The 136,456-nt window shown below is 43.7% G+C and overlaps 3 protein-coding genes and 1 long non-coding RNA gene across 8 annotated transcripts; 1 reads left to right on the forward strand and 3 right to left on the reverse strand.

The window, feature by feature from the left end:
- Window positions 1–13,774: 13,774 nt before the first annotated feature.
- Window positions 13,775–24,112, reverse strand: LOC309842933 (cytochrome P450 4A6-like). Of its 4 annotated transcripts, none has more exons than XM_082687928.1 (12): window positions 23,826–24,112; window positions 22,679–22,820; window positions 21,859–21,903; window positions 21,255–21,382; window positions 20,133–20,257; window positions 19,606–19,760; window positions 19,083–19,189; window positions 18,802–18,992; window positions 18,573–18,717; window positions 17,621–17,638; window positions 17,400–17,476; window positions 13,775–14,636 (listed from the first exon to the last, which is right to left on the reverse strand). In XM_082687928.1, exons 1-12 carry the CDS (start codon window positions 24,018–24,020, stop codon window positions 14,468–14,470), a joined length of 1,497 nt encoding a protein of 498 aa, XP_082544054.1. In that variant the 5' UTR covers window positions 24,021–24,112; the 3' UTR covers window positions 13,775–14,467. The 4 variants fall into 4 exon arrangements, 2 of the variants coding, with proteins under 2 accessions (XP_082544054.1, XP_082544053.1); XM_082687927.1 differs by having other exon boundaries at window positions 17,621–17,685; window positions 18,573–18,706; window positions 23,826–24,109; XR_014299859.1 differs by having other exon boundaries at window positions 14,585–14,636; window positions 18,573–18,706; window positions 23,826–24,110.
- A 41,019-nt stretch (window positions 24,113–65,131) lies between these two features.
- On the forward strand, window positions 65,132–102,920 carry LOC309842409 (cytochrome P450 4X1-like). The gene is made up of 12 exons (XM_082686541.1): window positions 65,132–65,408; window positions 73,763–73,904; window positions 75,256–75,300; window positions 76,643–76,770; window positions 79,731–79,858; window positions 79,943–80,097; window positions 92,986–93,092; window positions 93,664–93,854; window positions 97,070–97,203; window positions 98,651–98,715; window positions 100,993–101,075; window positions 101,843–102,920. Exons 1-12 carry the CDS (start codon window positions 65,232–65,234, stop codon window positions 102,009–102,011), a joined length of 1,524 nt encoding a protein of 507 aa, XP_082542667.1. The 5' UTR covers window positions 65,132–65,231; the 3' UTR covers window positions 102,012–102,920.
- Window positions 102,921–115,847: 12,927 nt separating this feature from the next.
- On the reverse strand, window positions 115,848–120,380 carry LOC309842226. Its single transcript, XR_014299570.1, has 2 exons — window positions 120,233–120,380; window positions 115,848–116,700 (listed from the first exon to the last, which is right to left on the reverse strand). It is a non-coding gene; the product is annotated as an uncharacterized lncRNA (long non-coding RNA).
- A 3,458-nt stretch (window positions 120,381–123,838) lies between these two features.
- On the reverse strand, window positions 123,839–129,834 carry PDZK1IP1 (PDZK1 interacting protein 1). 2 transcript variants are annotated; one of them, XM_082686166.1, is made up of 5 exons: window positions 129,706–129,834; window positions 129,318–129,491; window positions 126,523–126,631; window positions 124,857–124,952; window positions 123,839–124,272 (listed from the first exon to the last, which is right to left on the reverse strand). In XM_082686166.1, the coding sequence occupies exons 2-5, from the start codon at window positions 129,382–129,384 to the stop codon at window positions 124,197–124,199; spliced, it is 348 nt and encodes a 115-aa protein (XP_082542292.1). In that variant the 5' UTR covers window positions 129,385–129,491; window positions 129,706–129,834; the 3' UTR covers window positions 123,839–124,196. The 2 variants fall into 2 exon arrangements, with proteins under 2 accessions (XP_082542292.1, XP_082542291.1); XM_082686165.1 differs by lacking the exon at window positions 129,706–129,834 and having other exon boundaries at window positions 129,318–129,680.
- Window positions 129,835–136,456: the final 6,622 nt, after the last annotated feature.

Genomic DNA, 136,456 nt, shown 5'->3' on the forward strand with positions numbered 1-136,456 from the left:
ACTGCTCTTTGAGCAGAGACCCCACAAGCAGCAGATTCAGGGAGACTCACCTTCCTTTTCTGGGAGATACTGATTCCAGGAATCAGCTGGGTTTGGAGACTCCAAATGGGTTGTGCACCAGAGATAGAAATGCTCAGTCAAAGGCCGGGTAAGCACAGACTGTAGCAAGACACCAGGGAGATGGGAGTGATTGATTGCTTTTCTCTGAGGGCACACTGAGGAGTGGGGCCCTGATCTCTCAGCTTCTATGGAGCCTGAGACTGGGAGGCCACCATCTTCATTCCTGTTTTCCAAATCTGTACGGAGAACATTCAGGGAACAAAAGCTCCCGAGACAAAAACCGAGCAGATTACTTATCCTGGCCCCTGGAAAGGGCAGTGCAAATCCACCTCAGGCAAAGACATTTGAGAATCACTGCAACAGTCTCCTCCCCCAGAAGACTAGCAAGAACATTCCTCCAAGACCAAGTTTACTGATCAATGAGAACTGCGGAACTCTAGGTAGGGGAATGCAACACAGAATTTATGGCTTTTTTCCTACAATTCTTCAGTCTTTCAAAGTTAAATTTTTGAAATTTTCATTTTCCTTATTCTACTTTAAAAATTTTTTCCTCTTTCCTATTTTAACTGTTTTAAACTATTTTATCTTATCAATGCCTTTACAAAATATTTTAAAATTTTCATTGTTATAGTCACATTCTATCTCTTCATTATATTTAACCTTTTTTTTTCTTTTTTTATTCATATAGGTTTTTTGTTCCTTAAAATTTTGGGATACAGTTCCTTCTAACAGATCAAAATATATCCTAAATCTAGTGCATGGCTTTGTTTAGTCTTCAGCCTGATTACATTCTTTCTTCTTTTTTAATCAGCCTCTTAATTTATCAATTCCTTTTTTATAATCTTTTTTAATTTTCATCTTTGCAGTCATATTCCATCCCCTCATCATATTTACTTTTATTTATGTGTGTGTGTGTGTGTGTGTGTGTATAAGTTTATATATAACTTAAAACTTAAAACTTTAAAACTTTGGGAGGCAGTTTCTTCTAACAGACCAAACTACACCCAAAATCAAGTGTATGACTCTGTTCTATTCACCATTCTAAAAAGAAATACACACACACACGCACACACACACATATATATATACACAGTCTCCTTTCTTCTCCCCCAGGTTTTGGGTCTTTTCTAACTTGGTCAGTGTGTATTTTTCTGGGGTCATTGCTACTCTTTTAGTGTTTTGTTCTCTCATTCACCTATTCTTACCTGAATAAAATGACAAGGCAGAAACACTCACCTCAAAAAAAAAAAACAAAAAACAAAAAAAAAAACAAAACAAAACAAAAAAAAAACAACCAATAGCTAGGGACCTAATCAATACAGACATTAGTAAGATGTCAGAACTAGAGTTCCAAATGATGATTATCAAGGAGCTAGCTGGGCTTGAAAAAACCATAGAAGATACTAGAGAATCCCTTTCTGGAGAAATAAAAGAACTAAAATCTAACCAAGTTGAAATTTAAAAAGCTATTAATGAGGTGCAATGAAAATTGGAAGCTCTTACTGCTAGGATTAATGAGGCAAAAGAGAGAATTAGTGATATAGAAGACCAAATGATAAAGAATAAAGAAGCTGAGAAAAAGAGAGATAACTACTGGACCACAAGGGGAGAATTTGAGAGATAAGTGATACCATGAGATAAAACAATATTAGACTAATTGGGATCTCAGAAGACGATGGGGAGTGCAGAAGGTATATTGGAGCAAATTATAGGAAAGAATTTCCCTAATTTGGTGAAGGGAAAAAGCATCAGAATCTAGGAGGCACAGAGAACCCCCCCAAAATCAATAAAAATAGGTCCATACCCCCTCATCTAATAGTAAAACTTACAAGTCTCAGTGGCAAAGAGAAGATCCTGAAAGCAGCTCAGAACAAGAGGTCTGTAACATGCAATGGTAGAAATATTAGGTTGGCAGCAGACCTATCCACAGAGACCTGGCAGACCAGAAAAGACTGGCATGATATATTCAGAGCACTAAAAGGGAAAAATATGTTGCCAAGAATAGTATATCCAGCTAGGCTGTTGTTGAAAATAGAAGGAGAGACTAAAAAAAAAAAAAAAAAAAAAAAAAAAAAAAAAAAAAAAAAAACTTCCAGGACAAACAAAAACTGAAAGAATTTGCAAACACCAAACCAGCCCTATAGGAAATTTTGAAAAGGGTCCTCTAAGCAAAGAGAGAGCCTAGAAGTAACAGATTAGAAAGGAACAAAGACAATTTACACTAACAGTCACCTTACAGGAAGTACAATGGCACTAAATTTATATCTTTCAATAGTTACTCTGAATGTAAATATTTATTTCTTTTATTTTACTTTTAAATCAACATATAGTGGATTATTTGCTTCAGGGGTACAGGGCTGTGAATGCCCAATCAAAAGACACATGTATCAGAATGGATTAAAAAAAGAAGACCTATTGATATGCTGTCTGTGAAAAACTCATTTTAGAACAAAAGACACCTCCAGATTTAAAGTGTGGGGGTGGAAAAAAATTTACCACACCAATGAACATCAAAAGAAAGCTGGGGTGGCAATCTTTATATCAGATAAGTTAGATTTTAAGCCAAAGACTAAAATGATAGATGAGGAAGGATGCTACATCATGGTCTATCCAACAAGAAGATCTAACAGTTTTAGATATCTATGCCCCTAATATGGGAGCAGCCAATTATATAAACCAATGAATAACAAAATCAAAGAAACACAGTGGCAACAATACAGTAAGAGTAGGGGACTTTAACACCTCCCTCACTAAAAAGTTCAGATCATCTGGGGCACCTGGGTGGCTCAGTGGGTTAAGCCGCTGCCTTCGGCTCAGGTCATGATCTCAGGGTCCTGGAATCGAGTCCCGCATCGGGCTCTCTGTTCAGCAGGGAGCCTGCTTCCCTCTCTCTCTCTCTGCCTGCCTCTCTGTCTCCTGGGATCTCTCTCTGTCAAATAAATAAATAAAATCTTTTTAAAAAAAAAAGTTCAGATCATCTAAGCAAAAGATCAACAAAGATATAAAAGCTTTATTTTTTTTTTTAGATTTTATTTATTTATTTGACAGACAGAGATCACAAGTAGGCAGAGGCAGGCAGAGAGAGAGGGAGGAGGAAGCAGGCTCCCTGCTGAGCAGAGAACCTGATGCAGGGCTCCTGGGATCATGACCCCAACTGAAGGCAGAGGCTTTAACCCACTGAGCCACCCAGGCGCCCCAAAGATATAAAGGCTTTAAATGACACACTGGACCAGATGGACATCCCAGATATATTCAGAACATTCCATCACAAAGCAACAGAATACACATTCTTCTCTAATGCCCATAGAACATTCTTCAGAATAGATCACATTCTTCTATCTATAGATCACAAATCAGGTCTCAACCAGGACCAAAAGATTGGCATAATTCCTTGAATATTTTCAAACCACAACGCTTTGAAACTAGAACTCAACCACAAGAGGAACATTGGAAAGAACTCAAATACATGGAGGCTAAAGAACATCCTGCTAAAGAATAAATTGAAATAAAAAGAAAAAAGAAAAGAAAAGAAAACACAGCTGCTCAAAATCCTTGGGACCAGGTAAAGGTGGTCCTGAGAAGAAAGTATATAGCAATACAGGACTTACTCAAGAAGCAAGAAAAGTCTCAAGTACAACACCTAACCCTATACCTAAAGTAGCCAAAGAAAGAACAGCAAAGGAAGCCTAAACCAGCAGGAGAAGAGAAAAAATAAAGATCAAGCAAAAAATCAATGAAATAGGAAGCAAAGGAATAGTAGAACAAATCAGCAAAACTAGGAGCTTGTTCTTTGAAAGAATTAATAAGATTGATAAGCCCCTAGCCAGACTTCTCAAAAAAAAAAAAAAAAAAAAAGAGAGAGAGAGAGAGAGAGATTGAGAGAGAGAGAGAGAACGGACCCAAATTAATAAAATTGTGAATGAAAGAGGAGAGAGCACAACTAACACCAAGGAAATACAAACAATTATAAGAAGATGTCATGAGCAACAAAATACCAGCAAATTTGACAATCTGGGAGAAATGGATGCGTTCCTAGAGACGTATAAACTACCAAAACTGAACCAGGAAGAAATTGAAAACCTTAACAGACCCATAACCAGTAAGGAGATTGAAGCAGTCATCAAAAATCTCCCAAACAAACAAGAGCCCAGGGCCAGACAGCTTCCCAGGGGAATGCTACTAAACATTTAAAGAAGAATTAATACCTAGTCTCCTGATGCTGTTACAAAAAATAGAAATGGAAGGAAAACTTCCAAACTCCTTCTATGAGGCCAGCATTCCCTTGATCCCAAAACCAGACAAACACCCCTTCAAAAAGGAGAATTACCGACCAATATCCTTGATGAACACGGGTGGAAAAATTCTCACCAAAATACTAGCCAATAGGATCCAACAGTACATTAAAAGGATTATTCACCATGACCAAGAGGGATTTATTCCTGGGCTGCAAGGTTAGTTCAACATCTGCAAACCACTCAATGTGATACATTAATAAAAGAAAGAATGAAAACCATATGACATTCTCAATAGATACTGAAAAAGCATTTGAAAAAGTACAGCAGCCTTTTTTGATCAAAACTCGTCACGGTGTAAAGGTAGGGGATACATACCTCAATATCATCAAAGCCATCTATGAAAAACCCACAGTGAATATCATTCTCAATGGGGAAAAACTGAGAGCTTTCAGGAGCATAGCAGGGATGCCCATTATCACCATTATCACCACTGCTATTGAACATAGTACTAGAAGTCCTGGCCTCACCAATCAGGCAACAAAAAGAAATAAAAGACATCTAATTGGCAAAAAAAAAAAAAAAAAAAAAAAAAAGAGGTCAGACTCTCACTCTGCGACTGATATGCTATTTTATGTGGAAAAGCCAAAAGACCCCACTCCAAAACTGCTAGAACACAGACAGGAATTTGCTAAAGTGTCAGTGTCAAAAATCAATGTGGGGCACCTGGGTGGCTCAGTGAGTTAATGCCTCTGCTTTCGGCTTAGGTCATGGTCTCAGGGTCCTGGGATCAACCCCGCATCGGGCTCTCTGCTCAGCAGGGAGCCTGCTTCCTCCTCTCTCTCTCTCTCTCTATCTCGCTGCCTGCCTCTCTGCTTACTTGTGATCTCTGTCTGTCAAATAAATAAATAAATAATCCTTTAAAAAAATCAATGCACAGAAATCAGTTGCATTTCTATACACGAACAGCAAGACAGAATAAAGAGAAATTAAGAAATTGATCCCATTTACAATCGTACCCCAAACCATAAGATATCTAGGAATAAATCTAACCATAGAGGCAAAGAATATGTACTGAGAAAGCTATAAAGTACTCATGAAAGAAATTAAGGAAGACATAAAGAAATGGAAAAACATTCCATGCTCATGAATTGGAAGAACAAATATTGTGTAAATGTCTATGTTACCTAAAGCCATCTACACATTTAATTCAATCCCTACCAAAACATCATCAATTTTTTTCAAAGAAATGGAATAAACCATCCTAACATTTATATGGAACCAGAAAGACCCTCAATAGCCAGAGGAATGTTGAAAAAGAAAACCAAAGCTGGTGGCATCACAATTCCACACTTCAAGGTTTTTACAAAGCTGTAATCATCAAGACAGTATGGTAATGGCACAAAAAACAGACACATAGATCAATGGAACATAATAGAGAGCCTAGAAATGGAACCTCAACTCTATGGTCAACTAATCTTCAACAAAGCAGGAAACAATGCCCAGTAAGGAAAGACAGTCTCTTCAACAAATTGTGTTGGGAAAATTGGAGAGGCACATGCAGAAGAATGAAACTGGACCATTTTCTTACACCACACACAAAAGTAGACTCAAAATGGATGAGAGACCTCAACGTGAGACAGGAATCCATCAAAATCCATGAGGAGAACACAAGCAGAAACCTCATCAACCTCAGCTGAAGCAACTTCTTCCTAGAAACAGCGCCAAAGGCAAGGGAAGTAAGCACAAAAATGAACTATGGGGATTTCATCAACATCAAAAGCTTTTGCACAGCAGAGGAAACAGTCAACAAAACCAAGACAACTGACATAATGGGAGAAGATATTTGCAAATGACATATCAGATAAAGGACTAGTGTCCAAAATCTATAAAGAACTCATCAAATTCAAAAACCAAAGAACAAAGAATGCAATCAAGAAATGGGCAGAAGACATGAACAGACATTTCTGCAAAGAACGCATCCAAATGGCCAACAAACACATGAAAAAGTGCTCCACATCACTAAGCATCAGAGAAATACATACCAAAACCACAGTGAAATACCACCTCACACCAGTCAGAATGGCTAAAATTAACAACTCAGGAAACAACAGATGTTAGTGAGGATGCAGAGAAAGGGCAACCCTCCTACACTGTTGGTGGGAATGCAAGCTGGTGCAGCCACTCTGGAAAACAGTATGGAAGTTCCTCAAAAAGTTGAAAATAGAGCTACCTTACAACCCAGCAATTGCACTACTGTTTATTTACCCTAAAGATACAAATGTAGTGATCTGAAGGGGCACATGCACCTGGATATTTATAGCAGCAATGTCCACAATAGCCAAATGATGGAATAAACCTAGATGTCCATCAACAGATGAATGGATAAAGAAGAATGTTTATATATATATATATATGATATATATATCATATATATATATATATATATAAACATATCAGCAATCAAAAAGCCCTCAATCTTGCCATTTACAATGACGTAGATGGAACTAGAGGGTATTATGCTAAGCGAAATATGCCAACCAGAGAAAGATAATTATCATATGACCACTCTGATATGAGAAATTTGAGAGGAAGGGCAGGGGGTCTTGGGGGGAACACAATGTGCCTGGGGAGGGAGACAAACCATAAGAGACTTCTACTCTCAGGAAACAAACTGAGGGTTGCTGAGAGGTGGGGAAGAGGGATAAGGTGGCTGGGTTAAGGACATTGGGGAGGGTATGTGCTATGGTGAGTGCTGTGAATTCACAGACCTATACCCCTGAAGCAAAAACTACATTATATGTTAATAAATTTTTTTAAAAGACCCATTCATATGTTGCTTACAAGAGACTCATTTCAGACCCAAGGACCCAAGACTGAAAGCAATGGAGAACCATTTGTCATGCTAATGGACATTAAAAAAAAAAAAGCTAGGGTAACTATACTTATATCAGACAAACTAGATTTTAAAGCAAAGAGGTTTATAAGAGATGAACAAGGGCATTATGTCATAATAAATGGGTCTATCCAACAAGAAGATCTAACCGTTGTAAATATTTATAACCCCCTCTTGGGAGCAGCCAAATATATCAATCAATTAATAACAAGCTTAAAGAAACTCATTGATAATAGTGCAATAAGAGTAGGGGACTTTAACACCCCACTCACAGCAATGAACAGATCATCTAAGCAGAAAATCAATAGGGAAACAAGGGCTTTGAGTGACACACTGGACCAGATGCACATAACAGTTCTATTCAGAGATTTTCATCCTGAAGCAGCAGAATACACATTCTTTTCAAGTGCACATGGGATACTCTCCAGAACAGATGGCATACTGAGTCACAAAGCAGGCCTCAACCAGTACAAAAAGGGTGAGATCATACGATGCATATTTTCAGACCACAACACGAGGAAACTTGAAGTCAACCTGGAGAAAAAAAACTTTGGAAGGACCACAAATACACAGAAATTAAGAATAGCCTACTTAAGAATGAATGGGTTCACCAGGAAATTAAAGAAAAAATAAAATATACACATGGAAGCAAATGAACATGAAAACACAACAGTCCAAAGCTTTGGGATGCAGAAAAGGTGGTCAGAAGAGGGAAGTATATAGCAATCCAGGCCTTCCTCAAGAAGCAAGAAGAGTCTCAAATACACAACTTAACCTTAACCTAATGGAGTTTGTGGTTGTGAGGGCACAGCAAATAAAGCCTAAAACCAGCAGAACAAGGGAAATAATAAAGATTAGAGCAGAAATAAATGATATAGAAATTATTTAAAAAACACTGTAGAGTATATCAATGAAACTAGGAGCTGGTTCTCTGAAAGAATTAACAAAATTGATAATGCCTGATCCAAGTGTATCAAAAGAAAAGAGAAAGGAGCATGGGATCATGACCTGAGCCAAAGGCAGAGGCTTTAACCCACTAAGCCACCTAGGTGCCCCTTGGAGTGACAGTCTTTCCTCCTGTTGTCCCCTGCTCCCTTTCTCTTGCAGTTGATTTACTTGTGCCTCATTCTTCCCCCGTGCGCTGTCAGGAAGTGGCACTCCACAAGTAAGTGAAACCATATAATTATGTTTTTCTGCTTGACTTATTTCACTCTGCATAATCTCCTCCAGTCCCCTCCGTGTTGCTACAAAAGTTGGGTATTCATCCTTTCTGATGGAGGCATAATATTCCATTGTATTTATGGACTATATCTTCTTTATCAATTTGTCTGTTGAAGGGCATCTTGGCTCTTTCCACAGTTTGACAATTGTGGCCATTGCATTTAGGAATGCTGGGGTACATATTGCCGTTCTTTTCACTACATCTGTAGCTTTGGGGTAAATACCCAGTGGTGCCCTATCTTAAAGGGACTAGGTTGGGTTTGGGTTGCCACATTTTAAAAGGAAATGAGTATTTTTATTCCTGGAGGCTTCCTGGTTCCGTTAATGGGCCACAGGAAGGCAGAGGAGTGTGTGCAGTCAGTCCCCAAGGTGGCATTTTGAAGGTATTACTCCAGTGGGTAGAGAACACCAGGCATTCCTGTTTCTGGGACTGATAACATTCGGTTGGATGCTGATGCAATATATCATACCTTGTTGACTTGTACTCCCCTATAAAGACTGCACATCCCAGCCAAAATGTTTTCAATCCTGAATATTTGCTTTCGTTTCCCACCAAGTGAAGACACAGAACTCTCGTGTTTATTCTTTCCTGGGGACATTGTGTAGGAGGACTTTCTACCTGGAATGAACTACAAGTCATTCTGAAGAAGTGAGGGTTCCTCCCTCTTACACTGTTGGTGGGAATGCAAGTTGGTGCAGCCAATTTGGAGAACAGTGTGGAGATTCCTCAAGAAATTAAAAATAGAGCTTCCCTATGACCCTGCAATTGCACTCCTGGGTATTTACTCCAAGGATACAGATGTCATGAAAAGAAGGGCCATCTGTACCCCAATGTTTATAGCAGCAATGGCCATGGTCGCCAAACTATGGAAAGAACCAAGATGCCCTTCAACGGACGAATGGATAAGGAAGATGTGGTCCATATACACTATGGAGTATTATGCCTCCATCAGAAAGGATGAATACCCAACTTTTGTAGCAACATGGATGGGACTGGAAGAGGTTATGCTGAGTGAAATAAGTCAAGCAGAGAGAGTCAATTATCATATGGTTTCACTTATTTGTGGAGCATAACAAATATCATGGAGGACAAGGGGTGTTAGAGAGGAGAAGGGAGTTGGGGTAAATTGGAAGGGGAGGTGAATCATGAGAGACTATGGACTCTGAAAAACAATCTGAGGGGTTTGAAGTGGCGGGGGGGTGGGAGGTTGGGGTACCAGTTGGTGGGTATTATAGATGGCACAGATTGCATGGAGCACTGGGTGTGGTGAAAAAATAATGAATACTGTTCTCCTGAAAATAAATAAATTGAAAAAAAAAAAAAAAAAAAAAAAGAAGTGAGGGTTCCTGACCCAGGACTCTGCTTGCTGTTGGCATGCAGTAAAGCTTCCAAAATATTTTCTCAATATTTGCATAGAATTTTCAAAGCACAGACATAACCACTTTACAATTTATTAACCTTAATTTACAGGCAAGAAAACTAAGGCCCAGAGACTTAGTTGACTTTGTCAAGGTCATGAAGAAAGTAAGTATCACAGTTAGGATCATGACCTCAAATTTTGTACTCCAGTTTTGCTACTGCCAGATGCCATTTTTATGTATAATGCTTATTCTGTGTTGGCATGATGCATATATTCTCTCTTAAAATTTTAAAGCATCCTATCTTAGAGTACAAATACCCTCTGAATGCTCTCCAGCCTCATCTCAGGCCACTGTCCCACCAGGTGGCAGCTCCTGGAAGACACCATTACTTTTTCCTGCCCCAGAGTTGTTTTGTGTTGTTTTGTTTTTTAATTTAAATGTATTTTATCATGTTGCAGGATTCATTGTTTATACGCCACACCCAGTGCTCCATGCAATATGGCCCTCCTTAATACCCACCACCAGGCTCACACATCTCCAATCACTCTCCCTTCCAAAACCCTTGGTTTGTTTCTCAGAGTCTACAGTCTCTCATCGTTCATCTGCCCCTCTAATTTCCCCCTATTCATTCTTCCTTTCCTTTTCCTAATGTCCTCCATGTTATTCCTTATGCTCCATAAGTAAGTGAAACCATATGATAATTTACTTTTTCTGCTTGATTTATTTCACTCAGCATAATCTCCTCCATCCCCACCCATGTTGTTACAAAAGCTGGGTATTCATCCTTTCTAATGGAGGCATAATATTCCATTGTATATATGGACCATATCTACTTTATCCATTCGTCTGTTGAAGGGCATCTTGGCTCTTTCTACAGTTTGGCAATTGTGGCCTAACATGAACATTAGGGTACTTACGGCCCTTCTTTTCATTACTGCACTTTTGTACTTGCAGTTTGCTCTACTGGGAATCCTGTCCCTTGCTCTTTGCACTGCCAGATGCTTGTCATCCTCCAGGTTTCCCCCACGAATGTCCTCTCCAACCAGGGGCCATTTCTGATCTCCCTAAGTAGATACTCCCTGCTAGTCTCCCTCTGCTTCCTTCTTAGCACTTACTACTGGGTGTATTCACACTCCTTAATTGTTTAGTTGAATCTAATCAGTTTGCCCATGGAATAAAAGGGAAAGACCCAGTCCATCTCATGCCCTGATACATCTAGACAGTGCCTGCACATAGTAAGGCCTCAGAAAAGTGTGTCAAATGACATAACGGGGCAGAATTGAACAGAATTCGGAATTGCGCAGCAAGCTGGTGTTATCATTCTCATGAAAACAGTTTTTTTTAATTTATTTTTTATTTATTTTCAGCATAACAGTATTTGTTATTTTTGCACCACACCCAGTGCTCCATGCAGTCCGTGCCCTCTATAATACCCACCACATGATTCTTTATATGGGAAACCCAAAAGACTCCACCCCCAAACTACTAGAACTCAGGCGCCCCTGAGCCTGACTTTCTTAAGGCTTTGTACAAACTAGAGGGTCAGTGTTGGCAGGAGAGGATGGGGCTACCTGCTTGTAAAGGGCTCAGGAACCTTGTAGAGATGAGTCCTGGTGTCTGCATCAAAAGTTTGGGGAACTGGGCATCTGGGTGGCTCAGTGGGTTAAGCCGCTGCCTTCGGCTCAGGTTATGATTTCAGGGTCCTGGGATCGAGTCCCGAATAGGGCACTCTGCTCAGCAGGGAGCCTGCTTCCTCCTCTCTCTCTCTCTGCCTGCCTCTATGCCTACTTGTGATCTCTCTCTGTCAAATAAATGAATAAAATCTTAAAAAAAAAAAAAAAGTTTGGGGAACTAAGGTCCATGCATGTCCTATTTATCCAGAAGCCTCCTCTGGGAATTTCTCAGTCTGTGCATGACATGATCATCTTTTCATTATATATCCCATGATGCCCAGTGTAGATTTGTGAATGGGTTTCCACCAGTGGATTGGTGAGTGGGCAAATACCTTTCCTGCCCTTCCCATCCCTGTCTTCTGGTACTGGCTAACCACGATCTTTCCCTGACCTTCCCTTCCCTGCTGTGTCCTCACTCAGTCAGGTATCCCATCAACTAGGACTTGGCCCATTAGTCCCCTTTCTTAGTTTAGCTGCTCAGTGTGAAGACACGGAGAACACAAGAAAGCTACTGGCTGGACAGCAAGTGAGGCACAGATACATTGTCCTTCTGGGTCTGTCATTTTCCTTCTGGACAGGCATATATCTATTCCACTGGTCTCATTTTTCTGGTAATACTCTAATATAAATTTTGGTACTAAGATTGACTCTAGAAAAACAGAATCATAAGTTTTCTGACTTAGTTCTGGGTTTCATGAATTGGTTCTCCAATAAGATTATTTGGAAAGGCACTGATGACTCTAATACCAATGGTAAAGAGCACCGGTAGCCCAGGGCCCGATGCTGCAATACACAAGACTTCACCATTGGATGCTGCTAATCAAAGTCTTGCAAAAGGTAAGGTTCTGGTGACCAAGTACTGGATGTCTTAAAACATGTTAGCATAAGAAGACTGACTGGATGTCTGGGCTAGAGTGGAAAAAGTGCGAAAAGGAAAGAACAATGTGAGGGATTCAAATTCTCAGATATAAATAAATAAATAATGAATGAATAAATAACCCAAAAGCTTCTATGTCTGCACTGAAGATCACTCTGACCTGTAGCAACAAGCTTTAGCCAGGACCCAGATTCTGAAACTAAATCCAGATAACATCATGCCTGTGTCTGAATTATCAGGAGACTGATTTCTATATCTTTCAGGATATCTTCTGTTACACTGAAAACGCTGAGAAACGGGAATGGAGACATATGGGAAAAGTCCCATGAAGCTGGAGCCATCAAACACCTATATTCTACTGAGTCTTCTTTGCCAGTTGGGGAGGATATCTATTCCAGCTAGGCATTCCAGAACCAGAGAAATAACCTCAGGATAGGTTTGGGTATACAGCACCAGCTAGGTGGCAATAACTTGCAGGAAGGCTCTCCAGAAGGCTGCATCTGCTTTAAATCAATGTCTAATATATGGTGCTGTGTCTCTCATAGCCAGGACTCACCCACCCAGGACTCAAGAGATGGAAATAAGAGCAGCACCACTCATTATTACCCACAGTGATTTGATCAGCAAAACTTGGAGTATTTATCACTGTAACCTTAGGTTCTGTTGTCCTAGTTATCTCACCTCCAAAAGTAGGAGTACTTCCGCTGGGGGATACAAGAATAACTATGTGAAGGACTCCTGGACACTTTGTGCTCCTCATGGGTCTAACTCAGAAGCAGTGACTGTACTGATCAATCCTGACCACCAAGGGGGAAACTGGCACTTTTCTTACCATGAGGATAAGAAAAAATATGCTTGGAATGGAGGAAATACATGGGCATCTCATAGAACTACCCTGCCCTGTCATGAGAATAAATGGGAAAATGCCACAGCCCAATTCAGGCAAGACTAGTAATGGCTCAGATCCCTTAAGTGTGAAGATTTGGGTCATGGTGTCAGGCGAAAAAAACCACAACCAACTGAGGGACATTCAGAGGGTGAAGCAAGTATGGAATGGGTAGTGGAAGAAGGCTGTTATAAATGCGAAGGATGGCCATGTCATAGGTTATAGAAATAAAGAGGGTAATTACTTCTAGCATTTTCTTGCTTTGTTATGAATATGATTATGCATGTGGGCACATGCGTGTCAGATTTTTTTTTTCTTGTCTTATATCCTGCACAGAACCCAGACGTGTGGTACTAATAGTCAACTTTGTATCATAGCATGTAGGTCACAGTATTTCAGGGAGAAGAGAGAATATACCCTCCAATGACTGCTTCCTGGTTGGGGAAAAGGATCAACACACATTCAATTGTGTGAAGGTTAGTTGATGGAAGTGTGACTTTATTATACTTAAATTGCAGATGAAGTATGGTTTAATGGAATGTGCAAATGATAAGAGGACACATGGTAGACTGTGATAGACTAGCTTTATGCATCAGCTTGGATTGGCTGGAGTCTCCGTTATTCAATTAAACAAAAGTCTAGATGTTGCACTAAAAATTTCATGGGTACTGTTAGCATCTGTAATCAATTGTAATTGTAATCAATTTAAGAACAGCATATTTCCTTGATAAATGGGGAGGCCTAATCCCCTCACTGAATAGCCTTAAGAGCAGACTTTTAGAAGGTAGAAAATGCAAGAAAAGAGATTCTCCCTTAGAGATTCTGTAATACCTTTGTTGTGCCAGGGAGACCCATTTCATATTTCTGATCAGCTAAGCTGCAGGATCAGCATCTTGTGCTCTTTTAAGGAACCAAGTCTGTGTAATGTGGTTAAGCAGCAAGGAACACAAAGCAGACAGAAAGTAACAGCAACAGGGAGAGGGCAGACAGCCTGGGGGACAGGCAGCTGATCATGACTTACATGGATAGTCAGAGCTACAGCTGGGTAGGAGAAAGGTAACAAGCAAACAGGTAGGAATATTGGAAAAGGGTGAGATGGAGAAGAGCATACAGTCTGATGCACAACAGGAGGAGAGCAGGAGACTGGCTGTGGGCAGAGTGAAAGTGGGAAGTGGGCAGAAGACAGTAGACAAGAGAGACTGCAGGAAAACATGATGGTAGGCAGGAAGCCATCGGGGCTCATCCTTGTCCCCACAAGGGTTAGAGGAGCTTCCTGAGATGCAGGTAGATCCCATTCCTGGACATTAGCACAATTCTTGGAGTGGGAACAGGGACCCTGAAAGGATCTGGTGCCAGCTCAAAGCGGAGCAGGGTCAAGGCCACCGCCACCTTCATCTCGTTCATGGCAAACTGCTTCCCGATGCAGTTCCTGGGTCAGGGAGGAAAAAGGAAATGAGAAGTGGCATCAAACCCCCTGCCAGGAGCAGCACATTCATGGCCCTCCTGCATGGACACACAGCCCAGTCCCTTTCCCTCAGGACACACACACATCTCTACGCCTACCCCACCTAGCTTGTTTCACACTCTCCCCTTATCCTTTGACAAAGCCTACACTTTTCCAGTATTAGCTCCTACTCCTATCTATGCTCTCAGTAGGCCTGAAATTCTGTTGCAAGAAGGTCAGCAACTTGTGCTCAGGGCAAAGTCAAGGGATCACTAAAATAGTTTATTATTAAGTTGTTCGCTCTCTGCAAAGCCAGTTCTGGTTTCACAATGGGGAGAACAGGACAGGGCACCATGGGGGTGGGTTGGGCCACCCTTCAGGCCCTAACCATCTGGGGCACACAGGGGTCCAGATCCTCAGAGTAAAGACAAGGCAGAGCTGGGTAAGGAAATCAGTATGGCACAGAGAAGCTTCTGCAGGGGCAGAGCCTTAGTGACTCTCAACCTGCTACACCATCTGCCTGCCAGGTTGGGTCCAGACTCCTACTTTCTTCTTGGTTCCTCAGTCAACCAGCTTCTGTAGCCTTCCAATTCTACTGCAGAAATGTCTCTGCTTGCCATCCCTCTACCTCCTCACCCAGACTTTTCTTTTCCTGCCTCCACTTCCTCTCCTGAAACCCCAGCCAAGTTCAGAACCTTCCATGCCCTCCATCACAGGTACAACATGTCCAAATGCCTCAGATGACATCAGAGTCCTCTCTCGGTTGTTGGCTCACTCACTAGTCACCTGTTAACTCTCTCCTCCTTCCAGCTCAGCTCCTGCTTAGGAGATCCCAAGGAATGCCCTCCCTCCACCTCTGCCTGCCACATGCTCATGGCTAAGGGCAATGATAGCCTGTCCTCACCCCAACTCCTGCTCACTATGCCTCTTCATTCCTGGACCCTGACATCACCCTAATACTTTACTCAGGGACACATCGCTTTCCCGAGTAGGACTGTGCCAGGAACATGGAGCTTCCTATGGTGGGGTCAATTAGGAAATGAGTGAGTAAAGGAAAAAAAAGAAAAGAAAGAAGGAAGGAAGGAAGGATGGATGGAAGGAAGGAAGGAAGGGAGGGAAGGAAGGAGAAGAAAAAGAAGAAAAGAAGAAAGAAAGAAAGAAAGAAAGAAAGAAAGAAAGAAAGAAAGAAAGAAAGCCAGTCTCTTTTGAGTGGAGGCATGTAGTTCTTGAGTGTAAACTCCTGGAGGCGAGGCCAGTATGCTCTCTCATAGCAGAGGACTTGGCACACAGAGAGAAGCTTAATAGGTAGTCTTAAAAATGAACGATGTCTATTGAACTGAAAAATAAACCCATGCTGAATGGAATAAAATGAGTAACCATTAGTTCTGAGCTAGGAGCTAAGCTGCCTACTCCTCTCCTGTCTCTATTGGCAGCAACATGACTTGCACCAATGTCTAGGAAGAAGGACTCAATCTCAAGGAAAAACAGATCCTGGAGCCAGTATCTGGAAGCACAATTTGCTAAAAGATGTGGTGTGAAAGTGGGTTCACTCTGTGTGTGAAGGGTTGACAGATTTCTGTGTTTGGAAAAAAACATTTTTCTAAGAACTGCTTACAAAGTTTCCTGCAGTTACTATTTATAGGACACTCTCAGCAGCACTGGAGGATTTCACAGCAGCCATGCTGGACAATAGTCATCCCACTGAACAGCTACTTCACGTGTGCTTTACATTTTACACACCAGATAACGTTCAAATGCCATGTGTCATATATATACAACAGATTGCATTTTCTTCCAAAAGCAATTAAATGTCCTCATTTTCATATATTTGCCCATTTGGATGTCTGGACTCTAAGTGTAATATTAAGGTATATAGAGCCCAGATCCTATGTACTGATTGGACACCTGAGAAAATTGTCAAGTGTACATGACCATTACCATAGAATCAATAATTCATTTGGTTGAAGAAAATATAGCAACAACACACATTAGCCGAGTACTTTATGAAGCATTTAAGAGACACAGGAACCTGTATATGGCTGAAATATTTGAGGCATGCAGGAAGCTGAGTACGGAAGCACATGCAATGTAGTCAATGGTGCAGTGTGGAGCAGAATGGGGAGTTTAGTAGAAAATCTGGTTTGAGGGACGCCTGGGTGGCTCAGTTGGTTGAGCAGCTGCCTTCGGCTCAGGTCATGGTCCCAGCATCCTGGGATCGAGTCCCGCATCGGGATCCTTGCTCTGCAGGGAGCCTGCTTCTCCCTCTGACTCTGCCTTCCACTCTGTCTGCCTGTGCTTGCTCTCACTCGCTCTCTCTCTGACAAATAAATAAATAAAATTTAAAAAAGAAAAAAAAAAAAGAAAATCTGGTTTGAGATTGTGTGCAACAAAAACTTTTGTGTCCATCCTGTGTTTGACTTTGACAACACTTGAAAATTACATGTGAGAAAATCTAATTCTGTAAAGTCATACTCACAAAATGAAGAACTCACAAGAATACCCTGAGCAATGGAACACCCACTGATACTGAATTGTGGATGGAGATTGTGTAAGAGCAATGGGTCAAAGTCTCCATGGCATTCAGTGATTACCAACTTTCTTTGCATAGAGACACACACCTCTTTCCCAGCACTCCAACATGCCAGGACATATCTACAGAAACCCACATAAATGTAGCAAGTCACAAACATCAAGTATGTGCCCCCAAAATAGCCCCTGCCTCCTCCCATTCTAGTACGAGTGCCTCACCTTGATCCTCCTGAGAAGGGCAGGAAAGCATGGCTATGTCGAGAGGAGCCTGGTGCAAACCGGGAAGGGTCAAACACCTGCAGAGGGAGCACCAGGGCCAGGACAGGTGTGATCAAGCCCTTCCTTCCAATCATCCAAGGGACAGCACACCCAGAGGTGGGCCAGGAAGAGGGTTTGATCTGGAGAGGTCATCCCACCTCTTCTGCCCAACGTCATCATACCTCTGGGTTTGGCCACACCTTTGGGTTGTGGTGAAGGGCATAAAAGGAGAGCGTCACTAAGAATCCTGTGAACCAAAGGAGAGAAGGCTAGACATACATGTTTGTGGAGCCCAGCTGCACCCACACACAGCTTGGCAGCCACATTGAGAACCACTCCTCATCACTGTGAATGGAATGATAGTGTTGCAGGAGAGATGGGGCAGACATGGCACAACAGGTGTGCATGTGTGCACAGATTAGAAGATTAATCATGACCAGGCTGAGACGCAGGAAGGAACTGGAGGCTTACTTTTTGGAGCAACTCAAGGGACAACTCACATTTATCAACTACCATCCGTGACCTCTTAGAAATATCCATGAATGCCTACATCCTCACAATAACCTTCCAATGAAGGCTCACATCTCCATCATGCTCATGAGGCACCTGATTCTCAGAGAAGCTGAGCAACTTGCCTCTGACCACCCAGCTAGGATGTGGCAGGGCTGGGATTCAGAGCAGAGAGTAGACGAACAGTGGTCTCCAGCTATGGCAGGGATCTGAGATCTGGTCATCAGCTACTCTCTGCCATCATCCTGAGGGCTCCTTGGAGACTGGACCATCTGATCCATGATAGTGAATTTTTTGATCTCTCTCATTAGCCGAGACCCTATAAGGAAAGACCACATCTCCCCCAGTCCCATCTGATTTTCTCTCAAGCACTCATATCTCAAAGAATGAGAAAATTAGGGCAAAACACAAAACCACATTCAGAGTCTATCGGGTTTTTATTTCTTGGATTTAAGCTCTGTGCAAAGAACACCATATACCTCATCTGAACAACAAATGAAATACTAGTTTTCCTGAGGGGTAAGGTGTCTCAAAGACATGCACAAACTGTGGTGTACATGTGGATTTCTGGTATCTCATGCATTCCTGCCGACAGTTTATGAGTGAGAATGGGGAGTTTCACACCTTTGGGTAAGGAGCGTCCATCAGGGAAGGTGATGGGCTTGCTGAGCTCTCTGCCAACACCTGGAACTGGTGGATAGAGTCGAAGTGCCTCCTTGATGCACATGGTGGTGTAGGGCATCTGGTCCAGGTGGCCCCTAAAACAAAGCTATCCTGAAGGGTGGGCAAGGCCCTGGCAGCCAGGGAATTCTCTACTTGAGAGGGAAGGGCCTCCCATCTCAAGAGCACTCACCAGGTAATGGAGACACCACCCCTCAGGAGGTTCTGGATCTCCTCCCGGCATTTCTGCTGATGCTCTGGGTGTGTGGCCAAAGCATAGAGGATCCAGGAGATGCCGCTGGCTGTGGTGTCATGGCCCTCAAACATGAAGGTGTCCACTTCCGCACGGAGATCTTTGTCAGAAAGGCTGCTCCTGTTCTGCATCTGGGAAGACACAGAGCAAGGGCAGGTTTGAATTTGCCCTCCTCCTCCACACTCGTGGGACAAGCCTCAGGCCTTCCCTGCCACACTCACTTGGGCAAAGAGGAGGATGTCCAGGAAGTCCAAGTGCCTCTTGCTCCTGACCTTCTCCAGGTTTCCCTCCTCCTGCAGCCGAGCTTTCCTCAACTTGATCACTCGGTCTGTCCAGAACAGTGTTCCCAGGCAGAGCTGAATGCTCCGGGTGCCCAGACACAGACACCCCAGTCAGGGTGCCAGGTAGATCAGGAGGAATGTGGGAGTGAGTGTGTTTGTTGGGGTGGGAGCTCTAGCACCAGGTGCTTGCAGGTCACCACTCCCCTCAGCAGCACAGCCAAGGAGGCTCTGCTTGAATACTACTGGCAGGGGCTTATTCAGCCTTCACCCATGGGGTGACACATGTAGCTTCTTGCATAGCACCTGGCACCCTAACACCTGCACCAGAGGAGTTCCCGGGTGGGTGGGAACTTCCCAGGTCCTGGAAGGGCTGCCCGGGGCAGGACTCAGCTTGAGGGTCAGGGCCAGACCCTTTGGGATGTGCCTGATGAAGGAGGGGAGCTTCTCAGAGGGCAGATACAACCTGTGTGTTGATGGGCAAGCTGGCAGGCCTGATGGTTCCAGTGGCCTTCAGGGGTCAGCCTGTAGATGATGTCTTTCCAGTAGAAAACATTCATCATCCGAGAAAACACCAGGTTGTTCAGGTCCCGAATGGCTTGAAGGTAGGACTGGGAGTTCCTGAAAGGGGAGGATGCAGAATGGACTGGATGGGGAGAGGCATGTGACCTGGAGTGTGGTGGGCCTGTGTATGGAGCATTCCACAATCAATGGGACAGGCAACTCTCGGCATTTGTCATGTTGTTCTTATACCCTCGAGACTCTTAGCCCTTTATGAGGGACATGGGCATCCAGGTTTCTTCCTGGGGCAGAGAGCAGGGTCTGTGCCCAATGAAGGGTTGTTGCGGGCTGAATTTAACTGGGGCCAGGGGTTCTCTGCAGAATGTGACTCTTTGGGCTGGTAAACATCCGAGATGTCCTAACTACCTCTCAGATACGTTCACCCAAGTTGGTAAGAAATAGGACCTTGCACCTAATAAGGATTTCACTAACCTTTCTGTCTGGTGGTTGGCCTGGTCACTGAAGGCACACTTCATAAGGGTGTCCAACGTCATCAAGGAGATGTGTCCAAAGATCTCCAGAGATGAGTTCTGGTTGAGGAGCTCCTCCCATTTTTCCTGTGGTAGAGGGACACATAAACCTTTTTCTACTCCTTTAAAGGACCCATGCTAACAAGGCTAGACTCTCTCTCTGCCTCTCCAAATATTCTGAAAGATGCCCTCACTTTCTAAAGCAGTTGTGTTTCATCAGTTTAGGACCATATAGCCATTTGTTTGTAATGCAGTGAGTATTTTCTCAGAATATACTCTGAGAAAGTTGTTAGTTAATTTTCATTTAATTAATCATGATCTCCATCTGACTTAGGAAGAAGTTTGATAATAACCGCCTTTTAGCAGATCAGAAAATATTGTTTTTCAGGGGACTCAGGGTAAATATTTGTGTCTTGGGGTTGATCTACACATGAAAAACAGGAGAAGTCCCAATTTAGGGAGCAAGAGTCAAGGCAAAGGAAAGGTCAAAGGGCTAAGACTGGGGTTTCTAAAGAAGGGATATCAGGGACTTCGGTTCCTCTTTTGCAACAAATGTTAGTTGAGCACAATGAGTGAGAAATAGAGTCATGCTCAGAGTTGACATTATGGCAGGACCCAGCTTTGGGGATAAAGAGCTGGTCTCCAATTCCCTCCATGGAGCATCTAAAACCCATCAGAAGCCTTCAGCCCCAGCCCAGAGCCTACCAGAGTGAACACATGGGATGTCCACCATGCCTTTGAAGCTCCTACTGCCCATACCAACCAGGGGAAGCTTGTCCTGTTGTCTAGGGGCATTGACTACTCTTCCTGCCCAAATCAAACACATGAAAGCAAGAGGAGAAGGGACCCTTTATCCACCATGACTGACTCTCCTATGGTCAAAGAGCAAAGAGTGGAGAAAATAAGTGCCTGGGTCCTTTCCTATTCCATCTATCCTCAGGGGGCCCTGTCTCATAATATGGTATAAGTGGGTGAATCTGGGTGCCATGTCTAATGAATGTCTGAAGGACACAGCTGTCTGAGAGTGGACTTTGTGAACTGTACTGGGGGTGTGAGTGTGCAGGTGGGCAGGGTTTGAACTTACCAGCATCACTTGGACAGAGTCGGCCATGAGCCCCACATAGGGCTTCAGGATGTCATAGTGGAAGGCTGGGGTCAGCATTCTCCGGTGCTGGAACCACGTCTGCCCATTCAACAGGAGCAAACCATACCCTGGACCACAATGGGTGTGTGGGGGGGAGGGAGGAACCTCCCAAGAGTTGTCTGGGGACAACTGGGGAGGAACCCAGGGTGTCAGAAGAAGGGCATTCTGGGCAAGGCAGGAAAGGACAGTGCATGTCAGGAAGGGGACTTTCCAAAGCCTGGTGCGCAGGAAGTGGTTATAACAGCTGCAAAAATCAAGCCTGAAACAGAGCTAAGGCTGGTTTATAGAAGGACTTTAGTGAAAAGTTGGGCTGAGATCATTGGCGAGGACTCAGAAGTGATGTGGGATAAACTGAGAATCAGGAGGTCTCTCCCACCATCAGGAAGAGGTGAGGTTTTTATTAGAAGAAGAGAATGGAGACTCAACTCAGAGTTAAGTGAAGTGACTATGGTGCTGGTCACCTCTTATTTAATCTGAGTCAAATGAATAGGTGTTGGTAAACCTAAGCAGAAGGTAAACCACAGTCATAATTAAATGTACTTACCTAACCAGGGAGCTAGGAATCTATAGGAACCATCAGACTTTGGGTCTGAAAGTAAGAAGGGCATTACAGGAAACTGGAAGTGACCAACATAGGCATGATGTTCCCTGGAGGTAGCTATGTTTCAGACCATTGTCCCCCATCCCTTTCTGATGATTGTTAGCTGGCAATTACTGTCAAGGCACCTCCTACTTGCTTCCAACGCGAACTCTCTTTCTTTCCTCATAGTCACTGAAGGCTGGGGAAGGCAGACTCAAAGTCCCCTTGAAAAGCCCCACTGCATCAGGTAGGTATATTCAGCAGAAACAAGGGCTCTGTTTTAGTGCCAGTGAAAAGACAGAGTCTCAGGTATTTTGAGGAATCGTGGTGACTTGGCCATACCATTACCCATCATAGAGAACACTTAGAAGTACCAAACTGAAGTTATCTTGTATAAGAAATTGTCTTTCAGATCTGGAATTGTCTCAGTTTGGTTAAGAAAGGAAGGAAAGACAGCAACAGCCAGGCAGAAAGGAGGAAGGGAGGAAGGAAGGAGGAGAGAAAATAAGGAAGGAAAGAAGGGGAGAAGAACAGAATGAACAGTACACAACAGAAAGGATAAGAGAAAGGAATAGAAAAAGGAAAAAAGCAGCCCAACACAGCTGTTTCCACGTTCAATTTATATAATATCTGGCCTTCTGCTGGCTTGTATGCTGGGAGGGTCATAGGTAGAGAGTCACGTATTGATAGCTGAGCCTCCAGTGTCTTGTGCAAGTTCACAGACCCCTAGGCATGTATCCAAGAGGGAATAGCTACTCCAACAGGTATGCGGGTGTCCTCTCACCAGATCGTGCCAGGATCAGCTTCATGTAGTCAGGGTCGTAGATCACGACCTCCATTTCTGTGCCCCATAGCCAGCGAGGACAGGCACATGGAAATTTCTCTACCCATTTCAGTAGCAGTTGCAGCTGCTCTTCTTTTTGCAACTGTCACCAAAAGAAAGAGAAATCAATAGGGCGCCTGGGTGGCTCAGTGGGTTAAAGCCTTTGCCTTCAGCTCAGGTCATGATCTCAAGGTCTTGGGATCAAGCCCCGCATCTCTGCTCTGTGGGGAGCCTGCTTACTCCTCTCTTTCTGCCTGCCTCTCTGCCTACTTGTGATCTCTGTGTGTCAAATAAATAAATAAAATAATCTTAAAAGAAAGAAAGAAAGAAAGAGAAATCAATAAAACCTTTCTTCTGGTTCTGTGGCTAGATCCAGGGGTAAGGGCAAGATGGACATAAGAGAGAGTTCTGGATCCATCAGCAAACTAAGTGTTCAGAACTGTTTCTTATGACTTTGGCTCTGATCCACACTTTCCTGGCTGTCCAAGGTTTATCCTAAGCTAGGTTATGTCCCATTGTCGAGTGGAGTTAGTGGCCTTCACAATCAACAGCCTACAGAAACTTGTCAGGGATTAACTCCATGGTGTACAAAACTACTGGAAGCCAACATTTGCATGATAAACTTATGACAACTTTTATCACATGGTAAGCAATTGTGCCATACAATTTTATTTGGAGCATAAAGTAGATTGTATTTCAAAATTTAAATTTGTGTATTAATACTACTTTGATGACAGCAGATTAAGAGGCCATGACACTAGAGGATAATTAATGTTATGATGGAGGGAAGCCCAAGTTTTGGGGGAATATTTGGACACTCTGAATTGGCCATTAGAATCCCTTCCTCATGCATTTGTTCATTCATCAAGTCATCATTTACCAAAATGCTATTGGGTTACTTGGGTCTGTTGACTACAACTGCTCAATGGACTTTGACCATTTGTTGAAACCATAAACACTTGGTGAGCCCCTCCACATGTGGATTTTCCCTTTGCCATGGGCAGCCCTCACACCAAGCCAGTGCTAGCACATAGCTTGTGTTGGGTGGCTGGTTGCTGCCTTCCCCAGCTGACCCCACCCTTCCATCCCCAGTCCAGCCCCTTCCTACCTCATGCCTGTGCCCAAAGAGCCAGTGGGAAGGAGGGGACGGGAACTCCTGGACTGCTCTTAGAAGCCACTGCCTGTGCAGGTACAGCTGTGCTGTCTTGAGCAGGAGCAGAACCAGCCCTAGCACGGAGGCCACTTGTAGGAGCCCAGGGACACCGCCCAGGGGTCTGATGACACTCAGCACAGAGACACTCATGGTGCAGGTGCTGCTGGATCGCTGACTCTCCCTGACTGTCCCTGACTGTTGCTGACCTTCCCTGAGAATCCCGGCCCAGACAGTCAGGGGAGGATGGCCCTGTCTACCTGGAGGGAGGGTGAAGAGTGAGGGCGGGGCTTAGACTGGACATCTAAAGTTCATTAACTGTGAGGATGTTAATGGGAAACTATGGGAGGAAAGCTTTGTCAGCAGACAGCGATAATGGCTGGGTACGTTCCCGCTTGCCTCTTCTCCCTGTTACTCAACAAATATTTTAGGAGCACCTACTCTGTGCCAGGCAGGGGCTATATGCTGGGACACAGCTGCCAGCAAACATGAATCCTGACAACAAACATGAATCCTGACTGCAAAAACTTCACAGTCTAGTTTACCAAATGCTCAGGAAGTGGGTTTGTTTTATTATCCCATTTGTGAGAGGAAAACACTTACAGAGAGCTAACATGATGAGATCCCCATAGGAAAACCACCATTGAGAGTGTCATCTGGGATTAGAATCAGGGATCTCCAAACTGTCTGTCTCAGCTGCCTCTGTGTTGTTCCCCATGCTTGTCCCAGCCCATCATTCAGTGATGTTCTGGGATGACTGTGCCTACAGGCAGAGCACTGGCCTCACACTCAGGAGGCCCAATCCAGGGCTTGCTCATGACATATGAAGCCAACCAGTCATACTCTCTGTGCCTCAGGTTCTCCTACTATAAGGGGGGGTAATCATCCCTTTCCCAAGGAATGCTCATTCAGTCACACATGCACTCAGCAAATGTTTCCTCAGCTCACAGTCTGGGAGATAAAGGCAGAAAACTAATGTAGTACAGGAAAACATGATAAGGCCTGTACTGAAAGAATGAATAAGAGGGTAGGCCCACCCAGGAAGGAGACAACTAAAAACAAGAAAGGGACCCTGAAGGGTGAATAGGTATTCACCAGGTGATGAGTGCTAGGGAATGGGATGGGCACTGAAGACTCATGGAGACCATATGAAAGCACATCTGAGGAGGACAAGTAAGTCTCTCAGCCTCACTTCATTCCTGATTCTCTTCCCCCAAATTGACTCCAAGCCCATAACTCTGAAAGGAAAACAAGATGTTTTTGTCAGGCGTTCTTTGGAAGGCAGCTTTTCCTCCTGCCATGTTCGTCTCCATCTACCTTGTTATTCCTACACCCTCCTCCTGTGGCTGACTCCTGAGGACTCAGGAGGCAAACATGGAGTTATACCCAGAATTGCAACCCAGGCTGTTCCACTTCCAATCTTTCTCCACAACTGCCCATCATGTGCTAGGTGCAAAGCTGGTACTGATCCAAGCAAGGAAAGGAGTCAGGCTCCAGAGTCCCTGGACCTGGGCCAGCAAGGCATGGAAAGTAAGCATAGAAATGGAGGAAAGTTGAGAGGCATGGGCAATATGATTACACACTCCTGGGTTTGGACAGTGGCCCAGGACTTAGGGGGAAATGAAGAGACCTGTGGCTCCATGGGTTGTGTAATGAATCTCCTGTTACAAGGACCTGAAGCACCAAGTCCTCAACAGTGTATGACACTTCTTAATGTAGCATTAATCTGAGGAACAGGAAACATACAAAATAAGAAGGCAGAGGAATTCTCCCCAAAAGAAAGGTCTAGAGGAAATCACATCTAGGGATTTTCTCAAAGCAGATAAAAGCAATATATCTGAATAAGAATTTAGAGCAATAATCATTACAATGTTAGCTTCTTTCAAGGTGAAAGAAGCATAGAAGACACCAGAGAGGAACACCTGGATAACTCAGTCAGTTAAGCATCTGCCATCAGCTCATGTCATGATCTCAGGGTCCTGGGATGGAGTCTTATATTGGACTCCTTGGTCAGTAGAGAGCCTGCTTCTCCCTTTGCCTGCCACTCCCCCTGCTTGTGCTCGCTCTTTCTTTCTGACAAATAAATAAAATCTTAAAAATAAATAAATAAAAAAGAAGTAGAAGACACCAGAGGAAGCCTTGCTGCAGAGGTAGAAAATCTAAAACTTAATTAGGCTGAAATTAAAATATGCTATAAATGAGATGCAAAACCCACTGTATGCAATCACAACAAAGAAGAAGTAGAGGAATGAATAGAAGAGATAGAAGATAAAATTATGGAAAATAATGAAGCTGGAAAGAAGAGAGAAAGAAAACTATTAGATCATGAAAGTAGACATTGAAATCCGCAATTCCTTCAAGTACAATAATATCCATATCATAGGAGTCACAGAAGAAAAGACCAGGAAAAAGGCTCAGAAGGCTAATTTCAACAATGTGCAGCTACAAACTTCCTAATCTGGGGAAGGAAATAGGCATTCAAGTCCAAGGAGCATAGAGAACTACCTTCAGAGTTAACAAAAACAGGTCAACACCAAGATATATCACTATGAAACTTGCAAAATGCAAGATAAAGAGAGAATTCTGAAAGCAGCTAAGGACAAAAGATCCTTACAAGGGTAGACACGTAAGGTTAGCAGCAGAGTTGTCCACAGAAATCTGGCAAGCGGGAAAAGAGTGGCATCATATAGTGAATGTGCCAAAGGGGAAAAAGATGCAGCCAAGAATATCTTATCCAGCAAGGCTGTCATTCAGAATAGAGGAGAGATAAAGAGTTTCCTAGACAAGAGAAGTTGTAAGACCTGCAAGACCTATGAAGGAGGACCCTTCGAGCAGGAAGGAGAGGCCACAATCAAAACAACAACAACAACCACCTAGAAAAGAACAGAGGTAATCTACAAGAACAGTGCCTTTACAGGTAATGCAATGGCTTTAAATTCATACTCATCAATAATTGCTTTGAATGTAAATGTACTAAATGCTCCAATCAAAAGACATAGTGTATCAGACTGGATTTTTTTTTAAAGCCCCATTAATATGCTGCTTACAGGAGACTCATTTTAGACACAAAGACACCTCCAAATTGAAAGAGAGGGGAATAGGGAACCATTTATCATGTTAATAGACATCAAAAGAAAGCTGGAATCATCATACTTATATCAGACAAACTAGATTCTTTTTTATTTTGTTTTTTATTATGTTCACTTAGCCAACATACAGTACATCATTAGTTTTTGATGTAGTGTTCAATGATTCATTAGTTGCATAAAACCCTCAGGGCTCATCACCACACACACACCCTCCTTAATATCTGTCACCCAGTTACTGCATCCCACCACTGCCCTCCATTCGGTAACCTTCAGTTTGTTTCCCAGAGTCCAGAGTATCTCATGGTTTATTTCCTTCTCAGATTTCTTTCCATTTTCTCTCCCTTCCCCTCTGGGTCCTCCGAACTATTCCTTAACTTCCACATACAAATCAAACTATATGATAATTGTCTTTCTCTGCTTGACTTATTTCACCTAGCATAATCCCCTCCAGATCCATCCATGCTGATGCAAATGATGGGTATTCATCCTTTCTGATGGCTGTATAATATTCCATTGTGTATATGGACCACATCTTCTTTATCCATTCACCTGCTGAAGGACATCTCAACTCCTTCCACAGTTTGGTTATTGTTGACATTGCTGCTATGAACATTAGGGTGCATGTATCCCTTCTTTTCACTACATCTGTATCTTTGGGGAAAATACCTAGTAGTGCAATTACTGGGTCATAGGGTAGGTAGATCTATTTTTAATGTTTTAAGGAACCCCCATGCTGTTTTCCAGAGTGGTTGTATCAGTTTGCATTCCCACCAACAGTGTAAAAGTGTTCCCCTTTCACCAACATTTCTCCAACATTGTTGTTTCCTGTCTTATTCATCCTCTGCCATTCTAACTGGTGTAAGGTTGTATCTTATTGTGGTTGCAATTTGTATTTCCCTGATGGCTAGTGATGTTGAACATTTTCTCATGTGTCTGTTAGCCTTTTGTATGTCTTCTTTGGAGAAAGTCTGCTCATGCCTTCTGCCAATTTCTTGACTGGATTTCTTGTTTTTTGGAGGTGTTGAGTTTGATAAGTTCTTTATAGATCTTGGATATCAGCCCTTTGTCTCTTATGTCATTTGCAAATATCTTTTCCCATTCCGCGGGTTGCCTCTTAGCTTTGTTGACTGTTTCCATTGCTGTGTAAAAGCTTTTTATCATGATGAAGTCCCAAAAGTTCATTTTTGCTTTTGTTTCCCTTGCCTTTACAAACTTGTTTTGAAAGAAGTCGCTGTGGCCAATGTCAAAGAGGTTGCTACCTATGTTCTCCTCTAGGATTTTGATGGATTCCTGTCTCACATTTAGGTCTTTCATCCATTTAGATGTGTATGGTATAAGAGAATGGTCCAGTTTCATTCTTCTGCATGTAGTTGTCTAATTTTCCCATCACCATGTATTGAACTGACTGTCTTTTTTCCATTAGATAGTCTTTCTTGATTTGTCAAAGATTACTTGAACATAGAGTTTGTTGGCCTGGCAGAAAGGGCTACTTAAGATGGTGAAAGTTCCCACCACAAGACCTGAGCTCAGACAGGAGAACAAAGGCCCAAGCAGGAATCTGAGACCCTCCCGCCCCGGGCTCCTGTGGACCAATGGGATCCCGATGAGCAGGAGGGATATCCAAATAAGGGAAACTTGCCAAAAGACCCCTGAGCTTTCCCCAAGACCCCTTAAAAGCCCCCTCCTCCCTGCCTTGGGCGTGACTTCCCCCACTCTGCTTTCCAGAGTTGCGGAACCTCGCCCGAGGGTGCCCACCTCCTCCCGGAGCAACTTTCTCGGCTCCCCTTCACCTGGGCCCTGAAACTTCACCGGAGAGAACCTTTAATAAACCTTGCCTTACACCCACTTTGCCTGGTGTTGTGTTTATCTCCCCGGAAAAAACTTTACATTTGGTGCTGAAACCCGGGAAGGAGATTGAGCCCCCACACAGTAGGGAGGCTCTCTCCTTTCCCAGGCTGGACCGGACCTGCCTTTCCGAACGCCACTTCCAAAGCTGTGGTGAGTTTCCCCGATTCCGCGCCTCCTTCTGGAAAGCCCTGCCCTAATCGCAGCCGCATCAGGGTGGACCCCACCGGTCACCAGGTGACCTCCGTGACTCCGAGAGGCTGGGAGACGTCCTAACCTCAACGGCAGTCAGCACAGTTTTTCCACAACCCAGTGGTGGATGAGGGGACGCCTTCCTCCAGCCCTCGGGTTGCCCGGCAACGAATCGTGGGGACCTCCCAATCCAAATTCAACCCTAAAACATCCCGGGGGTGTTTTAGGCCTGTTGGCCAATCTTAAAACCCTGGAACTGGACCAGGACCTGTGAAAATGACATTACTGTATTGTAACTTGGCCACAATACTGATTAGACAATCAGTCCCAATGGCCTCCAGAAGGCACATTTAATTATCAGATTTCCATGGACCTAAATAATCTCAGCAGACACCAAGGCAGATGGGCCAAGGTCCCTTATGTCCAGGCTTTCTGGACTCTGCGCTCTCGCCCCTTCCTCTGCTCTCACTGCTCTACCTCACAGGTCCTCTTGGCCCGCTCCCCTCCCCCTACCCTGCCACCCACTGCTCCCAAAGACTCGGACCTCTCCTCCCTTTCTCCTCTCTCTGAATCCCCGGAGAGCTTCACCCACCCACTGACAAGAGGGTCCCTGGTTTCTCCTCCTCCTCCTTACTGAGATCCCTTACCCCAAGGTCCCTTAAGTTCAGGATTTCTGAACCAGCACCCTCGTCTACCCCTCCTCCTCCCCCTCCCCACTCCTATCCGAACTCCTGACAAATTTATCTGCAGTAAACGGGAAACTCAAATCAAAGTTTACTGAAGGTCAAATAGGCTCTTGTTATTTGTTAAAATCTGCTAGCAAAGAGATGACTAGAACTGATGGTTACTTGTGTGTCTCAGAGTTTTAGTGGGTAATTCTTTTTTTTTTTTTTTAAGATTTTATTTATTTATCGGGGCGGGGGGAGAGAGCGAGCACAGGCAGACAGAATGGCAGGCAGAGGCAGAGGGAGAAGCAGGCTCCCTGCTGAGCAAGAAGCCTGATGTGGGACTCGATCCCAGGACGCTGGGATCATGACCCGAGCTGAAGGCAGCTGCTCAACCAACTGAGCCACCCAGGCGTCCCTTAATGGGTAATTCTTGAGGTAACTTTCAAAGTCTTTGGTAACCTTTAACAGAATGGGATAAAATACCAGAGCGCTTGTCTCTGGAACTAGGTTTACGCTTTTGAAATCTGTTGGTAAACATCTTTTGTGCTTAATTGAATTCTGTTGTAACAGCCGCAGGGCTACTGTTTGAGCTAGATCCTTTCATAAAGAATGGAAGGGGAGACTGATCACCTCCCATTAGCCAGGACCCAAAGGGGAGGGTGTCCAATCTGTTTGAATCTGAAGAGTGCCTGACTGCGTGAATGTGTCTGTATGGCTTCACCCGCACTAGGGCTCCAAAGCCCTCCCCTGAGTTAGTCTGCCCCCTAAGGGAGGTTGCTGGAGTTGAGGAAGTTCATGCGCCTGCCGGTCTCTCTACAAGACCTTTCCCAAATTGAGAAACGTTTGGGCTCCTTTTTGGCCAGTTCTGATAACTGTATTAAAGAAATCCAATATCTGGCCCAAGCCTATGACCTCACCTGGCATGATTTACATGTGATCCAGACCACCACCCTCACCACAGAGGAGAGGGAATGCATCCAGGCTGCTGCCCGGGAGCACGCGGATCAGATCCAGCTCACTGATGCTGCCATGCCAGTTGGAGCCCGGGCGGTCCCAGCTGTAGAACCAGGTTGGGATTATCAGGATGGCCAAGATGGCCACTGGCACTGCGACTGCATGGTCCAATGTCTCATAGCCGGCATGCGGGCAGCCTCTAATAAGGCCGTTAATTACGACAAGATTAGGGAGATTGTCCAGGCCCCTACGAAAACCCCACCATGTTTCTTAACCAATTGACTGAGGCTTTAACCCAGGACACTCGCTTGGACACCACCTCTCCTGCAGGGGCCACGGTACTCCGTGGCTACTCATTTTATCTCTCAATTGGCACTGGATATACGGAGAAAGTTAAAGAAGGCTGAGGAGGGCCCTCAGACCCCCATTTCTGACTTGGTGAAAATGGCATTTAAGGTCTTTAATTCCTGTGAGGAGGCGGCTGAGCTTAAACGACCAGCCAGATTCCAGCAAAAGGTTCAGTTGCAGACCCAAGCCTTGGTAACAGCCCTGCGGCCGGCCGGCTCCAGGAGCCAGCAGAGAGGGGCAACCAATCGCACCCCCCCCCCGGGGGGCCTGTTTCAAATGCGGGGCCGAGGGACATTGGGCTCGCCAGTGCCCCAATCCAAAGCCGCCAACTTGGCCTTGCCCTCAATGCCATTTGATGGGCCACTGGAAATCTGACTGCCCTAACCTCGGGGTATCTTTGGCGCCTCAACGTGGGGACCCCCCGAGACAGTAAGTCCGGCCTTTCAACTGCTTGGATTGGAGGACGACTGACGAAGCCCAGACTCAGCCACCCCTCTCACCCAGGCTGAGCCCAGGGTTACGCTCCAGGTAGCGGGTAAGTCCATCTCTTTTTTGCTGGACATGGGGGCTACCTACTCTGTTCTGCCTTCCTACTCGGGACTTACTCGAACCTCACCAATTACTGTTATGGGGATCAATAGGACCTCCTCCAATCCTAGGGTGACCCTTCCCCTTACCTGTAGCCTGGATGGGTTCCCCTTCCCCCACTCGTTCCTATGATTCCTTTCTGCCCGGTCCCTCTACTGGGTAGGGACATTCTCCAGAAACTAAGGGCAACTATCTGCCTCTCCCCTTCCTCCCCTCCCTCCACCTCAACCCGTCTCATCCTACACCTCTCCACTCCCTCAACACCCGCTCCAGATGACCTACCCACTGTAGATCCTCGGGTGTGGGACATCTCAGAGCCCATCATCGCTTCCCACCTTACCCTGGTTAAAGTACAGCTTAAGGATAACTCTAAGTTTCCCTCTCAAGCTCAGTTTCCTATTTCCTTGGCCCACCGCCGGGGCCTGAAACCTATCATAGAACAGCTTTAACGTCAGGGACTCCTGATCCCCATCATTTCCCCCTGTAACACCCCATCCTCCCAGTACGCAAGCCCTCAAGGGCTTATCGACTGGTACAAGACCTTAGGCTTATCAATGAGGCCATGGTCCCCCTCCACCCAGTTGTTCCTAACCCTACTGTCTCACGTTCCCCCAAACACCTCTCACTTGACTGTACTGGACCTAAAGGATGCCTTTTTCACCATCCCCTTGCACCCTGATTCTTATTTTCTTTTTGCCTTCACCTGGGAGGATCCTGACACGCATGCTTCTGGACAACTAACTTGGACTGTTCTACCCCAGGGGTTCAGGGACAGCCCTCACATTTTGGGCTGGGCCTTGACTACAGACTTACAGCAGTGCGTCCTTAAGGCCAGTACTCTACTACAATATGTGGATGACCTCCTCCTCTGTAGCCCCTCCCTCTCGGTCTCCCAAGACGACACCTCCACCCTACTTAACTTCCTGGGGGGCCAAAGGATATCAAGTCACCCCCTCTAAGGCCCTCAACATGACCTTAGGGCAGCCCATCCTGATCTACTCTCCTGCCGACTCACAGACCTTAGCCACCAATCCCTGGCCCATCTGACTCCTCATCTCCAGCTATTCCATCTGCTATTCCTAGAAAACCCACATCTCTCTCTCTCTACCTCCCCCCGCTTAAACCCTGCAACTTTACTGCCTATACCCTCGCCAAATAAGGGGTGGATCTACATTCAGGACAGGATTGCCCTGCCAAGCAATCCGGTGCACACCTTGATTACTGACATCCACCGATCTCTCCATAGTGGCCCACAGGCTCTCCACCAATTTCTTCAGCCATTGTTCTATCATCCTTCCTTATCTAAGTTAATTGAAGTTGTCCACAGAGCTTGCAAAACCTGTTCCTCTGTGAATTCACAAGGAGGAATCCGCAGACCAGGGCCTAACCATCAGCTCCAAGGCCATCAGCCAGGGGAAGACTGGCAACTGGACTTCACTCACATGCCTCACCATAAAACCTTTCGCTACCTATTAACCTTGGTTGATACGTTCACAGGTTGGATCGAGGCATACCCCACAGCTCGGGAAACAGCGGACGTAGTGGCTACAATACTCATCGAGCACATCATCCTGAGGTTTGGATTGCCCCGAACCCTCCAGTCAGACAATGGACCTGCCTTCATCTCCAGTGTAACCCAACAGGTAGCGGAGAGCCTCAACGTAACCTGGAAACTTCACATCCCGTACCACCCACAGTCATCAGGTAAGGTAGAAAACCGTCTTTCCTGGCCTACACTTCTGCCTATGGATCTCACCAGACTCCTGGCTACGCCCCTCGGGCCTTCGGGCTTAAGCCCATTTGAATTACTATATGACCAGCCCTTTCTTATAAATCATAGCCTTCCGGCCATTTCCCCGTCTCTTTTATCCTATCTACCTTACCTCACTCTACATTGTAGGGATACCCCTCCCTATTGACTGGCCACTCCCCAACTTCAGGGCTACAAATAATACGGTCCATATTGGCCCCATTGGGGGAAACATACCTATTATTTTTTTTTAAAGATTTTATTTATTTATTTGACAGAGAGAGATCACAAGTAGATGGAGAGAGAGGCAGGCAGAGAGAGAGAGAGGGAAGCAGGCTCCCTGCTGAGCAGAGAGCCCGATATGGGACTCGATCCCAGGACCCTGAGATCGTGACCTGAGCCGAAGGCAGCGGCTTAACCCACTGAGCCACCCAGGCGCCCGAAACATACCTATTATTAATGTGTCCTCCCCCCTTACCACCGCAGCTGCCATATTACTAACTCCTCCCTCCTATACTGTACTCTCTCGGGAATATTTCTCTCGTGCCTTCAGGGAACCTATCGCTGCCTGACCACTAATGACTCCCTGGGATGTATATTCATTCTACTATCTCTTTCTACCACTATCTACTCTGAATCCCAGCTGTTATCCATCCTATTCCCCCAACACCGTGGAGGAAGGGCTGCCTTCCTCCCATTCATAACAGGGGCAGGAGTAGCCACAGGGGTGGCAACTGGAACAGTGGGGATAGGGACTTCCATGGACTTTCATGACGAACTCTTCCAAGCCCTGGATGATGGCACGGAACGGGTTGCTGACTCCCTCACAGTCCTACAGATGCAAGTCACCAGCCTGGCAGCCTTAGCTCTACAGAACCGATGGGCCTTAGACCTTCTGACCGCTGAAAAAGGGGGGACCTGCCTATTCTCAAATGAAGAATGTTGTTACTTTGTTAACCAATCAGATATAGTTACCTCCAGGATCAAAGAACTCAGCGATTGGATCCAAGCACAGTGGTGAGACACGTCCTCCTGGGGCCTGGACCCCTACACCTGGGTAACCTGGCTGCTCCCTCTGGTGGGACCTGTATGCATAATCCTCCTTCTAGTCTCAGTTGCTTCCTGTCTTTTCCGATACTTGCAGGGTCGCCTACAAGAACTTGCCTGAGTGTCCATCAAACAACTCCTCCTTCAGCCCTACTCTCGCCTGCCCACTTCCGACTACCCCTATGACGATGCCCCTCGTCAGCAGGAAGTAGCCAGAACAGCTTAACGTCCCTGACACCATTATATTAAGCAAAAGGTCGGAATATTGGGCTGGCAGAAAGGGCTACTTAAGATGGTGAAAGTTCCCGCCACAAGACCTGAGCTCAGACAGGAGAACAAAGGCCCAAGCAGGAATCTGAGACCCTCCCGCCCCGGGCTCCAGTGGACCAATGGGACCCCGACGAGCAGGCGAAATATCCAAATAAGGGAAACTTGCCAAAAGACCCCTGAGCTCTCCCCTCGAGACCCCTTAAAAGCCCCTTCCTCCCTGCCTTCGGCGCGACTTCCGCCACTCTCCTTTCCAGAGTCGCGGAACCTCACCCGAGGGTGCCTACCTCCTCCCAGTGCAACTTTCCTGGCTCCCCTTCTCCTGAGCCCTGAAACTTCACTGGAGAGTGTTTTTAATAAATCTTGCCTTGCCACTTTGCCTGGTGTTGTGTTTACCTCTTTGGTTAGGTTTATTTCTAGGTATCTTATGGTTTTTGATGCTATTATAGATGGAATTGATTCCTTAATTTCTCTTTCTTTGGTCACACTGTTAGTGTATAGAAATGCAACTGATTTCTGTGCACTGATTTTGTATCTTATCACATTGCAGAATTGTTGTATGAGTTTTAGTAATTTGGGGTTGGAGTCTTTTGTGTTTTCAACATAAAGTACCATGTCATCTGCAAAAAGAGAGTTTGATTTCTTCTTTGCCAATGTGAATACATTTTATTTCTTTTTGTTGTCTGATTGCTGAGGCTAGGACATCTAATATTATGTTGAACAAATGTGGTGAGAGTGGGAATCCCTGTTGCCTTCTGACCTTAAGGGAAAACCTCTCAGTTTTTCCCCATTGAGAATGTGGACTTTTCATAGATGGCTTTTCTGATATTCAGGTTGTTCCCTCTATCCCTATATTTTGAAGAGTTTTAATCAGGAAAGGATGTGTATTTTGCCAAATGCTTTTTCTGCAACAATTGAGAGGATCATGAGGGTCTCCTCTCTTCTTTTGCTAATGTGATCTATCACGTTGATTGACTTGCAAATGTTGAACCACCCTTGCAGCCCAAGAATAAATCCCACCTGTTCCTGGTGAATAACCCTTTTAATCTTTTGTTGGATCCTATTGGCTAGGATCTTGTTGAGTATTTTGGCATCCTTGTTTATCAGGGATATTGGCCTGTAATTCTCCTTCTTGATGGGGTCTTTGTCTGGTTTTGAGATCAGGGTAATGCTGGTCTCATAGAAGGAGTTTGGAAGTTTTCCATTCATTTCTATTCTTTGGATTTTTTGGAACAGCTTTAGTAGAATAGGTACGATTTCTTCTTTAAATATGTGGTAGAATTCTCCTGGCCCTGGACTCTTGTTTTCTGGGGTGACTTTTTTTTTTTTAAGATTTTATTTATTTATTTGACAGACAGAGATTTCAAGTAGGCAGAGAGGCAGGCAGAGAGAGATGAGGAGATTTTTGATTATTGCTTCAATTTCCTTGCTGGTTATTGGTTGATTCAGATTGTCTATTTCTTCCTGTTTCAGTCTTGGTAGTTTATAAGTATCCAGGAATGCATGCATTTCTTCTGGATTGCCTAGTTTGTTGGGATATAGCTGCTGGTAATAAGTTCTAATAATTGTCTCTATTTCCTTGGTATTGGTCTTGATTTCTCCCCTTTCATTCATGATTTGATTGGTTTGGGTTCTTTCTCTTTACTTTTGAATAAGTCTGGCCAGAGGTTTATCGAAGTTCTTAATTCTTTCAGAGAATCTGCTTCTAGTTTCATCAATCTGTTCTACTGTCCTTCTAGTTTCTATTTCATTGATTTCTGCTCTAATCTTCATTATTTCTCTTCTTCTGCTTGGTTTAGGCTTTATTGGCTCTTCTTTCTCCAGATCCTTTAAGTATAAAGGTCACCTTGTGCATTTGGGATTTTTCTAATTTTTGAAAGAGGCTTGGATGGCTATGTACTTCCCTCTAAGGACCACATTTGCAGTATCCCATAGGCGTTGAGCCAGTGTGTTTTAATTTTCATTGGTTTGCATGAATTGTTTAAGTTCCTCTTTAATTTCCTGGTTGACCCATTCATTCTTTAACAGTGATGAAGTTCTAGAACGTAGGTGAGGTTCGGTGGGCTGAGGTCTGGAGCCAATGACCAAGAAAGAATTTTTGAGACATCTTTGGTGCAAAATGGTGGTTTATTAAAGCACGGGGACAGGACCCGTGGGCAGTAAGAGCTGCTGCCCCAGGTTGTGAGGGATGGCAGGTTATGTACCCTGTGGTTGGGGGAAGGTGAGGGGAAGGAAGGTTTCAAAGGAGTTTTCATATGCTAAAGAGGGCCTACAAGGTGCCGGGATACTGGAGGCCTTGTGGCTTGATCAATGTTCTTTTGGCAAGCTATTCACATTTCTACTATCAAGCGTCTTTGTTAGTGAGAGTTGGGTTTAGAAGAAATTTAACTTTATTTAGGGCTGAGGAACTGAGTTATTTGCCTCTGGAAATTTGTGCTATTGATAAGGTAACTTCTTTGTTTGTATATCTCTAGGACATTTGTAAATCAAGGGAGACTCTGTGTTGCAGGATTGTGATCTCTGCAAGTTAACTATTTTTTTTTATCGTTCATGGCAGTCAGGGGTGCCTGAGGAATGCTACACATATGACTGAGGGGAAGCAGATGGAGAGGAGGTGCAAGGTGCCAGCTTTTGCTTTGTCTTCAGCCAGCCTCCTGCTGCTTCATCAACAGGATTCTTTTTTTTTTTAACCTCCAAGTGTGTGCATTCCTTCCAAATTTTCCTTGTTGTTAAGTTCCAGTTTCAAAGCACTGTGGCATGAAAATATATAGGGAATAATCTCAGTCTTTTGGTATTGGTTGAGACCTGATTTGTGACCCAGTATGTGATCTACTCTGGAGACAGTTCTGTGCACTTGACAAGAATGAGTATTCTGTTGTTATAGGATGGAAAGTTCTGTATGTATCTACAAGGTCCATCTCGTCCAATGTGTCCTTCAAAGTTTTTGTTTTTGTTGATCTCCTATTTAGATGATCTGTCTATTGTTGTGTGTGGAGTTTGAAGCCTCCTACTATTAATGTAGTATTAACAATATTGTTCTTTATTTTGGTTATTGTTGGTTTATGTAGTTGGCTGCTCCCATGCTGGGAGCGTAGATATTTACAACTGTTAGATTTTCTTGTTGGATAGACCTTTTAAGTATGATATAGTGTCCATCTACAACTCTTACTATGGTCTTTGGTTTAAAATCTAATTGTTTGATAGAGAATTGCTACCACACCTTTCTTTTGTGGTCCATTGGCATGGTAAATGGTTCTCCATTGCCTCAATTTCAATCTGGAGGTGACTTTAGGTTCAAAATAAGTCTCTTGTAGACAGCTTATGGATGTTTCCTTCTTTTTTAATCCTATCTGTAACCCTCTGTCTTTTGATTCATAAATAAGCAAAACCATATGATAACTGACTCTCTCTGCTTGACTTATTTCACTCAGCATATGTCTATGTCTTTTGATGGGAACATTCAGTTCATTCACGTTGAAATTAACTATTGGAAGATATGGTTAGTGTCATTGTATGGCCCATAAAGTCCCTGTTTCTATTTATTGTCTCTGTTACTTCCTGGTCCATGTTACCCTTGGGAGTCTTTCTTCTTTTATAGAATCCCCCTTAATATTTCTAGCAGGGCTATCTTTGAGGTCACATATTCTTTCAGTTTCTGTCAGTCCTGAAACCTCTTTATCTCCCTGTCCATTCTGAATGACAGCCTTGCTGGATAAAATATTTTTTTTTTGGCTGCATATTCTTCTCATTTAGTACTCTGAATATGCCTTGCCAGCCCTCTCTGGCTTGCCAGGTCTCTGTGGATAGGTATGGTGTTATTCTGATGTTCCTTCCTTCATATGTAAGAAATCTCTTCCCCCTAGCTGCTCTCAGGATAGTTTCCTTGGCTGTAAGATTTGCACTTATTGCACTAAGATTCATGGTTCTATGTCAGGGTGTTGATCTATTTTTATTGATTTTGGGAAAGGTCCTCTCTGCCTCTTGAACATGAATGCTTGTTTCCTTCCCCCAGATTAGGGAAGTTCTCAGCTATGATTTACTCAAATATACCTTCTAGTTCTCTCTCTTTCTCTCTCCACTCCTTGGGGAATCCCAATAATTCCAACACTGGAACATTTCATGGCATCATTGATTTCTCTAAGTCTATTTTCATGGGTTATTAGCTGCCTATCCCTAACTTCCTCAGCTTCCTTCCTTTTTATCAGATTATCTTATGGATCATTGATTCATTCTTCTGCCTCATTTACTCTGTGCTGTAAGAATATGCAGGTTAGGCTGCATCTCATGGATAGTATTTTTTTAAATTAATTAATTTATTTTTAAAATAAACATATAATGTATTTTTATCCCCAGGGGTACAGGTCTGTGAATCACCAGGTTTACACATTTCACAGCACTCATCATAGCACATACCCTCCCCAATGTCCATATCCCCACCACCCTCTCCCGTCCGCCCACCCCCCAGCAACCCTCAGTCTGTTTTTTGAGATTGAGTCTTTTATGGTTTGTCTCCCTCCCAATCCCATCTTCTTTCATTTTTTCTTTTCCTACCCCTCAACCCCTCCACATTGCTTCTCCACTTCCTCATATCAGGGAGATCATATGATAGTTGTCTTTCTCTGATTAACATATTTCACTAAGCATGATACCCTCTAGTTCCATCCACGTCGCCGCAAATGGCAAGATTTTATTTCTTTTGATGGCTGCATAGTATTCCATTGTGTATATATACCACATCTTCTTTATCCATTCATCTGTTGATGGACATCTAGGTTCTTTCCATAGTTTGGCTATTGTGGACATTATTGCTATAAACATTCGGGTACACGTGCCCCTTTGAAGCACCATGTTTGTATCTTTAGGATATATACCCAGTAGTGCAATCGCTGGGTCATAGGGTAGCTCTATTTTCAGTTTTTTGAGGAACCTCCACACTGTTTTCCAGAGTGGTTGCACCAGCTTGCATTCCCACCAACAGTGTAGGAGGGCTCCCCTCTCCCTGCATCATGGATAGTATTTTTAAGTTCAGCCTGTTTAGATCTCATTTCTGCCCTTAGAGGTTCTATATTGTCACTAATGTTTTTTCCAAGCCTATCATTTCAAGCCCATAATTGCTATCCTGAAGTCTGTCTCTAACATCTTGCTTATATCCATATCCATTAGTTCTGTGGCAAAGAATATTTTCTCTGGTTCTTTTCTTCATTGGGAGTTCCTCCTCCTAGTCATTCTGTTGAGGATGGTTGAGCGAATGGATAGAGTCCAAAATACCAACCATGACCCAAGCAAAATCAACTTGGAAAAAATCTGACAGGGTCAAAAGCTACCACAGATATGCCACCAAAGCTGAGATGATCCAAAACAATTAAAAAAAAAAAAAGAATTAAAAAAAAAAAAAAAAGAGGACGGGCAGGGAGAGAGTTTATGATCTTTCAGGGTGGACAAAGTAGGGTGATTTGCCTCTTCCTGATTTATTTTGGTCTCTGTGTTAGTAGACATTATATCCCCAAATTACAAAGAAATCAGAACTTTTATATATGTCGAGATAAAATTGAATAGAGTGAAAAACAGACTAGTGTGAGGCATAAATCTATAAAACATGTAAAAAAAATAAAAGTTAAGAAGCAACTTAAAAATACAGGCTGGGAAATAATCTATTTGAAAAGGTAACAGGGTGGGGAAAAAAAAAGAAAAATGAAAGAATAAGAAAAGAAATGAAAATAGAAATGTAAATTTAAAATTTAAAATTTTAGCCTGAAGTATACATGAGTCATGAGGGAGCACCTGGAGCTCCCCATATTATTTTCCCCTGGTGCTGGAGTTTTACAGTCCTGTGGGAAATAAGCTTATCATTCACCTGTTCTTCCAGTCTGTCTTCTGGGGAAGGGACCTGCTGCTCAACTTCTCAGGGGTCTTTGCCTGGGTAAAATTGCCACATCCCTTGTTTGGGGGATGGGCTTAATGCGAGCTGCTTGGCTGTTTGGCTCTTGTTCCCTGGTGTCTTTCCACTTCTCTTTAGAGGGTCAGAGCAAATATGGCCCTGGGGGAATCTCTGGCCCAGAGCTACAATGTTGTGTCCCTACTCTCCTCCCCCCACCCTGCTGCCTCAACAAATCCTCCAGGTCAAAATGTCTCCACTTCTGCAGTACTCAACTCCACAGACTCATGCAATTCCTGACTGCTGCACCTCTCATGGGGGAGTCATGGGGACCCGAGACTGTCTCTGTGCTTTGAGACTCTGCAACTGCTAGCAGCTATCGGTTCACTCAAGCACCCTCTTCCCCATGCTGGTTGCTGTCCCAGTGTCTTTTCCCAGACAACACCACCCTGAGAGCTGTCCCTCACATGGGCACAAGCTGTTTTATATCTCCCCTAGTATGTTAAACAGCCTGCACCTTCTAGCTCTTTTCAGGGTGGTAAGGCAGAGAGTGGTCTCTCTACTGGCTTGGTTCATGGTTTATGGTGACCAGAGCTGAGAGTCTCTTCTGGGCTGGCTGACTGAAACCAGTCTCCCAGCTCCACTGATAGGTTGGGCACTCTATCGGATCAGGCTCCCCCCTTCTTTCTGAGTCTCCAGAAATCCTGAGACCAAATTAATCCACCTAGAATTCTGCCCTTTTCAATCCCTGTGCCCTTTTCAGAAGGGGGTGGCCCTCACTAGAGCAGACTTTCCAGGGTCCAGTGTTATATCACTTTCCAACAGCCAACTTAATGAGGGCTCCCTCTTGCCTCCGTTTATCTTTGGATATTTTCCCTGAAGATTCAAGTTTCCACACCTTCTACCTTGCAAAAAGTAGTTGTTATTCTGCTTGTGGAAATACAAATGAATCTTCCTACATCTTAGCTTGAATTTGTGTATGCTTGGAATGGTTTGATAGATAGCCAGCAAAATTTGAGGTACCAGATGAATCAAGGTCCCCTACTCTCCTGCCATCCTGCCCCCAGACAAACTAGATTTCAAATCAAAGAGGGTTAAAAGAGGTGAACGGGGCACTATATCATAATAATGGGTCTACCCAACAAGAAGATCTCATGATTGTAAATATTTATGACCCCAATGTGGGAGCAGCCAAATATACAAATTGATTAATAATGAGCTTAAAGAAATGCATTGATAATAGAGCGATAAGAGTAGGGGACTTTAACACCCCACTCACCAATGGACAGATCATGTAATCAGAAAATCAACAAGGAAACAGGGCGCCTGGGTGGCTCAGTGGATTAAGCCGCTGCCTTCGGCTTAGGTCATGATCTCAGGGTCCTGGGATCGAGTCCCGCATCGGGCTCTCTGCTCAGCAGGGAGCCTGCTTCCTCCTCTCTCTCTGCCTGCCTCTCTGCCTACTTGTGATCTCTCTCTGTCAAATAAATAAATAAAATCTTAAAAAAAAAAAAAGAAAATCAACAAGGAAACAAGGGCTTTGAATGAACACTGGACTGGATGGATTTAGCAGTTATACTCAGGGATCTTTATCTTAAAGCAGTGGAATATACATTCTTTTTGAGCGCACATGAAACATTCTCCATAATAGATGACATGCTAGGTCACAAATCAGGCCTCAACCAGTACAGGAAGAGTGAGATCACATCATGCATATTTTCAGACCACAACATTATGAAACTTGAAGTCAACTGCAAGAAAAACGATGGAAGGACCACGAATACATGGAGGTTAGGGAAATGTATTTAACATGAACATGTAGAAATAAAGAATATACATGGGAGCAAGGGTGCCTGAGTGGCTTAATCAGTTAAGAGTCTGCCTTTGGCTCAGGTCATGATCCTGGGTCATTGAACCCCACAGGGGGCTCCCTGCTCAGTGGGAAGCCTGCTTCTATCTCTCCCCCTTCCCCTGCTTGTGTTCCCTCTCTCACTGTGTCTCTCTCAGTCAAATAAATTAATAAAACCTTAAAAAAAAAAAAAAAATATATATATATATATATATATATATATATATATATATATATATATACATACACACACACATGGAAGCAAATGAAAATGAAAACACTGCAGTCCAAAACTTTGGGGTGCAGCAAGAGGGAAGTAGGTAGCAATCTAGGCCTTCCTCAAGAAGCAAGTCTCAAATACACAATCTAATCTTACATCTAATGGAATTGGGGGGAAAAAACAGGAAATGAAGCATAAATGAGTAGAAGAAGGAAAATAATAAAGATTAGAACAGAAATAAATGATATAGAAATTTTAAAACACCAACTTAGAACAGATCAAGGAAACTAGGAGCTGGTTCTTCAGTTTGTTTTATGGCATTCGTTATATATATACCAAAGGCTATATAGCCTTTGTTCCTTTTTAAAAGATTTTATTTATATGACAGAGAGAGTGAGAGACCACAAGCAGGAGGAGCAGTAGAGGGAGAGGGAGAAGGAGGATCCCCACCAGGGGTCCCAACATGGGGCTGGATCACAGCACCCTGGGATCATGACCTGAGCCGAAGGCAGATGCTTAACCATCTGAGACACCCAGGAGCCCCTAGGAGCTGGTTCTTTGAAAGAATTAACAAAATTGATAATCCCTGACCCAGATGTATGAATAAGAAGAGAAAGGACTGAAATAAATAAAATCACAAATGAAAGAAGAGTGATCACAACCAACACCACAGAAATACAAACAATTATAAGAGAAGATTATGAGCAACCATAGGCCAACATATTGGGCAATCTGTAGGAAGTGGATAAATCCCTAGAAACATATAAACAACAAAACTGAAACAGGAAGAAATAGAAAATTTGAACGGACCCATAACCAGTAAAGAAATTGAATCAGTTAGTCATGATCTCTTCCTTTTCATTCATATTTTTATAAATTTGGGTCCTCTCTCTTTTCTTTTGGTTTAGTTTGGCCAATGGTTTATCGATCTTATTGGTTCTTTCAAAAAAAAAAAAAAACAGCTTCTAGTTTCATTGATACATTTTACTGTATCTCTAGTTTCTATCTCATTGATCTCTGCTCTAATCTTGATTATTTCCCTTCTTGCATGTGGGTCTGGCTTAATTTGTTGTTGATTCTCCGGTTCTTTATGGTGTAAAGAGAGCTGGTGTATCCTGGATTTTTCAATTTTTTTGAGGGAGGCTTGAATGGCTATGTACTTCCCCCTTAGGACCACCTTCCTATATCCCCTAGGTTTTTGACTGAAATGTCTTCATTCTCATTGGTTTCCATGAATTACTTAAGTTCTTCTTTGATTTCCTGGTTGATCCAAACATTCTTAATCAAGGAATCAAGGTGTTCTTTAGCTTCCAGGTGTTTGAATTCCTTCCAAACTGTTTCTTGTGTTTGAGTTCCAGTTTGAAAGCACTGTGGTCTGAGAATATGCAGGTTGAGTCCTGATTTGTGACCCAGTACGAGAAGGTTCCATGTGCACTCAAGAAGAATGAGTATTCTGTTGTTTTAGGGTGGGATGTTCTGTATATATCTATGAGGTCCATCTGGTCCAGTGTGTCATTCAAATGCTCTTGTTTCTTTGTTGATTTTCTGCTTGGATGATCTGTCTATTACTGAGAGTGGCATGGTAAGACCCCCTACTATTAATGTGTTCATATCCATATGACTCTATCTTGATTAACAGTTGTCTTATGTAGTTGGCTGCTCCTGTATTGGGGCCATAAATATTTACAATTATTAGATCTTCATGGTGGATAGACCCTTTAAGAATGATATAGCATCCTTCTTTATCTCTGACTATGGTCTTTAGTTTAAAATCTAATTTACCTGGTACAGGAAATCACTACCCCAGCCTTCTTTTGAGGACTATTGGCATGAAAGATGCTTCTTCATCCCTTCACTTTCAGTCTGGATGCATCCTTAGGTTCAAAATGGGTCTTTTGTAGACAACATATGGATGGGTCCTGTCATTTTATCCAATCTGAAAACCCTGTGGCATTTTATGGGAGCATTTAGGCCATTCAGTTGAGAGCAATTATTGAGAGATACGTTTTTATTGACATCATGTTGCTTGTGAAGTCCTTGTTTCTATAGATTGTCTCTATAAATTTCTGTTCTATGACACCCTTGGGTTCTTTCTTCTTTTATAGAACCCCCCCCCCTTAGTATTTCTTGTAATGCCAGCTTGGTGGTCACATACTCTTTTAAACCTTGCCAATCTTGGAAGCTCTTTAAGCTAAGATTCTCAACAAGATGCTAGCTAAAAGAATCCAGCAGTACATTAAAAACATTATACACCATGACCAGGTGGGATTTATCCAAGGGAGGCAGGGGTGATTCAACATTCGCAAATCAATCAATGTGATAAAAAAAAAAAATCAATAAGAGAAGAGAGAAAAAGCCACATGTTCTTCTCAATTGATGCAGAAAAAACATTTGACAAGACACAACATTCGTTCCTGATTAAAACAATTCAAAGTATAGGGAGAGAGGGAACATTCCTCAGCTTCATAAAATCTATGAAAAACCCACAGCGAATATCATCCTCAATGGGGAAAAGCTGACAGCCTTCTCTTTGAGATCAGGAATGTGACAAGGATGCCCACTCTTGCCACTCTTGTTCAACATAGTATTAGAAGTACTAGCAACAGCAATCAGACAACAAAGAGAAATAAAAGGTATTCAAATTGGCAAAGAAGAAGTCAAATTCTCGCTCTTCACAGATGACGTGATATTTTATATGAAAACCCAAAAGACTCTGTCCCCAAACTACTAGAACTCATACAACAATTCAGTAATGTGGCAGGATACAAAATCAATGTACAGAAATAAGTTGCTTTCTTATACACTAACAATGAAAACACAGAAAGGGAAATTAGAGAATTGATTCAATTTACTATAGCACCAAAAACCATAAGATACCTGGGAATAAACCTAACCAAAGAGGTAAAGGATCTGTACTCAAATAACTACAGAAGACTCATGAAAGGAATCAAAGACATGAAAAGATGGAAGACCATTCCACGCTCATGGATCAGAAGAATAAACATTGTTAAAATGTCTATACTGCTTAAAGCAATCTATACTTTTAATGCCATTCCAATCAAAATTCCACCAGTGTTCTTCAAAGAGCTGGAGCAAACAATCCTAAAATTTGTATGGAATCAGAAGAGACCCCGAGTTGTTAAGGAAATGTTGAAAAAGAAAAATAAATCTGGCAGCATCACATTGCCTGATTTCAAACTGTGATCACCAAGACAGCATAGTACTGGCACAAAAACAGACAAATAAACCAGTGGAACAGAGTAGAGAGCTCAGATATGGACCCTCAACTTTATGGTCAAATAATCTTCAACAAAGCAGGAAAAAATATACAGTGGAAAAAATCTCTTCAATAAATGGTGCTGGGGAAACTGGACAGCTATGTGTAGAATAATGAAACTTGACCATTCTTTTACACCATACACAAAGATCAACTCAAAATGGATTAAAGACCTTAACATGTGGCAGGAATCCATCAAAATCCTAGAGGAGAACATAGGCAGTAACCTCTTTAACATCAGCCACAGCAACTTCTTTCAAGATATGTCTCCAAAGGCAAAGGAAACAAAAGCAAAAATGAACTTTTGCGACTTCATCAAGATGGAAAGCTTCTGCACAGCAAAAGAAACAGTCAACAAAACAAAGAGGCAATTCACGGAATGGGAGAAGATATTCACAAATGACAGTACAGACAAAGGGCTGATATCCAAGATCTATAAAGAACTTCTCAAACTCAACACACAAAACAGATAATCACATCAAAAAATGGGCAGAAGACATGAACAGACACTTCTTTAAAGAAGTCATACAAATGGCTAACAGACACATGCAAAAATATTCATCATCACTAGCCATCAGGGAGGATCAAATCAAAACCACATTGAGATACCCACCTTACACCAGTTAGAATGTCCAAAATTAACAAGACAAGAAACAATGTGTGTTGGAGAGGATGTGGAGAAAGGGGAACCCTCTTACATTGTTGGTGGGAATGCAAGTTGGGGCAGCCACTTTGAAAAAAAAGTGTGGAGATTCCTCAAGAAATTAAAAATAGAGCTTCCCTATGACCCTGCAATTGCACTACTGTGTATCTACCCCAAAGATACAGATGTAGTGAAAAGAAGGGCCATCTGTATCCCAATGTTCATAGCAGCAATGGCCACAGTCGCCAAACTGTGGAAAGAAGATGCCCTTCCACAGACGAATGAATAAAGGAGATATGGTCCATATATACTATGGAGTATTATGCCTCCATCAGAAAGGATGAATACCCAACTTTTATATCAACATGGACGGGACTGGAAGAGATTATGCTGAATGAAATAAGTCAAGCAGAGAGAGTTAATTATCATATGGCTTCGCTTATTTGTGGAGCATAAGAAATAACATGGAGGACATGGGGAGATGGAGAGGAGAAGGGAGTTGAGGGAAATTGGAGGGGGAGATGAACCATGAGAGGCTATGGACTCTGAAAAACAATCTGAGGGTTTTGAAGGGGCGGGGGTTGGAAGGTTGGGTGAGGCTGGTGGTGGGTATTACGGAGGGCATGTATTGCATCGAGCACTGGGTGTGGCTTATAAAAAATGAATTCTGGTACACCAAAAAGAAACTTTAAAAAATTAAAAAAAAAAAAAAAAAACTATTCACATGATCAACTGGGATTTATTCCTGGACTGTAGGGGTGGTTCAGAATCTGCAAATCAAAATTGGCATGTTACACCACATTAATAAAAGAAGGGATAAAAAACACATGACCCTCTCAACAGATGCAGAAAAAACATTTGACAAAATACAGCATCATTTCATGATACAAACCTTCAAGAAAGTAGGGATAGAAGGAACATGCCTCAGCATCATAAAGACCATATGTGAAAGACACACAACTAATATCATTCGCAATGTGGAATTCTCGCTTTTCCTCTAAGGACTTTTCCTCTAAGGACAAAACATGACAGGGATGTCTACTCTAACCACTGTTGTTCAACACAGTATTGGAAGTCCAAGCCTTGGCAATCAGAAAACAGAAAGAAATAAAAGACATCCAAATGAGCAAAGAAGAAATCAAACTTTGACTTTTGCAGATGACATTATACTGTATGTAGAAAACTGAAGAGTCCACCAAAAAATTGTGAGAACTGGTACATGAATTCAGTAAAGTCTCAGCATATAAAATCAATTTACAGAAATCTGCTGCATTTCTATACACCAATAATGAAGCCGCAGAAGGAGAAATCAAGATTCGATCTCATATGCAATTGCATTGAAAACCATAAGATACCTAGGAATAAACATTAAAAAGAGGGTAAAAGATCTGAAGCTGAAAACTACAGAACACTTATTTTAAAAAATTGAAGAAGACACAAAGAAATGAAAAGCAATCTCTATCAAAATACCACCAGAATTTTCCCCAAAGCTAGAAAAAACAATCCTAACATTTGTATGGAACCAGAAAATATCCCAAATAGCCAAATTAAAGTTGAAAAAATAAAGCAGAGGGAGACATCACAATTCCAGACTTCAAGCTATATTACAAAGCTATCATCATCAAGACGCTATGGTACTGGCACAAAAACAGACACAGAGATCAATGGAACAGAAGAGAGAACCCACAAGAATGTGGCCAACTAATCAACAAAGTAGGAAAGACTGTCCATGGGGAAAAGACAGTCTCTTCAACAAATGATGTTGGGAAAACTGGACAGTGACATGCAAAATGAAACTAGACCAATTTCCTACACCATACGCAAAAGGAAACTCAAAATGGATGAAACACTTAAAGTAAGACAAGAAACCATCACTTTGCTAGAAGAGAAAACAGGCAGCAACCTTTTTGACCTCAGCCACAGCAACTTCTTCCTAGACACATCTCCAGATGCAAGGGAAAGAAAAGCGAAAAATCTACCTATTGGACCTCATCAAGATAAATCCTCTGCACAAAGAACACAATAAACAAAACTAAAAGGCCATCGATGGAATAAGAGAAGATATTTGCCACTGTCTTATCAGATAAAGGGCTACTATCCAAAATCTATAAAGAACTTATCAAACTACACCCCCAAACAGCAAAAAATACAGTTGAGAAATGGACAGAGGACATGAGCAGATATTTCTCCAAAGAAGACACACAAATGGCCAACAAACACATGAAAAGGTGCTCAACATCACTCATCATCAGGGAAGCACAAATCAAAACCACAATGAGATACCAGCTCACACCAGTCAGAATGGCTAAAAGGAAGGAACATATTGCATGGAGCACTGGGTGTGATGCATAAACAATGAACCTTGGAACACTGAACAAATAAAGTTTTATTTTGTTTTTTAAAAGATTTTATTTATTTATTTGACAGAGAGCGAGTGAGAGAGTGCACAAGAGAGGGAACAAAAGCATGGGGAGTGGGAGAGTGAGAAGCAGGCTTCCCGCTGAGCAGGGAGCCCAATGTGGGGCTGGATCCCAGGACCCTGGGATTATGACCAGAGCTGAAGGCAGACGCTTAAGGACTGAGTCACCCAGGTGCCCTTCCTTTTTTTTTTTTTTCTTTTAATTTTATTTATTCTGAGCAAATAAAGTTTTAAAAGAAAAAAAGGATGGCTAAGAAACAACTGGGGAAACAACAGATGTTGGTGAGACTGTGGAAAGAGGGGAATCTTCTTGCACTGTTGGTGGGAATACAAGCTGGCGCAACCACTGTGGAAAACAGTGTGGAGGTTCCACAGAAAGGTAAAAATATAGCCACCCTACAACCCAGCAATTGCACTATCCAGCATTTACCCAAGGAAACAAAAATAGTGTTGGGAAGGAGCACATGTACCTCAAAGTTTATATAAGCAATGTACAAAATAGCCAAAATGTGGAAAGATACCAAATGTCCATCAACAGATGAATGGATAAAGAAGTGGTATGTGTGTGTGTGTATATATATGTATGTATGTGTGTGTGTATATATATATATATATATATATTACTCAGCCATACAAAAGAATGAAGTCTTGCCATTTACAAGGATGTGGATGGAAGGAACTGGAGGGTATTATGTTAAGCAAATAAGTCAGTTAAAAGATAAATACCATACGATTTCACTTGTAGGTGGAATTCAAGAAACAATACAGATGAATATAGGGGATGGGAAGGAAGAATAAAATGAAATAAAAACAGAGAGGGGGGCAAACCATAAGAAACTCGAAACTACAGGAAACTGAGGGTTGTTGGAGGGGAGGGGAGTGGGGGGAAGGGGTAAATGGGTGATGGGCATTAAGGAGGATACCTGGTGTGATGAGGACTGAGTGTTCTATGTAAGCGATAAAGCACTAAACTCTACTCCTAAAAACGATATACACTATGTGTTAACTAACTTGAATTTAAACTAACTAAATACATACGTGTGTGTGTGTGTGTGTGTGTGTGTGTGTGTGTGTACATAAAATAATCCCATAGTCCTCATGGCAAAAGTAAGGCACAAAGAGCTTAGCTACCCTGGCCAGGGTGACACTCCTGGTAAGAGGTGAAGCCAGCATCCACCCCAGGCAGTGTGGCTCCAGAGACGTTGCTGTGAACCATTTGCTGAAAACCATCTTCCAGCCCACATGTGGTGGTAGCTGCCAAACTTTGCAGGGGACATTTCATGTTTCTTCTATTTGATCCAGTATTTCCTGGGAGCAGGACTATATTTCAGGCATCAACCCCACATATTGGCAGAGCAGTTTTTGTGAGCAAGTGTAGAGCACACCACCTGGCTTGACGTAGCAGTCATTGAGAAAGATGCTCATGGAGAATTATTTAGGATATGAGTAGAGCTTAGAGGGAAGTAAGGAAAGCAGAATGCAGAACTGTCTGTCAAGTATGAGCTCAAGTCTTAGTCAGTTGTGCGGGCACAGTCAACGTTTCTTACCCAGTCAATATCTTTCTCATTCATCTGGTATCCAGACACCCCAACCAAGGAGTCTTTGAAGGTTGCAGAGAAGCAACCTGAGTCCTGAGGTTTCTAAAGTCTGGGAGAGGGCTGTGTCTATTGATGATGCCCAATGCATTCTTAGAAATGAATGAAGGAGGAAATCAGGATCATATTAGACCCATTAGGTCACTGTCTTAAAAAGACTAGGTTCACTTTGGGTTGCCACATTTTAAAGGGAAATGAGTGTTTTTATTCCTAGAGGCTTCCTGGTTCTGTTAACAGGCCACAGGTAGGCAGACGAGTGGGTGCAGTCGGTCCCCAAGGTGACAGCTTGAAGGGATTACTCCTGTGGGTAGAGAGCACCAGGCATTCCTGTTTCTGGGACTGATAACACTGGGTTGGATGCTGGTGCAATGTATCATGCCTTATTGACTTGTACTCCCCTATAAAGACTGCATATCCCAGCCAATGATTTCAATCCTGAATATTTGCTTTCTTTTCCCATCCAAGTGAAGACACAGAACTCTCATGTTTATTCTTGCCTGAGGACATTGTGCAGCAGGATTTTCTACCTGGAATGATCTGTAAGTTATTCTGAGGAAGTGAGGGTTCCTGACCCAGTACTCTGCTTGGTGTTGGCATGTAGTAAAGCTTTCAAAATATTTTCTCAATATTTGCATAGGATTTCCAAAGCACAGACATAACCACTGTACATTTTATTAACCTTAATTTACAGACAAGAAAACTAAGACCCAGGGACTTAGTTGACTTTGTCAAGGTCACAAAGGAAGTAAATGTTGCAGGTAGGACCATGACCTCAAATTTGTACTCCAGTTTTCCTAGTGCTGGACTACCATTTATTATGCATAATGATTACTCTGTGTTGGCATGATGCTGATGCTTTCATATATTTTTACCTAAATTTTCTACCTAAACACACCCTATCTTAGAGCACACACCACTTTCTGATCTCCAATCTCGTCTCAGGCTACAATCCCACCAGGTGGCAGCTCCTGGAAGACACCATTACTTTTTCCTGCCCAGAGCTTTTGTGCTTGCTGTTTGCTCTACTGGGAATCTTGTCCCTTGCTCTGTCAGGGGCTTGTCATCCTCCAGGTTTCCTCCATGAATGTCCTCTCTAACCAGGGGCCATCTCCAATCTTCCTCTCTAAGTAGATACTCCCTGTTAGACTCTCTCATAGCAGCATGTCTGCTTCCTTCTTGGCACTTACTACTGGGTGTATTCACACTCCTTAATTGTTTAGTTGAGTCTAATTGGTCTGTCCATGGAATGAAAGTGTAAGACGCAGTACATCTCATACCCTGAGACCTTAAGATAGTTCCCTGCACATAGTAGGGGCTCAGAAAAGTGTATCAAATGACATAATAGGGGCAGAATTCAGCAGATTTCTGCATTGCACAGCATGATGATGTTATCACTCTCATGAAGACAGCTTTAATGAGAAATCTCTTTCTTGGAGCAGCATAGCTAGAAGGCTGATGACAGGAACCAGATGGAAGCAAGTTGGCCAGCTTGGGGTTGTTGAGCTCACTCAGGTACAGCAGTTGGATGGCTTGAACTTATAGTGATCTCTCTGGGGCCGGAGAGGAGACTGCCCCCAAAGATGTACAGGGGGATGCAGGACGAGGGAACAATGCTCCCATGGTCTGTCTGGGCAGCCCCCTGCCTTCTTTGCCCAGGGATGTAGGGTCTGACTAGTGACAGTGGTCTCTGAGGGACCTCCTGTTCTGTCATATTTCTGATATAGTGGACAGAGAGCCTGGACAAAATTGTATCCTTGGCCCACCAATTCCCCTATGCCCATGCACTTTGGTTTGGACAGTCCCTTGGATTCCTGAACATCTATAAGCTCGACTTCCCTAAGGATTGTTTTTTGTTTTTTGCCTTTTTTTTTTTTTTTTTTTTTTTTTTTTTTTACAACTGGCAGGGTCAGCATTGGTGGGAGAGGGTGGGACTTCCTGCAAGTCAAGGGCTCAGGCACCATGTGGAGAGGAGTCGTGGGGCCTGCATCAAAGGGGAACTAAGGTTCATGCATGTTCTATTTATCCAGAAGCCTCCTCTGGGAATTTCTCAGTCTGTGCATGACCTGATCATCTTTCTCTTATAGGTCCCATGATCCCAGATGTGTTTACTTTCTTCTGCCAGTGGATTGGTGAGTTGGCACCTACCTTCCATGCCCTTCCTATCCCTGTCTTTTGGTGCTGGATGACCATGACCCTTCCATGCCCTTCCCTTCCCTGCTGTGGCCTCTCTCAGTCAGGCATCCCATCAAATGGACAACCTAGCCTTCTAGTCCCCTTTCTTAGTTAAGCTGCTCAGTGTTAAGACAGGGAGAGCACAAGAAAGCTACTGGCTGGAAAGCAAGTGAGGATCAGATACATTATCCTTCTGGATTTGTCGTTTTCTTTCCAGACAGGCATCTATCTATTCTACTGGTTTCATTTTTCTGGTAAGACTCTGACCAAGACAAATTTTGGTACCAAGAATGACTCTAGAGAAACAGAATCTTAACAGGTTTTCTGACTTGGTTCTGGGTTTCATGAATTGGTTCTCTACTAGGATTATTTGGAAAGGGACTGGTGACTCTAATACCAATGGTAAAGAGCACACCAGTGGCCCAGGGCCTGATGTTGCAATACACAAGACTTCACCACTGGATGTTGCTAATCAAAGTCTTGCAAAAGGCAAGGTTCTGGTGATCAAGTATTGGATGCCTTAAAACATGTTAGTCAAACTAAGAAGCACAAGAAGATTGACTAGATGTCCATGTTGTACTGAAGATGTGGGAAAAGGAAAAAACAATGTGGAGGCTTCAAGTTCTCAGACCTAAATAAATCAATAACCTGAAAGCTTCTATGTCTGCACTGAAGATCACTCTGACCTGTAGCAACAAGCTTTAACCAGGACCCAGATTCTGAAACTAAACCCAGGTGTCATCCTGCCTGTGCCTGAATTGTCAGCAAACTGAATTCCATATCTTGCAGCATGTCAACTGTTACAGTGAGAAAACTGGGAAATGGGACTCTGACAACTGCAAAGAGGACATATGGGAAGAGCCTCATGAGCTGGAGACATCAACCCCCATATTTTACTGAGTCTTCTTTGCCAATTGGGGAGGATATCCATTCCAGCTAGGCATTCCAGAACCAGAGAAATAACCTCAGGATAGGTTTGGGTATACAGCACCAGCTAGCTGGCAATAACTTGCAGGGTGGAAGGAAGGCTCTCCAGGGGGTTGTATTTGCTTTAAATCAATGGCCACTACATGGGGCTGTTTCTCCCATAAACAGGACTCACCCATCCAGTACTCAAGGGATAAAAATAGGAGCAGAACCACTCATTTTTACCCCTAGTGATCTGATTAGCAAAATAAGGAGTACTTATCCATGTAACTTTGTGCTGTGTTGTCCTAGTGGTCTTATATCTGAAAGTAAGAGTGCTTCCACCAGGAGACACAAGAATGACTGCATGAAGCTAACTCCTGGACATTTTGGGCTCCTCACGGGTCTAACTCAGAAGCAGTGACTGTACTGGATCTATCCTGATTACCAAGGGGGGAAATTGCCAGTTTCCTTACCATGAAGGTAAGGTAGTTCTCGTAGAACTACCTTGCGCTGTCATGAGAGTAAATGGGAAAATGCCACAGCCCAGTTCAGGCAAGACTAGTAATGGCCCAGACCCTTTAAGAGTGAGGGTCTGGGTCATGGCGCCAGGCAAAAAAAAAACACAACCGGCTGAGGGACTTTCAGCAAAGGGCTGAAAGGGCAAAGAAAATAACCGAATGAGTAGTGGAAGAAGGCTGTTATAAATGAGAAGGATGGCCATGTCCTAGGTTATAGAAATAAAGAGGGTAATTATTTCTAGCATTTTCCTGCTTTGTTATGAATATGATTATGTGCACATGGGTGTCAGATTTTTTTCTTCCTTGTCTTATATCCTGCACAGAAACCAGATATGTGGTACTAATATTTAACTTTGTATCATAGCATGTAGGTCACAGGATTTCAGGGAGAAGAGAGAATACCCTCCAATGACTTCGCTTTGTGCTTGGGGAAAAGGATCAACACACATTCAATCATATGAAGGTTAGTTGGTGGAAGTGTGACTTTATTATACTTAAATTGCAGATGAAGTGTGGTTTAATGGAATGTGTGAATGATAAGAGGACACATGGTAGACTGTGTCAGCTTGGATTGGCTGGAGTCCCCATTATTCAATTAAAAAGAAGTCTAGGTGTTGCACTAAAAATTTCATGGGTACTGTTAACATCTGTAACCAATTGCATTTAAGAACAGGATATTTCCTTGATAAACGGAGAGGCCTAATCCCCTCACTGAATAGCCTTAAGAGCAGACGTTACAAGAAGGTCAGCACCTTGAGCCTCAGGACCAAGTCAAGGGATCACTAACATAGTTTATTATTAAGTTGTTCGCTCTCTGCAAAGCCAGTTCTGGTTTCACAATGGGGAGAGCAGGACAGGGCACCATAGGGGGTGGCCTGGGTCATCCTTTAGGCCCTAACCATCTGGGCCACATAGGGGTCCAGATTCTCAGAGTAAGGACAAGACAGAGCTGGGTAAGGAGATCATAATGGCACAGAGGAGCTTCTGCAGAGGCAGAGCCTTAGTGACGCTCAACCTGCTACACCATCTGCTTGCCAGGTTGGGTCCAGACTCCCGCCTCCCCCTCAGCCCCTCAGTCACCCAGCTGCTGTAGTCTTCCAATTCTACTGCAGAAATGTCTCTGCTGCCATCCTTCTACCTCCTCACCCAGACTTTTCTGTCTCCTGCCTCCATTCCCGCTCCTGAAGCCCCAGCCAAGCTCAGAGCCTCCCTCACCCTTCATCACAGGTACAACATGTCCACATGCCTCAGCTGACATCAAAGTCCTCTCTGGGACTTTGAGTTGGTTCACTCACTTGTCACCTGCTCAACTCCTCCTCCTCCCAGCTCAGCTCCTGCTGAGGAGATACCAGAGAATGCCCTCCCTCCTCCTCTGCCTGCCAATGCTCAAGGCTAAGGGCAATGCCAGCCTGTTTTCACCCCCACCTCTGCCCACTTTGCCTCTTCATTCCTGGACCCTGACATCACCCTAATAGTTTAATCAAGGACACATCACTTTCTAGAATAGGACATTGCCAGGACATTGCCAGGAACATGGAACTTCCTACAGAGGGTCAATTAGTAATGAGTGAATGAAGACGAAAGAAAGAAAGAAAGAAAGAAAGAAAGAAAGAAAGAAAGAAAGAAAGAAAGAGATGATAGATAGATAGATAGATAGATAGATAGATAGATAGATGTCTCTTTTGAGTGGTGGCATATATTTCTTGACTGTGAACTCCTGGAAGCAAGAGCAGTATGCCATCTCATAGCAGAGGACTTGGCACACAGAGACAGGTTTAATAGGCAGTCTTATAATTGAATGATGTCTTTTGAACTGAAAAAAAAAAAACGTGAATGGAATAAAATATGAGTAATCATTAGTTCTGAGCTAGGAACTGAACTGTGTATCCTTTTCCTGTCTCTACTGGCAGTCAGTCGACTTGTACCAATGTCTAGAGGAAGGTCTCAATCCCATCGAGAAACAAATCCTGGAGCCAGTATCTGGAAGCACAATTTGCTTAAAGATGTTGTGTGAAAGTGGACTGGAGGATATTATGCTGAGTGAAATAAGTCAAGCAGAGAAAGCCAATTATCACATGGTGTCACTTACTTGCGGAACATAAGGAATAACATGGAGGACAGTAGGAGAAGGAGAGGAAAAGTGAATTGGGGGAAATTGGAGGGGGATACAAACCATGAGAGACTGTGGACTCCGAGAAACAAACTGCAGGTTTTAGAGGGGAGAGGGATGCAGGGATGGCTGAGCCTTTTGGTGGATATTAAGGAGAGCACATATTGCATTGAGCACTGGATGTTGTACATAAGCCATGAATCATGGAGCACTGGGTCAAAAACTAATGATGTATTTTATGGTTACTAACATAACACAATAAAAAAATTGTTTTTAAAAAGAAAGTGGATTCATTTTGTATGTGAGGGATTGACAGATTCCTGTACTTGGAAAAAAAACAGTTTTCTAGTAACTACTTACAGAGTTTCCTGCAGTAGCACTGGAAGATTTCATAGCAGCCACTCTGGACAATAGTCTTCCCACTGAACAGCCACTTCCGTGTGCTTTACATTTTACAGACCAGGTAATGTTTAAATGCCAATACAAAAAAGTGTCACATACAAAATAGTAGGTTTTCTTCAAAGGAGTTGATTGTCCTCAATTTTATGCTGCTTGCCAATGTTCACTACGTATACTGTGGAATATGATATGCCAGTCCCATTCAAATAAAGAATTTTGCCAACTGGAAAAGTTGTCAATGGTTATAAGAATATTAATGGGTAGTAAACATTTTGTTGAATGAGATTGAAAAAATAAAGAAGACAGCCATTGGTGTGAGACTTTGTTCAAACAATTTCTGTACACAACTGGAATGCTTACAAGAACCCAAAGGAAGTCCAAACACAGGCAAACATCACTGATACTGTGAGTGTAGATAATGAATTAGGTACAAAAGACAGTGGCCTGGATTAGTGGTAATTGAAAAAGAAACATCTGAAATATTTTAAAGGCATCCTCCTAAAGTGAGAAAAATACTAGAATATACTGAACTTTGGAAAATTGTCACACTAAACTGTGGTTAACCATTGGGTAGAGCAACGGGTCCAAGTCTTCATGGCAAGCGATGATTGCCACCTTCTTTTTGAACACAGAGACACACACCTCTTTCCCTACACACAATAATACAACGCTAGTAACTGCAGACACTACAGATGAACAAAGAAAGTCACAAACATCAGGTATTCACCTAATTCACCCAAGTGATACCCCCACCCAAGTACAAGTGCTTCACCTTGATCCTCCTGAGAAGGGCAGGAAAGCATGGCTGTGTTGAGAGGAACCCAATGCAAACCAGGAAGGGTCAAACACCTACAGAAGGAGCACTAGGGTAAGGACAGGTGTAGTCAAGCTCTTCCTTCCAATCATCCAAGGGACAGCACAACCAAAGCTGGGACAGGAAAAGGGGTTGTTCAGCAGCAATCATCCCATCCTTTCCTCCCAAGCCATCACACCTCTGCGTTTGGCCATATCTTTAGGTTGTGGTGAAGGGCATAAAAGGAGAGCAAGACTAAGAATCCAGTTGGGCAGAAGAAAGAAGACAGATCATACCTGCCTGTGGGGCCCAGGTTTACCCACACACAGTTTGGCAGCCACAGTGAGAGCCGCTTCTCCTCACTATGAATGGAATGATGGTGTTACAGGAGAGGTGGGGCAGACATTGCCCAGCAGTTGTGCACATGTGCACAGATTAGTAGATTAACCATGACCAATCTGAAAAGCAGGGAAGAACTGGAAGCTTACTTTTTGAAGCATCTCAAGGGAAAACTCACATTTATCAAGTACCATCCATGAGCCCTCAGGGAATATGCATGGGCTCCTCCATCCTCACAACAACCCTCCAATGAAGGCTCACATCTCCATTGTTCCATGAGATACGTGAGACTCAGAGAAGCTGAGCCACTTGCCTCTGACCACCCAGCTAGGATGTGATAGAGTTGGGATTCAGAGCAGAGAGGAGCCATAAGGCATCCTCTATCCATAGCAGGGATCTCAGATCTGGTCATTAGCTACTCTCTGCAATCAACCTGAGGGCTCGCCTGGAGACTGGACCATCTTAGCTATGATCTCTAATCTCTAATCTCTCTCATTAGCATAGAGCATATAAGGAAAAACCACATCTCCCCCTGCCCCATCTGATTGTCTCTCATATCTCAGGGAATGAGAATATTAGCGCAAAACCCAAAGCCAGAGGCTGTCAGGTCTTTATTTCTTGGATTACCAACTCTGGGAAGCACACCATATACCTCATCTGAACAACAAAGGAAATCTTGATTTTTCTTGAGGGGCAAATGAGTCTGAAAGACATGCACAAACTGCTCCAGAACATGTCCATCACTGGGGCCACCCTTCTCCTTAGATCCAGTACAGGGACTGCATCGTGGGAAACTCTTACCACAAAGCTGTGTTACCTCATCTCCTAGGATCCCTCAAACCTGTGCAGCAGGGCCCCCGGAGGATCCTGTTTTAGCACAGCTGTATGCCTCCTTTCTGACTGCTTGTTCACCAAGCTAGTCGGCTTCCAGAAACTCCTGCTCCTGCATTGTGTCAGTAGTTCCTCTGGAGACCCCAAGGAGCTAGATGGTGTTCTACCTGGCTTGTCCTCTCACTGGATCACTCTGACACCCACTGGTATGTCAGCTTTCCAGACAACCACTTGGGACAGCCATCTCTCCCTAAGCAGGTCTGGCCAGGGCCAGCTGAGACTCTGGTAGAGGCAGTGGTGCCCATAGTGGCAGTGGCAGTAACTCTGTAGGCTGATACTCAGTGTCTACTGGCTTTCAGGCTGTGGCCGCTCACACAGGCAGCATTCCATGACAGCCATTTCACCTGGCTCCTCCTGGGAACTTGGGTCATAAAATATGTCCCCAAAGTGAGATACCAGGACAATGGACAGAAAATAAAGGGTCAGCACAGGCAATGAATTGTCAGGGTGCTGTGGGCTATGCTGGCCTGTGGTCTCCCTGAGACAGGAGGGAGGTTCAACATTATTTTGAAATTATTATCATTCCAGGTGAGGGTCTAGCTTGGCAGAGCCTGTTTTACCTTATAAGGATATTACTTATGGGATGCTCAAAATTATTATTTTTGAATTGCTCCCAATCAAACAAGTGTGAGGGATGACTGAAGGCATTTAACAGACTATTGAGAATTGTGATCTATTTAACTTGATATTATGCCAAGTATACTTTTATCAGATGACTTATGTACTCTTGAATTCAACTCTTTTGAGTGGTACATTTACATGAAGAAAAGAAGATGGAGACGATCTCGAAATTGTTAAACTAAGTGTATTTTAAAGATTTTATTTATTATTTGACAGACAGAGATCACAAGTGGGCAGAGAGGCAGGCAGAGAGAGAGGAGGAAGCAGGTTCCCTGCTGAAAAAAGACCCCCCCGACCCCCGACCCCATGCAGGCCTTGATCCCAGGATGCTGGGATCATGACCCGAGCCAAAGGCAGAGGCTTTAAACCACTGAGCCACTCAGGTGCCCCAAACTAAGTGAATTTTAAATTAATTCAAAACTGCCTATGATCTGGAGATCTTTTTATGGAATTTATATTTTTTTGCTATTCTCTGTTGTGATTGGAAACACCGCAAAACGTGAAGCTCTACATCTGTCCCAACCTCTCCTTTCTTCTAGGTCAAGGCCTAGAAGATCCTAACCTCTCCCTCTTCTAGGAATGGGGTGGAGGGAGGCAGGGGGTGGTATAAAGAGTCCTCCCCATCTTTCCACTCTGGAATCCCTGTTCCCTTATCTGGTCATATCATAATTCTCTGCTTTTTCATAGCAAAGCTTTTTTGAGTTGACAATATTTTCTCCATAGTTAAAAATCATTGGCATGGTTTTACCTTACCAGCCCACTTCATTTTGGCTTCTATATCTGTCACTTCAACAACTCTTTCTATGATTATATCTGACTTCCATGTCACTAATTCCAAGAGACACATTTCAGCGTTGACCTTTGTTGTCTCAGGAGCACTTGACATCCATCATTCAACGTGTTTCAACAGTGTCTCCTTATATCCCACAATACCTGGTATTCCTCGTGTTCCTCCAATGTCTCTGTTTGCTCCTTTTCCTCATCTAGAAGCTCACACTTCTTAGCAAAAATTTTTTTTTAAATATTGGAATCACTTAAGGTAACAGACCAACACTGCTAGACACATTTGATGGTTTGTGACGCACGGATTGTGTAATCCGAAGGAGTGGAGAGATGGGCACAACTAGTGTGGCACACAGGCAGCAAGGATGAAAAGAGAGTAAACCTTGGAATTCTCAGACTAGAGAGAAGGGGCTCAGGGCAAGCTGTCTTTTAAAATTCTTTTTATTGGGGCACCTGGGTGGCTCAGTGGGTTAATCCTCTGTCTTCAGCTCAGGTCATGATCTCAGGGTCCTGGGATCGAGCCCCACATCAGGATCTCTGCTCAGCAGGGAGCCTGCTTCCTCCTCTCTCTCTCTACCTGCTTCTCTGCCTACTTGTGATCTCTCTCTGTCAAATAAATAAATAAAATCTTTAAAAAAAATAAAATAAAATTCTTTTTATTTATTTTCTTTATTTGTAAGACCAGATGAGGTCTAAATAATCCATTGGGGTCTTTCCAGTCATAGCAGCTATCCATTATACTGTATCTATCTGTCCCCTCCCCCAGACAGTGAGCTGTCCCAAGGGGAAGCCTAGTCTCGATTCTTCTTTTCATCCTGCCATTGTCCAGCACTGGCTGGTATACAGGACACAGCAATGAGGGCAAGGACTGGCTCTATGTCTCCTTTCTGAACATTTCAATTCTCTTACTTCAGACTATTGTGGGAGAAAATACATGATGGAGCCATGTGGCCTGGGCCCTCTGCATGGAATTACTATGTAAATTCCACTGATTCCTCAGTCTCTTAACAACTGCTTGCCAATGCCCTCAGCATCACCCCATCAGCTGCTCTGAATCCCCACCCCTCTAGGCACTCAGTCCTCTTTTTCCTGTCAGGGCAGAAGGTGCCTCAGAATCCTCTGAGAAAATTGAGGTTATCTGGCATCAGAGATGTAATCTGCCCACTCCCTCCCTCTATCCTGCCTCCTATGCCTCTAACGTGTTGGTGTTCCCAGTTGGACCCCTTCAAAACTGCAACTAATGTGCTGCCAATTAAGAGCAGATTGAAGGGGTCATTGCTCAGTCTTGATATTTTCATAAAACTGTTTGGGACTGGACATCTATGAAGTTTCTGTGCCCCATCCCATCCAGGTCATTCCTTCTATTCAGCACCCAGCTCACCCCTTGGCCCTGTTTTTTCCTCTCATTGCCCTTCTCTCAGCACCTTCCATCCTTCAGCTCTCTTAGCACCATCTCCCTTAGGAACAGTCCCCATGTTCCCCCACTGTGAAAATAGCTGTCATTTTACTTTATTCTCCCTCTGCTCACCTCCTTTCCTACCCCCTGTCTTATGCTTATTCTCTTAGTAGATGAGTCCCCTGATCTGGGATGTCTCCATTCCTTCACTGTCCTCTTGTTTTGTGGATCAGATAACTACATCTTATATTCCTCATCCTGCTCTTTCCTTAAAGTCCCCAATATGTCTCCCTAGTTCATAAATTGAGTAACTGTTTCTAAAATATCTATGTGTTTAGCCCAGAGCTGGGCTCCAAGGAAATCTGAGAGATGGGGAAAAAAAAAAAAAAAAAAAGTGTTTGCACTACCATGGACTTTTCAGACCTAATTAGGAACATAAGTTGAAAATGAAAAGAGATACATAACTAGGTTTCATAGGGTTGCACTGACTATGGAATGAGTCATAAATAAAAACATAAATAAATGAGTATCAAATGAGAGGTATGAAAATGAGTGTTTCCATTGTTCATAGGATGGATTCCCATGGGTTGGGTGGTTAGAGAAGCATTTATAGAGGAGGTAAGTCTTGAGGGCAGGTTCAAGAAAAGCAGAAGACACAAGGGATGGGACAGGGGATGGAGCAAGTGGAAAGAGTGATTGTTTTTGCTCTTTCTACCTCAGTGAAGAGAAACACAGAGATCAGCCTAGACTTCTTCCCTACAGGGGCCACATCCAGTCAGTTACCAACTCCAACAAAAATACTCTCCAATATTTCTCCCATTTATTCTGCCTCTTTGTCCCATGGCACTCCCCCTCACCAGGCCACCATCACATCTTATCTGGATATTATAACAGCTTCAGAACTGGTCTTCTAGTGCCAGTTTTTCACCACCCCATAGACATATCATTTGCTCCTATAAATGTTAAGATCCTAGGATCTAGATTCTTGAGACTGACTGGATTCAAATCCTGGTCCCTCTTCTCACCCTCTGATGTCCTGGGCAAACTTCATAATCTCTCTGTGTGTCAGTTTCCATATATATATATACAATGGGGATAATGGTAATATCCACCTCAAGTTTTTATTATGAGGATTAAATGAGTTAATACATGTAAATCCCTTTAAAATAGTTCTTTAAATACTTTAAAATAGTACTTGGCATAAGCACACAGTAAATATTTGCCCACTATTATCTCCCAAATAGCTGTGATATACTACCTAACCATGTCACTTTCCATCTTAAATCCCTTCAGTGGATTACTATCGCATTTTGTAAAGTCTGAAATCCTTACCTTGTCTGACCACATTGATGGGGCTTTTTCAGTGTCCCTATCCCCATCCTACAGCAAAACAAATTCAATTCAGTGAACATTTGCACAGATATGCCAAGAGAAGGAAGGGATAGATGCTCTGCTGTTGGTCTCCAAAATGGGATTTTTGAGTTGAAATAAGTTTTGAAAGCCAGTCTTTGGCCAGAATAAATATTTTTCTAGCTTCCTGTATGTCCCATTATCATGTCCTTTTGGAGTAGGCTGTAGATTTTCAGTCTCAATCAAGGGTGAGAGGACACATAAGGAAAGTTTCTACTACATGAATGGAAATTGTGAATCCCCACCTCCACCTTCCAGCCTGGTGGACTAGGGTAAGAATTAGCAGAAGAGGTAAAGCCAGAGGTTAGGAAAGCATCTAATTTTTCCCCTCTAGGCTGAATTTCTGGAAATGAAGATTTGGATAGATTTTGCCTTGCTTCCTTTTGGAGAGGAACCAGAGTGAAAATGGCAGTGAAGCAGGGAGAAGAATTGAGCTAGCATCCTCAAGCCTTTCTTAGGCTCCTGGGTATAGTGCAAAAAGTACTGATGTTTTTTCTTTTCTAAGGAAGGGCAGAGAATGCCACGGATGGACCAGAACGTCTCAGGAGATATTAACATCTCCAGCAAGAGCCTGAGTAAGACGGACAGCTAAGGAGTCCCCAGGCCCTGACCCTGCTGAAAGAACTAACCAGAAGTTCACCAGTCCCACTCTACTACTTGTCAGTCAGCCCAGAGGACCCCAGGATGAGAGAAAGACTAGACGTCACAAAGCCAAGACCCACCTGGATCCTGAAAGCAGAGCATGGATCTGAGGTCCTCAGCTTGATCACCATGATGTGGTCATATGAAGGCCACCATACACTTACTATGATTTGGAGAAGGGACAGGGTGCCAAGAAAGAATCTGAGTTACTCAGAGGAGACTGCATAAACAAGAAGATTCTGAGACACAGTCCAATAACAATAGTTGAAGGATGGAGGTAGGTGGACATAGAAGAACTGTAACAGGTAAGGTGTGGGACATAATGGAACATACCAGGACCTGGTACTTAGTCCAGATGAAGTTATCACAATTAGAGTTTGTCTAAACTATTAACCCACCAAACAAAACCTGGAATGGAGACTGGGGTGGGGCTTAAGGAGTGGGAGCAGGGACAGGGAGGAGAATAGAGAGTTGTAGCAGAGATTGAGTTTATTGTTCAAAACTGTAAATCCAACACCTAACGTGCCTTTCTTAGCATAAATAAATGAATGAATAATTGAATTTTGGGCAAGGGGGACAGCAGCTTTGGAAGTCAGGTCTGCTGGATCCTAGTTCACCACCTAATAAGTAATAAGTACCAAAACTGCATTAGTTTCTAATTATTTTGCTACATTTTCCTATTATCTATGCTCTCAAAGTTATGAATGTCTCTTGGATAGATCTGGCTTCATAGGCATGAAACAAGGCCCCATATTCAGAAGCATACTCACATGCTTGGTTTAATGCTTCTCTGTCATCATCTTGAAATTGTTAATGAATATTTAGCAAGGGGCCTCACATTTTCATTTTTCCCTGGGATCCACAAATTATATAGTGGGCCCTGATCGTATCTGTAGCGTCTTCTGTAGCTTGAAATAACACATGGTGGACATTGGCAAATGCTAGAAATCCGAGTGAAGATCAACTGTAAAACATTTACCGACACACCACTAGACGAGCCACACTATGTAAGTGTAATGATTACACATGTCCATTCCCAACTCCCAGATCCCTGTGGGTTCTGACAGAGTTTCAGAGAGGGAAAGGTTTTTGTGTTTGGGTTTTTGTTTTGTTTTTATTAACATATTAGCATATTAACATTTATCTGTGGCGAAGAAGAAAAACAATGGCCTCAACCTTGGTATTATTTTGAAACCTAAATTCTGACCTCCCATAATTGAAAACTGTCACAGCTGAAGTGTGACACTCCAGAAGGGCATTAAGAAGTTGCCCTGTGGACTCTGAAAAACAATCTGAGGGTTTTGAAGGGGCGGGGGTGGGAGGTTGGGGGAACCAGGTGGTGGGTATTGGAGAGGGCACGGATTGCATGGAGCACTGGGTGTGGTGCAAAAACAATGAATACTGTTAACGTTGAAAATAAATTTAAAAAATAAATAAATAAATAAGTTGCCCTGTGTGGTGTATAAACAATGAATCTTGGAACACTGAAAAAATAAAATTAAAGACAAAACAAAGTTGCCCTGAATGAAGATTCGCCTCAATTGATAAAGGGTTAGAAATCGGAGAACTCGAGACTGCCTCCTCTGGCCAACTTGGCGCTTTCCCTCCCAGATGTCCTCCTCCCGGGGAAAGAGCGGAACTTGCTGGAGGGCACAGAGTCGTGGTGGGCTGGGCAATCCTCTTCAGGCGCCGGGCGGGGAAAGCCCATCCCCTCCGGAGCCCCGGAGGCCGCCTGCGACCGCGCAGCGCACAGCGATGGAGTCCTCCTGGCTCGAGACGCGCTGGGCGCGGCCCTTGTACCTGGCCTTCGTGTTCTGCCTGGCGCTGGGCCTGCTGCAGGCCATCAAGCTCTACTTGCGGAGGCTGCGGCTGCTGCGAGACCTGTGCCGCTTCCCCGCGCCTCCCATCCACTGGTTCTACGGGCACCAGAAGGTAATGGAAGGGAGGGACGGAGAAGGATGCTTCCGAGGATACCAGGCGGGCGGAGGGATGGGCTGCTTCCTCCCTTCCCTTTCATTGCTGCATCCTGCCCTCTCTGGCTCAGCCTGTGGCTCTCGGCATCTTTTCATTACTCTGGGCTTGCTCCCTCACCGGGTTGCAGGTAAAGAGAAACAAGCCTGGAGCCCCTGGATTGGAAGCTGGCGGGGGGCGGGGGGCGGGGGTAGGGCGCTGCTGGGAGGACGTATGCAGAGACTGCTTACAGAAAAAGATCCTCCTGTAATATAGGGCAGTCTCTGTTGCTTCACCTATCTCTTGCATTTATGCACTGCATCTTAAAAATTCCACACGTTGGGGGAGGGTTTGTGCTATGGTGAGTGCTGTGAAGTCTATAAACGTGGCGATTCACAGACCTGTACCTCTGGGGCTAATAATACCTTATATGTTTATAAAAAATTTCTTTTAAAAGCCTTCCACACGAATCGCTTAAAAATAGTTATGTTACTCTAAATATTGCTTATTAACTGCAGAAAATAGGCAAAATAGAACACAATTAGTTGCCACCCTTAGTGCATTACAACCAGAGAAAATGAACTTTTCCCAAGATTTGGGGAAGTAAAGAGCAGCCCCCACCAATCACTCAGAAAGTGATGGCAAATTGAAATGTGTAAGAGGGAGACCTTTACTTTGTGGTCCTCTGTTGTCCAAATCCAGTCTCACCCCAGATTCCTTGTTTTATTCATTCAGCCAGGTTTGAGTGGAATTGTGTGATGGGTGCTGGGATTACAAGCAGAACGGTACCAGCCCTCAGAAGCCCAAGTCATCCGGGAAAATTGGAGGGGGAGACGAACCATGAGAGACTGTGAACTCTGAGAAACAAATTGAGGGGTCTGGAGGGGAAGGGGGCTGGGGGGTTGGATGAGCCTGGTGGTGGGTATTAAGGAGGGCACATATTGCATGGAGCACTGGATGTGATGCATAAACAATGAATCGTGGAACACTGAAAAAATGAAATAAAGTTTAAATTAAAAAAAGAAGAAGAAGAAGAAGAAGACCAAGTCAGATGCATACTTAAACCACAAAGAGAAAATGCAAATACAGGGTAATGAGTGCTTTGATAGAAGCCTAGGGACAGGGGATCTTGGAAGGAAATAGGCTTCTTTACCTAGGGAAGGAAGGAAAGTCTATGGAAATCTGGGCAGAATTTTAAAGGATGGCTGGTGTGGGGAGGGGGGTCCCCAGCCGAGCTAGTATATGATCCTTTGGCTCCCCCACTCCCAGTCCTTCTGCCCAAAAGCAACCACTCTCAACTGCTCTGCCTGTTTATTTCAATCCTTACTGGCAAAATAATATTACTATGTTGGGTTTCTTAATTTAATGATTTTAGATATCCTTTCATTAACTCTCTCATGATGGGAGTAATCACTTATACCTCATCTTTTACTGTCCCAATATAGTTACATTGTGTTTTTTGTTAAATAGAATAATTAATATTTATATTATTTTGATTATGTAAATGTTTACTTACCACTGATCTAATGGTTGATTTTGTTTCTTTTCTCATAGAACTTTATTTCTCTCCTGGTGTTATTACCTTCCTCCTTTTCTCATATGATGTTTTTCAAAATCTATCACTATTTTTCCCCAAATATTTTTAATAGATCTGTCAAATACATCTCAACAATATTCCAAATATTGAAACATATTGAAAAGTCTGTCAGCCTATGAGCTTTTCTGGAGGCATTTCTCCCAACAACCTCACCTCCCCGATCGAAATCGCTGTTCTCTAGGCTCGGTACCCAGATAATGTACTACCCTGTGTCCTATATTCTGTTTCCTGGATACTGCGTCTTTTCTTTTTCCTGATTTATTTCATCATTTTTATGGGTAGCTTCTTGAGATTGAGTGAAGGAATGTCAGGTAAATTTTTTGAGCTCTCGAATGGCTGAAAATGTCTGTTAAAATTCATAACTTGATTGATAGTTTGGCTGGGTATAGATTATACTTTGGATATAATTTTCTCTCAGAATTTTGAAGGCATCATTCCATTGTCTTCTACCTTTCAGGATGATGTTGAAAATTCTGATACCTTTCCAATTTTTTTCAGAACACATTTACTGTAGTAAAATGTCCATAACATAAAATTTACCATCTTGGGGCACCTGGGTGGCTCAGTATGTTAAGCCTCTGCCTTCGGCTCAGGTCATAGTCTCAGGGTCCTGGGATCAAGCCCCTCATCGGGCTCTCTGCTCGGCGGGGAGACTGCTTCCTCATCTCTCTCTCTCTGCCTACTTGTGATCTCTGTCTGTCAAATAAATAAATAAAACCTTTTTAAAAATTTACCATCTTAACCATTTCTAAAAGGGTACAGTTCAGTGATATTAAATACATTCATAATGTTGTGCAGTCGTTAACACCATCCAACTCCATAACTCTTTTCATCTTGTAAAACTGAAATTCTGTGCCCATTAAACAATAGTTCCCCATTTCTATCTTTCCCTAGCCCCTGGCAAGTACCATTCTATTTTCTGTCTCTACAATTTTGACTAGTCTACAATTTTGACTACTACTATTTCATATAAGTGGAATCGTGTAGTATTTATCTTTTTGTAACTAGCTTATTTCACTTAGCATAATGTCCTCAGGATTCATCCATATTGTAGCATATGTCAGAATTGTCTTTTTTTTTTTTAATCTGAATAATATTTCACTGTGCCTATATACCTTATTTTGTTTATTCATCCATCAGGGGATGTGATTGGTTGTTTCTACATTTTAGCTGATGTGAAGAAGGGTGTACAAAAATCTCTTTGACACCCTATTTACAATTCTTTTGGATAAGTACCTGGAAATGGGATTGCTGGATCATATGGTAATTCTATTTTTAATTTTCTGAGGAACCGCCACACTGTTTTCCACAGTGGAAGTACCATTTTACACTTCCACCAGAAGAGCACAGGGGTTCCAATTTCTCCACATTCTTACCAACACATGCTGTTTTCTTGGGGGGGGGGGTGTTTGTTTGTTTGTTTGTTTGTGTTTTGTTTTTTCTGACAGTTGTCCCAATGAATCAGAGGTAGTATCTTATACTTTCGATTTGCATTCTCCTAGTGATTAGTGATGTTAAGCATCTTTTCATGTGCTCAGTGCCATTTGTATGTCTTCTTTGGAGAAATGTCTAGTTAAGTTCCTTACCCATATTTGGATCAAGTTGTTTTCTGTTGTTGAGTTTTAGGAGATCTCTATGTATTTTGGATATTAACCACTTATCAGATATTTGCAAATATTTCTCCCATTCCATGTTTTTTACTTTTTACTCCATTTTACTGTCTTACACAAAACTTTTTAATTTTCATAAAGTCTAATTTGTATATTTTTTCCTGTGCATTTAGTTTCATATTCCAGAAATCACTGCCAGATCCAAAGTTTTTAAGAATTTGCTCTGTGTTTTCTTCTAAGAATTTTACAGTTTAAGGTCTTACATTTAGGTCTTTGAACCATTTTCCATTAATTTTTGTATATGGTGTTAAGTAAGGAAGGGCCCAACTTTATTCGTTACCATGTGGATATACAGTTTTCCCAGCAACATTTGTTGAAAAGACTGTCCCTTTCCCTGTCCTGCCACCTTTGTCAAACATCATTTGACCATATATTGGGGGGTTTATTTCTAGACTTTCTATTTTATTCCATTAGCCTGTATGTCTCTCTGTGCCAGAACCACACTGTTTTGATTACTGTAGCTCTGTAGTAAGTATTGAAATCAGGAAACATGAGTCCTTCAGTTTTGTTCTTCTTATTAAAGACGTTTTGGCTATTCAAGCTCCCTTGATGTTCCATATAAATTTTAGGATGGATTTTTCTATTTCCCATTAGATTAGAATTTTCATAGGGATTATATTGAATTGTAGATCACTTTGGGTAGTACTGACATCTTAATAATAAATCTTCCAATCCATAATCATGGAATGTATTTCCATTTGTTTATGTCTTTTTAAATTTCTTCAGAAATACTTAGTTCTCACTATATAAGTCTTTCACCTTGTTGGTTGGGAGTATTTGGTTTTCCAATACTTGGTTTCACCTCCTAAATAGTTTATTCTTTTTGATGCTATTGCAAATGGGCTTGTTTTCATTATTTTCTTTTCAGATTGTTTGTTAGAACATCAACTGGTTTTTGTGTAGAAAATGTAGATTTTCTACATTTTAGTGTAAAAATGCTGCTGACTGCCAAATCTAAGGTTAATTCTTTATGTTTTCTTCTTGGAGTTTTATAGTTCTAGCTCCTTCATTTAGATCTTTGATCCATTAAATTAATTTTTGCATGTTGTGTAAGGTAAGGGTCTAACTTTACTATTTTTTGTGGCTATCCATTTATCCCAGCACCATTAGTAGAAAAGACTATTTTTCCCCTCATTGAACTGTTTGGAACCTGAGTTGGAAAAACCCAGTTCTTTTCCTGTGTTTCCCCTTTACTCTCACACTAGGACCATATTCACAACACTTCTGACACCAGGTGTTGGGTGAGTGCCCCCACCTCCAGGCTGCAATCAAGCAATCCTGTGAAACAATGCAATTCTGACACTGTCTACCCAGAGAAAGCATCAGATCTCACAGATTAAGAACTCAGGCCCACAAGACTACCCCCCACCCCATTTCAGATGCCAATGGCAAGTCCAGATGGTTACTGTGCTTCTGACCAATCACCTGTAAGTTGGAGATTCCTGTGACCTCTTCTTTGGATCTGGTTACTATGCTGGAACAGCTCACAAAACTCAGGAAAAAATTAATTTACTGTTTACCAGTTTATTATAAATGGATATGATAAAAGATACAGATGAACATGCAGTTCGAAGTGATGCATTGGGTAAGGTACGTGAGAAGGGGCACAGAGCTTCCGTGCCCTCTCCAGATGCATCACTCTACCAGTACCTCCACATGTTCACTAAACTAGAAGGTCTCCAAACCCTATACTTTTGGAATTCTTACAGAGGCTTCATCATGTAGGTATGATTGAACATCAATTCCATTTCTGGTCCCTCTCACTCTCTGTAGAATGGGAACTGGGACTGAAGATTCCAAGTTTCTAATTATTGCTTGGTCTTTCTAATGAGGAGCCTCCATCCAAGAGCCCACCAAGAACCAGCTCATTGGAACAAAAGACACTGCAATCAGTTGACTGTAAACATGAAGTTTGTTTCTAGATTCTTAATTCTATTCTATTGATCTATATGTCTGTCCTTATGCCAATACCACACTGTTTTAATTATTTTTGCTTTGTAGTAAATTTTGAAATTGGGAATCATAAGTCTTCCTATTTTGTTCTTTCTTTTAAAGATTTTATTTATTTCTGTGTGTGAGAGAAAGAGCATGAACAGGAGGGAAGGGGCAGAAGGAGAGGAAGAAGCAGACTCTTCTCTAAGCAGGCAGTCTGAGGCAGGACTCTATCCCAGGACCCTGGGATCATGACCTAAGCCGAAGGCAAACACTTAAACCTTAACCAGCTGAGCCACCCAGGTGCCCATATTTTGTTCTTTTTCAAGATTATTTATGTTATTCTGGATACCTCTAGTTTCCATATAAGTTTTAGAATCAGCTTGCCAATGTCTACAAAAAAGCCAGGTGTGATTCTGACAGGGATTACATTGAATCTATAGATCAATCTGGGAAATATTGTCATGTTAACAATATTAAGTCTTCTGATCTGTGAACATGGGACATCTTTACATTTACTTGAGTATTTTCAAATTTCTTTCAACAATGTTTTATAGTTTTCAGAGTATAAATTTTACATTTATCTTTTTTAATTTGTTTCTGAATTTTTATTCTTTCTGATACTGTTATAGACAAAATGGTTTTATTTTTATTCAGATTATTTGCTGCATTCATAATGTTTTAAAGTCCATAACCTCTTGACTGTCAGTAAATTTCTTGTGTGTGTTTTAGAGAAGGGCCTCTACCAGAGTTTTACAGATGAGAGATGGCTAATATATCAAGCTGACTAATAATACCAACTAACTCTACCTGTTTACATTATTTTATTTTATTTTTTTATTTTTTTTTAAAGATTTTATTTATTTATTTGACAGAGAGAGAGATTACAAATAGGCAGAGAGACAGACAGAGAGAGAGATGAGGAGAAGCAGGCTCCCTGCTGAGCAGAGAGCCCCAATGCGGGACTCGATCCCAGGCCCCTGGGATCATGACCTGAACCGAAGGCAGCGGCTTAACCCACTGAGCCACCCAGGCGCCCCTTTATTTTATTTTTTTTACCCATTATGTTTCTTTTGACAATTTGCCGCTTAGATAGTCACAAGGAACAGCTGGAACTGTTTTCCTTAACCTCCCTAAGGTCCAGTTTGCTCAGATGTAAAATGTAGGTTCTAATCATATCAGCTTCATAGGGTTCCTGGTATAAAGATTAAATAATATAAATCATGGAAAGCCTGATCGTGACAGTACCTAGCTCATAGTAGTGCTTTGTAAGTGTTAGCTATTACTATTTGTCTGGGGACTAAGCATTTTCTGAATATCTCTAAGCAGTGTTTCCTAAATATGTGTAAGACATATTTTCAAATGTATTAAGATAATATTGTGGATGAAGAAATATAAATCCATATATTATAGGAGTCACAATGGCTTTCTCTCCTTTTTGCCCAGTCAGAGGTTAATAAAAGTATAAACAAATGCTTGTGGCTGAGGGTGTCCGTAACAATTTCTAACCTAAAGAAATAATCCTCATATTAAACTGTAATTTCCATGAGGGCAAAGACCTTGCCTGTCTTATATTTCCCTACATCTCTACTGCCTGGCATATATAGTAAGCCCTTAATAAATACTCACTTGTCTATGGTTTACAAATGAATTAATGAAGGAACATTTGTTTTGTTGGGAGACTTCATTTGCATTGTCAGTGGGTGCTTGTCACTGGCTTGGCTGTAGTTAGCAAAAATGAGTCTGTACCATTTCAGGAGCTAGGTTTCAAGAATCTCAACCTCCTCGGGGCCCTAAACTTTCCAGAGAATACTTCATGGGATAAAGGTGCTAACTGGTAACAGAGGAAATTGGGAGCCAAAGTTTTCCACTTTTTTCTGAGGGTAAGACAAATCACATGGCAAACTCTGTATGGTTGGTCACACAAGGAAGAACTTGCCAGCCTTAGGGATTCTTTGCAAGTCATGACCCCCACAATCAGGTGTCACTGGGTACACCAGACACACACATACAGGTGCCCCCCACACTCTCACGTTATACAAGAAGTGGATATAAATTTATCTTCTTGTCAGTGATTTAGAGGAACTGTTTAAATGAGTCAGTAGTAACTTGCTTGCTAAGGCAAAAAGTTCATCTTTGATGGTGGTATTTGTACTCTGGTTTATAAATGTTGGAAGCTGAGAATTTTATTTAAACTTGCTTCAAGATTCACACACCTGTATAAATGAGCCATCTGCTGTTGTGAGGGAAAAGAATGGGATTTTCTTTGTAGATGGAGTGGGCAGGTTTTTAGGGAGAAGCTTTTACTATGAAGTCACAAGAAAGAATCACTCCTCAATAATTAGAAAAAGGAAAAGGGAGAGGAAATAGTGAGCTGGATCATGGGTTATATTCAGTCAACTATCAACTAGCTTCCTACATAGGAAAAATATCTCAGTTTCCAGACTCCACTCCAAATCAGAATGTATGACCTTGGCAGGTGAGGCAGATTCAGGTCTCTTCACCTTCTGATTCGGGAAAACAGCTTACCATAGATGTCATTTGACAGGGACTTATTCTGGGGATGCAACATACATTTACATTGAGAAGATAAATACACAGAACTTCATTAGGTGCTGGGGTGGCATACTCAGTTAAGTGTCTGACTCTTGGTTTCAGCTCAGATCATGATCTCAAGGATGTGAGAATGACTCCATGCTGAGCAGGGAGTCTACTTAAGATTCTCTCCTTCTCCCTCTCCCTCTGCCTCCCCTCAATTCTCTCTCTTTCTCTCAAATAAATAAATAAAATCTTAAAAAAAAAACCAAAAAACAGAGATCACAAGTAGGCAGAGAGGCAGGCAGAGAGTGAGAGGGGAAAGCAGGTTCCCTGATGAGCAGAGAGCCCAATGTGGGACTCGATCCCAGGACCCTGAGATCACGACCTGAGCCGAAGGCAGAGGCTTTAACCCACTGAGTCACCCAAGCGCCCCATAAATAAATAAATCTTTTTTTAAAATTATACTCCAAGCTTGGACATGCCAAGGAAAGCATGTTTGTGTAAACTTATTGAGGCCCTACCTTCAGCTTGCCTCTGTAAGAGGAGAGGAATCCAGACTGGTTCCTCTAACTTCCTTCACTCTTTTTTTTTCACTACAGTTATTTCAGGATGGTAAAATGGAGAAATTTGAGGAGCTTGTTGAAAAATACCCTTGTGCCTTTCCTTGCTGGGTTGGGCCTTTTCAAGCATTTTTCTACATCTATGACCCAGACTACGCAAGGATTTTTTTGGGCAGAACAGGTAAGAAAAGGGATGAATCTCAGGAACCTAATCCTCCTAGGAGTGATATATAAAACTCACAGGCAGGATTCTAATGAATTCCTGAGGCAAAGATTAGAACTCAGCCTTTAAGGGGCCTAGGGACACAATGATGGCTACCGGAGCGGGGGATGGGTAAAATAGGTGATGGGGATTAAGGAGTGAGTGCACTAGTTGGGATGAGCATTGGATGATGTATGGAATTGTCGAATCACTACATTCTACATCTGAAACTAATACAAATTAGTTTCACTGTGTTCACCATCCTGGAATTAAAAAAGAAAGAGAACCTGGAGAAATTGGGAGAGGTTTCTGACCAATCCTGAAAGGGACTATAACATGCCACCCAGTCCCTTATCCACCTCAGACTCCCATGGGCCCTTGAGGATGTATCTTAAAGCCAGGCTGGCACCACCAGATCACCAAGGGCTTCCTTTGCCTCTTGGATTTGTGACTTCAGTATCAGTAATAATCCTCACCCCCAAACCCTGCTTGAGCGTAAGTTTTCAGGGGAATTCAGAAGTAGCTCAGCCTCTGGCGTTTCAGGATGTTAACCTGAATGCTAGGTCATTAATTTACCAGTATAACCTCTTGATGGTGGTTCCAATTTTGGTTTTTTGTTTGCATATGTTTGTTTCCTTTTGGGGCACAAGTCACCTAACATCCCTATCCAAGCCTTTTTCAAAGCCTCCGTGGTGGATCATCTCATAGCACAAAATTAAAATATTTGGTGTTTGCTCCATCAGCTTAAAACTTAGTTTTAACTAAGAGCGTATATTCTAATCTTTCTTCCCTGTCCATTGTTTCCATTACTTCTAGTAAAACCTAATAAAGGAAAACAGCCTTTCCCTGAAACTCTATGTGTCCCGTGCCCTCAGCCCTGATTTGTTTCTTGCCCACCTCTTAAAGGACAAGAGCTGTAAAATACCTCCATGTTAGAATTCATGTAAACCCCAAGAGGCATTTGTCCCCCTTCCTCTGTGGTCTGCCAGCCCCTGCTCTAATCCCTAATCTATTTTCTAAGAAGGTTATAATATAATGTCCCAAATCCTGTTCTGGAAATTTGGTAACCCTCAAGGCAATCTCTGTTTCTGTTGGAGAAAGTGTAAATAAAGGAAGAATCTGGGTTTGTGTTCCTGTCTGCCTCCTGGAATTTGTTGTTCTCTGGTTCCTCAACCAAGACTTGTGGTCTTCCTATGCCTGCCAGGGCTATAAGGGGTGAGCCCTGGGCTCCCTTTTGCTAATTATACTTAGTGCAGGCAAATGAAGAGAACCTTCACCAAGGTAATTCCCCTCTAATGTTGTCATTTGTTTCCTCTACTTGACTCTGCAGATCCCAAGTCCAAGTACCCACACAAGTTCTTGATTCCGTATCTTGGTAAGTATGTGCAAGAAAGCAGAGTGACTCACTCTCTCATCTGAGGTCCCCTTACTATTGTAGAGCATTCCAAAGAAACAAATCAGAATGCTCAAAAGCATTTAAGAGGATGGTAGTTCTTTACTACAAGTTTTCGAAGGGGAAGATCAAGAGGGAGTGCTCAGCCAACACAACACAACTTACTAGGAACACTCTTTGTCCATTTTTCTCTCCAAAGTCTCATCTCAAGGCACATGTATGTGAATTGGTCCCATCTCTGTCTTTAAAACTGCAGCCTCATGTCTTAATTCTTTATTTTATCCTTTCTTCTCTCTTGTTTCTTGGTTCTTCCAAAAGAACCAAAACTTCCCCAGTGCAGTTTTGCTCTGAAGTATAGTTTGACAGTATTTTATGAGCAGATAAATTAAGACTTTTAGTCATGTAATTAGTATTTATGTTAGACAAAGAAGGAAATAAATGGAAAAAAAATTGTAGGTTTGGGGTTCAGAGGTATTTGGATTTGAGTACTGCCTCCCACTGACTAGTTGAATGTGATTTTGAGGAAAACATCTAATGAGTGTTACATCTCTGGGCCATTGTGAAGATTAAGTGAAGCACATATTTTCTACACTTAGTGTAAGGGCTGGCATTGGACCAGCGCTGGACCATGCACCCCAAGCCTGACATGTTGTAAGCTCTCAGTGAATGATGGAAATTACATAACAATAAACTTCAAGGTCATTTCAAAGCCAAAATCGTTAATGATCTTTCTTGCAACAGAAGATTGTAAAACATTGGTCTTCATGAGTGTTTCCATTTCATATCATTTATAGGTATAAAGCACAGGAGGAGACATCTTGGGACAGAGTGGATATTCAGGTCTAGTTCCTTGCAAATTTTGTGTTTAAAGAATAGTTTATGGATTGATTTGGAGTCAAGAGGAGACGAATATTGTTGTATTTCTACCACAAGCTAGAGGATGGTTTAGATGCCTCATATATACACCTTCAATTAATCTGCACAGCAACACAATGAAGTAGATGCTTGCTATCATACTTTATCATTGAGAAAACAAAGGCTCAGGAAGATTAAGTGACTTATTCAGTTACTATACAGGTAGTAGCTGGTAATTTCAGGATTGGCATACTCATCAGGCTACAAAACTTGGGGTCTTCCTCACAATGTTAAATACATCCATCCCAGATGTATGTATCAAAACTCACTATATGAGCACTGCTCTGATTTCCACTCTGTTATGACAACCTGTGTGCCACAATCACCCCATGATGTTGTGTTCCTCACCTCTCCTTCTTCATTTCATCTAATAAAATGGCATGAGGTTTTGTTCCTTTTATTTCTCAAGGAAAAGGACTGCTGAGTCTAGATGGACCCCAGTGGTTCCAGCACCGTCGACTACTAACTCCTGGGTTCAGTGTTAATATCTTGAAATCATATGTTGAGGAAATGGCCCATTCTGTGAAAACAATGCTGGTAAGTGAACGGACAAAAAGTGCTCTGGTGTGATGCAGAATGCTTCCAACAAGGAATGGGTTTAACATGTGTACTGGGTAGTGAAAGTGAAAGTTGAGGGTGGTTCCTAGAAAATACCCAATGTTTAATTACCAGCTGAGCAAGAGGTGTCTATGTAAACTTCTGCTTTGGTTCTTTGGGTGATTAAATATGATAAAGATCTGGCCATCTGACTTAGATGTATTTTGAGACCCTGTGGCAGTAAACCAAGTACCAAGTAGTGAGATTCAGATGGTGAGTGCTATAAATGACAGGCAAGGGAACCAGGGCCAGCTATAGTGACTTCAGATTCAGAGGAGACTCAGATTTGCCAGGAAATATATAGCTGGACTTGATTATGTAGATAATATGGGTAAGGGAATTCTGGGCAGAGTGAATTAGCATGAACAAAGCATGGAAGTTAGAATGAACTTGCCTGATGGACACAAAGACCCTAGCAAAGTATAGTGTCTACTTGAAAGTTGCAATTGTGAGTTTCTTCTTGTGGATAGTGGTGGATCATTAGGAGCTGACTTGAGCCTTTTCTTTTTTCTTTCTTTTTTTTTTTTTAAGATTTTTATTTATTTGACAGAGACAGATCACAAGTAGGCAGAGAGGCAGGCAGACAGAGAAAGGAGGAGGCAGGCTCCCTGCTGAGCAGAGAGCCCGATGTGAGGCTCGATCCCAGGACCCTGGGATCATGACCTGAGCTGAAGGCAGAGGCTTTAACCACTAAGACACCCAGGTGCCCCTGACTTGAGCCTTTTCAAAGCAGCAGGAGAATGTTGGCAGGGCAATATTCCTGTGGGTGGTCTCTGATTGATACATGAGCTCATTCCAAAACTCCACTTGTACCTGGTATATTTTAGATTTTTAAATTTGTACCTTTTAAAAAATCAGACAAGTAATCCATTAATGAAAGTTTTATTAGAAACACTTCAAACCCCGCAAACAAAGCTAGAGTTTCCCTCCATCTTTATTTGTAAACCCATCCCTTTTCCCAAGAGAGAACCACTGTTACCCAGTACCAGATTGGTTGGGTTGTCACCGAAACGGATTCAACCTAAGTGGCCCTGGTTGGAGTAAAAAAAAAACAACCCATGTCTCAGCTCTTGGCAGAGAACCAGAGGTGCAGGCAAGGGGGCATAGGGCGGAGGCCATGCTCCTTCCATTCCTGTGCTGCGCAGCTTTGTGCACAACTGCAAATTAGCCAGTGGCGGTACTAGGTTTATCTCTGTTTCAAGAAAACCCTTCCTCGTTTCTCTGTCCCACCTATGCCTGAGACCCCATTCTTGGCTCCTATCCTCTGCTGAACTGTGCTCAAGTGCCTCCAACCTTGATCCTCCCCCCCCCTTTGCTCCCATTTCTTCTAAATTTACTTTATTTACTCAGTAAAATTTACATAACTCAAGATGAAAGCAATTGAATAAACAATTGACATTTGGGTAAAAGCTTTAAAAAAAAAATCTCTGCCTTTTTCTTTAGACTTCAAAATGCATAACAGTCCTGAGCAATGGCATAGGTGCTCAACAAATGTAGGTTGAGTTCACTTTAACCATTCAGATTTATTTGTGTTTTACACAAAGAATGCTTATGATGACAAATACATTTTCAGCAGGGAAATTTATGGCAGTTTCAGCCACAAAGCATCTCATGTGAGTTTTCCCAAGAGAGAACCACTGTTACCCAGTACCAGATTGGTTGTCATGTGAGTAGGTCACTTGGGGGAAGAAGTGGACAGAGGCAGCACTGGACTGGAAGTCACTCCCCAAAGCTGCTCCTTTCATGGCTTCCCTCTGTCCCCCACTTCAGAATTGAAAATGGATAAAGAAGATCCATTCATATAGTTTACATACACAATGGAAAATTACTCAGCCATCAGAAAGGATGAATACCTACCATTTGCATCAACATGGTTGGAACTAGAGGGGATTATGCTAAGTGAAAGAAGCCAAACAGAGAAAAACAAATATCATATGGTTTCACTCATATGTGGAACTTAAGGAATAGTGGAGAGGACCATAGGGAGGGAAAACCGAAAATGGGAAGAAATCAGAGATGGAGACAAACCGTGAGAGACTCTGGACTCCAGGAAACAAATTGAGGGTTACAAAACCCGGGGGTGGGGTGACTGGGTGTTAGGGATTAAGAAGGGCACATGTGGTGATGAGCACTGGGTGTGATACACAACTACTGAATTGTTGAACACTACATCAAAAACTATATGTTGACTAACTGAACATAATAAAAAATTTATTTAAAACTAAAACCAACCTGAGTCAAGGGGCAAAAAAAAGAAAGAAAGAAAGAAATGTGTTTGGTTTTTTAGTTTGGGTTTTTGTGGGGTTGTTTGTTTGTTTGTTTGTTTGTTTTTAGAAAGAGGGTGGGAGGATCAGAGGGAGAGAGAGAATCTTAAGTGGGGCTTGATCTCATAAACCTGAGATCATGACCTGAGCCGAAATCATGTCACACACTTAACCAATTCAGCCACCCAGGTGCCCCTGAATTGAAAATGTTTTTTACAGTGTTCCAAGTTTAAGTGTGGCTATGGTGGTTGGCAGTAGTGATGGTGGGCTAGAGTGTCTAGCAATTTGGGGACTGAAGACGGAGGAAGCCCTGGGAAAATCCTTTGTAATTATAGGTCTGTTTTCCTAGGACTCCGATCTTCTTTAATGCAGTTATGGTAATAACTGAAAGGTCAAAGATACTTAACTCAGCCATTTACCAGACCTGGTTTGCTCCATGCTCCTTCTCACCCAGCTGGGTGCAGTTTTTCTTTCCTCATGCCAAGTAAGCACTTGCTTAATTTACCTATTTGACCTCTGGCTCCTCCTAGGCCAGCACTCTACCTTACATCCTAAGATTTGGGTCAGGGAGGAGCCTTTGGATAAAGGCAGTTTGATGATGATGATGATGTCCTTGATCTTGACTTCCTGTGCCAGGGTAAGTGGGAGAAGATTTGCAGCTCTCAGGACACAGTTGTAGAGGTCTATGAGCATATCAGCTTGATGACCCTGGACATACTTATGAAATGTGCTTTCAGCCAGGAGACCAACTGCCAGATAAGCAGGTCAGTGACAGCAAAGCAAAAAAGACACCTGTCCGCCATCATCTAAGTCATTCATTGACATATTATCCCTGCTTTCTCTTCTAGCACCCATGATCTTTATGTTAAAACAATGTTTGAAGCCAACAAAATCACCTTTTACCGCTTATACAGTTTCTTACATCACGACGACATCATTTTCAAGTTCAGCCCTCAGGGCCACCGCTTACAAGAGATGGCCAAAATTCTACATCAATACACAGGTATTTCTTGCATTTGGGTGGCCCAAGTCTATACACTCATAATTGCTTTGTATCTGTCTAGAGGAATAGGTCTCAATGTAAAAAAAGAAAACATTCTTGTTCTTAATGGAGCTTTTATAGGGACAGTGCTGCTTTAGAAGATCTTGTTCGATCCATAGTAGTGGTTCTGTTAGAAGTTTTCTATACCGTGTTCATTATGTACAATTGTTATTAATACAGATATAACAAGGGGACATTTAATATCCCAAAGCATACAGGGCATATGGCTTTTTGTGCAATGTTTGCAGGAGTAAGAACACACCAAAAACACTCAAGCAACATAGGAATGAATACGGGAGCAGAGTGAGCATGGACATGCATTCAAAAGAAGGGGGAGATTGGGTTTGGTGGGCATAGAGTTTCAATTACACAAGATGAATAATTTCTAGAGATCTGCCTGTAAGTTAACAGTACTGTATTGGGCATGTAAAAGTTTGCTAAGTGGGCAGATCTCATGTTAAGTGTTCTTACTATAATAAAAAATAAATAAATAAAAGAAGCTCCATTTGGCGTGCCTGGCTGGCTCCGTCAGTAGAGCATGTGACTCTTGATCTCTGGGTTTTAAGTTCAAGCCCCATGTTGGGCATAGAGGTTACTTAAAATAAAATCGTTTTAAAAAAAAAAAAAGCTCCATTCAAAAATGGTTTTGGCAAGACTTATACATAAAAGTTGAAATAGATTAAGCCTTTTTTTTTTCAAGATTTATTCATATTAGAGAGAGAGACAGAGAGAGCACAAGCAAGGGGAGAGGCAGAGAGAGAGAGGGAGAAGGAGGCCTCCCACTGAACCAGGAGCCCAATGCAGGGCTCGATCCCAGGACCCTGGAGATCATGACTTGAGCCAAAGGCAGATACTTAACCATCTGGGGCCCCCAGGCACCCCAAAAGATTCAGCTTTTTAAGCAATTCAACATTATTTTTCATCAACACCATAATAGAGAGTATTTATCAAGAAGTTAATGAATCCTTCCTTGGCTCCACGACTTAGTGGCAGTGTGACTTTGGGTAAGTTTACTTACTGCTTTGTCTCAGTGTCATCTGTAAAATGAGGATAAAAGGCAACCTATCTCCTAGGTTTGTGGTGATGATTAAATATGTTAACATACATAAAGCACTTAGGACATTGCCTCACACTGAATAAATGTTAAACATAAAATGTAGTTACTTTAGCAAACATATATGCCTCAAAGAAATTTACAAGACACACCAACACATGCACAGCTACACAAACATAGATACACAGGAATGTAGATATTATGAGGAGGACACTCAGGGAAGCAGGTTAGGTTAACAATTTAAGACAGAGGGGTGCCTGGGTGGCTCAGTGGGTTAAAGCCTCTGCCTTTAGCTCAGGTCATGATCTCAGGGTCCTGGGATCGAGCCCCGCATTGGGCTCTCTGCTCAGTAGCAGGCCTGCTTCCTCCTCTCTCTCTGCCTGCCTCTCTGCCTACTTGTGATCTCTGTCTGTCAAATAAATAAATAAAATCTTAAAAAAAAAAAAAAACAGTTTAAGACACAGATGAACATTATATATAGCAGTAGTTCCAAACTTGTCCACATTGTGGCCCACACAGAATATTCTAAATTTGTATGGCTCATTAGAGTGGATCTGGGAACACCTATGAAGGGCTTGGTGAAAAAATTCTTTACTATTTCTTTATGTTACATAATTACGATGAAAAACAAAATGGAGAGTATTGGAGGAAAATTTTAAATTTGTTCAAAATAAAACCTTTTCAAAATTCTTATTTTTTTGTTGTTAAATTTATTTTTTTTATTGCATCTGGATTTTAAGTAGTAGTCACTAGCCTTCCCTTGTTCTAGGTTATCTCAGCCCTTGCTCTAATGACAGTTTGGGCTAGGTATGTCTTTATTATATGGGGAGCTGTTCTGTGCGGTGTAGGACTTCTAGCTGCATCCCTGATATCTACCCTCTCAGTGCCAATAGGACTCTGATAGTTGTGGCAACTGAAAATGTCTCCAGACATCGCTCAATGTCCCCTGGGATCAAAATTATCAGCAGTTGGGCTGCCAGAGTGACTGAGTTAGTTAAGCACCCAACTCTTGATTTTGGCTCAGGTCATGATCTCAGGGTCGTGAAATTGAGCCCTATGTTGGGCTCTGCGCTGGGTGTGGAACCTGCTTAAGATTCTCTTCCTCTACCCTCCCACTTCCCCCACCCCCGCTTGTGCTCGCTCTCACCCTCTCTGTCTCTCTCAAAAAGTAAAAAACTATAATAAAACGTTTTTAAAAATAATCTGCAGCTGAGACCCACTGCCTTATACCCAAACTGTAGAGACGTTCATCCATGCTTTTCTTCGAGTGCTTGTGTGATTTTGTTCTTTTTGCATTTAGATCTCTGATCCCTTTACAGTTTATTCTTATGTATGGTTTGAAGTGCTGATCTAACTTTTCCAAATAGTTATCCAGTTGTCCTAACGCCATATATTAAAAAGTTCCATCTTTTCTGTGATATGTGTATCCATAAATATATATATCTCCCACGGAATATTACCCAGCCATAAAAATATTGAGATCTTGCCCTCTGCAACAACATGCGTCCATACCTAGAGGGCATTATGGAAGTCAAGTCAGACAAAGACAAATACCCATATGACCTCGCGCTCAGATGTTTTGATTTAAGAAACAAAACAAATGAACAAACAAAGAAAAAAGAGACAAAAAATCAGACTCCTAAATATGGAGAACAAACTGGTATTTGCCAGAGGACAGGTGGATAAAGGGATGGATGAAGTAGATAAAAGAGATTAAGAGTATACTTACTCATCATGATAAACACTGAGCAATATGTAGGATTGCTGAATCATTATATTGTACACCTGAAACTAATATAATAATGTAATAATACTTCAATTAAAAATTTAATTTAATTTAATTTAATTTGAAAGCTCCATCTTTTCCAGCGATTTGAGATAACTTCCTTTATCAGATACTAAATTGAGATATGTCCTAGAGCTTATTTCTGGACTTTCTTTTCTATTCCATTGGTCTATTTGTTTATGTACTGAATCACAATGATTTACTTAAAAAGACTTTGTAGTATGTTGGTTTTTTGTGGTGTTGTTTCTTCTTTTTTTTTTTTTTTTAAGCAAACTAGGGATGCCTGGGTGGCACAGTCAGTTAAATGTCCAACTATTGGTTTTGGCTCAGGTTGTGATTTCAGGGTCATGAGATCGAGCCCTGCTCCGGGCTCCCCACTCAGGATGGAGTCTGCCTGAGATTCTCTTTCCCCCTCTCTCAGCTCCTCTACCCCATGCTCACACACACTCTCTCTCCCTCTCTCCTAAAATAAATTTAAAAATTAACAAGCTATTTTTCAGAGAGTTCTAGGTTTACAGGAAAATCAAGCAGAAAGTACAGAGAATTCTCATATGCTTTCTCACTTCCTGGTGAAATCCGTAGTTTACATTAGTGTTCACTATTTATATTTGCACACTCTATGGGTTTTGACAAATACATTAGGATATGTATACCCCTCTATTCCTAGTTTTCTGAGAGGTGTTTGTTTTTTTAAATCATAGACGGGTGTTAGATTGTGTCAGATCTTTTTTTCTGCATCTTTTGTGATGGTCCTATGATTGTTCTTTAACTTATTGATGTGATAGATAACATTAATTGATTTTGAATGTGGAACCAGATTTGTGTATCTGGAATAAATCCCACTTGGTCATGGTGTATAATTCCTTCTATGCATTGTTGGATTCAATTGGCTAATATTTCGTTGAGGATTTTAGCATCTATTTCATGAGAGATACTGGTTTGTAGTTTTCCTTTCTTGTAATGTCTTTGTCTGGTTTTGATATTAGGATAACGGCTGGCCTCATACACTGAGTTAGAGAATATTCCTCTGCTATTTTCTGGAAGAGATTGTAAAGAATTAGTATGATTTCTTCCTTAAATATTTGATAGAATAAACCAGTGAAGTCATTTAGACCTAGTCCTTCCTGTTTTGGGAAGGCTATTAATGATTGATTTAATTTCTTTAATAGATATAGGCCTATTTAGATTATCTATTTCTCTTGTTGAGTTTTGGTAGATTGTGTCTTTCAAGAATTCAGTCCATTTCATGTTGGTTATCAAATTTATGGGCATACACTTGTTTATAATATTCCTTTATTATCTTTTTTAATGCCCATAGAATCAGTACTGATGTCCCCTTTTATTTCTGATATTAATAATTTGTGTCCTCTCTCTTTTTTTCTTGGTTAACCTGGCTAGAGATTTATCAATTTTATCCATCTTTTTATTTTTTTATTTTTTTTTAACTTTTTATTTTTTATAAACATATATTTTTATCCCCAGGGGTACAGGTCTGTGAATCACCAGGTTTACACACTTCACAGCACTCACCAAAGCACATACCCTCCCCAATGTCCATAATCCCACCCCCTTCTCCCAAACCCCCTCCCCCCAGCAACCCTCAGTTTGTTTTGTGAGATTAAGAGTCACTTATGGTTTGTCTCCCTCCCAATCCCATCTTGTTTCATTTATTCTTCTCCTACCCACTTAAGCCTCCATGTGGCATCACCACTTCCTCATATCAGGGAGATCATATGATAGTTGTCTTTCTCTGCTTGACTTATTTCGCTAAGCATGATACGCTCTAGTTCCATCCATGTTGTCGCAAATGGCAAGATTTCATTTCTTTTGATGGTTCATTGATTTTATCCCTTGATTTCCTGTTTTCAGTTTCACTGATTTCTGTTCTAATTTTTATTTCCTTTGGATTTAATGTGTTCTCTTTTTAGTTTCCTAAGGGATAAGATTATATTGCTGATTTTAGATCTTTCTTCTTTTTAATTTACTTTGGATTTAATGTGTTCTCTTTTTAGTTTCCTAAGGGATAAGATTATATTGCTGATTTTAGATCTTTCTTCTTTTCTAATATATTAATTCAAAGTTATAAAGTTCCCTCTATGATGAATTCACAGACCTGTGCCCCTGAAACAAATAATACATTTTATGTTAATTAAAAAAATAGAAAAATAAAGTTCCCTCTAAGTACTGCCTTCACTGTATTGCATAATTTTGATTAGTTGTATTTTAATTTTCATTTAGTTCAAAATATTTTAAAATTTTTCCCTTGAGATTTCTTTGGCCCATGTGTTATTTAGAAATCTGTGGTTTACTCAATAACTATTTTGGAGTTTCCCAACTACCATTCTGTTATTGATTTCTACTCCATTGTGGTCTGAGAGCACACTGATATGATTTATGTTCTTTTAAAATTTAGGGTGTGTTTTATGGACCAAATGTGGTCTATCTTGGAGAATGTTCTCTGTTAGCTTGTAAAGGAAGTGTATTCTGCTGTTGTTGGATGATGTGTTCTATAGATGTGAAATAGATCCAGTTGACTGAAGATATTGTTCAGTTCAACTATGTCCTTGCTGATTTTCTGACTATTGGATCTGTCCATTATTGACAGGGGATTGTTGAAGTCTCCAACTATAAGAGTAGATTCATCTGTTTCTCCTTGGAGTCCTATTATTTTTTGCCTTACATGTTTGACACTCTGTTGCATTCACATTTTTTTTAAAAAGATCATATCTATTTATTCATTAGAGACACACAGAGAGAGGCAGAAGGAGAAGCAGGCTCCCCCTCAGAGCAGAGAGCCTGATGCAGGACTGATGTGGAGCTCCATACCAGGACCCTAGGATCCTGACCTGAGTCAAAGGCAGATGCTTAACCGATGGAGCCACCCAGGCACCCAGGTGCTTTCACATTTTTTTTTTAATTCTTTTTTTTTTTTAAGATTTTATTTATTTATTTGACAGACAGAGATCACAAGTAGGCAGAGAGTCAGGCAGAAAGAGAGGAGGAAGCAGGCCCCTGGCTGAGCAGGGAGCCCGATGCGGGACTCGATCCCAGCACCTGGGATCATGACCTGAGCTGAAGGCAGAGGCTTTAACCCACTGAGCCACCCAGGCGCCCCAAGAAGAGCCAAAATTTTGATTTATTAATTTGGTCTACTGTTTTTCTGTTCTCTACCAAACTAACTTTGCTATTTTCTTTATTTTTTGTACTCTCTGTTGGTTTATTTTGGTATTCTTTTTCTAGTTTTAAATTAGGATTTGATATATTTGCAGTAGTTCTCCCTCATCCATGGTTTTGCTTTCCATGATTTCAGTTACCCATGGGCAATTGTGGTCCAGAAGCAGATGATCCTTCTGATGTCTCATCAGAAAGTCAGTAGTAACCTAACTCTATGTCTCATCGCTTGTATCTTTCCCTTCACTTCATCTCATCACATAGCTATTTTATCATCTCACATCATCACAAGAAGGAGGGTGATAGTACAATGAGTACTTTTGAAAAAGAGCAAGAGAACATATTCACATAAATTTTATTACGGCATATTTTTATAATTGTTTTATTTTTTGTTGTCATTGCTAATCTCTTACTGTGCCTAATTTATAAGTTAAACTTTATCATAAGTATGTATATATAAGAAAAAAAACATATAGGGCTTGGTATTATCTGTGGCTTCAGGTATCCATTGGTGGTTTTGGTATATATCTCTGCAGGTAAGAGAGGACTACTGTATTTTATTCTTTCATTCTTTTCCTATTTTTTATTTGCTTTGTTAATCTATTTGTATGTGTATTTGTATGTTTTTTCTTTTTTTATTGTGCTAAAATACACAAAAGGTAAACTCTATCATCTTAACCATATTTTATTTTTTAATCATTTTTTATTTTTTAAAAGATTTTGTTATTTTATTTTTTTGACAGAGAGAGAGCACAGGCAGGCAGAGTGGCAGGGAGAGGCAGAGGGAAAAGCAGGCTCCCCACTAAGCAGAGAGCCCAGTGTGGGCTCAGTCCCAGGACCCTGGGATCATGACCTGAGCCAAAGGCAGACGCTTAACTGACTGAGCCACTCAGATGCCCCAACCATATTTTAGATGTACAGTTTGGTGGTATTAAATACACTTCCACTGTTGTACAGCCATCACCATCGATCCCTGTAAACCTATTTGTCTTGTAAAACTATAATTCTATACCAGTTAAACAGTAACTCCCTATTCTCCCCTCCCCTCAGTCCCTCACAATCACCATTGTACTTTTTGTCTTTATGATTTGGGCTACTCTGAGTACCCTATAAATGTAATCTATGGATATTCATCTTTTTGTAACTGGCTTATTTTGCTGAGCATGTCCTCAAGGTTTATCCATGCTGTAGCATATGTCAGAATTTCCTACTTTTTTAAGAGTGAAAATATTCCATTCTATGCATATTCCATCACAGTTTGTTTATGCATTCATCCATCAATGGGCACTTGGGTTGCTTCCATATTTTAGCTTTTCTGAATAATGCTATTAGAAACATGCGTGTACAAATAACTCTTCAAGACTCTGCTTTCATTTCTTTTGAGGGTATATTCAGACATGGAATTGCTGGATCATATGATAATTCTATTTTTTTTTAATGTTTTTTTTTTTAATTTTTATTTTTTATAAACATATATTTTTATCCCCAGGGGTACAGGTCTGTGAATCACCAGGTTTACACACTTCACAGCACTCACCAAAGGATAATTCTATTTTTTTATTGTTTGAGGAGCTGCCATATTGTTTTCCACAGCAACGGTAGCATTTTGCATTCACACCAATAGCATGCAAGAGGTTCTGTTTTCTCCAAATTCTTGCCAACACTTGTTTCCTGGGGTTTTTGATAGTAGCAATCCTAATAAGTCCGAGGTGGTATCTTATTGTAGTTTTGATTTGCATTTCCCTAATAATTAGTGATGTTGAACATCTTTTCTGTTCATGTGCTAATTAGCCATTCATACGTCTTCTTTGGAGAAATGTCCTCTTAAGTCCTTTACCCATTTTTGAATCAGGTATTTTTGGTGTTGTATTCTAGGAGTTCTTCATATATTCTGGATATGAATCCCTTTTCAGACAGAAAATTCGCAAATATTTTCTCTCATTCTGTGGGTTGCCCTTTTACTCTATGGATACTGTTTTTAAATTTTCATGAAGTCATAATTTGCCTGCCTTTTCTTGTGTTACCTCTGTCTTGGGTGTCAGTGCAAGAAATTCTTACTAAATTCAGATTTTAAAGATTTTATATATTTGTTTGACAGAGAGAGACACCGCAAGAGAGGGAACACAAGCAGGGGGAGTGGGAGCAGGAGAAGCAGGCTTCCTGCCAAGCAGGGAGCCTGATGACTCCATCCCAAGACCCTGGGACCATGACCCAAGCCAAAGGCAGACACTTAACAACTGAGCCACTCAGGTGCCCTAAATCCTGTGGCTTTTAATCCTATTTTTCTTTTTTTTTTTTTTTTAAGATTTTATTTATTTATTTGACAGACAGAGATCACAAGTAGGCAGAGAGGCAGGCAGAGAGAGAGAGGAAGGGAAGCAGGCTCCCTGCTCAGCAGAGAGCCCAATGCAGGGCTCCATCCCAGGACCCTGAGACCATGACTTGAGCCTAAGGCAGAGGCTTAACCCACTGAGCCACCCAGGCACCCCAATCCTATTTTTCTTTAAAGAACTTTATTGTTTGAGGGGCACCTGGGTGGCTCAGTGGGTTAAGCCTCTGCCTTTGGCTCAGGTCATGATCCCAGGGTCCTGGGATCAAGCCCCACATCGGGCTCTCTGCTCAGTGGGGAGCCTGCTTCCTCCTCTCCCTCTCTCTGCCTGCCTCTCCGCCTCCTTGTGATCTCTGTCAAATAAAAAAAAATTTTTTTTGAAGAATTTTATTGTTTGAGGTCTCATAATTAGGTCCTTGATCTATTCTGAGTTAATTTTCAAATATGGTATTAGCTAAGGTCTAACTTCATTCTTTTGTATGTAAATGCCCAGTTTTCCCAGAAACATTTGTTGAAAAGACTATTCTTTACCCTATTGAATGGTTTTGGTATCCTTGTCGAAAATTATTTGACCATATATGTGAGGCTTTATTTCTGGGCTCTGTATTCCATTCTTGTATAGTATATGTCTATCTTTATGTTGATACCACACTCTTTTGATTACCATAGCTTTGTAGTAAGTTTTGAAGTTAGGAAGAAATGTGAGTCCTTCAAGTTTTGTTCTTTTTCGGGATGGTTTCGACTCTTTGCAGTCCCTTGAGATTCCATAGAGTTTTAGAATGGCTTTTTATATTTCTGATTGCTGTGTGTGTTTAAGGCTATGAATTTTCTTTTGTTTATTGATTATATCTCATGTATTTTGATAAGTAATGTTTTTTATCTTTTTTTCAGAAATTCTTTAATTTAAATTTCTATATCCCTTTTACTCAATAAGTGTTTAGTAGATGATTTATAAATTTCTAGGTGAAAAGCTGTCTTCTTTTTATTTTTTTAAAATTCCTATTGCAATTAGGAAGTATTATCTGTAGTATTTCCATTTTACAGAACTTACTAATGTTTTCCTTGGTCTAATATGATCAAGTTCCATAAATGTTCCATGTACTTTTATGAAGAAGATAAATTCTCTATTATTGAATATATGTCTGATATTTTCATCCATATGTTCTGCCTTATTATTTTGTTTAGATCTTCTATATCTTATTTTTGTCCACTTGACCTATCCTGTACTGGGAGTGGTATATTGAAGACTCCTATTATTAGTGTGATTCTACCTACTTTTCCTTGCATTTCCTATAGTTTCTGCTTTAAATAGGTACTGCTGTGTTATTTGGTGTATTTATATGTTCATAAATATTATTGTGATATCATGACTTTTTTTAAGATTAAATTTTTAAGTAATCTCTACACCCAATGTGGGGCTCAAACTAATAACCCTGAAATCAAGAGTCGCATGCTCTACCAACCAACCCAGTCAGGTGCCCTATGATATCCTGACTTTTAACATTAAAAACTGACCTTCATGGAATGCCTGGGTGGCTCAGTCAGTCAAGTATCTGCCTTCGGCTGAGGTCATGATCCCAGAGTCCTAGGATCCAGTTCCACATCAGGCTCCTTTCTCAGCAGGGAGTCTGCTTCTCCCTCTGCCTGCTGCTCTGTCTGCTTGTGCTCTCTCTCTCTCTCTCTCTCTGACAAATAAATAAATAAAATCTTAAATAAAATAAATAAATAATAAAAACTGGCCTCTTTTCTAGTGAGTTTTTGTTCAAATTCTATTTTGTTTGATATCAGGATTGCAGCCCCAATTTTCTTACTACTTTCATTTGTCTGGTATATCCTCGTCCATCCCTTTATTTGTAGATATCTTCAACTGCTTTGTTTTATGTGTTTTTCTTACATGTAGCACATAGCTCTGTTTTGCTTTATGAGTCAATTTGAAAACATGTTTACTGTAGTAAACAAGTCATTCCCATTCTTATTTGTTGAAATGCCTGACATGTTCGGACTCAACACTGTCGTATTTTTATGATTTACTACGTGTATACGTTATAGTTACTGTATGTATTCATTTCCCAAAGGCTTCCTGAACAAATCACCATTCACTGGTTCTGGGTGAACATGAATTTTGGGGGGACATTATTCAACTCAGTACACTGTGTTCCTTTCTCTATGTGGTATGTCTTCTTTGCTCTTTTAAAATATATCTTCTGATATTTAAGAAAGTATATTTTTTCCTCTGGCTACCCTAGTGTTTAGTCCTTCTATAAATCCTTCTTCTTTCCCTTATTTACACTTTTGCCGTCTGGCTTGTCGTTTTTACTATGGTAAATACAGGTAACATTTACCATCTGAATCTTTTTAAAGTATACAGATTAGTGCTAATAATTATATTCACATTATTGTGCCATCACCACCACCATCCATCTCCAGAACTCATTTCACCTTGCAAAATTGAAACTCCATATATAGTAAATGGCAATCCCTCTTTATACTCTTTTCTTGGGCCCTGGAAACCACCGTTCCACTTTCTTCATCTACAAATTTGACTACGTATTCTATCATATAGTATTTGTCATTTGTGTCGGGTTGGTTGATGGTTTGTCAGCTTTTAGTAATTCCCTTTTATTTTCATTTATTACCTATACAATTATTAGTGGTCTTTTTTTTTTTTTTCCGAACTTCAGAGATGTATTAATCTGTGTAAACCCCAGCACAATACCCTAACGCGATTTCACACGTTTAGAGGAGAAATACTTCTTGGATAAGTGGAAAATTGTAAGAATGGCTTCTGGAAGGCTTTCATTCTGAACAGCTTTATATTGAAACACTTCATTTAGAAGTCTGCATCTTCTTTCTTCAGTTTGCTGTGATCTACATTCACTGAGCCAAACGTGTATTAATCATGGGGGTCCAATTTTTTCAAGATCTGGAATATTCTTATCCCCACTGACATCTGGATTGAGCAACGCCAAGTGAATCTCCAGTGCCTCCCACTCCAATAAATATAAGGACGAGAATCAAGCTCAGATGCTTCTTGGTCTGACTGAGGATCTGAAGTAACATGGTTGCAGCAGAGGCCTCAGGTCCAGAGGGAAAAAAGATCAAATGTGCAAGGCCCCCAACAATTAGTGGTTATTCTACTTTCCCCTTTCTCCCTCCCTTCTCCTATTTTTAGTTGAATTATTTTCACTCTTAGTGTTTATGTGATATTCTTCTGTCCATGGTGCCAATGCTTATTTTAGTCTGAGATTTAGAATTCCATCTATGAATTGCATGCCTCAGTTCTTTAATGAAGTTTTCCTAGTCATCTCATGGTTGGATGAAGCTCAGTCACTAGATACCTCAGGATGGGCTCATGAGCATAGTATTGTCTGAGTTCATGGAAGTTTATACCTGTTCTTTGGTAGACTTCATATTTGCTTGAATGACAATTTTCCTAGATATAAAATATTTACTACTACTTTGTTTCCTTGAGTTTCTTGAAAATGCTCTAATCTTTTCCCAATGCAGGGTTTGAACTCACAACCTTGAGATCAAGACCTTAGCCAAAATCAAGAGTCATGGGACACCTGGGTGGCTCAGTGGGTTAAAGCCTCTGCCTTCGTCTCAGGTCATGATCCCAGGGTCCTGGGATCGGGCCCCACATCGGGCTCTCTGCTTAGCAGGGAGCCTGCTTCCCCCTCCCTCTCTCTCTGCCTGCCTCTCTGCCTACTTGTGATCTCTGTCTGTCAAATAAATAAATAAAAATCTTTAGAAACAAACAAACAAACAAAAAAAATCAAGAGTCAGACACTTAACTGACTGAGCCACCCAGGCATCCTGAAAATGCTCTAATCTTGCTTTGATTTCTTTATTGTTCTTGAGGAGTATGATGCTGCCTTAATTTTCTTACCCTTGGAAGTCATTGGGTCTTTTTGTTTGGAGTCTCTGAGGATTTTCTTTTCTCTGTCTTCAATATTGAGTAGTTTTACTAGGGTATATATTGGCATTGGTTATTCTAACTTTTCTAACTGTTCTAACTTTTCCAAAGATAGGGTTGGCCTCTTAAGGTATACATTTAAATTTTGTTTCACTTCCAGAAAGTTTTCTTGAATTACAGTTTTAGTATTCTGTTTCGTATTTCTGTGGGGTTCTCTTTTAAGCCCCTTCAGTTATACAGAATGTATAACTAATTTTTCTTTGCCTGTCTTCCATTTCATTTTATAACTTTTCCATGAAAATGACATATTAGACTGAGAAAGAAAAGAATGTTTGAGACCATCTTTATTACATCGCCTGCCTACTTGTATAAAGACTATTCCAAATGTATTGTGTTTCTTTGATCAAAGTTTGTCATTTGATGGGAGAACAAACATCTGCAAAAATTAAATCTATTGAAATACAATGTACCCATTCTAAGATCAGGGAATTAGGTATGATTTGAAGCTACTTGTAGGCCATGGCTTGCTCTGTAATAATTTTACTTTAACCTTGCTGTCACTTTGCTAATCGGGAATTGTTATTCTGTCCCAGAAAACCTAATCCAGGATAGAAAGAAATTCCTGAAAGACGAAAAGAAGCATGGTAGTACTCAGAAGCAGAAGTACCAGGATTTTCTGGATGTTATACTTTCTGCCCAGGTAAATTTTTCAAATGTCTGAGGCTGCTCATATATGTAGTTAATTGTGCAGGTGAATGGATAAGTGAGGTGGAGGGAAGACAAGAGGAAAATTGATCAGCTAAATTTAACAATACTTTCGAACTGATGGGTTGGATCCATTCGGTTTCAGGTGAAGATAGAAGTCTATAATTCTGTCACTAGAGGGAGTCGGACAAGACTACATTTTTAACTAATTGGACAGGACTTGGTGATTACTGCAAAGATACATGGCAGTGTAGGGAAGCACAGGAAAATGGGTCATAGCGTAAGTTGGTAAAATGATGAGGAGGAGGTGCTGGGGAATCTGCATAAATCTGGCAGGATGAATCAAGGAGCTCTTTGCAAGGCCTGCTTTCCTTATCTAATGTTGGTTCTCCTTTTTACTCTGGTCAAAGTGTGATTCCTACTATGTATTTGTTGAACTGACTTAAAATTGAAACTCTCGTATGAAACTCTAGTGGTCCCCCCCCCACCCAAGCCATTATCTTGGTTAGGGCTGCAGATATCTATAAACTGACATTGCAGAAACATCTCTCTACTATACCTTCCAGGCTGAAAATGGCAACAGCTTCTCAGATACTGACCTAAGGTCTGAGGTGAACACACTGATGTTGGCAGGGCACGACACCACAGCAGGGAGCATCTCCTGGCTCCTCTACTACCTGGCTCTGAACCCTGAGCATCAAGAGAGATGCCGGGAGGAGATCAGGGGCATCCTGGGGGACGGGTCTTCTATCACCTGGTAAGATCTGCATTCTTAAACATTTCATCTTGCTTCCTCTCCATGCATTTTGCTTTATTCTCTCCTCTGGTACCTTGGTGACCATTGTGCTTCAAGATATGTGCCTGTAGAAACAGAACAGGCAGGCAACTATTCTGCCTGTTTTCTAGAGAGACCAAAATTATCCCTATATCTTTGCCAAAGAAGTTCACTCATCCGTGAGTTAGCTGCTTCATTGTTTTTCTAATCAGTGGTGTGTAATGTCCCATTTCTTTCACCTGGCTGGGTATGCTGGAAAAGGGGAATTGATCCCTAGACTTGCATTCAGAGTTTGAATGGTAAGACTCAGGTGCGTCTCCTCTCTGAGACCCCAGCAAGCACCCATATCATTTAAGCTCCCATTGTAGTCATTCCCTCCCATCTCCTTGTTTACTCCTCAGGACTGGCTCAAACTTTGAACATAGTACTAAAGGATACACACTGTAGTTAAGTCCAGTGATTATGGACTGAGAACATTCTAAGTACTGAGGCACTTCGGAAATGTGCCAGATTTGGTGTAGATCCTGCTCTCAATGAGCTTACACCCTGGGACAGGAGACAGCCCTCTGTATGAATAATTGCCATATAACCTGGTAAGGGTAGCGAGAGAGAGATGCGCTGGCTACTATAGAAAATCAGAAGACAGGCACCTGACCTGGTTTTGGGGACCCAAGGGGACTTCTTGGGAGAACTGATGCCCCAGCTGCCTCTTATAGGATGAGTTAGCCAGGTAGAAAATGTCAACACCATTTTGAAAGACCTTGAAATTATCTGGCTGTTCAAACAGTGCCCAGGTTATGGATTTGCCCTTGAGACACACTGTCTGACAGAAAAACAAACACATCTCTGATTCAAAACACATTCTTTACCCTAGGTAGATATTTCACTTACCATTGCTTTGATGGCCAAAGGGACAGAAAGATAGAAAGCATAAGGACTATCTAGCCCCAGGAGTAGGGAGGATACACCATATTTCAAATGGAAAGGTCAGCTCAGTTAGAATATTTGCAAGGGAAAATTTGGATTTATATAGATATGCTAGAGCTCCTACTTTTTATAAGGAAGTAATAGTTATTTCCTACCATAAATTAAAGGTTTAATCTGTATAGCACAAAATATAGTGTTGATTAGTCATTTTTTATCATTGATTAACATTAATTGGATATTTAACCTGTTTAGAGTGTATATTATACAACCCCAATATTGGCCTTTCTCATGCTTGTCTGGCATATGTGAAATGTAAAAACAATAAAGAAATCTTTGCCAGGTGAGAAAACAAAGTCTAAAGGATCTACTAAGTACGACTTATTTTAATGAGAGAAGGAAAAATAATTTTATATAAAATAAATTTTTATTCCATTATATGGCCCTCTACTCACATTTAATGAAATGTGTACATAGTATGCTGAAAATTTATAATTCTTTAAGACAGACAATAAAGCCACATTGCAAGGAGCAATTTCTGAAAAAAATGGCAAGTTGTTCAACGTCTCCATTTGACTTGTCAGCCGTTTCGGCATTGGGTTAAAATTCCTCTCTTCGGGGCACCTGGGTGGCTCAGTGGGTTAAGCCTCTGCCTTCGGCCCAGGTCATGATCCCAGGTCCTGGGATCGAGCCCCGAGTCGGGCTCTCTGCTCAGCAGGGAGCCTTCTTCCCTTCCTCTCTCTCTGCCTGCCTCTCTGCCTACTTGTGATCTCTGTCTGTCAAATAAATAAAATCTTTAAAAAAAAATTTTTTTTTAAAATTCCTCTCTTCTTCTTGCACCAGGGCTAAGATGGACAACATTGTGTTTCTAAAATATGCAAAGTGCCAGGCTAAGCAGAATTACCTTTTTTATTCTGAGCTTGAGGAGGAAAAAGCTCAAAATGAAAATTTCACACTACTGAATGGTCAGAGCCTGCATTCAAAATAAGTAATCATAAAAGCAAGCAGAAATAGAATAAAGCAAATATACTGAATATATGCAGTCATTTTATGACTGGCTGATTGGCTAGGATTAAAAAAAAAAAAACAAAAAACCTCATTCTTCTCCCTCTGATATTTCAGCCTTGTGTGAGACAAGTTCTTTTCATCTCTGGGGTGAAATCTTGAGTGAATTTCATAGAGTCCCCATCAAAAGAGCAGTCTCATTTCAGTAATGAAGCTGTCTGGTCCAGTGGAATAATGAAAAGTACAAATTCATATCCACTTGTATCCTCTCCCTCCATCCCAGATCAGCATTTCTTTGGGTCTGGAAGCCAGTGATGGGTGAGGGGTTTGTGGTTGGCTTTATTTTACTGACCAGTTCCTCCCCAACCCAGTAGCTTCTGTTTCTGACCCTTCCAAAAGTGGTCCCAGGAGGGAGCCAGGAGGAGAAAGGGGTTGGTCCTATGGTGATTTGCCCTCTGAGCTGGGTGGCTAGTGAGTGCTTCCTTTCACTCACAATGGGTACATCTGTGAGTTTCTTGGAGATTCTTTCACTGGACCTTTGCCATGGTGATTCACGGGGCAATGAGGGAATTCTTATCCTCAGAATTCTTTTCAAACTGGTTCTGAAGCTCTGACTCTTGCCAATTTATTGGCCCATAGAGTACACTGGAGTACTCCCGACTTGTTTGTCGCTGTTGCTCTCCCCCAACTCCCTGTCTGTTCTGAATCACAGACCTCTGTGATCTATCAGTCCTCTGTTTCCCAAACTCCCAAACTCAGGGGATACATGTCAGATCATCGAAGTGACCCAAGGAGCCCCTCTTTGCCTAACATGGTTGGGAGACTCTCCTCCATTCTCCACAGCATTCGGGCATTCCAACAATGCTCTTTAAAGGATATATTTTTTTTATTCTCAAAACTCTTAAGCCCTCTCTCTTCAGTCCTCAGTCATTCTTTCTACATTCTTTCTACATTCTTGACTTACATGGTGAGCTAAGAGTTGCAAAACAGATTTCAGAAATCTCCCTACCAAATCCTTTACCGGTAGATAAGCATCTCACTTTATAATGGACACTTGTTTGGTCCCCTCTTCCTCTGGAACCTCAGCTGATCCTGAGGCAGAGTCTCACATTCTCACAGAGTCTCACATTACATAAGCCAATTGCAAAATAACTTTAACCTAGAGATGATATTTACCAGGACCAAACACCAAAGAGGAAAAAAACATCATTATTTACAAACTAGATATGGAGACTGAGTTCCCTCCCTTCCTTCCCTTGTCCTCACAGGGACCAGCTGGGTGAAATGTCATACACCACAATGTGCATCAAGGAGTCACTCCGACTGGCGCCTCCAGTCCCATCCATTTCCAGAGAGCTCAGCAAGCCTATTACCTTCCCAGATGGACGCTCCCTGCCTGCAGGTCTTTGCATTCTTTTCTTAAGCAGTTCCTAGAGACAAGGGGATCCTAGTGACCACAGCGACAAAGACTGGCCTCAACAATCCTCAACTCTTAGAGGAGTCAAAAGACAAACCTAAGGAAGTCTGGCTTAGGGTGGGTGCCTACCAAGACCTCAGTGGGTAATTCTTTGATCAGATGTGGTTTCCAGACTTTCCCAAAACACATAGCAATTTGCAGAGAAGCTCTGTCTAGAACCTGGGTGGCTAGAATCCCAACTCAGGGTTTCTTCATTCACAGGGCATTGTTTCTAAAATAATCTTTGTTTGGCTTAGTTTGAGACCCAGGTGAGACTTCATGGGAGATGAGCATCATTATACTTATCTAGAAGACCCAAGGTGGGGTCTTTGGCATTATTATCATCAAAATATTACTCTTATAAGTGTGCAGCACTTAATAGTTAACATGGAACCTTCAAACACATTATCTCATTTTCCTGCCCTTGAAACATGATCTTAACAGACATTTATATGGGGCTTCTCAGTTTACAAAGCACTTTGAAAGCACACTACACACATGGTATAGCCAAAAATTCACTGGAGACCCCAATGTGCAGATGAGCAGAATTAAAACTTGCATAGAGGCCCCACACCTCACCCAGTGTTCTTCATAGCACAGGTCTCTGAGCAGGGCGAGTGGAAGGCAGAAGGGTGTCACATGAGATAGCCTTCACATGTCTGCTTTGGTGTCCTGTTAACTCTTGCCATTGGAAACAAGCTGACAGGATTGCTTGTAGCAAATACCAACAGCCTATCACTGTGACTTTGTTGACAGATCCAGAATTAACTTACCAGAATTTTTTATGGTAATCAAATAATCTTCAAAATCTCTCTCCTCTTCTTTTTTTTTTTTTAACTTTTTATTTTTTATTAACATATAATGTATTATTAACCCCAGGGGTACAGGTCTGTGAATCACCAGGTTTACACACTTCACCTTCCCCAATGTCCATAACCCCACTTCCCTCTCCCTACCCTCTCCTCTTCTTTTTTGATCCCCAAACCATGTGGATACTTGCCAAAATTTCCTCCCTTCCACTTACGAACAGAACCAAAAGAAACTTGTCATTGGACCTACATGATGGAATTATGGTTCTGTTCTTCTGGACCCAAACTATCTCTGGTGGGTGCTATATTGTCCATTAACAGATATCATTCTGACATGACACCAACAGCTCCTGAAGATAGAATCAGGTATTAAATAAGTCATTGCTTTGAAAACTAAGGTGTCATTCAAGCCTCATCTTCCCATGGGTCCTTGACTGCTGACATCAGCTATGGCACACAAAACTCTGCCAGGAGCTAGCTCATTCCCTTCAAGAAGAAAATTCTTATTGAAGAGTGGTGTAACAGTAGCTCTACCTCAACTTGTTCTACATCCTGTAGTCTTTTTTGTTTCTTTCCTTTCACAGGAATAACTGTGGTTCTCAACATTTGGGGCCTTCACCATAATCCTGCCATCTGGGAAAATCCAAAGGTATGACTGTCTTACATGTAAATACTTCAAAAACAAATGATGTGCAAGTAAGTTTTTGTTAGCACAATGGGGATGTGGCAAATGACACAAAGCAAATAAAATAAACATAAAGACCAAAAATGTTCAGCTTTCCTCCTAAAGAAAAAACCTGTCCCCTCCCCCTATTCCTACTTTATGTTTGCTTTGAATGAACAGATGGACATAATGCCACATAATCTGCTTCCAAACGCAATCTGTACTGCAGTCATTTACTTAGCGAGCTCCGCCAAGCACTCACCTAGACATCTGCAAGAGTGTAGACTATCCATGTAGCCAGGCAGGCAACTCAAACTCTCTTCTGCTGAATGGAACCATGGGAATTCTGGCAGAAGACTTATGACACCCTCAAGTTGGGCACTTTGAGGAGAGTTTTATAAAGAAACTATTTACAAAGGTTTGGTAGGGTTTGTGAAAGCAACATGGAGCATACAACTGTTGAAGGGCTTCCCACCTCTGGTGAGGGTTACAATGATAGGAGAGAGATTGCTATGCTGGAAAAGATCCTGGGCAGGAGTTAGGCCTTCAGTAGAGCAGTCAGGCTCAGGAAGCTTGGTAGGGTGAGGTCCGGGGAATAAATAACCCAAAAGCTCTCCCCACCCACCTTCCAGATCACCAATGTCTTTTATCAGCCACACCCAATAGAAAACTATATGGCTCCACTTCTTGGAGCCTAGAGCATAGCAGGAAAGAGAGAAGAGAGGATCTAGAGAGTTAAGAAGACACGTAGCTAACCATAGTGCTTGATTCAATGTTCTTAAACTCTAAATACTCATAACACCCACAGATATTTCCTTTCACATAAGTGGCTAGGGTTTAAGATATCTTATGTGTAACATGAAGTGGACTGCAGTCTCAGTTACAGTTGATCACGTAATCCCTTTGGCTAGACTTCTAAGTAGGTGCGTTCTTTTTTTAATGTTGAAATTAATTTTGAGTATAGTTGACATGCAATGTTCCATTAGTTTCGGGGGCACAACTTCGTGATTTGACAAGCTGATACCTGATGCTATGCTCACCCCAAGCGTGACCATCACTTGTTCCATTCCATCGCTATAACAGTGTAATTGATGATATTCCTTATGCTGTGCCTTTTACTCCTGTGACTTATTCATTCCATAACTGGAAGCCTGTATCTCCCTCTCCCCTTCACCGACTTTGTCCAACCCCCTACAATCATCAGTTTGTTCTCTGTATTTATAGGTCTAATTCTGCTTTGTGTTTGTTTATGCACTTGGTTTTTTCCTTTTTTTTTTTAGATTCGTCTTATGAGTGGACTCATACAGTATTTGTCTTTTTCAGTTTAACTTATTTCACTTACCATAATAGCTTCTAAGTCCATCCACGTTATTTGAAATGGTATGATCTCAAGCTTTTTGTGGCTGTGTAATATTCCATTCTATCCACCACATTTTCCTTATCCATTCTTTAATTGATGACGCTTAGGTTGCTTCCATATCTTCGCTATTATAAGTGAGTGCTACAATAAATTAGGGATGTATATATCTTCTCAAATTAGTGTTTTAATTTTCTTTGGATAAATTAAGTAAGTGCATTCTTACCACCAAAGTGAAAATAATATCACTGACCCTAACATTTCTGCTTTCTCCATACTTGGTCTCGGTAGCATATTAGTCTACTGGGAGACCAAACAAGGGCTGCAGGTCTAGAATTGCCCTGTCCAATGTGGTAGCTATTCACCACATTTGGTTATTGAGCACTTAAATTGTGGCTAATCAGAAATGAGACATGCTGGGAATGTAAAATACACACTGGCATTAGAGGACATAGTACAAAAATGTGAAATATTACCTTAATAATTATTATATTTAGCACATGTTGGAATGATAATTTTTTTCAAAATAAATTCTATTATTCAAATTATTTTCACGTTTTAAAAAATTTGACTACCTGGGACACCTAGGTGGCTCAGTCAGTTAAGCATCTGCTTTTGATTTGGGTCATGATCCCAGTGTGCTGGGATCCAGTCCCGCCTCAGACTCCTTGCTCAGTGAGCAGTCTGCTTCTCCCTCTGCCTCTTTCTTTCTTGTGCTCTCTCCCTCTCTGTTTTTCTCTCTGACAAATAAATGAAATAAAATAATAAAAATGTGGCTACCAGAACACATGTTCTGGTACATATGTGGCTCATCATGTATTTCTGTTGATTTGTGCTAAGTAGTAGCTTAAGAAATGCACTAATGGTGTTTGGGGGATGGTGGTGGGATTGCGCTGTCATTTTAGGTCTTTGACCCCTTGAGGTTCTCCCAGGAGAATTCTGATCAGAGACACCCCCACTCCTTCTTACCATTCTCAGCTGGACCAAGGTAAGGACAATTTGAAGTTGTTAAAAATGCACAGAAATGTTTACTTGGAAACAGCACTCTTCCTTTGGTAACTCAACTCCATATATTCTCCAATGGAGTCCTATCTTCTCACCAGATTATGAGGTAGATCATGGTACTTATCTGAGCTCCTGAAAAGACCAGTTAGTTTCACAAAGGGCAAGGCCCTTCTCTGTCACATCCTATACAGCCATGCCTCAGAAAGTTACCCTACAATGCAGACTTGCTCATAAGCCATGCAGGCCACCCCACAATGCAAGAGAAACAATTGTTTTTCCCCTTAATTTCAAATTTATTGAGGTTTAGTTGACAAACACAATTGTAAGGTATTTAAAACCTACAACATGGTGATTCACCTCTGCATACATTGTGAAAAGGTTCTTCCCCTTCACCAATTTCTCTCTTTGTGTGTGCGTGAGGATATTTAAGTTCTACTTTATTAGCAAATTTCAATCACACATTACAGTGTTACCAACTATAGTCACCACATTTTATACTACATCCTCACAGGAGAAACAATTCTATAAGCATCTCCAAGTGTCACCTTCTTTAGGGAGGGCATCACATTACAGCCTCTCGGTTCATGTTCTTGCAGGAGATAAGAGAAGTTCAAAACTCTCCTTGACGTTTAGTGTGAAAATGCTGCTTTACTGTGAACAGTAGATTTATTATTCTAGCACCTTAACAAAAGAGTCAGAAACAAATACCATTTCCTCAAGGTCTCTCTTTCTTTCCCTTGGTGTCTGCAGGAATTGTATTGGGCAGCATTTTGCCATGATTGAGCTAAAGGTGGCCATTGCCTTGATTCTACTCCACTTCAAGGTGGCTCCAGACCCCACCAGACCTCTTGTGTTCTTGCACCAGATGGTCCTCAAAGCCAAGAACGGGGTCCACTTACACCTGAAGAAACTCCCCTAATGTTACAGCCCAGGGTACAATGATTATATATGTATTTAAAGTTAAATTACAGCTATTGGGCCAAGAAAATGAAGAGAAATCAAAATATGGTGGGAGGGTTAGGGGTACATGGGATGGGGGTCTTTGTGTAACTGTACATTACCCAAAACCATTTCTAGGTGATATCCTGTGTCACCCAGATCTGTTTCTGTATGATTTGGGGAGATTTTCCAGTCATTTCTGTTGTTAATGCTACATACCAAGAATTTTCCTGGGTGACTTCCATATATTTTCTGTTGCTTTTTAAAATAGTCTTTGGAATTATACAAGTAATACGTGCATGTATACTCACAGTAAAAAATATCCAACATTCAAAAAGCATGCAGAGTAAAAAGTAAAAATCCCACATCACATACCCTACACCTCTCTGCCCTGACCAAACCTACTCATTTTCCTAAAAACAGAATAGTTTGTGTTAATTTTTTCAGAACGTTTCATATACATTTCATATATACATATGTATATATGTATTCTTACAGATGGGATCATATCCATAGTATTCTTGCTTTTTCACTATAAAAAATACATCTTATTCCTAATCATGGATTCATGATATTTTATAATATGAATGTATTATAATTCATTGAACTATTTTCTTATTATTGGATATTTAAATTATTTATGGTTTAAAGACATGCTTATTGGCCACTTGTATTTATTTTGTTGTCTGTGACTCATACATCATTTATGCTGCTTTTCCTATGGAGTTCTACATGAGTTCTCTAATATTGTGGATGATAGTCCTTGACTGTAACATTTCTTTATAACTTTCCCCATTATTCTACTTTTATAAAACTGTATGGTGTCTGTTAGCATACAGAACTTCTAAATTTTCATGAAATAAGGTAAATAAACTTTTTTTTTATGGTTCCTGGGTTTCAATCTTGAATAAGAAAACCTCCATTTTGAAAATTATCTAGGTATTCTACATAGTTTCCTGGTGCTAACAACTCTTGTGAAGCCTGAGCAGGGATTTTTTAATAATTTCCAAATATTAATAATAATAATAATTATTATTATTATTATTTCCAGATTCATTACTCATTTGATTACATGTCCACTACATGTCAGATATTGTGATAATCATTCAGTGAATGAACAGGACCCTGCCCTCATGGAGCTGGTATCCTAAGCAGACAAATAATTACAATTTTCACTAAGTGCCTTGAAGGAAGTGAATGGGCTGAGCTAGACAGTAATGAAGGGGAGCTTACTTTAGACTGGGTTGTCTAGAAAATCTTAAGAAAGGGATATGTAAGTTGAGATCTCAAAGGAGAGAAGCTACACCTCTTAGACGCCCCCTACTGGCAAAATTATGGCAATTCGCTGGACAATTCAAATAGCCCCAAAACACTTCGGGTTTTGGAATGAATAAATCATGGGAATAAAAGGCACAGTGTGGCAAATAAAGTCCATGATACTGTAATAGCGTTGTCTAGTGACAGGTGGTAGTTACACTTGTGGTGAGCACATCATAACCTAGAGAGAAGTCGAATCACTATGTTGTACACCTGAAACTAATGTAAACTTGCATGTCTGTGATACTCAAAAACATATTTTTTTGATAGCCGTGAAACAAACAGTAGAAGTATATTTCCTTTGCCAAGTAAAAGCAAACTGATCTTGCCCATCTGGATGGATAAGAAATGAAAATAAAGTCCTGGTCACATCTGTAACAGCTTACTATAACAAAATATTCCCCAATAGAGGAGCTTAAACAAGATAAAAATGTCTTTTTCTATCATATGAAAGTCATAAGGAGGTAGGTGGTCCAGAACTAGCAGGGTAGTTTGCTCTACAAGGTCATCAGAGGTCATGTAGACACTATATATCTTGTTCTCCAACTTCAATGCACAGCTGCCAATGAACAATTCAATGAATGATCTAAACTAAGCCACTAGCTCCTGCCACCACATCTACCTTCAAGCAAGTGGGAGGAGAAGAAAAGGAATGGGAAGGCAGGTGCCCTTCCTTTTTAGGATATTGGCTGGAAATTGTACTCATCACTCTGCTCGCAGCTCTGTGGACAACCCAGTCTCTCCTATAGTTGAAAGGGAAACTGGAAAATGTGGTCTTTAGCTGGCAACCTTGTCTCCGCTTAATCTTCTATTTCTGTGGGAGTGGAGAGAAGATGTTGAAGGCACACTGAGTCACCTCTGCCACCAACAGCCTATCATTTAATCATGGGCTGGAACAGATCCTTTAAAATAGAAATAGTACCAGGGATAGTGCTAACCATGAAGGTGTCATCTCATTCAAAGTATAGTAATCAAGGGACAGCTTTCAACAGGCCATACAGGTAAATTTATAAATACTCCGTCCCAAGCCAGAAATGGATGGGGTTGTCAAGCATCTTGAAGGAGCTACATTGTCCTGGATGAAATACTCTGACTTTTCTTGTCCCCTCAACTGGAAGATGTTTTTTGCTTATGCACATAAGAAAAAAAAAAATGTGCTCAGTTACTACAAGTCTAGAAAGGATAATGCACTCAGCGGAGTTGTAAGTAATATCAAGTGTCATGTTTTTATTATTTACCTTTTGTAAATCATTGGCCTTTTTTTACTAATCTAAAGAAAATTATGGATCTTCTCCAGAAATGTGTATGTACCCCAAGCTCCAACAGAGTTTGTTGGTGATTTCATGATGTTGGTAGATTCCATGAGCCCAGGTCTGGACCCAAATGATAGCCCTTCCTCTGCCTTCATAACCTTAAGAACCTTAGCAGATGGCTGTGTCTAGTAATGGAGGTTCCCATTAGTTCAGAAGGCAAGTTATTGTATCCCCAGGCAGCTGTCACTGATAATAGTGTTTCAGTATACTAAACCAAAACCTTCCTTCTTATAACTTTCACCCATAGATACAGCTCAAAATTTCTTTATCAATTTATAGTTTTAAGAGTCCTTTTACCACCATTACATAATTAGATCTATACCACCCCCTTTGTGATGTATGCATGGAAAATTATCATATTCACTTTCCCAATGAGGAAAGGAGTTTCAGCGAGATCAGGTGGCATATCCAAGGTCTCTTAGTCAATGAGTAGCAGACCTAGAACTCTAGAGCTTTGGCAATTCTTTAAGTAGTTAAGAGATAGTTCTCGTGACTTCCCAGGTACTCAGTGTTCCAGCACTATAGTTTCAGCAAATCTAACGTGGCCTTGCACTAACATCCACCACCATGGAGTCAAGATGCTGCGAATTGATTGTGTTCATGGCCATCATCCTGGAACTAACTTTCTTCTGTACCTACTCTAGTCTGGGACCCATTTAAGCTCTGGCATCTCTGTTCTATCTCTCCTTTATAATTCCGCTTCTGGTATTTGGATTTGACATTTGCATTTTGGATTATCTCTCCAACTCCTGACTGTCCTTTTCTCCTCAAAAAGGAGGCCTGAACTACACTCTCCTTCAGGTCTCGTTCACCATTCAGTGGTCCAGTTGCTGGCTGATGCTTCAAGCAGGCCCCGTCTTATCCCCCTTGAATGGGGATCCTGATCCAGACCCCCAGCTCTGTCTACTTTTTCTCACACATCATCATCCTCATAGCCAACACTTTCCTGGTTTGTCTCTTCCTAACTCAAACCAATTTGACAACTTCTGTCTTAAAGCATGATGCCTGGAAATGAAAAAAAGGATCCAAAGTATTATAAGCCTACTTCTTCTGGCATCTGAGACTGCCTCAAGTAGGGACACCAGTGGTATTTGGTGTCCCTACTTGTTTAGTCATTTTTAGTCAACACTCCAGAAACAAGAATCTCTTTGAGAACAACTGTAAGACCTGAAGAAAAGTGTCCACAGCTCTCTCTCCAATTTCTGGAGGGCATGCAAAAATGGTGGCCCCAGCACTGCAAATTCTTTTTTTTTTTTAAGAGTTTATTTATTTCTTTTTCAGAGAGAGAGAGAGCACGTGCGCACAAGCAGGCAGAGTGGCAGGCAGAGGTGGAGAGAGAAGCGGGCTCCCTGCCGAGCAAGGAGCCTGATGCAGGACTCCATCCCAGGACCCTGGGCTCATGACCTGAGCTGAAGGCAGAGGCTTAAATGACAAAGCCACCCAGAGTCCCTGCAAATTCATTTAGAATAGAATGTGAGTATCTCCCCTGAATGGAGCAGCACAGCTTCCCTGACAAATTAAAATATCTAGTAAGGACACTGACCTTTTCCTTCTTCTCCCCTACAGTGACCCACTGTTATATGAATTACTGTGCTAGCCACCATTAAAGGCCACCCTCCCAAACGAATGTTCTGAGGTACACCTGCTCGCTAGAAACAGGCAGTGCTGAACAACCCACGCTTGCTTTTTCTCACTCAAGACTAATCATATTTGTTTGTAGAATACGGAGCTATACCTACCTGAAGACATCTAACTATAGATTGGCCCCACCTCTAACCACAGGTTGACATTTTCACTCTGTATATGCTACTGCACGGTAGGCACTCAAGACATACTTGTTTAACGAATGAATGAATTCATGGATGGAGAGTGAACAAATGAACTATTATCATGAGCTGGCATTCAGCTCCGGCTGTTCTACTGAATGTCTAGCCCACAAACAGCTATATATTTTCAGAGAAAATAAATGTTGCAGCTCTGAGTCAGTTATGACATCAATCTTAGCCACAGCTCAGTGAGACATTGTGTAGCTTCTCATAGTCCTGCCTACTGCAGGGGACATTATTTATCTGCACTTCTCCTTCCCTCGTAGATATTTATGGAACACCTGTACACCAGGCAGTGTTCTAGCCACTGGGGATGTTGTAAGGAATAAAAAGACCAAGACTCTCAAAGCTTATATTCAAGAGGGGACCCAAACAGTGAAAAAGTAAATGAATAAGTGAATACATTACTTAGGTTTAGGCTAGCTGTAATAACCAGGAAACCCCGCCCCCCAAAAAACAAATACTGCCCCTCTCTGTGCCAGTCTATCCCTTTGGTTTATTTACTTCCCAAAGAGAGACTGCATTTACTCCCTCCTTGAGGATGACAACAAAAGTCCTATCTCCCTGGATATCTAAAATCTCCAAGTGATTTCATTTCTCTTCATCAGGCCTGGATAGGACTTCTTGCGTTCTAAGGTTCTATGAAGTAAAAGACAAGTTCTCTTCACTTAATGATGGAGCAGAGACAGGAAAACTGAAATAAAAACTCTCGACCTGGGGCACCTGGGTGGCTCAGTGGGTTAAAGCCTCTGCCTTCGGCTCAGGTCATGATCCCAGGCTCCTAGGATCGAGCCCCACATCGAGCTCTCTGCTCTGCAGGGAGCCTGCTTCCTCCTCTCTCTCTCTGCCTGCCTCTCTGCCTACTTGTGATCTCTGTCTGTCAAATAAATAAATAAATAAATAATCTTTAAAAAAAAACAAAAAACAAAAAACAGAAAACTCAACCTTAACCCAAAATACTATTTCTCAGATGTTCTTGCTATTAAGTATGACGGTGTGACTTAGTTTAGGCCAATGGGATATGAGCCAAGCAAAAGTGATGTGATGATGAGATCACGCCATATTTGGATCATGGCAATGATTGGATCATTGCCATAAGCAAGCAAGTTGCTTGCTCTATCTAGATCTCCTCTCCCCTTCTCAAGAGCTGGAAGGATTTTGGTTGATTTTGATAACTGACCATTTGGGCCGCGTGTTTTTTCTCCTCCTGTACTTTAAATTCAACTTTTACATTTTAAATTCACCAAAAAAGGATGAGCCTGAGAAACCCTCAACTGCGATAAAAGGAAAATACCAGGCCCCTGCATGATCTCTTTACCCACAACTTTGCTACGTGGCCCTCATTGTGCTATGTAATTTACACATCTCGCTAGCTATAAACCTTTATTTTTTCATGATTTCCCAATGGCTGTTCCTGAAAGGGGTATTTTATTCATAACAACCACAAGGGCTGTTCCAGCCACATCAGTTATTGATAGGCTGAGACCAGTGCAAAAACACTACCATACTTCCGGGGCACCTAACTGGCTCAATCAGTAGAACACATAACTCTTGATCTCAGGATTGTGAGTTCAAGCCCCACACTGGTATAGAGCTTACTTAAAAAGAAAAGAAGAGTTAAAATCAATACTAAAAAAAAAAGTCCTACCAAGACTACTATGTTCTCCCACCAAAACAAAACAAACTTTCATTAACTTTATTAATGATTCTAACAACCACCCTTACTAAAGCTACAGAGCCATCTACTTCCCTCCCACCGTCACTCATCAGACTCAGTCAAAAAGTCTAGTTTCTAATTTTCTCTCAAATTCAACCCCTTTTCCCCATTTTTATTAGCAACACATTCATTCACTGATTCATTTATTGACTCTACCGTGGGCTAGGAATCATGTTATAAATTGAAGACATCAAAGATAATTCGGCATGGTTTTTGACTGAGAGGAGTTTTCAGTACAGTGAGGAAGAGGTAAGTAAAACAATGTTTATAATACATAGTGAAGAGCATTGTTCCTCAGATTTTCCCAGGGAGCAATGGGAGTCCAAGGAAGTGATTGCTAAGCCTCCATGTGTGGATGGGGATGGTAAGTCAGGTAAGACATGCTTCCCAAAGGAGGTGATTCCTCTTTTTGTAAACCCTTACTATCTGGTTGGGCTCCTTCATGAATATGACAAACAGCAATAGTACTTAGAATTAAGGAAATAATTTTCTGTGAGACTTCATGTTGCTAACTGCTCGTCTCAACTAATCCAACATTACTAATAAAACTCCTACCTAAAAAATGTAGGAGGGATAATTGCCATGATATGGGCTCTGAGCTGGCCAGAGAACAACTCTCTACTCAATTGCCCTTAAGGGGCATTCTAAACTGGTGAGTGTTAGTAACATCTCTAAAGGTGTAAGGTTTAGTATCACCATGGAAATGACTACCCTCAGAGGCAATAATGAGATGGTAATAAAGACAGCTGTTGTATAATGAACACAATATGGGCAGAAACAGAATTACCAAGAGGATGATCTGGGAAGAGACCGGAAACATTTTTCATCCACAGGCTTCATAAGATAGAATGGAAAACCACCTCTAAAACTATAATGTGGAGACTTGGAGTTTGAGTGCTGTCCATAAAGCTCTCCTGGGAGCTGGCCACTGCTGCTTACCATACATTGAGTTTTGATTATGCCAACCCGTTTCTCAGAAGACACTTCCAGTGCTGGTACAGACCTCAGGGAGTTCACAAAATATCAACCAAAGATCATCAAAAACCCTTAGAATTATTTTCCCTTCTAATATATTGGAGAGTACAGAGGGACACCACAAATGACTAGAAATGTGCCATGGGGGCAACAACAACTTTGGAAGACCCAACACTTACAATTAATATTTTATGACTTGATCCCCCAAAGTCCTCATTTCAAAGAAACCTGTAGCCTTCAGTCCTTTGGTCTTTCTGTTGTTCTACAACTTTTACTTTCTTTTCTCTATTTCCTGCCATCTTCTTCCTTGTTTCTGGCTTCCTTCTCCTTTCCTTCTTTTACCTTTTCCTTCTGCCCTCTTTCTTCAATTGCTTTTCCTCCAAGAGTTGGTTTTATCTGTTCAAAGACTGAAGGAATTAAGTTTATTTTCTACTAAGTCACACTGCTGGGAACATAATTTCCTACAACAGACTTTCGACTCTAGTCACATGTAATTTGCCAACCTTTCCCCACATCACTGCCCCCCCCCACTATTTACTGCATATCAGTTGCTGAATGTGACAGTTAATCTGATGTGCCAATTTGATATAGGCCCCAGGTGCCAGACACTAGGCCAGGCATTAATCTGGGTGTGTCTAAGGGTGTTTCCAAATGAGTTTACCCCTTGAAAGGGCAGACTAAGGAGAACAGACTGCCCTCCCCAATGTGGGGGTGCATCATCCAATCAACTGGAGGCCTAAATAGAACAAAGAAGCTCAGTAAGAATAAGCACTTCCTGCCTGACTGCTGGGCTGGGATATCAATCTTTTCTAGCCTTCACACTTGGGCTGAAAAATTGGCTCTTCTTGGGTCCTAAGCCTGCTGGTTTTCAGACTGGAACTATGCCATCAATTCATATGGCTCTCCGGTCTTCAGATTCAAGATGAAATACTGCACATTGCCTTTCCCTGGGTCTCCAAAGTGCTGACTGCATATCTTGAGACATCTCAGCCTCCATAACAGCATGAGCTAATTCCTTATTTTATATATATTTTTATATATGTATAAATATATATACATACAATGTTTTATATATATTATATATAATATATAGTGATATATAATATATACTATGAGATATAGTATATTTTATATCTATATCTATCTATATCTATATCTATATTTATATCTATATCTATATATTCTGTTTCTCTGGGGAAACTAGAATAAACCCTGGAATAAACACTCAAATCTGGGTTTTCATTGGTTTTATAATAGTTCAGTTCAACCACAGGCTAACCAGATTGTCTACCATTTTCACTCAGTTTTAACAGCTAAGGTCACCAAGACCCTTCAGGGTCAGACTAAAGTTGTAGCTAGGGTCTGGAGTTCTTGGAAAGCCAAAGTTAACATTCCTATTAACAGGAAGTCTCTCTGCTATGACTCCTACTTCACCTCTGCAATAATAATCAGGAAATTCTGAGCATACTTACATAACTCTTCCTACCTTTCAAGAGAAGTCTCAATAAACAGTCAAACAAAAGATTCCAGTTCAGGGATAGCTGGTCACCATTACCCTTGCTCGCCCTAGCATCTTCCTCTGGAAATGCCTCTGAAGCCAAAAGCCTCTTAGGTCTCCCCATCCCAGGGTCATACTGTCACCTACTGGGGCTGGCCTTTTCCATTCCTACACTCTCCTTCTCTCACAGCCCAGTCTCCTGTCAATGCTTTGTAGGATGAATGGTTTCTCAATGTTTAAGTAGGGCTTTTTCAGCATGAGGAAGACCATTTCTTCTTCATGGTCATTAAGTTCTGACACAAGCAGTGATAAAGATTGTCTGTTTACCTGATTGGTTTCGAGGAGGTGCCTTTTGGAATTTATAGCATGACTCTGCCTATCTTCTGTAAATGTTGGTTAATGCCTAATTTGATCTATTTCTAGATCATAATCTCATTCCACTGTTGGCCTCTAGGTGAATAGCTTTAAGTATTTGGTGGCTTTATTCTAAGAGGGCAGCTAAGTGACTCTGAGACAGTGTGAGCCTTTCAAGTCTTGCTTCCATGCTTTGTTGGACCAGTGCAGCATTAAATCTAGGTCCCATTCTGTCCCACTACTATGACAATCTCCCTCTGAGTACTTTACCTGGTGGCTTAAGAATTCTGAGGTTTTTTGCTCTCAGTGTGGGGAACATAAATATTCCCAGACCATGAGCCTTCGATTTTGCTCCTGCTAAGACACTGAGGTGTGCTTTCCCAGTCTTGGGTAACTTCCTTGGGTGCGTGCTGAGTAAGCTTCCTTTGGAACAATGAAATGCTTTCTTCTTGTCTCATCTTGCCTGCTCTTAACTATTTCAACAAGAGCTAATGACAGAGCCAAAACCTTCCTTGGTTCTGAAACTAATGAATTTACTGAGTGAGACCACACACTTGTGCTGTCAGAAGCTTTCCATCTCCTGAATCAGGGTATCGCAATTTCTTCTCTATGACATAAACTGGCTCAAAGCACTTCATTTCCTTTAAGTATTTTGACTTGGGCTTCAAAATTGTGTTCACAGTTGAACAATATTATTTGAATTTATAGGGATTTATTATTGGTCTTGAATCTTTTTGACTCAAAGTATCATGTTTCACTTTTTTTTTTAATTTCATTTATTTATTTGACAGAGATAGACACAGAGAGGGGGGAACACAGGCAGAGAGAGTGGGAGAGGGAGAAGCAGGCTTCCCGCCAAGCAGGGAGCCCAATGTGGGCCTCAATCCCAAGACCCTGGGATCATGACCCGAGCCGAACGCAGACGCTTAATAACTGGGCTACCCAGGCTCCCCATGTTTCACTTTTTAAATGTTGCTATTGTTCCAATCTACAGAGGAAAAACTTGTCCAGTGAGGACCTTTGGGCTAGGTGGTTTGCTGGGCATGACACCATGTCCAGAACTTCCTGGATCCCCTATGTTCTGGCTAAGCTAAGAGGTGCTCTTAGGACATCATTGATCATCATCTTACCTTGTGAGTGTTTTGAAATTCATTCTAGAATAGTACTTTGTAAGTTGGAGTTGCTGAATAGCCCCTCTGATATGGTGAAAATGTCTGTAATCTTCTTCCCAGTAACTTATAATCCAGTCTTATCATAAGAAAAATATCAAATTCCATTAATGGGAAGTCTTAAAAAATACCTAACCAGAACTCCTCAAACTATCAAAGTCATCAAAAACAAATAGAGTCTGTGAAACTCCCGTAGCGCAGCCAAGAGGAGTCAGAGGAGACTTGACAACTAAATACAACGTGGTATCCTTAAATGGGATCTTGGAACAGAAAAGAGACATTAGGTAAAAACTAAGGAAATCTGAATAAAACTATTGGCATTATTTAATAATAATGTATCAATAGTGGTTCATTAATTGTAAAAAATATATCACATTTTTGTAAAATGTCAATAATAGGAGAAACTAGGTGCAGGGTATGGAAACTCTATATTATCTTGTCAATTTCTCTATAAATATAAAACCATTCTGAAAATAGAGTCAATTAAAATAATCCTAGGGGATCTACAAAAAAGCTACCAAGAGGCACCTGGATGGCTCACTCGATTAAGCATCTGCCTTTGACTCAGGCCATGATCCCAGGGTCCTGGTATCAAGTCCCACATTAGTCTCCCTACTCAGCAGGGAATCTGCTTTTCCCTCTGCCTCTGTCCATCCCCACCCCACTCATGTTCTATCTTTCAAATAAATAAACAAATACAATCTTAGAAAGATAAAAACTACCAAAACTAATAACTAAGTTGGGAAGGTTACAAGATGGAAGGTTGTGCACCAAAGAATTATTTCATCAGACATGGGATGTTCAAACCCTACACAAGCCAGAAAATAGACTGGCTTTTGACTGAGTCTTGGGAGATAAGCTCTTAGCTCTTCAAATACCTTGCCTCATGAGTGTCCTGGTACACCTGGAGCCTTGGACCTCACCAGGGAGTTTATGCTAACAATGTGATTTATAGTGGAGACCTTGGGTCATATTGTGTCATTTCCACCTCCTAAGAGGCTAGAGAGATTGAGTAACTAAGGTCAGTCACATTTTCCATTCTTAAATTCCTGAGTCCCAATAAAAATAAATCCCGGACACCAAGGCTAAGGCCAGCTCCCCTGGTCTGCCATTCTTTGTATGTGTTGTCATATATCATTGCTGGGAGAATCAAGTGCTGTTCATTGACTCCAGTGGTAGAAGAGAGCATGAATCTCACTTCTGGTCTCTATGAGCCTGTTTCCATTGCTGATTTTAATGTACATCCTTTCACTGTAATAAACTATAATTGTGAGTAGAACAGCATTTCTAAATTCTCTGAGTTTTTCCAGTGAATCATCAAACCTGATGGTAGTTTTGGGAATCCCCAACACAAGGCCAATAGGTCAGCATACAAAAATCAGTTGTATTTGTAGATAGTAGCAATGAACAGCTGTAAAATGAAACTAGAAACACAAGTCCATTTACAGTAGCAGCCCCAAGTATAAAACGTGTAGGAATGAATTTTATAAAAATATGTTCAAGCCTATAGACACAAACTACAAAACTTTGCTAAATAATTCTAGAATTTCCATTTAACTTTTCTTTCCATTTCACTTTCTATGGATTAAATTATTTGATGAAATTCTTCATTTTTCCCTCTATATTCTGAATACATCAGTCATAGTCATTTCAATGTTTCTGGCTACTCAATATCTGGGTCGCCCAGGGGACTATTTCTATTGTCTGAGGTTTTTTCTTTTGCTTTTTTGATCAATTGGACTGTTTCTTGGCATTTCGGCTGAGTTTTTATTTAATGCTGAACATTGTGTGTAAAGAATTGTAGGAGCTCTGGTAGGTTCACTGAAGAGGGAATTATCTTCTGGAAGTCAAACAGCATTTTGGTAGAGCCTCGTGATACAACTGATGGGAAGTGGGCAATTTGGACACACCATTTTCTTTCAGTGCTTTCAGGTGGCTTTACTTTGTAGTACTTATAATTATACTGTACATTTTTTTGTACCATATCTCTCTACTTCAGAGCCCAAAGAAGCTCTAAAAGGCATCATAAAATTTGAGCATCAGGGAGATGTAGAAAAAAGGGCCAGTAGACACTGATGGGCTTTTTGTGTGACGTGATCTTCATTTCTCTTTCCAGAACATGTGAGACAGGCCCATTACCTGAACTTCTTTGAACACATTTCCTAATGACCCTGAACACCATTATGAAGTGTGCTTTCAGGCACCAGGACAGTGCCTCCGAGAACAGGTCAGTGACTAAAGGACAGGAAGTAAACTCATTCACCACCAGCTATTCCCTCCATTAGCATGCTGCCCCACCTCCTCTCTTCCAGCATCTCCAAATTCTGCCTGGAAGTAGAGCTTAACAAAAGCAAACTCATCCACCGTGGCCAGCAGGCTTTTCTGCCTCACCATACCTGGTTTACAAATTCATCCTCAAAACCTCCACTTTAATACATATTGTCAAGTAGCCAATGAGCCTGCATATTCGTGTTGGGCTTTGCATTGCCTGAGACCTGCATAAAACAACCAGTTGCCTGAGACATAAATGCCAATGATGGACGCTTCTGCAGTGACGCTTGGACAACAGGGAGCAGCGTACAGGTAGTTCTCAAGAAAGAAATGACAGCTAAAGTTGAGGCAGGGCAGGGCCAGTTGTAGAATCCCAAAGTCCTGTACTCCAGACAGGATTCTATCCATTAAGGCCGCCCCCACAACTCTCGAGGGATCCCATCAAAGGTCACTCCACCCAGACTTCCAGCCTGGGCAGACTCCTCCCTCTGCTCGGGAAAAGGCGGGTTGCTGGTACAGTATCCATCTTCCTAGGGACTGTGTAAGCTCTGCCATCTGGTGGCTAATCAAGATGTTACAAGCAGTGGGGAGAAAAGATAACAGAAACAGACATTTGCAAAAAGAAAGCACTGTGTTCTGTGAATGAGCTTTGAGAAATTGTTCAGGCTCAAAGCAAACTGGAATCTTCTCCTTCCCCTTACTTGTTTATACTGTGGGAGAACTAATTAACTACAAATGGATCCAATCCTTACAGAAACCATTAGAAAGCGTGTAACTTATTAGAGCCTTAAAAATGCTCATATTCTTGGAGTACCTGGCTGCTTCTGTCAGTGGAATGGGCAACTCTTGATCTTGGGGTTGTGAGTTCAAGCCCCATGTTGGATGCAGAGATTATTTTAAAAAGAAATCTTGAAAAAAAAAAAAAAGAAATGCTCATATTCTTTGAAGGAGTCGTCCCACTCCTGGGTATTTGTAACTCCTGGTGTTTGTCCTGAGGAAGGGTTTTATTGCTTCAGAGCTTTAATGGAAGAGGTGCAAGGATGAGGGTCATCCAGACGGAGGCACTGTCAGACTGTCACAGGCACTGTCAGAGATCCACAGGGAGTGGTCAGGAACCAGACCTCCAGCCCCACCCCAGACTGAGCTGGGACATCAGCAAAGGGTAGATGGAGAAAAAGAGACCTGGGAATGCAGTCATCTGGGAGGCACAATGGGGCTTCAGGGACGGGGAGACTAGGTTGTTCTTTCCAGGCAAATGAGAGCTCACTGGACTCCGCTATCTGTCAAACAAGCCTAGGTCTGCCCAACCCTGCTGGCTTGCAGACTAATCCTAGACCCTACTTGTTAAACAAGGACCTCTGCAAAGAGGTAAAAACTATTTTTTAAATAATTTTATTTATTTATTTGACAGAGAGAGAGAGAAAGCAAGACAGCACAAACTGGGGGAGCTGCAGAGAAAGAGGGAGAAGTAGGCTCTCCACTGAGCAAGGAGCCCGATGCAGGACTTGATCCCTGGACTCTGGGATCATGACCTGAGGCAAAAGCAGACACTAACTGACTGAGCCACCCAGGCACCCCAAAGTAAAACCATTTTTAATACCTTCAACTAGGCCAGGTGAAAAGAGGGAGCACAGGTGGGCACCAGCTGGTGGGCAATAGGACTACGTGCTGAGTGACTGGCAGGTACTGGGCATGGCAAGTGTGGGGCTACCGCATGCCAGATCTTTGCCTAGGGCCTTATGCTGGACTCTCACTACAAATATGAAGCAGATCCTCTTTTTAATGTCCATTTAAGGAAAGGAAAGCTAAATCCTACTGGCGTGAAGTGATTGGCTTAAGGTCATGCAACGGATTTAATTGGCAGAGCTGGGACTCACTGACATATTCAGTCACTCAACAAACACCAAGCCCTTGCTCTATGCAGGGATTATGCCAGATGTCCTGGGGATGTTCTGCTCTCCAGGAACTCACAGACATGGAACATGAAGAGGGAAAGCGGTGTCAGAGAGCCAACCTGAAGGACGTGAGGCTGGCAGAAGGAACACGAGCCATCGACATAAACAACGGGCACGAAGATGTGAAGCCCTGTGGGAGGAGAGGGAACAGGAGGCTGGAGAACTTCATGCAGTGTCAAGTGTGCCCTCAAGAGCAGGAGCACAGAAGCTGGAGAAGTAGGACGGCAAGTCACAGAGGGACCTCAGTGTGGCCATCTACTGGCTGCTCAGGATACTGCAGGAACAAAGAAAAAAATAATGCCGGAGGTTGCGGACACTCACCCACTATTTACTATATGTTTTCTGTGCATGCATGAGCTCATTTACTCTTCACCGCAACCCAGTAAGATGGGCATCATTCTACCCCTGATTTTCAGATCCAGGCACTGAGGTACCTTTGTTATGAATTTCCCCAACATCACACCAATATAAAGTTGGCAGGGAGGGATTTGCCCAAGGAAGCCTGGCTTCAAGCCCATGCCCACAGACACGAAGCTGCACCTGCCCGGAGCAGTGGGGATTGCCTTGCAGGTGTAAAGGGCTGGGTCCCACCTGGCTGTGTTTGGGAAAAGTCTCTCTTGTGGCAGCATGGAGGCTGGTGAGAGCATGCAATGTGAGTGAAAACAGGGAGACAGGAAAACTGGCTGCAAACATCCAGGCGAGCTGGAGGCCAGAAGCAGGGGAGCAGGAGTGGGACTGAGGGAGGGGAATTTAGCGTGAAGAGATGGGTCTCTGTCCTGGGCAGAGGAGTAGCGGTACTGCCAACAAGGACAGGGGACCCAGGTTGGCAAAATATTGGGATTCCATTTGGACCTATGGTGCCCAAGGAATGGTGCAGGAGGCAACTGGAATGGGACTGATTTGGAAGTTGGTACTTTGTGGCGGTGATGGGAAAGAACTGAGTGGATGAGGCTCCCCCATGTCGTTCCTTCAACAAACATGTCCTGGGAACCCCCAGTATTCTGAGCCTATCCTGGGCACCCAGACACTACAATACACAAGACAGATGCATCTCTGCCTCATGGAATGCCAACGTCACTGTCTTGTCCAGAGCGCAATCCCATGACCAAAGTGAGCACACCATCCTGTGGGAACCCAGCAAGGGAGGGCAGGGGATCAGGAGCAGTGCCTCAGAGAAAATGGCCATGATCCTATTAGGTTGAAAGTGGAAGGATCAGATAAACCAACACACCTTGCGACAAGAAGATGGGACTCTGGGGGCGCCTGGGTGGCTCAGTGGTTTAAGCCTCTGCCTTCAGCTTGGGTCATGATCTCAGAGTCCTGGGATCGAGCCCCGCATCGGGCTCTCTGCTCGGCAGGGAGCCTGCTTCCCCCTCTCTCTCTGCCTGCCTCTCTGCCTACTTGTGATCTCTCTCTGTCTATCAAATAAATAAATAAAAATCTTTAAGAGCAAAAAATTCTACCAAACACAGTATTACACTAGAAAGAAATAATAAAGACAAATACTATCAGGTAACAACCTAACTTTAGATTGAACTAAAATAGTAGAAAATGGAAGGTAGAAAAAAAACCAGTGCAACAGCAAGGTCCGCAGGTCACTACCAACTTGTACCAGTTACTTTAAAAGCAAAAAATTCTACCAAACTAAAAATCTTTAAAAAAAAAAAAAAAAAGAAGAAGAAGAAGAAGATGGGACTCTGGCGCCCTTGGCGAGAGTTGTCTCGGCAGTGTTCGGGGTGGAATCGAGGCCAGGAGGCTGAGGAGCAAGTGGGAAGGATAGAGGCAGAAATGGCAAATGCGGACTAGTCCTTTTAGATACCCGAAGCAATCCCTCTTCCCTTTCCCAGCATCTTTCCAAATGTGCTGTAAGCTTTGTAATGGCAAACACCTATTTTCTTCAGCTCCCCATTTCACACACACACACAAACACACAGGGTGTACGCTGGGGTAGAATTAGCAATGGATTTAAAGTCAAAAGCCTAGAGCCCAATGCCTTTAGCTAGCGCAATGCCTCTAGTTAGGCCTGTGCCACTCAAGTCTCCTCCTTTTCTGAGTCTGCATTTCCTCCCCCAGGAAAATGGGTCCAGTTATGTCCACCTGGTAGGGTCAGAATGGGGCTTGAGTCACAAAGCATTCTCCCTGCCACATAGAAACCTCAGCTTCTGTGTGAACACCAGTACCACCGCCACACTACCACTGCGAATGGAGGGAAGGTCCTTCCCAGTCTCTTGTTCCAGCTTGTTAGGTCTTGGGGCCTGGAAGATGCTTCCATCAGCTTCTCCCCCTCCCTCTCTGTCCCCCTCCCTTCTGCTTGCTGGAGCTCCCTCTCCTCCCCGACGCTTTCCCCACCTTAACAGCACCTGTCCTCACCACCTCTGTCCCACACGTGGGCTCACAGCGAGAACTGGTCAAGAGCCTGGTTATTCATTTGCAAAGTCTGCATGCAGAACTGTACCAGCCTCAGTGATGCAGAACGAACCCATGTAGCCAGCTCCTTTATGCTGGGGCCTCCAGAGGTCCAGAAGAGCAGCTGTGTCCAGCATGTTCTGTCCTCACCAGCCATGCAGAGCCTCTAGCGGCCTCTCACCCCAACTTGGTACATGACCTCAGGCTTCAGATTCCATAGTACAGCATTAGTAACCTGGCCTAAATGATTCTAAGGATTTTGCTAGCTCTGGCACACTGTGATCTTGCACGCAATTCAGCCCATCCTGGAATACTAGTAGGAAAAAAAAAAAAAACCCCAGCAGCTAACATTCATTGTGCATGAACTATGTACTAGGCACTGTTCAACGTGTTTTGTGCATTGTTTCTTTTCATCTTGACACCATCTCTTACCAGACAGATACCATTTACTGGCCCCAGTTTACAGGAGAATTAACTGTAGCCTGATAAGTTGAGTTCACTTATCCAAGGTCACTTGATAAAACGTGTCTGAGCACTGCTGTCTGCAGGCTGCCTGACCCAGACCTGGCTCTTAACCTCCCAGGCGATGTCCAACTCTGGTACAGCTACTAACCCAACCGTGCACTCACTTTGCCCTCCAGCCCATCCCTGCACATGCCCAGGGCCTCCTCAATTCCACATGCCCATAAATGTGTCCTCGCCACCCCCCCCCACACACACACACACTGCTGCTTGTCCCCTCGCACCTGTCATTCTCAGTGCCACTCACTAAGCTGTATGGGGCCTTGGTGAGATTGGAAAAAGGCTCCCCTGCCCTTCACACAGACATGGGCCCAAACTAGCTTGCAAGGCCTGGTTAGTGGAGATGTGGCCTGCACAGCCCAGCGCAATGTCCCAGGCTCCACCACCTCCCAACTTGCTCAGAACAATACCAGAACACCAGAACTCGTCCTTAACTTCTGTTTCTCTTTCCTCCCCTCTCTCTCATATCAAGCTCTCTCTATTTTGCTTTTCCAGGGGGTCTCCTGGGATAGATGAGCAAGGTGCAGGCACAACTGGGGGACAGCGGGGGGGGGGGGGGGGGGAGGGTTCTGGAGCCATGCCGTGGGAAAGCCTCTGGTACAGCACTTAAGGGGGAAGAGTGCAGCCTGAAGCTCGAGTTCAAAAGTACTCTGCTGATCTGCTCTTCCTGTTGAGCGTGGAGCCACCAGATGGCAGCCAAGGCCATAGGCACACAGAGAAGGCGCAGGAGGTGGGGAGGGGGGGAGTATGGATGTTCAGGGGGCTCATCACTGACCCCATCACTTTCAATCAACAGCAAAGAATGAGTACTTGTGTGTTTCATGTGCCCGTGTGTTTTTCTGCACCTGTGTGTGCTAAGGGTATGGACAAGCACACACCTGGACAAACAGCTGGGTTTAACCTCTTCCTTCCTTTGGGTTTTCTCACCACACCTGGAGCTTCCCTTCTTCTGAGACCAGCCCTGTCCTGGGTGCTGGTGATGCAGAAGGAAGTGACCCCATTCCTGCCCTGCAGGAGCTCCCAGGCCTGGCAAGCAAACAGACCACAGGGTGGTGTGTCCAGAGATGGCTGGAACAGCCCAGAGGAAGGCCCGGCAGTGGCAGGGGCAATAAGGGCATACATGATCTCCATTTCCTCCCCGCCGCAGCCTTTCAGGGAAAACCCAACAGAATCAATCCTACTGGCAAGTCAGTGGCACAACTGATAGGCGAGGCGGTCCACAAGGTGAGGCACAGAGCTGGAATACGAGCCAGAGTCTGTAGGATTCTCAAGTTCATGATCTTGGCCAATGCCTGCACTTGTGGGGACTGGAAATGGGGGAGGAGAGCCAAGCTGGGCGGGGGGGGGGGGGTGTCCAGGCCCCAGGCCAGACCTGGAGAATAGGCAGATGCCTCCCCTCCTGGTCCCAGAGCAAGTTCTGACAGCTCCAGCTATCTGACTCATGGGTGAACTTGGTCCAAGGGGACAAGGCAGAGGGTGTGTGACTGGAATCACCACTGGAGTGCCACTCCGCACTCCCGCCTCCCCCCTAAGCTGGGGGATGCCACCTCTGCAGAGCAGTAGTCTTGATCTGATGGCTCCTGGAAGCAGTCTTTCTGCTCAGGTTACTCTGAGCCTAAGGGAAATCATCTTGAAAAATATTCCAACCACCTGACACTCTGTCCTAGAACAGGTGACCCTCGAGATAGAATTCCACAGCCCTGTTTTTGAAACCAACTCCAGATTGGAAGTTCCTCTTGGAGTCTAACTGAAGTAAGGCACTCCAAAATCTACCTCCAATTCAGCAGTTGCCGATCGGAGCCCTTAGTGCCTGAGTCTGGATGTAATCTATAGATAACGCTGTGAAATTCACAAGTTCTAGGTAGAGAAGGAAAAAGGTGCGAGCCCTGTTCCGGGAAAAGCAAGACTATCCTCTAGCAGTAAGAGAATCTCCCGGCCCTTCAGCCAGGGTCTGGGCGGCCAGAGCATTCCGGCCGGAGAACGAGTGAAGGGATCAGCGGGAGATGATGCCACGCGAAGAAGTGAGACGCCAGTGAGGCAGGCCAGGGACGTCCCGGGCCAAGGGACCAGCACGGTGCCGCTCGGGCAGGTGGGGCACGCAGGGGAACCCATCGGATACAGAGGAAGGAAACAAGGGGAAAGAGGAGATGGTGAGTACTAGCTCGGGGTGGAGGAAAGAGGAGGAGGAGACTAGAAGACGGAGATAAAGACAGGCCAAGAGGTGCACTCAGGGAGACAGAGATCCACAAAGGCCGGGAGAGCAGAGGAGACCCGGGATGAATGGGAGAAAAGAGCGGGGAGGGAGCCGGAAGTCGTGAAGGCCCACCCACCGGCCACGTGCGGGGCTTCTTTCAGGCCAGCCCACCGCTCTAGCGGCGCGGTCCCTCCTCCTGTCACTCAAGGAGATGAGAATCCCCTCCCCCAGGGCTGGCGGGGGAGGGGCTCAACTCCCTCCCCGCCCCAGCTCAGAGGCTCAGTTCCCCAGGCCCCCTGATCGCCGCCCCCTTGGGACTGGCTGTGCAGCCCCGATAGATGGTGGGGGGCCCAGCTGGTGTGTTATCAGCCTCCTCCAGGAGCGAGCCTGAGCCACTCGGCGGCTGCCAGCCTGAGATTAGGCCCCGGAGGGTCATTAAGCACCGCCCTGGCCCGGGCCCAGCCTCTTTTCCCTCCCTCCCTCTGGCCAGGCTGGCAGGTGGGAACAGGCGATAAGGGCTGGGGGCTCTGGGGCCGGCAGGTCCATGCCCCCTGCCCCCTGCCAAGGCAGGAACATGGGGTGGGGGGAAGGTCAATACCAGCCCAGCACCTGCAAGGATCCCCGAGTTCCCACCACCCTGCGTCCTCCACCGTAGAGAGGGGGCTAAGACGGCTCCCAGGGAGGCAGAGGCAGGGAAGAGGGGGCAGAAACCAGGCAGGACAGCGACTGCCACCGGCCCTTGCTAGGCAGCCTCACAGGGGAGAGAGGCCAGGCTTCACTTGCTGCAAGGAGGCCAAGGGATGGTGGCTCTGCCCTCTACCTGGGAGGGTGTGTTGGGCCAGGCTTGAACCCAACCCAAGCCCTCAGGGACAACTCGGGGCAGCAGTGGGAGGGAGGGAATGGAGGTTTGTGCAAGGAGAATCAATCCAAGCAGCAGAAAGGTTCACACAAGGAGGCTGGAAAGGAAGAAGAGGGTGTTTGTGCCTTAGCAGAGGCCCTCTAGTAACCTCTGTCCCTCCTCCAGTAAGTTAGAGGCTGTGCAGGCTGGCCTCCTGGTTCTGCCCTCTGGTCTAGTCAAGGAGGACTTCCTAGAGGAAGGGGAACCTTAGCAGAGCCAAGAAAAAGGACTATGCAGAGTTGGAACTGGCAGCAGTGAGTGAGAAGGCATCTGCCCACAAGAGCACGGCCACAATTCACTGAGCTGAGGCTCAGAGAGGGGAAGAAACTTGTCCTGAGTCACACAACATGCAAGGGAAGGCTTGGGGCAAAGACCCTGCCTTCACTCTGCACAGGACTCTTCCTTCTGCTGCAGGCTACAAATTACAACTCAGTGGCAAGAAAGGATAAGTCATGTCTTAGATGGGTCTTCCCTGGAGCATTTGGCTGAAACCCCAGAACAGCAGGGCAAAGGTTACAGTGGGGAAGTGAGGGGGCCATGACTGGTTGGGACAGTCAGCAGAGGGAGATCTTTAGGACAAGGTGGACTGCCTTCTACCCTCTACCTCTACCTTCCACATTCATTTGGATCTGGGATTGCTCCTGGCTAGGTCTGTCTCAGGCTGTCACCCCATATTCTGTCTGTTCCCGGAAGAGTGACAGTCACAGGGACGAGGGGCCTCCACGGTCAGCCAGCCCAATGACTGGGTGGCCTCCTCCCACCTCCCTCCCCCCTGCTTCATTCCCCCTGGGACTCAGTTCCCTGACTCCACCCACCCCTCAGGACAGGGAGTCAGGGGCAAGACTGAGAATGATTCTACTCCAGTTTTGTGATGAAACTGACCACCACCACCACCCCCCCCAAGAGAGGAAGCTGAGCTCAGAGAGGACTGTGACTCCCAAAGTTACCTCGTAAGGCTGCAGGGGACGGGGACTCAAAGCTGGGCTCCCTGCGTCCTAGCGTCCTAGCGCAAGCTCTGAGAAGCTCTTATACTCCAAGTACATCCCAAGTACCGCTAGAGCTGCCTGGATGAGGGACGAGTGAGTGACCTACAAAGCCAGGCAGCACAGAGGATAGGGACAGGCATCAGTACTGAACAAAGAAGGGCCCAGAATCACTTCACCCTGTGAAGGGTAGTCAGGGAGGGGCACTGGCAGGAGGGTCTCTGCCTGGAACAAGGGCTGGAGTAGGTGAGCTCCCTACCCCAAGGGGGCTCCCAGAGAGGATTTCCTGGGTAATCCTCCAAAGCCACCATGAGGGTGGCTTGGGGAGGTGACAGTCATGACTCAGAAAGCAAGACTGGGCCTGGCTCTAAGCCTGAGGGGCGGTGTCTGAACCCTGGGAACATCAGGCTTGGAAATACAAAACATCTTTATTTCACAGAAATGAGAGCCATTTCCACGGTTAAGAGGGAGAGGATGTGAGGCAGGGTTGGAGGTGATGAGCTGACTGTCCTCTTCGGAAGGGTCTTCTGAATTAAATTGGGAGCGAGACCTGGCAGGAACCCCTAGGGCCACTGCTGAGTCCCAACCCGGACACAGCTCTGACTTCGGCTGGTGACAGTTGGAGGGAAGGTAGGCAGTGTGGAGCTGGAGAGTTGGCCCCTTCCTGTAGGTTCCTGCACAAAGAAGGAGTGGCTGGCTTGGGCGGTGAGCTGGGCATCCATCACAGGTAGCTGGGGTCAGGGCTGGGGGCCACAGGCAAGCGGCGGTCACATGGGGGTGCTCCGGACCTTGCCTTCCTCCTCCTCGGGGACATTCTCATAGGCATTCTCATGCTCACTCGAGCTGAAAGAGGATGACAGGGGTCATCACCCCCTCCGTGCTCTATCCTGCTGCACCTGTGACAGCAGTATCTTCCCGAATAAATGTACTTGAGTGCCAGAAGAGAGTTCCCCTGCCCACATCTTGTCCCAGGTGCACCCGTGACTAGAGGCCTCTCAGCACCCCTCCCTGAGCCCCCATCTCTCTCCTAGGCTAAGCCGCTCCCCCACTGGACCCCCCACTGAACACCCCCCTCACGGAGCCCATCTCCCCACAGAGCTGCCTCCCCAACTCATCCCTTCAGAGTCCCATTCCTTCCTTGAGTCCCTCTGTCCCACCGCACCCCTCCACCCCTCCTATGAGTCCCAGTCCCCTGGCTGAGCCCCTTCCCCTGCCAATCCCATCCTCTTACTGGGCCTTCTCCCCAGCTCAGCTGGTGGTCCCCCAGGAGCCCTGCATCTTCACAAAGCCCCCACTGCACCCCTCCCTCCTCCCTTCACTGAGCCCTTCCAAACATGAGTCCTCCTCCCCCTCCCACCCCACTTCTCAGAAGCACCTGGTCCTTCTGGAGCACAGGGTGGTCGGTCAGCCCCATACCAGGCCCTCACCTGAAGTTGGCCGCCATCGAGGAGTACCTTCCATCTGTTCCTACCAGGATTCCATCTGCCTTGTTTCCAACGGTCATGACTGTGTTCACGGGCTCCCTGTGGATGAGGCTCATCAGTAGGGCCCCCTGGGTCCCTACCCTCTTGTTCTCCCTCCTTCCCCCTGTCCAGGCAGGTGCTCTTCCAGGCACTGTTTCTCACAAGTCCAAGGGCAGCGGCTGGGCCCTGGCAAAATCCCGTCTCTCCAGCCGGGCCCCTGTCAGTGGTCTGATTCTGGCCCTGCTCCACGGGCCTGCACACCCTTCCTGCTAAGGTGGGGGGCCTCAGGTCCCAGGCTGAGATTTGCAGAAGAATTATCCAAGCCCTCTCCCCAACCACCACTCAGCCTCCCTCTGTGATCCTCCTTCTGGCTTCAGCTCAAGACCCAACAGGCTTTGGTGTCTGCCCCCCCCCCAAGTCCACGTGGCTCTCCCTGCACCGGGTGTGGACAGAGTCCACCTCCACTCAAGGCAGAGCTTAGCTCAGGTGAAAAAATGAGGCTTCTTCCTGACCAAAAGCTCAGCACTCTGGCCACTGCTTATGCCCTTCCTGGGTCACCACATGGGCACCTCAGACTCAGTATGTCCCAAGCTAACTCCTCAGCTGCCTCCAGATCTGCCTCGGGGGCTCCGTGTCTCTGTGAGCAGTACCACCAGAAGCCTGGACCCATCCCTGTCCTTCCTTCCTCTTGCGCACAGCGGTCCCCCTCCAGCAAGTCCTGGGGACCGGCCCCCTAGACAGCTCTCAGACAGGTCCCCTCTCTATGCCCTCTGCTGCCTCCAGAGGCCAGACTCTCTCCTGACCTCAAGCTTGTGGTGGGGAGGTCATTGCCCTTCTCGTCTGCCCCTCCCCCATGCATGTACCTGGGGCCCCCAGTTGTGCTCAGGCCACTCCTCAACTCAAGACCAGCATGCAAGCTTTCACGGGATTCTTCCTGCAGGAAGGATAAAGCCCAAAGTTCGGGGCATCGGTTGCTGCTAGGCCCAGGTCCTGCCTACCTCGCTGGTCTCTCTGTGGTCCTCCCTATGCCTCTCTCCACCCATGACGGCTCATGGCTCCTCATGGGGCCACGTGGGGCCTCAGCTGGCCCCCAGGGCACTGGGCCCCCCTCATGAGAGTCAGTGGCAGGGGCAGCCTGGGTTGGGGAGCACGGAGTAGACTGCATTTCAGCACAGCCCCGCATGGTGACTGCTCCTTGCCATCTTGTCTGGGAGCCTGGGGGCACCGCAGTGTCTGTCCTGCTGACCCCCTGGACCCCAGGATGTGGCACAGCACCTGACCCTGAAGAATGATGGAACCTTCCTTCCCAGAGGTTTTCACACCCCCATCACAAGTGGGGCCAGTGTTCTGACTCTACAGAGAGAGAGAGACATTGAGATCTGGGGGAAGCTCACCATGAACAAGCACAGAGCCACGGGGACTGCCAGAGCCCAGTCTGGCAGTCACAGAGCCTCAGCCCTGGTCCCAGACACCTTTGGCCTCAGTGTCACTTCCACACAGTGACAGACTGGCTGCTGGGCTTCCGAGGCCCTTCTCAGCACGACTAGAGCAGTGGCATGGCCCTGGGGCCCACCCTGCCAGCACCAGCCCAAACCCCGGGCCCCCCAGGGACCCCAGGGACGGTACTCACGGCTCTTCCTGACACCAGAAGCGGTTGACAGCAAAGGCAATTGCGACCAGCACCAGGAATACAGCCACAGCGATTAGGCCCTGCATCCAGGGTTGCAGGCTCCCCAGGCCTGGAAAGAGGGGCGTGGTCACTGCAGCAGGCTAGGGGCTCCAAGTACAATACAGGGGAGGGAAGGGCCTCATGCCCCAAAGGCTAGAGCCTGTGTCAGAGGCCATCGGCCTGCCAGTGGCCAGGACCAGACGAGACATTCCGGGGCAGCCAGGGTGGCCAGGAGGACCCACCTGATTCCCCACTGAGCTCAGAAAGGGATGACAGTGGGAAAACAGGAATTCAGAAAAGGAATGAGATGGCTAGGAGAGACAGCCCTAAGCCCCCGCCCACCCCTCCACGTGGGTCCCATGCAAGGCCCCCTAGGGAGTGTCTGGGCCCCAGGGACCAAAGGGCAGCCCTCTGGACAACTGGCCCGGGCCCTGCCAGCCGTGTGTCTCTCCCCTTCTCCCTGACTTCCATAAGGCTGGCGAGGCCAGAGCTGATAGGACTGGGCTGGCATCTGGAAGATCCTGTTCTATAATGAGATTTCTCTGGCACTGGTTAGGGCGCGGGAGTGGAGAACAAGCATGGCAGCTTAACGAGGGGCACCCGGAGAGAGGGGTGGGACTGAACACCGTTGGAAAAGCAAGACAGAAGGACAAGTTCTCCTCCAGGTCGGGGGGCCAGGAAAAAAGCCTTAAAACCTGAGCCCCTTTTATCTCCTCCGGCTGGATGCCCACAGGACTAGGCCAGAGACCAGGCTGAGACACCCCCCCCCCATTCATCACCTTCTTTCCATCTTGACCTTTGACACCACCTTCAACCCTCAAGGTTTCCCAAAATCTCTGCCCTCAGCCACTGGCAGCCCCAAAGGGCTCTCCCCTCCCCCAGGCATCACTGTGCTCTGTGAGCTTGTGAGCGCTTAACCCCCGCAGAGAACAGAAATGCGGGAGCAGGTGGGTGTCAGGAGGAAACAGAGGCCAACAGAAGGCCCCCAGAGGTCTTCGGTCCAGGCCAAGACACATGCAGACCTGGTGTCACCCTGTATTTAGAGGGGCCTGGGCTGGGCATCGGAAACCTCATTCTGCCTCACTCTCATTCAAAGTCCTTCCTTCAGTCTACCCTAAAGCTCTCCTGCTGCTGTGAAGGCCCCACCCCTTCTCTGAGATTCCTCTGAGCCTGCCAGGTACAGAGAAGAGGGGAGGGGCCTGGGGCCGGATCCGCGGATCAGCGTGGTTACAGACTTACAGACTTGCCCAAACAAAGTACTTTGGACTCACTGTTTCCTCAGTCTGTCTGTCTGTCCGTGGTTACTTAAGGATGGGGAGTTAGGGCTCCAGCCCTGGGAGGCCCCTCCCTGCCTCCTCTAGACCCTGCAGCCAACTCCCTCCAAACACCCAGGGAACCCCTGGACCCTGCTCCTCCATCCACGTGGCTCTGAAGTGAGCAGAGAGTACAGGGGGCAGAGCCTGCGGCAAGAGAGAGGTGACCTGAGCCCTGTCCCTGAAAGACTGCTAGTCCCTCCCGAGTGATCTCAAACTTTCCCATTGAAGTTCTTTCTGGCTTATCTCTTCACTCAGGCAAAGACCCTGAGGGCAGTTCTGGGAACCCAAACTCTGCCTTCAAGCAGTACGGATGGCCCCGAGCCAGCAAGACCCCCAAAGCAAAGACAGACTTGACCTTCCTGGCCTATTTGCATGGACCCACCTACTTCTGCCCCACAGTTTTCTTAGAGAAACCTGGAAGTATTTTTGGCACTTTGCAGACAGTCCTGGAGATGCTAGTCCGCTGTCTTCCTGGGGTTGACCTCCACTGAAATAAACCCTGTTTGTTTTACCGCCCGTTTCCCTGCATTTGAATTTTGTCAGGAGTCAGGGGCCGAACGTGGTCTGTGTGGGGCCCCCAGAGCCAGGGCTCGTGCACCTGGCTACATCTCTTCTCCCACTGCTGTGTGATCCACTCAAGTCTCTCAACCCCTCTGATCTTCTGATCAGAGGGCTTCCGAGACTGGGAGGCAGAGGGGAAGTGGACCTGCATGTTAGCTCAGGGTCCCTGTGAAGCTGCTCGGGGAGCATCTTTGCCGGTCCCCTCTGCACCAAATCCCACCTGCAGAGCCCCCAGACTTGGGAGGCGGATGGAGCCCTGCAGCTCAGGGCAGACAGCAGATCTTGGGGTGTGGTGCCTCCCTGCTGTGCAGCCTTCCCACGCCCTCACCTGGGTAGGCAGGGCGGCTCTATTGTCCTCACTTTATGGAGGAGAAAACGGAGTGTCACAAAGGGGCAGTGATTTTTCTCCCAGCCACACAGCAAGACAGGGAGAGCTCAGATTTCTGAAGTGGGCCACCCTGGGGCACTGGTCCCTACCCCACCCTAGCCCAGAAAGTTGAAACAATGAGGACTTCAGCCAGAGACCCGGGCCCAGCCTTGACAACATGCTCCCTCCCCTGGGACAAGCCTGCCATATGAGGGACCCCTCGGGCCCACTCCCTGAACCCCTGTCCTCAGGACCCCACCATCTCTCGGGCAATTCCTGCTCCTAGAGCTATTCCTCACTCTTGAAAAACAAGTCCCAGACAGAAGCCTTGCTGGGGGGAGGGGGGGATGTCTCTGCCTTTGGAGGTTCCTCCAGCGAGCCCAGTCCCCGCTTCCCCTTCCCAGTTGTAGGTGTCCAGAGTGGTGAGGGAAGCCAGACAAGCACCCCATGCACCCCTGGGTCAGCAGCACCCAGCCCAGCCCCCCTCGCCATAGCCACCAGTCCTGGGCTACCTTGCTGACAGCTGGCTGGCGGCACTGCTGTGAACAGGACAGCGAGGAGCAGGATGAGGGCTGACATGGCTGCGGAAGCTTCTGCGCCTTCTCTCGGGCTGCTGGTTTCTGGGCTTCTGGAGCAGTTGTGAGGCCTGGGAGCGTCCGCCTGGGAACGGCTGGCTCAGTCTGGCCCTGGAGGAGAGGAGCTAGTAAGGAAAAAGGCGAGGGAGGAAGGAAGGGAGGTGGAGAGAAACTGCCCTCCCTCCCATGGTAATGAGCTTCCAGGCCTGGCCTTCCAGGTCGGTGCCCTGCCCACTCAAGCTGGCATTCGAGGTCATCTTTCAAAGGTTGGATAAGAAAGCAGGTCTGAGGACCTGGGAGACGGTGAGGGGAGTTGGTGTCTCACCTCCAAGCCCTAGGCCTCCCCAGTTTTTTGTGTCAGTTCCCTTTTCCTGGCAGGGGGCCTGGCTCTGAGGAGTGACACATTATGGTTCCTATGGGCAGGGTGCCTTGGAAGGCTGACAGTGGGATTAAGAAATCTGCGGTCTGCCGAGAAGCAGGAGCTTGGGGAAAACCCCAGAGGCTAGGGAAAGGTCAAAACTGACCCTCCCCACCGCAGCCCAGCCCATTTCCTATTCTTCAGCTCACCTGTGCCTCCCTAGCCAGGCCAGACCTTGGGGTTTCTGTCCCTCCATCCCTGGCCTAGCCTCGTAGCTCTATAATCTACCCTGTCCTGTGGGGATCATGCCAGAGGGCCTGAGGGGCCCTGTCCCCAGCCTTCCCTACCCACCCAGCTGCCCTGGTCCTGTTCAGCTGTCCTCTCAGCCCCAGATGTGGCTTCTGGAAGGTGGATGGAAGCTCCCTGGGACAAGATCGAGACTCAGTCAGAGACCATTATACACATCTCCCGATCTACCTCCAACATCACAGGGAGACAAGGGAGAGCCCTGCTGTGGAGGTGAAGGAAAGACATCCCCACATGCAAAGATCCAACGTGGGGCCCTGAACCCCTGGGCCCTCAAACACTGGGATCACATGAATCCACCTGGCCCTCCAGCTCAGGCGCTAAGAATGACCCAAAGACCTGTTGAGGCCTGGGCCAGAGGGTCACGCTGGGTCTCCCTGCCTCACTCCTCCCCAGAAAGCCAAAAAGGCTGAGAGGCTGACTCCACAGACACTAGGAAAGAAGGACCCGGCATCCTGAGGCAAAGTCTCAGAAATGGAGGGTCCCCAGAAGTCAGGGCTGGAAGTCCCTCCGTAGCCTTCCTGCACAGAAGCCACTGAACTGCTGTTCACAGGACCCTGTGGGCCACCCTTTCCATTGCAGGATGGCTCTGCCAGTGGCAGCCATCGGCTGTCATGCCTTACCCCTGCTCCTTATGTACGCAGGTTCAAGGACAGTATGCACTTTCGAGGGCAGAGCACCCACTATCATCTGAAGACGGGGTGCCTTGGCTTGGGCTTGAATGACACATACACGTATGTCTTGTTCTCCCTCCATAACCCCCAGTTGGGTGTCCTCAGAACCTTCTGGCACAAAGTTTGGCGAGCATAGGCACCATTCATGTTAATGAACAGCCAGGGAATCACCTATTGGAATGCAAGGAATGGAGTTGAACTTACTAAACAGCAGGACGCCTTCTTGGACAGCCTAAAGCCAGGCAGTCAGGTGGGCACTTCTGCATTTGAGAAAACACTTCTGGTCCCACGGTGGGGAATGAGTGGGGAGGGCAAGGGCTGGAGAAAGGGGGCTACTGGCGGGGGGGGGGGGGACATACAGCAGCCCCGCACCCAGCACTGCGACAGCACAGGGCCACACGGCTGTGCATCTGAGCCCTGGTCAGGGGATGGAGTGGACAGGACGCAGCTTCTGGACGCAGTGACCAGCAGGGAGTGGCTGGTCAGACAGGGAGTTGCCAAGGGTGATGCCCAGAGCTTCTGAAGGAACCAGAGCAAGTTTCAGAAGCGATGGGGGGATGGTGAGCTTCAGGCTCAGGAGTATGATGCTCTTGGTGCCTGACCCTCCGGAAGGAAATAGGAGGAAGGCAGCAGGATCTGGGGTCTGGAGTAAAGAGCTAGATCTGGGAGACATGGGTGGCACAGCATGGGTAACTGAGGCACAGGAATGTATGGTCTCCTCAGGGCGGTGTGTGTGTGTGTGTGTGTGTGTGTGTGTGTGTGTGGTTTGGTGTCTGTTTGTGTATGGTGTGTGTGTAGCGTGTGTGTGGTGTCTGGTATATTATGTGGTGTGTGCGATGTGTGTATATATGTGTGTATGTGTGTGCGTGTGTGCATGTGTGGTATATGTGTATGTGCAGTGTAATGTGTGTGTGGTATGTGTGTATGGTGTGTGTCTATGTGTGGTGTATGGTGTCCATGGTGTGTGTACGTGTGTGTGGTGTTTGTGTGGTATGGGTGTGGTGTGTGGTATGTGTGTGTGTGTGTAGCAAGAGGAGAGCAGGAGAAAGGAGAGAAGTGAGGAGCAGGACACAACTCCAATGATAAGGGTCTTTAAAAAGGAAGAGGAGCAGGTTAGAGCAGGAGGAAGAAACCTCAGAAGAGTGAGATGTCCCAGAAACCCAGGAAGGAGAGATCCAGTAAGAGCTGGGGGTTGGGGGGGTGCTTGTCAGCACTGTGACCCCCTCTTAAGGACTGCCCCCCAGAAGTAGCTCAGCCTCTCCCATCAGTCCCAGGGTATCTGGTCCTTGCTCCCTCACCCAAGCGTCCCCCCTTCCCTAAAGAATACGGAGAAGGACAAGGATTCCAGGGGCCCAGTCTGGCCGTCTGGTTTTGAGGTAGTGGGGGAGGAGGATGAGCAGGAAGGACATCAGGTGACCAACAGGAGGAAAACACACCTCCCAGGTCAAAGTCCCAAGCTTTATAGCAAAACAAGTTGTTCCGGAAAAGAGGGGTGTGGGTGGACACTTGGCTTTGAGGCTGGTCTCTGCTCACTGGGCGTCCTCATCCAGCTGGGGAAGGGGGTCACCTCCCCACCTGTATGGACATGACCCTGGGTCCCCATGGTAACAAATTGGGCCCCCTGCTGCTTTGGTGTGAGCCCAAGATCTAGACTCAGGCCTCAGGGTGTCACAGGGCTGGACTCTGTGTCCTCATCCCTGAGCTGCTGCTCCATCAACACTCAGTTCCTCCCTCCTGATCCCAGATCAGCTCTCCCCCCCCCTCGCCCCCCGGAATCATCAGCCCCCCTTGGACAGGTCCTCCATCTAGCTAGACCTTGTGTGACGGATTACCCTTCAGAAAAGCCAGTGTAGGCCTAGACTTTCCAGAAGGGGCCTTCTCCCAACCCCAGCCACCTGCCATTACAGTTGTTGCCAGCAGGTGGCAGAGTCCAGCTCCGAGCCCAGCCAGGTTGGGGAGGAAGGGAGGGGGCCGGTTTGGCGCTGAAGATTCGGCAACTTCCCCTCCCTCCAGCCCCCCACTTCCGCCCCCTTCCGTGGGTGGCTTGGAGGAAGAGAGGGTGGACATGGACATGTAAACAGTCAGCCATGCTGGGAACAGGGCCCATGGCATGCTCAGGGCTGTGCTGGAGAGCAACACAGACGACTAAATTGTTGAGGAAGGCGTCCTGGAGGAGGCAACAGCTTCAGAAAGAGATCCGGGCAGAGAGAGGACAAGCAGGAAGCCGTTGGAGAAGGGTGTTTAGAGCACAGAAACAAAAGCTTTTTTTCACTCATTCTCATAGTATTTCAGTCTCTTTAATGTCTTTGCTGCAAGCCTGAGAGCTCCAGGATACCTTGTTTTATTCCTTCAAGCAGATCCTGCTTAAACCCTTTTAGGGCTTCCAACAGCCCTTAAGATAATATGCAAACTTCTTAGCATGGGCTTAAAGATCCCTCAAGCTGCCCTGGTGCCCCCTCTTCAGCCCCATCTGGCCCCAGTGCTTCCTCTCTCTTCCTAAGAGTAGCCATGCCCTTGCCCACATCAGGGCCACTACTCTTCCTCTCCTACTTGCCTGGTGGACTCCAACCCATCCTCCAGGTCTTTTCCTAAATGTCACTTTTCTTCAAGGGACTTTCCTTGACCTGCCCTTTCCCCCGTCTGAAGTCACTCTCCTGAGTCTCCCCTGCTCATTTCTTCACAGCCATGATCATGAGTGCAATTACATATTGACTTGTGTGCTTATTTGTTTAATATCTGTCTCCCCAGGGAGAAGGCATCATAACCACGTCACCCCCAGTACACCCGAACTGAGCACAGTACATGAGCACACACTGAACAAATACTTTATGAAATAAGTCTCAGTAGACCTAATCCCTACCTCTGGCCTAGCCAAAGCTGGAGCTCAGGGAATAATTACTGAATAAAGTAAGAATTTTAGCTCTTTTCGGATCCTTGTTTTTCTCTATCCTCTAGCTGTGATGGTGGAGCCTCACAGGTCTGATTCATCCCTGTGTCACATTGCTCAGAGAAGTTGGAGCTACCCAACCCGGAATGAGAATGAACTCTCCATCCCTAGAGGTGTGCAAGCAGAGGCCCAGAGCTAGGTCACCCAATGGGAACATCTACAAAAGGGGTTCTGGCCCTTCCAGTTCCCAAGGCCTGTGATTCTGTGACTCTGTTAATACACTAAGATGCATACTTACATTTTAATCAGGTTCTGAGGACGTGGGCTGGTTAGGACTGTGGTAAGCCTCTCTCCCCTCAGACTCAGTACTTCTCTTACCTGGCTCCCCTTCACTTAGCATTCCTATCACAAGGGCCCATGGGCAAAACCTAGGGGTTCATGAACTTGCACAAGGAAAATATTATATCTGCATTTCACTAACCTCTAGCTGAAATTGACCATTTTCTTTCTTTTTTTTTTTTTTAAGATTTCATTTATTTAATTGTCAGCAACAGAGAGCACAAGCAAGGTGAGCAGGAGAGGGAGAAGCAAAGTCCCCCTGAGCAGGGAGCCCAATGTAGGGCTTGATTCCAGGACCCCAAGATCATGACCTGAGCCAAAGGCAGACACTTAACCCACGGAGCCCCCCAGGCACCCCGAAATTGACCATTTTCTTTCATTAAGAATGAAAGCAACATGGGGCGCCCGGGTGGCTCAGTGGGTTAAAGCCTCTGCCTTCAGCTCAGGTCGTGATCTCAGGGTCCTGGGATCGAGCCCCGCATCGGGCTCTCTGCTCAGCAGGGAGCCTGCTTCCCTCTCTCTCTCTCTCTCTGCCTGCCTTTCTGCCTACTTGTGATCTCTGTCAAATAAATATGTCCCAAAAAAAAAAAAAAAAAAGAATGAAGGAAGGCAACAGGGTCAGCTGGCTGGCTCAGTTGGTGCAACTCTTGATCTTGAGGTGGTGAGTTTGAGCCCCATGCTGGGTGTAGAGCTTACTTAAAAATGAAAAAAAAAAAAAAAAGAAAAAAAAAATCTCAAAAAAAAAAAAAAAAGAATGAAGACAACAAACCACAGTCTCTCTGCATTATTTCCATATCACCATACACCATTGGTGCAAACATCTGGATACATCCCTTGTGCTCAACACTATGGAAGTATAGGAGTCACTAGGACTCCATTCCCACTAGATCTTATTATTTAATACATTATAAAAATACACATAAGTTACCATACTATAACCTTATATTTTTGATATTTTAATAACTACATTTCAACCATTTTAATAACAACATTCAACCATTTACAATTGGTTTCCTCTTCCTTTACACATTTAAAAAGATTACTCTGAGATGGGTGTCCATGGGGTGCCCCAGACCACCCATGGGTCTCACAGCACAAAGCAGGACTCAGCAGGAGCCCAGGGCAGGTCTGCTCAAACAATGCCACATGAACTCATGGTCAGATCTGGAGAAAGACTGGCACTTCCTGGACAGGGGCTTCCTGGGACTTAGAGCAGGGGGCCATGGTCAGGTTGAATGGGTGATCACCCCGGTACAGGGCCCCATCCCTGGAAGCTGGAAGGGGCGAAAAGGACAAGCCCTGAAGCACCCAAGCCAAGGAATGTACTGGCTGTGATTCCTGGGTCCTAGGCGACTCCACTGGACCAGTGAGATTTATGACCAGGACCCCCCAGTTGGGGAAAATCAATCACCTTCTCCTGCTGCTTACTCACTCAGCCAAGAAACTAAAGGGCTGACCCTCTGCCAAGAGCTCAGCTGCCGGCAGAGGTCCCAAGGCCCAATCATTGCGCGGTGGTTCCAGCGCAGCCCTGTTCCCTGCCCACCATTGTGGGCCCCAGCCGTGGGACTGCACTGGGGGTGCTGGTGTCTAGAATCACAGTGTCCCCTGGCCTAAACACTCATCTTGAATGCTGTGATCTTGTTCCTCATTTTTCACCTCGGGAAGCTGTGACTCAGAGAGGGGCAGTCAGGGATGCCTGAGTGGCTCAGTGGGTTAAGCCTGGGCCTTCGGCTCAGGTCATGATCTCAGGGTCCCAGGATCGAGCACTGCATCAGGCTCTCTGTTCAGCAGGGAGCCTGCTTCCCTCCTCTCTCTCTGCCTGCTGCTTTGCTACTTATGATCTCTCTCTCTCTGTGTCAAATAAATAAATAAAATCTTTAAAAAAAAAAAAAAAAGAAAGAAAAGAAAGGGACAGCCACTAATTGAAGGTCACACAGTAAGTTAGTAGGAGAGATAGGGCTCTCTGTGCTGGTCAGTTTCCCAAATAGGCTTCTGGCTTTGCTTTCATTCATTCACTCAACAAATTTGGTGTCTACCATGGGCCTGGAAATACGGTAATGACTAAGATAGGGCTTGTGTTATAAAATTATCTGATTAATTATCTAATTACCATTCACCCTTGAGCAACATGTGTTTGAACGCTTGAGTCCACTTATATGTGGACTTTTTTCAGTAGATACAGTACAGCACTGTAAATGTATTTTCTTCTCTTTACTTTTTTTTTAAGATTTTATTTATTTATTTATTTGACAGACAGAGATTACAAGTAGGCAGAGAGGCAGGCAGAGAGAGAGAGAGAGAGGAAGGGAAGTAGGCTCCCTGCTGAGCAGAGAGCCCTATGTGGGGCTTGATCTCAGAACCCTGGGATCATGACCTGAGCTGAAGGCAGAGGCTTTAACCCACTGAGCCACCCAGGCACCCCTGTAAATGTATTTTCTTTGTGATTTGTGATTTTCTTTTCTCTAATTTATTTATGTTATTATATGAATACAGTATATAATCCATACACAAG

Source organism: Mustela nivalis (assembly GCF_964662115.1).
Source record: "Mustela nivalis genome assembly, chromosome: 10".
Taxonomy (NCBI): Eukaryota; Metazoa; Chordata; class Mammalia; order Carnivora; family Mustelidae; genus Mustela; species Mustela nivalis.

Coding starts and splice junctions, on each gene's coding strand:
- LOC309842933 (XM_082687927.1), bottom strand. CDS start 24,020: ATGAGTGTCTCTGTGCTGAGTGTCATCAGACCCCTGGGCGGTGTCCCT. Junction 21,383..21,858: donor ATTCCTAGCTCCCTGGTTAG/GTAAGTACATTT, acceptor ATTGTGGTCCAG/GGTATGGTTTGCTCCTGTTG. Junction 18,707..18,801: donor GGTGGTGTCTCCATTACCTG/GTGAGTGCTCTT, acceptor GCTTTGTTTTAG/GGGCCACCTGGACCAGATGC.
- LOC309842409 (XM_082686541.1), top strand. CDS start 65,232: ATGGAGTCCTCCTGGCTCGAGACGCGCTGGGCGCGGCCCTTGTACCTG. Junction 65,409..73,762: donor GGTTCTACGGGCACCAGAAG/GTAATGGAAGGG, acceptor TTTTCACTACAG/TTATTTCAGGATGGTAAAAT. Junction 79,859..79,942: donor ACCAACTGCCAGATAAGCAG/GTCAGTGACAGC, acceptor TTTCTCTTCTAG/CACCCATGATCTTTATGTTA.
- PDZK1IP1 (XM_082686166.1), bottom strand. CDS start 129,384: ATGTCAGCCCTCATCCTGCTCCTCGCTGTCCTGTTCACAGCAGTGCCG. Junction 126,632..129,317: donor GCCAGCCAGCTGTCAGCAAG/GTAGCCCAGGAC, acceptor CCCTCTTTCCAG/GCCTGGGGAGCCTGCAACCC. Junction 124,273..124,856: donor TCGATGGCGGCCAACTTCAG/GTGAGGGCCTGG, acceptor ATCCTCTTTCAG/CTCGAGTGAGCATGAGAATG.